Genomic DNA, 144,179 nt, shown 5'->3' on the forward strand with positions numbered 1-144,179 from the left:
GGGTCAACATAGTCCAGCAGCTGCTAAGGCCTACACCCCATCAGGCCCCCCCCCATTGTGAATCCCCAGAACCTCTCATAGTCTCTTCCTTGGTGTCTTTGCCTGTTCTCCTGCTCTTTCCAAGCAAGTGAGCAAAGAGAAGCCCCTGCTTCCATTTGCCTCTCCTTCTGAGCAGCGTTATGGATTGGGCCCAGAGGAACAGTGTAAACAAAACGAGTGGGATCCAGGATCTATCTTCGTTGACTTGTGGAAGACCCCTCTGCCTGCTTTTGGGGATCCCCCCTCTACCACGCCACTGTGCACCCCCTTCAGCAGCATCTCCTGACTCTGGGTAGCATTTTCACAGGGCCGGTGGGTCTGCTGTGAGAAAGTGGTGGTGGCAGTGGGGGTAGGTGGCTTCCAATTTCAGTGGGCCTGTGATTCCATTTTGGGTTTCAGTCTGAACCACCCAGAACCTTTCATGAGCCATCCAAGGTGATGAATCCAGTTTGGAGAGAGAGTCCAGCACTTTTCATAGCTCCTTTAGAGTTCTGGCTGGTTATGACTAAAACCCAGAATGGATTCAAAGCCCCACCAAAATCAGAGCCATCAGCCTCCATTAAGGCTGTGGGGAAGTCCATTTCCACCAGCTTCAGTCTGGATCCAGCCATGGGCAGAAGCACTGGCAATGAGGAGATTGGGCATCCGAGAGTGGAAAGCCCTTGAGTGTATCTTGAGTGTATCTAGCTCCCTAAAACGTGGCAGCAAAGCTGGAGATTTTTTTTTTAATGACAACTTGGCACACCTGCATGAATGCAAATCTAAATTCAAATAAGTATCCTAGACTGGGACTCTTGCAAGTAATTCCTGCACTACTCTTCATGTATGTGAATTGCAAACTCGGCGCAAAGAACAACGCAGGAACATGACATGACAAGGAAAGGCAAACAGAAAAGAAAAATGACACACCGCACCGGCACAGGCACTGTCTAAATTAACTACCATTTTTAAACTCCAGGAGATTATTTCTGACAGCATGAATAGCTTTATATCCCTCCTGGCATAATCATGAGCACTGCTACCTGTTTATCAGACAGCCTAGGTTTAGCAATGAATGGGGGAAATGGTATAAATTAAGAAGAAAACCAGTTGTGTGTCTGCAAAGGCAAGGCCCATGCCTCTGAAGAAGCAATCCCCGCTGTGTGATTTCTTGTCATAAGGACAGCTTGCGAAGTCATCTGCAAAATGACAACCTTGCCTTTGTGTATACAGTGGTTCTATGTTTGGAGCTGCTAATGATCCCGACTAAACAAATTATTCTCAATAATGTGCTTGTGTTATTATGAGCAAAGTATCCTGTGTGCCTGGTAATGCTACCTTTGGAGCATAGGAGAATTTGAGCTAAACATGTTGGTTTTTCCTATGAGCAAACCCAGTCTCTTCTATTATAGGGACCAGTGGAGGTCGGTGGCTCCGATTTCAGTAGGGCTGCGATTCCATTCCAGGTTTCAATCAGCACCAGCTAGAACCGTAAAGGAACTATCCAAGGTGCTGAGCTTATTGTAGGGATGGGGTTCAGTACCTTTAATAGCTCCTTTAGAGTTTTGGCTGATGCTGACTGAAACCTGGGATGGATTCACAGCCCCACCAAATCTGAGCCACTCTGCAAGAGACATAGGAACCTGCCTTAAGCCAGGGATGCTTCCAGATGGAGAGCTCTTCCTACCACTAACAATCCAATGGCATTGTGCATCTATTCCATCATTTGTTTGTTTTCTTAACAGATTTTCTGCGGTAAGAAAAAAATATGGATGTCACAGTGTGTTTGTGTGTTTACAAGTGGAAGACAGACATGGTCTGGATCTCCCATAAAATTAATTGAAACAGGCAGAGTGATGGCATGGTAAACACTTTTCTGTAACATTTGTCCATCTAGACCAGTATTGTCCATTCCAGGGACTGGAAATCTCAGACCCAGGGGGCAAATCTGGCTTCTCTGGAGTCCCAGTCCAGCCCTGTGGGATGGTCTGGAAGCCCCTTCCTCTGTCCCCATCTCCTCCAACCACTCATCATTTGGTGGTTTCCTGACTTTGGTGCAGTGTCCCCCCCCACCCAATTCTAAAAGGATGAAATTTCTCTCCTAAAGCTTAGGGCTTTTCTACACAAAGGTGTTCATCTGTTGCATTCACTTTCAATTTTGTCACTCTTCACAAGGATCACTGCCTTTCCTGCTTTTCCACCACATAACCACTAGGTGGCACTGTGCTATAGCAGAATGGCACAAATACACAAGTAGAAGCAGCATTTTCTTTCATTTTCAGAAATAATACCCCATTTCATAGAATTAGAGAATCATAGAATAGTACAGTTGGAAGGGGCCTATAAGGCCATCGAGTCCAACCTCCTGCTCAATGCAGGAATCCACTCTAAAGCATACCTGACAAATGGTTGTCCAGCTACCTCTTGAATGCCTCTAGTGTGGGAGAACCCACAACCTCCCTAGGTAATTGGTTCCATTGTCATGTTTTTCTAACAGTCAGGAAGTTTTTCCTTATGTCCAGCCGGAATCTGGCTTCCGATGATCGAGAAGAGATCCTGGCCCTCCTCTGTGTGACAACCTTTTAAGTATTTGAAGAGCACTATCATGTCTCCCCTCAATCTTCTCTTCTCCAGGCTAAACATGCCCAGTTGTTTCAGTCTCTCTTCATAGGGCTTTGTTTCCAGACCCCTCATCATCCCGGTTGCCCTCCTCTGAACACGCTCCAGCTTGTCTGCGTCCTTCTTGAAGTGTGGTGCCCAGAACTGGATGCAATACTCAAAATGAGGCCTAACCAGGGCCATTTAGAGAGGAACCAGTACCTCACGTGATTTGGAAGCTATACTTCTATTAATGCAGTCCAAAACGGCATTTGCCTCTCTTTCAGCCACATCGCACTGTTGGCTCATATCCCCTGCTCTAAACAAACTCACCAAAAGTGCTCTTTATTAACAGAAATTTGAAGCAACTGTGAGTAGGGAATGATGAACACACAATAAATGCCTCATGTAGAAAAGCTCTTAGTTACTGGCAGCAATAGCTTTAAGTTACAATATACTGGCATTTTTTTGAATTTTGGGCTTTGCCCCCTTTGCCTTCAGTTGTGCCCACCATTGGAAAGTGGCCCATGAGAGCTGCTCCAAAACAGAATCTGGCCTTTGGGCTGAAGGACGTTCTCTACCTTGGGTCTATTCTGACTGGCAGCAGCTCTGTAGGGTCTCAGGGAGTGGTTTTTCCCATCAGTGGGTGCCTGATATTTTTGACTGGTGATGCCAAACATTGAACCTCTTGCATGCAAGACAGGCACTCGACCAGTAAGCTATAGTCCCTTTCAAGGAATCCCCACTGCCTCCCAATTCTGAAGAAACTGTAAAAAACAACAGAGGCATTGTAAATCTCCGGTTGTATCAAACCATCCGTCAATTTGTAAGCCTGTTGTGCAAGGCTATAAACCCATTGCAGTCTCTACTGAGACCTTTGCATCACATTTTCCTGCAATCTTGACATTGTAGCTGTAGGTTACTGGGAGCTTTTAAAATTGCATTTGCAATCAATGAGAACATTTTGCCCTTAATTGCTCTTTAATATCGCTCGCTTCGGCCATTTTTTGTGAACAAAACAGTCCAACATTGAAAAAGAGACAGCTAGTTTATTTCTAATGAAGGCGCTAGCAGTATGCCAGCCGGCATCTCAGTCCTGCTCCTCCTAAAAATGTTAACAAATTATGTCAGTGTCTAGGTTGCATACGGCATGTGTATTTATTCTGTAGAGCAGATACTCTTGGGTACATGTATTATATATTATGGGGAATTGGATTTAAAAAAAAACCCCAGCTTGTGCTGGGTGAATGATTTGTGCTCTGTATTGTGATGGTGCATGCAAGGAGAAAGAAGTCTTCATTATAGATTTTCCCTGTCTCTGAATTTGCAGGACCACTTTTCCCCACCGTGGTGATTTTTCCAACCACCTGAACATATTCTTGGCAAGCCTTAAAAATCATGGATGCCAGAAAAGAGGAAGGGGACATTTTCTTGGTAGTTGCCTAGGCACATTCTAGGGCAGTCTTCCCTCCATGGTGTCCTCCAGATCCTTTGGACTACAACTCCCAGGATTCCTGACCTTTGGCCATGCTGGCTGGGGCTGATAGGAGTTGAAGTGTAAAACATCTGCTAGACACCAAGTTGGTAAAAGTGTTATAGAGTAAGAATATCTAAAATATGTAAGAATAGTAGTAACAAAATTTTGTGGAAGTTCTCCAGTTTCAGATCCTATACATGTTGAGCCAATGTAAATATGGAGAAACAGCAAAGATGTATCTTCAGAATGCAGTTGCAAAGGACTCCATTGACTTCAGAGGGACCCATACATACAAAAGCTTCCAGAGGAACCCATATATACTAAAACATTATGTTAGCATCTAGGTTGCATATTGCATGCATATTTATTCTTTAGAGTGGATATTCTTGGGTACATGCATCATAGATTATGGGGACTTGGATTTTAAAAACAAAACAGCTTGTGCTGAATAAATTGTTTGTGACAAGACAACCCCACCCTGTTTCCACTATGGCTAGGCCAGTGTGACAAGGCCAGAACCACCCTGCGTCCAGTGTGGCAAGGCCAGGACCACCCTGCGTCTTCCCTGCTAGTCACCATCTTCATATTTGAATCGACCCTAATGCAGCCTTCTAGAACCTGATGCCCTCCAAATGTTTTGGATCACAATGACCAACATTCCTCATCCCTGGCCATACAGGCTGGAGCTGATGGGAGTTGTGAAGTCGCCAACATCTGGGGTGCACCAGGTCGGGGAAGTCTGCCTTAATGTAACATAGTCCTTTAATGGACTATGATGTCAGAGATCACTTCTATGAAAGAAGTTGAACACAATCACACGTCATATGAAAAGCATATATATCAGCCTGAGGTTTAGACTGGAAACCTTCCTCCTGATGGGTGTACTCCAGGGAAAGGGCTTTGATGTAGTGACAGGAGGCTGGGGGTGCTTTCGAACAGATGGCCCTATGTGATTCCTGACAAAGGATCGTCATGCGGGATGACTGCATTACAGTAAGCTCTCCACGTGGGAGGGGGTTTTCATTTGTGGAAGGGGGTTACAGTTCATTAAAGACTGAGACACTGAATTGCCCTCCCACCCCAAGAGTGATAATTGCACTAAGCAGCAGTTTCAACAGGCATGTTCGCATGAGCATGGAGGGAAATAAGTGACAATAAGACCTGTGCATGCAAGTCACAAGCTGCCTAATTAGTGAAATTACCCTTACTGTGTGCAGGTTGTCATGACATCCAAACTCCATGAGGGTGGCTGGCTGTTTTACAAGCCACCCTGAAATCTATGGCTTGTCCTATGGTTGCTGGCTGGTTTGTAAACCACCCCATCCAATCACCCTTGCTGGGTTCAGAAGTCATTACAAGCCACACCTGGTCAGGGTAATTAAGCTAATTAGACAGCTTGTGACTGGCATGTACAGGGAGGGAAAATAAGCCACCATGGCTTATTTTCCTGCCATGTTTGTTTGTTTGTTTGTTTATTTATTTATTTATTACATTTATATACCGCCCCACAGCTGAAGCTCTCTGGGCAGTTTACAACAATGCCACAAAATTCTCAGAGTCAGAGCCTCACATAAGTCAGAGCCAGCATTGTGCAGGGCAGAGCTGGGTAAAATGGCCCATTTTAAGACTCCCCTTTAAAGTGGTTTATAGTTTGTTGAAATTGAGAGGCTAAGAGTCCTATTATTATTATTATTATTATTATTATTATTATTATTATTATTATTATTATTATTATTATTTAAACAAAAAACCTACAGTTTACAAAACAACACTAAGGCTCTACAGTTTTCAACCAAGCACCAAAAAGCAGGGAAATTCAGAGTTAAGTTTCACCAGCCTTAACGCCACATCCTCCCTAAGGAGGCAGAAAGTGCCAGTGAAGTTCTCATTCTCCCAAAGCAGATAAACCATGAGGACAGGATGGAGAATAGGATATGCAGAGGTGGCTGCAGGGTTGTGGAAAACTGATGAAAAACTTAGGGCCACCTACTTCTCTCTTTTTTGTTTAGAGCAGCCCTTCCCGAACCTGGTGCCCTCCAAAGGTGTTGGACTACAACTCTCATCATTGCAAGTCAGTATGTCCCATGGTCAGGAATGCTAGGACTTGCAATCTCAAACATCTGGAGTGAAGCAGGTGGTGTCCAGATGTGTGTGGGACTGCAACTCCCATCATTCCCAGGCAGCATGTCCATGAGAGTTACAGTCCAACACATCTGGACAGCATCAAGTTGGGGAAGGCTGGGTTAGACAATCTAGGCCCAAATCCGTTGACGCTCACTGGGTGACTTTGGGCCAGTCACCATCTCTCAGCCTTACCAACCTGGCAGGATGGCTGGGAAGATAAAATGGGTCCAGGGAGTCATGTATGTTTCTTTGAGCTTTTTGGAGGAAGGGTAGAACATAAATATACCAACCTGGTAATAGAACATCTCTGGCTTCTAACCTACATACATAAATTGCTTAAAATTTATAGTGCATGCTGATTACAGGTTTACTAAGTAGGCAAAATATGTTCAGCTCATTCCCAAGATGTCATCCAGTGTATTATATCTTGGCTACTGCTGTTTCAAAAATGTCCGTGGGCACAATCCACTTGGATGTTCAATCCCCATTGAACTGAATGCCCTGCAACTGTGCTCTTGCATTGGTGCAATATAATTACTAGCTTCTGAGCACTATCAGTACAATCAGCTTGTGCTTTGTCTAGTTTCTTTACCTTTGTCTAGTTTCTTTAAATAAGTTTTTGAGTGACACCTGACAACACCAAATTGTCCATTTTTACTGTACTAGCCCAACTGATTTTAAATAACTACCGCAATACAACTTCCAATGCTTGCCTTGAGAGATTATTCTACAGCCTCATAGATCAGCCTTCCCCAACCTGGTGCCCTCATGCTGTCTGGGGATGATGGGAGTTGTATCCCAAGACATCTAGAAAGCACCAGGTTTGAGAAGCTCGTTACAGAAGATACCTGCAGACTTTTTTTTGATTTTTTTTTTAATCCAGCCTACACTCATTTTAAAAATTCTGAGCAGTTAGTTTTCTGTTCAGGATCTTAAGCCTTTTCATCCTGTTCAGATGTTTACTTTTTAGATTTTTTCAGAGGAATGTTTGAAGCCAACAAAAAGGCACTTCACTGGTATTTAAAGAAAAATCAAGTAATGTTTATGAATATTGGTTTTCAAATTAGGATATTTGCCTAAGTTCTTTCAACTTTTCCTACTCTCCTTGGCATTTTTATATAATTCTAAATAGGAAAATTGGCTCTAACTACTCAGCTATATCTATATCTGTTGTGAAATTGGGAATGCCTCTACAGAACAGGGCAGGGAAAAAAAAAGTAAAATAGAAAAATACAGTGGTTATGACATTCTTTGGTAATGCCTACTATTGCAAAAACACATGCATAAATCATGGGCATGATCCATCCATACCCACTTGGGCACAGTCATTTGTGTCTGCAGGGATCAGCATGAGGGTTAATCAAGTTCTGTTCCCCTTTCCTCCTTTAGCACAGGGGCCCTGCAGCAGTGACGGCTCCAGGTTTTTCAGGGCCCTTGAGCAAGTCACCCTCAATGGGGCCCCTCCCTCAGTGAGTCTGCTGTTACACCATCACTCCCACCAGCTGCTATCGCTCCTCATCCTCTTTTGCATCATTGCTACCATTCACTTGATTGATGGGTAGAGAGCCAGGGAGCAAGAAGGCCGTGGCATTTACTGCTCCTCCTTCTCATTACCACCTTTGTCTAGGCTAGAGTGAGAGGAAGGTGAACAAGCAGGTGGCAACGGTGAAAAGGAGGCGAAATCCTCGGGGGTTCTCGACAGTGGGCCACTGCCAGAGCATGGGCCTTGGCAGGTTCCCAACCATACGTACCTTTAAGACTAGTCCTACATCACAGTTTGCCAGGCCATTGTTGATAACAGGAGGTCCCTGTATAGCACTGTTATCTTTATTAGGCCCTCAGCAGGGGAAATAGCTCAGTGTGATTGAATGCATGCTTTGCATGCAGCAGGTCCAAGGTTCAATCCCTGGATTCTCCAGGTAGGGTGAGGAAAGAAATCCTGCCTAAAACCCTGGAGAGTCTCAGACAAGTGTTTTATATTACTCTTGTGACTGGCTACTGACAGTTTTTCGCGTGTCATTTGACAAAGCAGTGATCCTCCTGCACATCACCCGCTCCTTCCACCATTTTTTTTGTTATAAAATAATCCTCAGAAAACGTGACTCTTCTGAGCTGTAGTGATATTGGTCGCTATCCCTTGCTATGTGCAGGAGAAAATTCACTATAAAAAGCCCACTAGAGGGCACTGTCCTTGTTTTTATACTGTTTTTATGTTTTTTAAAAATTTTGTATACTTTTTAATGTTTACTATTTTTAATTGTTGTAAACCGCCCAGAGAGCTTCGGCTGGGGGGCGGTATATAAATGTAATAAAATAAATAAATAAATAAATAAACTGCATGGGCCACATGGTCGCTGCTTGCTTCCCCTTTCTCCCCTGTGTGATTCTGCGCATCCCTGTCATGGAAGAGAAGCAGGAGGAAAGAATGATGGTAAGGAAATGTGATTTCCTCCCATCTGAAAAAAAAAAACCCTCTGTGTGTGTGTGTGTGTGTGTGCATGTGCAATTTCAGGATAAAAACAGTGTGAGTGTGTGTTTGTGTGTGTCAAAAGCTTAAAATTTCACCTCCTACAACCCCATGGTCCCAATTCCATTTGGGGCCACTCACGCTTACTGAAGCAAATAAACCGATTAGAAGAACATTTCGTTTGGCCCCTAGATTTCCCCTTGTTGGGTCCAGCTGTTGCATCTCCCAGGCCATAAAGTTCTCTCTTCTCCATGACAGGATCTACACTACTGCTTATAACGGTTTATAAGGGTTATGACAACTTTTCAGGCCCAGGACACATTACAAATACAGTTTTCATATTGTTTTAAAAGTGTTATATCCTGCTTGGTGTAGATCGGCCCCATGTTTCTACCCTTCATGTGGCGAATGTCTGCATAGAACTACCATTTTAATATTTTCAAGGTGGTGAGAATTATATAGTATACACTGTCAATGTGATGCTGAGAGATCATTATGGTGGGGAAGTTCTAGCGCACAAGTCATTATGTTGGTAGGACTGGCTTCAGTGGAAGGTTTGGTTTACCTGCCGAGCAGATGGAGAGGGGTCTCACTGCTCCAATTTAAGTCAGTAGCAGAGTATAATAGGATCATGGTCAAACCCAATATAAAGAAGCCACAATTCATTTAAGGGCATTTGATGGGTTAGTTTGCATTTAATTTTAATACTCAATTTGAATAATGTATAATGGTCTGAGAGAGGAATAACAACCTGTCTATTGATCTGCTTTATCTGGATGGAACAAAAACTATGCATTCCGGCAGCTCTTTGATGATGAGAATTGCAATTAGGAGTGGGTTTTTGTGTGTGTTCCTACTGGGACTTCCAACACTGTGAATTATATTGCTTTTATGTTAAGCAAATCAAGTGACACAATATTTATTGCATAGTCAGTGACAAAGGCAGAATTTATTTGAAGCATTTGTTGTTTATAATGACTTTATTGTTCCTTCTGGCATGATTGATGAGGTTTAGATAAAAATGGCTTTATCTGTAATTTTTGGTCCCATTTTGATTGAATGCGTACCTTAAAGAAATGGGTGTATCTTATGTACAAACATTTAGACTTTATTAACTCCCATTGACTTCACTGAAACCTTTGTCTTTATAATTGTGTTTAGGATTGGAATCAGAGTTAACTTTGACTCTGAGATTAGCTCATCTATATGTAGGAGGTGAAAATTATAGGAAATGTAGCATCATTTCACAGGCAATATTAGTTGTAATTACAGCTTTTATCTTGTAAATGCAAACAAATGTTGGTTAGCGGTCCAGATTAATATATGTAATAACAACAGTAGCAGCAGCAGCAACAACAACAACGTAAGTATGCATTCGATACTTGGGAATGTGCAAAATGTTGTATACAATTATAAGACACATTGAGCTCTGCCCACAATCACCCAGGGTACAAAGACATGAAATTGGAGGGAAAAGAAAGGAAGAGTGAATAATAATTATTGGAATGGAATATTGAATGAATATTGGAATAGTAGAAACAGGCAAAAAAGAAACATAACACAAAGGGAAAAGGCTAGGCAAATAAATAAATAATTGCAAGGTCTTGCAACTGAAGACAAATAGTGCATGTGTACCTCTGCATTGGGATGTCTGCTGGGACATCAGTGTGCATCTCCCATATCCCATCCCTGGATGGAATGCAAGTATGGAGGCCTCCTCTCCATGACAATGCTGCATGACGAGGAGCCCCTGCACCCCTCCCACAAGCATTTAATTGGCTGGGATGTTGGGAGCCAGGCCTCCAGCAACTAGTGTGGCTGCAATGATGTTATGGTGCCCACTAGGTCTGTTTGTTTTACATAGGCGGCAAGAGGAATTGAGATTACTACGCTATGTATTAATACTCCTGTGGGCAGGAGGGGGTGGAGATATCCCCTTCCACCAGCACAGTAGATCCTACTTAAACCTGGATCCAACCTCAGGAGGAGAGGAAATTTCAAGGATAGGGGCCATTAAGCAAAGAATTAGAATAAAAGAAGAGATCTAACTCTTTTAAAATATACCGCCTCATAGCCAAAGCTCTCTGGGCAGTTTACAAAGGTTAAAAAGAGTGGACATTAAAACAAATATAAAAATTTAAAACCATCGAAAGCATAAAAAGCATAAGGTTAGAGTAAGCAAAGAATATGAAAATGATAATAAAGATAATCTAGAGAAAATACCTTTGAAATCTCACCACTTGGAGAACTGGGGTGTGCAGAACAATAAATATATGATATATGTAACCACTGTTGTACATACATGTGACAGCTGTACAATAATAATTAGCTGTTCGATTTGTGTACGATACTCTGTCCTATATAAATTGTTTCATTTTGGTTGATAATCCCCTAATGGCATATAAATATGCTTCTTGAGAATGAGGCTGCTTTAAAAAGTCAGCATCTAATGATAATTTCAAAACCAATTTAATTTCATATTAAAATGTATATGCCACCTTATTTGTTAAAAAGCCATCGATGTGGTCTGCAACAATTTCAAACAAGAAAACCTTAAAACAATAAGAAACAAGAACATTAAGAACAGCAACACATTAAAACAGCCACAGAATTTAAAAGGCCAAATTAGACAGATGTGTCTTTGCACCCGTTCTAAAAGACGAGTATGTTCAAGATCATTCATAGTTGGTTAAATTTTGTTTTCTGTGTTGTCACACATTTGAGCTGAACACTGATGGTTAAGGGTAACCTTCTCAGGTTAACTTGATAATAATGACTGATCAGTAAAACTATTCAGTGCTTTCAGACCAAATGACTCTTCAGGCAATGTATTGGCATTTCTTGCTTTCCTCGTTTCCCAGTGGTCACTCTTACAAATACCAAGTGACAAATATTGCTTTTAAAGTGCAAACCATCCCACCCCCTTGTACAGGTGCCAATTTGAGGCCCTCTTCTAAGCTATTTTGTTGTTGTGACAACCAAGACCTATAATTTCGAGGGCCTCCACTGAGCTTAATCTCTAATATTCTGTTACAAAAGGTGGCCCTTGTTTCCAAAGTGATACTCTGAAACGGGGCCTGGCCTGGGGCTGTAGAGAAAGAAAGGAATTCTTCATAGGCTTTTCAGCAAGGAACAGAAGAGAAAACGCAGCAACAGTATGTGAAAGCAATTTTGCTGAGGAATGCAATGTAGAGTTGAGATGGAAAGGAGTGGTTTGGGCAGGGAGGGAGGGTGGAAGAAGAAAAGTTCCAGCATTCCTTACATTGTGTTGAAGGCCACCCCATTTTTATCAGCCTGGTTCTCCCTTTTAATCAGTTCCCAACTTGTATAAGTCAGATGAATTCAGGGGGCTGATTTGCATCTGAATAAGGCTGGATTCAGATGGCTGCCTTTTCCATTGTAAGTGACCTTTTGAAAGCCACCATACCATGGAGCAGGTTGTGCTACCATGTTTTGTGAACAGATTCAATAGAAACCTGATTATCCCATGTGTCCCTGGGTATTGTGATCTCTCTCTCTCTCTCTCCTTGATGTGGATCTTTGATTGCAGGATTCATCTGGAAACAGCAACCGTGGACATGGGGTAAATATGAAAATAATGCCTGCATAGTCTACTACAGGGCTTTCTACATGTGGCTTTTAACCTGCTACTTTATCGACTTTTCTGTTTCAAGATTCTTTGTGGGATTAAGATCAACTACTTTACATGGGTTTGCCCCCCCCTTTCCGGGTTTTCCTTTCTATGCTTTTCTATATGTTTCAGTGCATAAACACTAGGAGGCACTGCGGTATAGTGGAATTCTGCAAATATACTATGGTTTCATGGCAATATTCAGTAACATACCAGACTTTCCTCATTAGAAAAAATAAACAAACACTAAAATGGTTGCAAAGAACAGGAGAGATCCTGGAAGAAAACAACATTATGCAATGCACCCACAAATTACCCCAAGTGAGGAAACACCAATGCACAATTAATGCCTCATCAAGAAAGGCTTACGGATTCAATTAGGCACTGAAAAAATTGGTACTTTCTAGAGGGCTGCCTGCATCCAATCCAACAACCAAACAGTAAGGAAAAGCATGGGTCACACACACACAGGTAGAAGCCAGACTAGACATCTAAGGCCACTGTGGAGAATGGAGCAGGAAGTACAACTGAATGGGCCAAGGAGCCAGATAAAGGCTTGTAAAGTCCAGAACATCTAGTAGTACACAGATCAGGAGTGGAAAGAAGGGACCAGGGGATGTAAGCTACACATGGAGGGACTGTTAAACAATGTCTTCTGACAGGAAGGAGACGTTTTAGAACAGAGTTATAGAACCTCAGGCCCAGGGGCCACACCCAGTCATCCTGGGTTTCCCCAGATGGGTATACCACCTTCCCCTGGCCGCACTGCCTCCCCACGCTTCATTTGGTGATTTCCCAGCTTTTAGGCAATTTCCACCATTCTAAAACGTTGAAATAGTTCTCCTAAGGCCTAGCTACTGGCAGTAAGAACTTTAAGCTAAAATGTGCAGGGGTTTTTTTTTTTAAAAAAAAATATTTTGGCTCTGACCCTTTTGCTGCGGCCCGCCTCTTTAATGTGCCCCCCCAAAAGTTTCTCTGAAATGAAATTCAGCCCTTGGGCTTAAAGAGATTGTGCACCCCTGCTCTATTCCAGCCTGCCTGAGTCTTAACGCCGCCTTGGTGTAAGAGGGCCTTCTCGGTGGCTGCTCCCAGACTGTGGAACTCTCTGCCAAGAGAGGCTAGGTTTGTTCCCTCTCTGCTGTCCTTCTGCCAGCAGGCAAAGCCATGGGAGTGTTGGATTGGATGATGTTTTTATTGCGTTGCCATATTGTTCTTAATGTGTTTTAATGCATTTGTTTTATTATTTTTGCAATCAAGATTTATGTATGATTGCAAGCTTCCCTGAGTGCTGTTTTTTCTTGGTTATAGGCAGGGTAGAAACCAAATTAAAAAATACAGGAGGGAATTAGGAGGTAGCTGATATAATGGCCTGTGGCATTTTAGACTGTTCCCACTGGTTAAAACAAAAACAAAACTTCATGCAAGTAGAAAACTAGCACAACAGGGAATGAGCTGGGATCTTTTATTTCTCCCTAATACCATAAGGAGTAAACATGAAAACAAAACACTTGGGGAGGTGTTGTTGTTGTTTTAGACATGGGAGAGCATTAAATATTCACCTGGAGGCTGCCTTGATGGCACCAGGTTGCTGCTGATTTGGGATAAAACTGCACTTTTGCTGCAGTGGGGTCATGGCGGGTAATCCCGATGCAGGAGGCAGTGCAGGGCCCACCAACTGCCCAGGTTTCTGGAGACCAATCAGGGGTTGCCATCCATCCGGGGACACCTCTTCCTCAATGCCAGAGCAAAGACAGATGGCAAAAGAGCCATGGTCACCTCCCTCTAGCATAAAACGTTGGGGTAAGTGCTTGAGATTTTTAAAACGCAGCTTCATGGGAAAGCCCCGCTGGCTGCTGCGTCGTATCACTGATGCAGCACCACTCCACAGCCACTGGGGGGGGGAGCTTTTAACACAACCAGACAGCCCCCTGCAATCTAAATAGTACAGTCTATTCTTACCACCTCAGGAGAATACCACATCATCCTGCTGCATGTGTAGGCTTGATGGAAGCTGTCAGGTTGGGTGCTCTCTTTTTTTCATTTAGTGTTCTGCTTTTTCATTGTGTCTTTAATGTATTCATTTTATCATTATCTTAATTATGTTTTTATCTGGCTCTTATTGTTGTTAACCACAATGAGCACCATTCCTTGGTAGAAAGGCCGGGTATTAAATAAATAAATAAATAAATAAATAAATGAAAAAATTTGTTGATAAATATTTGGTGAACCGCCCAGAGAGCTTCAGCTATTGGGCGGTATAAAAATGTAATAAAATAAATAAATAAATAAATAAATTGATACTTCAGCTTTGAAAACATTGTGTCTGCTGTTCAGCATAAAGACCTATGGCTGTTTTCTGTGCAGCAGCACCCTTTTAAATAGTTCTCTTTCAGTATTTGTTAAACGATTATGCTTGGTTTCCTTTTCTAAAACTATCCTGCCCTCATCCAATGGAGGCAGAGTGGGGGTTTATTGATCAAGTCTGTGAGACTAGAGTTTCACCACTTTAGAAAACTTATTAAGAATTAATAATATGGTGCCATCCTGTGGTGAGTGACAGAAATTCGGCATTTGCATTTATGATGGCACCACCCTGTTTCACACCAATTTTTACTTAAAAGAAAAACTGAGGGGCTGTAAATACTGAACTACAGGGAAATCCTAAATAGCTTCCTTTCCCCTAAAAGGAACCTGGCCCCTTTCTCACTGGAGAAGGCAAGTAGCAAAGGTCATCACCAGCTATTCCAGTTTGCTCCCACTGGTGTAGTCAATACTAAGCTAGATGAACCAGCCTTATATCTGAATTGATATAAGGCAGTCCCTTACGCTGTTTTACTTAACAGTTGTGGAAGGAAGTTGTATTAGAAACAAAATAATATATTGAGCCCTTCTCTGTGGAACTCTCTGCCCCTGGAGGTCAGGCAGGCACCAACACTAGGCTGCTTCCGGTGACTCCTGAAAACAACTCAGTTTCAAGAAGCCTTCGCCAACTGACTAGCCACTGTTTTTCTGGTGCTTTATTTTAAATTTAACAATTTTAATTTGCTTTTAAAAAGTTCTTTCTCTTTACTGTTTATACCCATGTTCACTGCTCTGGAATCTTTTAAAGATATTGAGCAGTATAAGCCTATGCGGCAGGGTCTTGCTATTTACTGCTTTACTCTGTACAGCACCATGTACACTGATGGTGCTATATAAATAAATAAATAATAATAATAATAATAATAATAATAATAATTGTGAATACCTAACTAACTAAATAAAAAACTAAAAAACCCACTAGTCTTATACATAGATGCACCCATCCCACCTAATCCAAGCCACTATTATTCAATGTCATTAGGGACTGCTCATATTACTTTAATGTAAATAATGCTTTTGATTATTCAAATGTTTTGACCCTTAGTACACTCAGCTACATCAGGATAAACTACATATGTTTAATTAAAATTTGAGGTTTGTAGTTATTAATTGTATGATTTATATATTGTTTTTAGCAACTCAGGCTACAATCCTGAATACAAGTAGACATGCTGAGATTGCATTGTTAATTATTAGTGCATACCATTATGTTCTCCCAAGGCCTGCAAATTTCATGTATGCTTAAACAGATCTGTTTGGATATGATCAGCAAAGCAAGCTCTTAGAATGTCTCTACATTAAGGAAAAATCCCACACCCTTACCAGGCTCTCTTCTTCTAGGCTCTTTCTGCATTTACAATTGGGCTACTTTACACAGTGACCAATGGCAACCATGTGATTTGTAATTGAAAATTTTATTTATTTATTTATTTATTTATTTATTTATTACATTTCTATACTGCCCAATAGCCGGAGCTCTCTGGGCAGTTCACAAAAATTAAAAACATTCAAAGTATAAAACAACAGTATAAAACCATAATATAAAATACAATATAAAGCTCAACCAGATAAAAACAGCAGCAATGCAAACTTACAAATTTAAAACACCAAGTTAAAATTTATTTATAGACTGTTAAAATGCTGGGAGAATAAAAAGGTCTTCACCTGGCGTCTAAAAGCATATAATGTAGGTGCCAAGCGAACCTCCTTAGGGAGCTCATTCCACAGCTGGGGTTCCACAGCAGAGAAGGCCCTCCTCCTAGTAGCCACCTGCCTCACTTCCTTTGGCAGGGGCTCGCGGAGAAGGATCCCTGAGGATGACCTTAGGGTCTGGGCAGGTACATACGGGAGGAGGCGTTCCTTCAGATAGCCTGGCCCCAAGCCATTTAGGGCTTTAAATGTTAATACCAGCACTTTGAATCGGGCCCGGACCTGGACTTTCTCTGTCGACAATATTCCAATGAAGGCCAATGAAACAGCACAATCTGTATGGCTGTATTATAGTGCAAGGTTGACTTTACACACTGGGAATATCCTGCAATAATTTTAAATAGTGCATTATCTCTGATCTTTTTAAAAGTGAGATTATAGGGGAAGGCGCAGGAGAAGTCCTGAAGGTTGATGGTGTCATGTATAAGAACTGCAAACTTCTGTGAGTGGACAATCATGTGTGTGCAATAGAGAAGCTCTTATACAAGACATGCTAGCATTTCTGGGTGTTAGGATAAACAAATAAACAAACAAAAACCACTGACACACATGCAGATAAGCAAGGTGAATATATATTGTGAGCTAAGAAGAATGGAACTAATAGATCAAGAATGCACAAGTAATCACAAAACAATGGCCTTGTGGGCTTTTTCTATCAGCTTCTGTGTCCTGTCATGGGCTGAGGAATTTAATAAGTCATGACAGTATCAATCTGGATTTATAAGTATCAGCCACAATACAGGAGTCTGAGTTTCTGGTGCCATTGCATCACTGAACCGGCAATTTAATTAGATCCTGGAGCATTGGTTTCTTCCATCCTGTAGCTTGAGAAGCCTAATTAATATTACCTGCTAAACACAGATAATGTGTTTGAGAACACAAGCCAGAAAAATGCTATCCTGGAAAGCCCAGGTGTCTATGCCTAAATATAGCAGAAAGGTAGGATGAATACAGAAAAGGATGAGAAATTAGTGCCTTCAATAACATTCTGTCTCTGTGTAGTTGGTAGCACTGGAAGAGTCTCGTAAATCGTTAAAACACCTGCTAAACAAGATAAAGCAATGCAAAAGAACTGAAAATTTGTCATTGCTTGTATCAAATATGTTTTAATGTAGCACATGACTGAAAAGAGAGATTATTTTGTTGTTTTCTTTCTTTTTAGAAGTATCAATATCTATTCCATTGTTTTATAAGGTGATTTTGTTGTTGAAAGGAAAATAATTAAACTTGTCCTACAAAAAGAATTTAAACCAAATAACCAACGTAATATTTTTTAATGCTTATTTTTTCACCTGCAGGTAAGAAGAATCATTCCTTCACCTTTTTGAGGATGTACAAATAGGACTACAGGATTGTCAAGTATGGGTGTTTTACACCATCACATGAAAGCATCTAATCCCTACTTACTATGGTGACAAATCTAACCTGATATGGCAATTTCTGCTATAAGATGGGTAATGCCACATTTCATCAGGAATTTAACACAGACAAGAGGAAACTGGGACCTTTACAAGCATGGTATAAAATCTGGGATCAAGAGATTTAGAGTCAAAGAGTGGAAAATCAAATAGTTCCTCTGGGAAATCTGCAATTGGCTAGGGAAGTAAAGTTGTGTTAGATAGAATATCTAGAAATTACAGCACACTTTAGATGACATAACCACGTACCACTGAATGTGCATAGATGGGGGGCAGTGAAGTCATGGTGGCAGGCCCCACCCCTGATCTACATGCCTTCAGCTGTTCATTGGAAAACCAATCCTAGGTACACACAAACTGTAGGTTCACATGCTCCATATGTAGAGTTATGTATATATACCTATATACAGTTGCAAAGAGTAGGGTTGGGGCAAAACACAACTAGTTCATTAAACATATGCATTAAAAAGAACTAGTTTAAATCAATGACCTCCTTGTTTCTGACATCATCATCATCATCACCATCATCATCATCATCATCATCATCATGCTATACAGGATCAAGTTACAGCAACCAAGAACTACCAAAAATACATCAGGAAAGATAACAGCAGATTTATGTAAGAAATGTCCTCAATTCTAAGAAACAATAGACCATGTAACAGGAGGAAGTAAAATTCTGGCAGAAATGGACTATATGGACAGACGCAACACAGCTGCAAAAATAATTCACCAACAACTGGCCATGAAATTCAACTTCATTAAACAATCTACACGATACTATACATACTCACCCAAAACAATCTTTGAAAATGCAGGTCATAAAATATACTGGAGCAGAACAATTCATACAGACAAGACATTACCTTGCAACCAACCAGATATAACAGTTATAGACAAAACACACACACACGCATACCTCATTGACATAGCAATACCTGAAGACAAAATATTGAAGAGGAGGAAGAGGAAAGGAAAGAAATATATACACCACTGGCCATGGAAGTTAAAGAACTTTGGCAACAGGAAAAGGTCACAATTATTCTGTTAGTCACATCAGTCACCAGCATGATATCAAAAAACTATACAGAAAACCTTCAGAAACTGGGCCTACCAAAATACATCCATACCACCATCCAGAAAGCAGTCATACTTAAAACATGCTCAACAGTCAGGAAGTTCCTGAATCAGTAAAAGACAGCATGACTTGGCAATGCCCATCATGTCTGTCTAGAAAAACCTCCACAAGCAAGAAAGAGATATAATAATAATGCATAGGCAGGAAGGAAATGTTGCCAGATGTATAATGATGGGTAAACACATGTCTTTGTGTTGTGCACATGCCCCATTATAAAAGCATACTTGGAGAAGATGAACCTTTAGGAGTGTTTCAACATACACAGGTTTGCATTGTCAAAAGAATAAAGGAGTGGTGTGGGAGGGAAAACGTAGAGGACATGTGTGCAACACACACTTCTAATGTGAACCGCCCAGAGAGCTTCGGCTATTGGGCGGTATAAAAATGTAATAAATAAATAAATAAAGAACACTTACAAATGGAAAGTGGAAAGGAGGGCTAAGTTTGCAGTTCGTATTTAATATTTGTTTTCTATAAGGATTATTTAAGTGTTGTATTACTAAATAATATTGCTGAGATATTGAAATAAGAAATACACTATTTTGTTATACTCTGTGTTAATGGCATGTGTATCATGTAAGTGAATGGAAGTTAATTTTACCCAGATCTTCTCATCTCAAACATATGTGTACACAAATGGAATCATGGTCCTCCTTCACATTATTTATATGAAGTGATCCTTTGTGTGGTTTTATTTATTTATTTATTTATTTATTTATTTATTAACTTTATATACCACCTATAGCCGAAGCTCTCTGGGTGGTTTACAAAAGTTAAAAACAGTGAACATTAAAAACAAGTATACAAAATTTAAAACCATCAAAAATATTAAAACAACAGTATAAAACAGTATCCATTTTAAACAACAACAGTTCTGGGTCCATTAAAAACAAACAAACTTAGCATATGTAGTTAAATGCTGTTAAATGCCTGGGAGGAGAGAAAAGTCTTGACCTGGCACCGAAAAGATAACAATGTTGGTGCCAGGCAAGCCTCATCGGGGAGATCATTCCATAATGGGGGGGCCACCACTGAAAAGGCCCTCTCCCTTGTTGCCATCCTCCAAGCTGGGAAGCAGTTCTAAATTTTAGCGGTTGGGTGTTTTGAACTGCTTGGTTTTTGCATGCTTTTGTTTTTTAGGTTTGGACAAATCAGTGGCTTCAGAAGCCACTCTACTGACAAGTTAACAATATTGTTATTGTGTTGTGTACTGTAGTGGATTAGCTACCAGTAAAAAATATGACACATTGTACTGTGGAGAAATAGCAGCTCTAATTGCCACACAGCATTATCAGTCATGCTGTTGATGGGACTTCACCTATCGCGTGTCACGGCTCAGGACATACAAAATATTGCAGTTCAGAGCACTAGAAACTAGGGTGGCTGAGTTTAAACTTTTATTTCCTCCCCACCCCTACCTCACCTCACCCAGCATGAACCTGTGACACATGCAGCTTTTAGGTGTGTTGACTCCTCCCTCATTGCAAACAGGAGATGAGATTGGACTTGATTGTGTTCGCTCTTTTAATTAAATGAACACAATCTCGTTCCCTTTCATCGGCCTATTATTTATCTGAGCATCCATTCCATTGGTTGTTTTCTAGATGGGAAGCTAACTATGCCTCATTGTGGTGATGTATCTGGCTTTCATTTACACTAATATTCTCCTGATGATATCGTCTAGTTTTTCTAGAAATGGGGCATTTGTTTAATTCCTTGTGGCAAGATATTAAGACATTGTTTCCAATCTTATCATCAGCAAACTATTTGGCAATTTGAGTTGCAATCGGGGAGGTTCAGACAGTGTATGTATCTACTTAGCGTCTGCTGTAAAACATCCTGAATGAATGGTGCTCTGTTACCGCCTGTGGACGTTATAAGTGCTGCTATTCAGCTTCCCACGCTTACATCTGCCCACATGTTAGCTTTATGATTCATCACCTTACCGCTTGTTTTGCATCATTTCTTTTTGTTTTGTTATGGATGTAGGGATGGCGAGATTGTGACCTTCAAAAGACAACAAACTGAACCAGTTATCCTTGATCATAATATTTTTGAATTACGGAGTTTTGAAACAGTGAGAAGCAAAACTGTTTCATATCTTCACTCTTGACATATATATGATGCTTGGACAAAAATGCCTCCTTATATCTCCTGAAGGCCCCATGTCCTAGACCTCTTCCACTCAAAGCCTGAATTGTACTTTGGAGAAACTCTTTGGGGGTGCATTCCATTGGTGGTGGCAGAAGGCAAAGGGAGCAGTACCAAAGCCAAAATGGGTGTGTGATAAAAATTCTGGCAGACTGTAGCTTAAAGCTCTTATGCCAGTAACTAAGAGTGTCTCTATATTAAGAAAAATAACCCCAAAGAAAGACTGGCTTTCTTTTTCACAGACCCTTTTGCATTCACTTTGGGCTTCTTCAGACCGCGACCAATGGTGACCATGTGATTTTGAATTGAAAAGGGAATGCTATTGCAGCCTATTCTTTTAAATGAAGCAGCGCCATCTCAGGGTGGAATAAATCCCATCATAAATTAGATGCTTGATTATCTCTGTGTTTTTAAAAATGGTAGGGCTGTGATACGCTTCTCCTTGGATCGGAGAAGCAGAAGCGGATCGGGGTGATCCGCCTCCGCTACAGGTGGAGGAGAAGCGAATCAGGGGGCTGGAGAAGCATGGTGAAGAGAAGCAACCATAAGCGGATCGCTCCTCTTTTCGCGGAGCGCTCCACCTGCCATTTTGGATTTTTTCACCCATAGGATTGCATTGCAGAAAAGATTAGTGGATAACTTTTTTGTTTTTCAAGCTATTTGAAACTCGCTGTGCTTAGAGAGCCGTGGGTGGGGGTCATTTTGAGCCTATTTTCAGCACTTTGCGTGCTGTAGTTTGCTTGCTATAATTTTTTTTTAAAATAGGGTAAAAAAAGCGGGAGAGGTGCCTTTTTGAAGTGCTGAGAGGCAGATTCAACTCCCAATCATGATCACCTGATGAAGCATCCTCCAATCCCAAAGTTGGAGGGGGGGGGGATAAGCAAAATGGGATACTTAGTAACTTGGGATACTGGGAAACTTTTCTTTCTTAGTCTCTGAATGGACTTTTCCCAGTGTTTTTTTAAACAGTAGCCCCACCAAACACACAAACACAACCTGAAATCATATACTAAGCAAATAAATAACAGATAGGAAACACAGCACTGCTACCCAGCCTACCCTTGGTGAACAACTGAATAGATGTGGTGCAAGGTGATGAGGTCCCCTAGGGCATGTGGACATGCCCAGTGCACACACTCCTGTCCTTGGAGGGTCATCAGAACCCTCCAAAGATTAACCAGTGGAGAAGCTATGCCTGTCATGAGTTGAAGTGTTAGGTAGCTTCTTAAAGACTGGTACTTAGGGCCAGTCAAATTGGCACAGTTCCCCCTCCCCCTGGGCACGTCCACTTTCCTCTTACTGGTAAAAGACAGACATAGCCTTTTAAAAAAAATTCTTGTTGTTTATTCAGCAACACTGCTGCTTTTAATTCCACCCCTCCTTTGTTTATTTATTTATTTATTACATTTTATACACCCCATAGCCCAAGCTCTCCTTGCTTTTCCTCTTCAGTGAAGTCAGGCAGGCTTTCATTGTGGTTCAACTCCTTATTGTTGTGGTTGTTGTTATTATTATTATTGCTATTAATATTAATTAGTACTGCTATTATTGTTATTATTTTGTTGTTGTTTAATAATGGCTGTGATCACAATGCAGTCAATCAACTCTGAAGCAAGGATCACAAAGCTTTACTCTTATCCTCCTAGCCTCCTAGTTATGGGATGCAAAAGAAAAGGCATCTCTCTGTGCTGCTCCCACCTCACAGGGATGGTTTGCATTACTGGCTTTGAAACAATCCTTGGCTCACTTCATTGTGTTGCAGGAAATGTCTGCGCCATGCCTGCCTTCCCGCCTCCACCTGGGTGCTGTTGTTTTGGGGTATCTGCTGGGACTGATTCCCCCATAGATCTATGGCATAACTCTGCCTGCCTCTCTGCCCGCCTGGTGTCTGGGAGCTGTACTACATGATGGGCTTTGTGGTTCAACCCCACAAGCCTCTGGCATGCTTGCTCCCAGTGCTGCCTGTCCTCCTCTGTGCCCGCTTGCAGGGATGGTTTGTGTGTGTCTTGCTTTGACTCGGGATAAGTCCTTCCTGCGCTCACTTAGACTTTTTGAAGTTCCAAATAAATTTTTCAAGTGTGGAAGAAGATTCATATTTAGGTTTATCTACTCCCCAATTCATGGCATGTTGGGATTTCCTTTGAAATGGCCATAAATAAATAAAGCCCATTGAGCTGTCTGCAGCTTTAAAAATCATTGAGATACTGGGGTGTCAGGTTTTCAAAAATCCCCAAATCAGGTGATGCTTGGATTTGCTTGAGGCTTGGCATGCATGTGTATACATGGATCAACTGTCATGGTGCCTAATTTGAGGTTTCTAACTTGAAAATTGACAGAGTTCTAGCATGGGACTTGAATTGGGGTGATGCTTTAAAGGTTAAAAAACCCACAAAAAATCAGGGGATGATGGGATTTGCTTGAAGTTTGCCATGGATGTGGATCTAGATGGCATCTGTGAGGGTGCCCACTTCCAAGTTTTTATCTGTAAAAATGTTGGAGTAAATCCCATTTATGAAAATGGGATGTCAGATTTTCAAAAATCCCCCCAAAATCAGGGGATGCTTGGATTTGCTTGAGGCTTGGCATGCATGTGTATACATGGATCAGCTGTCATGGTGCCTAATTTGAGGTTTCTAACATGAAAATTGATGGAGATATCGAAAAGGGTGTGAATTGGGGTTGGGGTCATGTTTTAAAGGTTAAACCCCCTGCCAAAAATCAGGGAATGATGGAATTTGCTTGAAACTTGCCATGAATGTGGATCTAGATGGCATTTGTTAGGGTGCCTGCTTCAACATTTTTATCTGTAAAAATGTTGGAGTAAATCCCATTTCTGAAAAAGAGGTGTCAGATTTTCAAAAATCTCCCCAAAATCAGGGGATGCTTGGATTTGCTTGAGGCTTGGCATGCATGTGTATACATGGATAACCTATCATGGTACTGAGTTTGAGGTTTCTAACATTAACAGAAAAAAAGTTGTAGGTGTTTTTGGATTTCAATGCAAGTCTATGGGGGGGGGAAAGCGGAGCTCCGATCCGGATCCGGAGCTCCGCAGCGAAGCGGAGTGGACCATGGGTGGAGCGGAGCGGACCCGATCTGGAAGTTGCAAATCTGGAAGAGAAGCGGATCGGGGGTCTAAAAAATGGGATTACCAGGGGAAACCGTCCTGGCTGATGACAAGGTCATGTAATGAACCCCCGCAAACTTCCGTGCGTGTCCTATCATGAGTGTGCTAGAAGCCCTTTCAAATAGTGAAAGAAATGGCACAAAACCTGGGGAGCCACCAAATGATTGGTAGTTGGGGAAAATTGGGTGGGTTCAGGGGAAGGGAGCATAGTCATGTAGGCAGCCCCAGAGAGCCAGATTAGGAACTCAAGTGGCCCAGATTTGGCCCATGGTACTAAGGTACTGCATTCCTAGACACACTTGTGACATCTTGCCTTCACCTGTGTCACCCACAGGCTACTTGACAGGACTATCCACGCCACTTCTATTTGTATTTATGCATTTTGGAATGGCATTTCCCTTTTCTGTGCTCAGCTATTTTTAGAGAACCTTTCATGAAAATGCTCAACTCTGAGCTTACAGCCTTTACATATATATAACCCAGGGGGACCAAGGGTGATGAGAATTCAGCCTGAAAGTAAACATTGTTATCATGAAATATTCTGAATTTTAATTGAGAGTGATTATCCCAGATGGCTGGAGTGATCCAAGTTAGCCAATACTTGTAATTTTCTTTTTGTATCCTAGCAGCCAAGATCCCAGTGGAAAAGTTCAGGCCAGGACTGCTATGTCAGTAGCAGTTTTGCTGTCTAATGAGTAGCTGAATTACATGTCTGTGTTTTAGAAGTTATTGTTCAACACAAATAGAACTTTTACCAGTTGTGATATTTTAGTACAAATAAAAAAATATTCTATTTATTACTGACAACCAGGGCCAGTTTTACCATTGGACAGAGAGAGATAGCACCATTCCCACTCAAACTGGATCAGACACAACATTAAAGCAGGTCAATCAACAGGCAAAGGTCAAAGGCATAGTTTTACAGTTTTACCAGGCAAGTAGGTGGCTTCCAGAAGAGAGGTCTGAGGTACAGCCAAGCTCAAAATCTAGCAGATCAGAAGTAGAAACAGAGTCAGGCAGGAGTTCAGGGGTCAGTAGTACAGAGGCCCAAACACAAGCCAGCATCATGGAAAGAATACAAGGGACCAGAAGCAAAGGGAAGGTGTTGTTTTCAACATATCTCAAGTTGCAACTGAGAGCTGAGATAGACAGAGCTTCCAGAGCCCCATCCAGGGCTCAGCTGAAGCTCATCACAGGCCATAGTAAAAAAACTGAGGACTCTACTTGTGAGGAGTCCAACTGTTGTGGTTCTTACAGTGTGTGCTTCACCTCTACATGGCAGCCTGTACCTCTGTCTTCTGGTGCTGGTGTGTTTTAGGGCTTGGCAGATAGTCAACCAGTGGGGCTATCTGACCTCGCACACCCAGAGTTTTGTGGCCTGGGGGGATGTGACAGGGGATGTCCCCCTTTCTCAAATTGGGAAATCCTGAGGGTTGCAGATTCAGTAGGCAAGGATTATTTCACTGGAGTACATTGACCAGCTAGTGGAGTAGCCCCCAGGGATCCCCCTTTGCAGATCTAATTTAATAAATGCAGCCTGATTTAAAATCCAGACAGTTGTGCCATCTCTTTATTGTCTCACCTCCTTCACTCACAAAACCAACACATGAGATTTTACTGAAGATGCAAGGAACTTACAGCTTTTAAACACATAAATTAAAATGCACATAACATGAAGAGTCTCACATTAATGACAGAAAGCTTAAGTGGGCTGATTTGCTGGGCAGATTGTAAGCCTATGCGGCAGGGTCTTGCTATTTACTGTGTTATCTGTACAGCACCATGTACATTGATGGTGCTATATAAATAAATAAATAATAATAATAATAATAATAATAATAATAATAATAATAAATAAAAAGAAGATACTGGATGAACCTGTTGAACTATTTATTTGTTACATTTATATGCCACCGTTTTTCCTCCAAGGACCCCAAGGTGGTGTATATAATCTCTTCCTTCTCTCCATTTTATCCTCACAACAACCACCCAGTGAGGTAGATTAGGGCTAAGAGTTTGTGACTGGCCCAAAGTCACCCAGTGAGCTTCCATGGCTGAGTTGGACTAGAGCCCAGATCTCCCGGCTCCCAATCCAGCACTCTAGCCACTACACCACACTGGATCAACTTACTAAAGGGGAAGTTTTCAGAAGGTAAAAGCAAAGATGTTCTGATAGATAGAACTACATAGTTCGAAGAGCAGGGAAATAGAGAAACTGACAGTAGAGGCAAGTTTTGGGTTTTGGTGAAGTCATTAACTTTCTCTTTTATATATATATATATATATATTTATTTTTCTACATTACTTAAACATACACATTTACATTTCATACAAAAACAACAACAACAACAACTTACTGCATAATGTTGAATATTGAATACATAATATCTTATCTTAATAACATAATCAAAATTAACCTACAAGTGCACCCCCCCACCTCGGGATCTCATTCCTGATTCCAGAATCTCATACTTCCTTCTGCTGGTGGTTTCCCACTTCCTTTAGAAAACACAAATATTAGGAACTGTTTCCAAATTCCTTCAAAATCATTTGATTTAGCTATACCTCTTCTCCATTTAATATTACTTGTTAATTTATCATTAATAGCTATATCCCATACTTCTTTATACCATTCTTCAATAGAATATTCCCCTTGAATCTTCCAGTTCCTAGCTACAATCAATCTTGCTGCGATCAACAAATTCGTTATCAGTTCCTTAATTTCCTTTTTACATTCTATCGTTCTATCTTCATTTCCACAATTTCTTCAATCTCCAAAAACACCATCTTCCACAATTTCTGAACATAGTTACATTCCCACCACATATGCAAATACGTTCCTTTAACCCCACAACCTCTCCAACAATTTTCTGATTGCTGATTGTTTATCTTATTCAATCTAACCGGAGTTAGGTACCACCTCCATACAATTTTAAAATAATTCTCTTTTATTCTTACTGACATATTTCTCAACGCTCTTTGTTTCCATAATCCCTCCCAACCCTGTTGTCCTATTTGTACCTTCAAATCTGTCTCCCAAACCATTTTACCCGAATTATCCACCGTCCCTTTCTCCACCAATATTCTATATATTTCACTCATCAACCCTTTTAACACTGTTCTTTTCTCCCTTTCATTATCTTCCTTAACTATTAGTTCCTCAAACTTTGTTAATTCTCTACAATCTCCATTATCTCTTACCCACTTTTTAGTCCACTGTTCTAATTGCCTATAATTTAACCAAGTTAATTTTTTATCCTTCAAGACCTCTTCCATATCCTCTCTTATACTCATTCCTCTTAACCAATCCCTTAATTTCATTTTATTTTTTTCTATTAAAACTTTACTTAATCTACTCTTTAATTCCTCCGGGAAATTCTTCAACATTATTACCGGTGACAAAGGAGAGCTGCTTGGAAGCAGCTCCCCTTTATATTTACTCCAAATTTCCCAGTGAGACCTCAAAAGCAGGTTATTTATACTTTCCACCCATTTTTTTTTCCTTCCATAAAAAATACATTTTCCAATTTAGTCTCTATATTACTCGTAATTTTTTCTTCCATCCAATCTAATTCCCCTAATCCTGTAATTGCCTCCACTATACATCTTATTCTATTAGCTACATAATATAATTTAATATTCGGGAGACCCAATCCTCCCTTTTTTTGGCTCAAATACCATTTACTTTTATTTACCCTCGCTTTCTTATCACCATTACAATAATTATTTATAATCCTTTGCCAACTTTTTAGCTCTAATTCTGAAATTTTTATTGGTAGCATCCTGAACACAAAATTAATCTTTGCTAAAATCTTCATTTTTATTAATGCTATTCTTCCAAACCAAGATAAATTTAACCTTTTATATTTTTCCAATTTTGCTAAAATCTCTTTTTTTAACACATTTAAATTCTCTTTCTCTAAACTCTCTAGCTTCTGCGTGATTTTTATTCCCAAATATCTAATCTGATTCTTAACTCTCATTTCTCTTCCCTTTTCTTCCCAATCCTTCTCTTCCTTTTTAGTATAATTAAACAACATCAATTCTGATTTAGACCAATTTATTTTTAACCCCGTAATATCCTCAAATTCTCTCAGTTGCTGTTTAATTCTCCCCATCTTCTCTATTGGATTCTTTATCGTCAACAAGGTGTCGTCTGCAAACATATTCAATTTAATTTCTTTCATACTACCTATTCCTTCAATCTCCTCATCTTCTCGTATTGCATTCGCCAATAATTCCATTACCATTACAAATAGGACTGGTGAGAGCGGACAACCTTGCCTTGTCCCTCTGGCTAGTCGTATCTTATCTGTCACACCATCATTCACTACCACTACGGCTGTATTTTGAGAGTATAACTGTTCTATTATCGCTTTAAATTTATTTCCAAACCCCATTTTATTTAAAACCATCTTTAAAGCTTGCCAGCTCAAACAATCAAAAGCCTTAAAAATATCCAATGCCAGAATTCCCGCTTTAACCCTAGACTTATTTATCACCTGTATTACATTTAATACTCTTCCCACTAAATTAGACATCTGTCTACCTGCCACAAATCCACATTGGTCCTCCCCTATGTATTCCTCTATAAATTTATTCAACCGCCTTGCTAAAATAGTTGAAAAAAGCTTAGCATCTTGGTTTATTAATGAAATAGGTCTATATGAATCAGGGACACTCAAATCTTTATCTGGTTTTGGTATTAAAATTATTAATGAATGTTCCCATGATTCTGGCGTTCTATCCCCTTCCAATATGGAATTATACAAATTTATTAGTTTTGGTATTAAAATTCCTTTAAAAACCTTATAATATTCTGGTCCTAAACCATCTACCCCCGGTGATTTACCCGGCTTCAAATTCTCAATTACTTCTTCTACTTCTCCTTGAGTTATTACCTTTTCCATTAACTCTTTATGCTCTATTTTTATTCTCTTCTTTATATATTTTTCTATATAAGCTTCCAACTTTTGTTTTTGAATATCCTTTCCCTTATACAATTCTTGATAAAACTCCTGAAAAATCTTTACTTTATCCTTCATTGTATGACAATACTTCCCTTGTTTATCCTTCAAAATCCCTATCCCATTCCTGGCTTTTTCTTTTTGTGTGAGCCTGGCAAGCACTCTAGAATTCCTGTTACTGTTTTCGAAATACTCTCTTTTCATATATATTAAATTCTTTTGAACCTCCTCTAAATTTAAATTTTCTAATTGTTTTTTCTTTGCTTGTATTTCTATTAATTTATATTTATTTTTATGTTGCCAATAATCTTTCTCCATTTTCTTAATCTCTTCCTCCAATTGTTCCTGCTCTGCTACTTGCTGCCTTCTTAAATTACACATTTCCCTAATACATATCCCTCTTGATACTGCCTTCATGGTATCCCAAACTACTGCCCTTGACGTTCCTCCCTTCTCATTAATTTCCCAAGCCTCTGTCAATTCTCTTTGCATTTTTTCTACCATCTTATTATACTTCAAAAGTTTTGTGTTTAGTTTCCACCTAAACGCTTCCTTATAATTCTTTTTAACTGTAAATTCTAAACTTAACAATGCATGGTCTGTTACCTTTATCACCCCCATTTCCATTTTACATACCTTACTTGAAAACTCTTTTGAAACCATTATATAATCTATTCTAGAGTATGTCTGATGAACTGAGGAGTAATAAGAAAATCCTGGATTCAGGCCATTCAGTAAACGCCAACAATCTACATAATCTTTTTCTTTTACTAGTTTATTCAATATAGTAATATTATTTCTTTTTTCCACATTTGTGGGGTTTGATCTATCCACTCTATTATCCATTACCATATTAAAATCCCCAGCTAAAATTAGATATCCTTCCCTAAACTCCTCTATTTCATTAAATAAATTCATAAAAAACTCTCTATGTCTCTCATTAGGGGCATAAACATTTACTAATGTATATTGCTCACTTTCTATTTGCCCCTTTATCATAAGATATCTCCCATTATCATCCTTTCTTACAGTTTTCAATATGAATCCACTTTTTTTTGAAATCAAAATTGCTACTCCATTTTTTTTTGACGTCCCTAATGACTTTTCATAATAAACAGACCACCTTGTCCGAATTTCATTTACGCCATCAAATTTTTGGTGTGTTTCTTGCAACATAATAATATCCGATCTTTCTTTATTTAACATTTGTTCTATTCTCCTCCTTTTCACGACTGCCCCCAGACCTTTAACATTGAGCGTTGATACTTTAATGTTCTTATTCATAATCACCCTTTTGATTTTCCTTCCGATCCCGTGTGCTCTGCAACTCATAAACATATACAACAACAAAAATAAAAATAAACCCTGAACCCCCCTTCATCCCCCTCCCTCCCACCCTATTAATCCCCCCCAACCCCTCTTCCCCCCCACTACTTTCCCCCTCCCCATATCCCCGTGAGTCTATTACTCCGGCCATCTAACTTAGGGGAGAGGGGGGAGGCGGTGCCCCGCCCTAACGGCAAGATCTCTGTACTTAATTACTTATCATATTAATTATCTCATAACAGCATTCCCCATTTACCCCGTCCCAGACGCCCCGGCTTTGGCTCCATTCCCATCTCCAGCTCCAAGACTTGCATCCTTAAATAACCCCAAACTCTTCAGCAGCTCCTTGCCTTGCTCCAGAGAGGTTACTCTGTGTTCGCCCCCAGCATAGGAAAACTTTAAAAAAACAGGGTAACCCCAAGCATATCTCACTGTATTTTTTGTTAGCGTTTCAGTTATTTGCTTAACGCTGCGCCTCCATTGGAGTGTTTGCTGACAAAGATCGTTGTATACTTGCGCTGCTTTGCCTTTATATTTAATCATGACCATAGCCCTCAATTTCTTCATCACTTGCTCTTTTTTGTAGTAACTGCCAAATCTCACAAGAATGTCTCTGGTTGATCCTCTATACTTTGCTCCTCCCACTCTATGGATCCTTTCAATATCACAGTCTTTTATATCCAAATCTGGCATCATATCGTTGAACCACTTCAAAACTATTTTTCTCAAATCCTCTCCTGGTTCTTCAGCAAATTGTTTAATGCGTACATTGCAACGCCGAACCTGATCTTGAAGTTGGATCAACTGTAAATCTTGACTTTGAAATTTTACCTCACAACTTTTTTCAAAGACATCCTGTTTTTTCACAAGTGCTTTAACTTCCACATCCAGCTTCTTTATCTCTCTATCATTTTGCGCGATCTTATCTGCAAGCGCCCCCATTCGTGCTGCTGCGTTCTTTTCATTAACATCCATCTTCTTGCTCAAAGTAGCAGTGCTATCCAAAATCAGTTTCTTCAATTCTTCCAATGCAGCTGAAATTGGCACCGTGCCAGAACCCTCAGCCATCTTGATAGATCCGTCGGAATCACTTTCAGAACTTTGTAAGTCTTTTTCTACAGACACTTTCTCAAGACGGGCCAAATTATGATTAGAAGGATGAACTCTCTGCCAAGTAGCCTTCCCCGGGGTTTTTTCCCCTTTTTTTCTAGCGTACGGCATGGGTCTATTTTTAATTCTGAGTCAATGTCCCGTTACATTCCACCCATCTCTCATTCTCCGCAAAATAAACACTTCTTCTTCAGTGCTTTTTTAAAGGGTGAATTTACTGCCAAATAAACCTTTCTCTCAGATTAGGAGTATAAATCACCGCTTATCAGACTTAGGAGACGGGAGAGCTGTCGTAGTTAGTTTCGTTTTTCAAGTCCCCCCTCCTTCCGTCTGTTTACAGCCAAGGAACGGGCTGCTTCCTCCCTCCTTTTTCTGAGTCTGCTTCCAAAAACAGGATTTTCACCCTCTCTTAGCACTCATAATGATCAACCTTCTTTTTCATTAACGACCCATGCCTTTTTAAATGAGATAATTAGCTTTCCAGATTTTCCCGATCGGGAGGTCTTAAGGAGAGATCTTACCAGTCATGGCGTCCGGCTCCGCCCCCAGTCATTATCTTTCTCAAAAGCCTAGAGTTCAGGAATGTTCTAATCACAAATATAAGAAAAATGCTATGTGTTTGACTGTAACGTTTCAAGCTGATGCATGTTTAGCAGAAGGAAGTTCCATAAATGAGACCATTTGCTGTAAATATAAAAGTACAGTTTGTAATTTCAGTAGTGTTCTGGTTGAGAAATAGAAGATTTGCGGAAACTACACAGGGTTAATAATTTCAGTGAATTCAGTAAAGCCATTGCACATTAGTCTCTGAGTGTGCAATAACTGGATGATGGGATAATAGTTTGATATATTTTGTATGGCGTGCTTCATCTCAAATTTCATAAGTATTCCATGGTGTTGTAAATTCTGACTTTGCCACCAGTAACATGCCAAAGTAGCAAAAGGAGCACTCAATTGCCTGCACTTCCAAAACGTACAAAATTCCAGGGGAATTCCCTTCATTGGCTCTGTTACTACATCAAACTGATATGGGGAATGACTTTTCTCTTCTCCTTTTTTTAAATGCAGGCTGCTGCAGCTTGGTAGAACTACATGTACTGGGAAGCATAAAGAAGTTTAATCATTTCCAGTACTCTCAGTTTTTCCTCTGCGCTGATTTAATTGGTACTAGTGGGAAATTCCTCTTTTATTATATCTTGGCACAGAATACTATGGCTACAATCCTACTGCCACTTGAACTCAGTAGGGCTTATTCTGTGTAGATATGGACAGGGTTGCATGGTAAAGCTCCCTAAACGGTTTGGCTTTTCAGATTTGGAAGTGACATTTTGATCAACTTAATACCTGCCTTACAACCTATGGAATAAATTTGATTATTTTCCGATATACTAACCTATAATGTCAAAGATTCATGATCGTTTAGTAGGCCCAGTCTACAGCCCAATTAATATAGAGAGCATTCTTATAGGCCGTAAAATATTTCTTTACCACCCTTTGTCCGATTTGGATTTCAGGGTGGCATCCAACAAAACATAAACTGTAAATTATTTATACCATAATACAGTAATAGAAAACATTAATAGCAATAATAAAAGACAGCAGATTAAAAACTTAAAGCAGACTGAGGAGATAATTCAGTCTAAAATTCTTGGGCAAATAAGAATGTCCTAACATGGCACCGAAATGGCTGCAATATAGGAGCCAGGCGTGTTTGGTTTTTTTAAAAAGAAAACCAAGATCTCTCTCTTTGTTGTTGTTCATGTAGGCTTTTATAAAGTAACCTGGTACTTGGATCACAGATATATCACATTATATGCCGTAAAAAGCCAGAAGCTATCTGAGACTTTGTTTGGCATCTATGAAGAGGTCACTTTCCTGTAGATAGAAAGTTTAGTTCAGTTTAGCAGACAGAGAAACACAAAAATGAGCACTATGTGCTGTTATGGGAATAAGAATGCTATTTAAATAACAAAACCTTTATTCACTTCTGTTCTAATCATGACATAGGATCTCTCTCTCTCTCTCTCTCTCCCCCTCTCTCCCTCCCTCTCAAATGGGCAGAATTTATTAGAGATAAGAATAGGTTAAGAAAACAATACCTTTTGTATAGTAGCCTCCTGGTTGCCAAAGTCTAGTCATCAGTCAGAGTGAAGGGGACCAGTATCCAGAATTACTAACTTCCTGGTCTGCTTTTATACCCCCAAAAGTATTAAAGGAAGGAAGATAGGATACAACATGTACCTAAGAGGTTCATCAGACAAGCATTTTATCTCAGGCTACTGCCCACTTATGGATGTGCATAAGACAACGTCCACGTCCTGCGTGCCTCACACTCCTTCCGCTTGTTTTTCCAAAATAGTAAAATAGTCCCCTTTTAAGAACATAAGAAGTGCCATGCTGGATCAGAGCAAGGGTCCATCTAGTCCAGCACTCTGTTCACTCCATGGCCAACCAGCCATCGGCCAGGAACCAACAAGGAAGGACATGGTGCAACAGCATCATCCTGCCCATTTCCCCCAGCAACTGGTGCACACAGGCTTACTGCCTCAAATACTGGAGATAGCACACAACCATCAGGGCTAGCAGCCATTGATAGCTTTCACCTCCAGGAATTTATCCAACCCCCTTTTAAAGCCATCCAAATGGGTGGCCATCACTACATCTTGTGGTAGTGAGTTCTTAACTATGCACTGTGTGAAGAAGTACTTCCTTTTATTTGTCCTGGATCTCCCACCAATCAGCTTCATGGGATGACCCCGTGCTCTAGCATTTTGAGAGAGGGAGAAAAATGTCTCCCTATCCACATTCTCCATACCATGCATAATTTTGTACAACTCTATCATGTCTCCCCTTAGCCTCCTTTTTTCCAAGCTAAGCAATCCTGTTGATATAACCTTCCCTCATAAGGGAGATGCTCCAGCCCCTTAATCATTTTAGTTGCCCTTTTCTGCACTTTTTCCAGCTCCACAATATCCTTTTTTAGGTGTGGTAACCAGAATTGTACACAGTATTCTAAGTGTGGTCGCACCATAGATTTGTATAAAGGCAGTATGATATTGGCAGTTTTATTCTCAATTCCTTTTCTTATAATGCCGAACATGGAGTTTGCCTTCTTTACAGTGGCCGCACACTGGGTGGACATTTTTATTGAGCTGTCCACCACAATCCCAAGATCTCTTTCTTGTTTGGTCACCGCCAGCTCAGATTCCATTAGGTTATACTTGAAGTTGGTTTTTTTTTGCCCCAGCATGCATCACCTTACATTTGCTTACATTGAACCACATCTGCTGTTTGGATGCCCACTCTCCCAGCTTGGAGAGATCCCTTTGGAGCTCTTCACAATCCTTTTTGTTTTAACAACCTTAAATAATTTGGTGTCGTCGGCAAACATGGCTACTTCACTGCTCACTCCTAATTCCAGATCATTTATGAATAAGTTGAAAAGGATTGGTCTCAATACTGATCCCTGTGGGACCCCATTATTTACTTCCCTCCATCGGGAGAATTGACCATTTATTCCTACTCTGTTTTCTGTTCTCTAACTAGTTACTGACCAATTTTTAATTTGACTTTAAACAAAACAAAACATGGTCTTTGTTTACTCCCTCTTTCTCTTTCAGGGAAAAATTAAATATTGGCGGAAGTCTTCATTTGTGTGTTCTTAAAGAACAATGCTAGAGACAATTCTTTAATAGTGAAGAACAAAAATATGAATTTGTTTATTCTTAGAACAAATATGAAATATTAATAGACTAGGACTGGAGAGATAAACTAATGTTATCAAGACTTCTTGGAGACTTCTTACAAATTATTTTTTTATTTATTTAGAGTATTTTTATCCCGCACCTCAGCCAAAAGGCTCTCGGAGCGGCTTACAATGTATCAATAAAGAAGACAGTCCCTACCCCCAGGCTTACATTCTAAAAAAAAGACATGACACACGTATGGGGAAGGAAGAGGGATTAATGACTAACTGTCATTAGAAAAATATAACTGTCACAGAGAGAGCAGTTAGAACTAGGAAGCAAGCCTGAGAATTGCATTATGGGACATACTTAGAATCTTCAGTTAAAGAGATACTAACCAGTTAAAATAAAGAACATAGTACAAACATGTCTCTAACTGATTAACTATCTGATTCTCTGCTGCACTCCTCCCTTATGACAGGCTGAGTTTCTTGCACACTCGATGCTGATCACATCTAATATGAGGAAGTGTGGAGAAGCGACGGTAAGGAAATTGCATTTCTCCCCATGTGATGACACTCTAAAAATGATACAACTGACACAGCTGAAAAAGGTATTTTGATGTAATTAGAAAATATATCTAGATGTTCTGTTGAACTGCCAGTAATATTTTAATGAAGGGAATTAATATAGATTAACTATTAAACTGTCTTTCAAAGGGTGTCTTTGATATTGGCTGCTTTGGGTTGTGTACTATGTTGTTCTTCCACCAATGAAACACACATTGCTGGCAGGTTGATTTCCTACTCGCTGCAGCCCCTTCATGCCCCCTAGATCTGTTACAGTGGATTGGGTGACCATCTGGAGCAGATTGCGGAGGGGGGCATTTAGGGGCTGCAGTAGGGGAGGGAGGAGAAACCTCCAATGCATGAGTGCAAGTCTGATTCTGTAATGTTGATTCTGTAATGCAAAATTGTATTGGGCAGTATCCAATTTGGCACAAGCGCTAATGTAAATTGCATGGCACTAGTGTAAATGTCTTCCAGCATAATGCCAATAGTGTTTTCCTGACAAATGTGTTGCACCAGCAGACACCATTGGTGTTGCACTAGAGGTAATTTATGTGAGCCCTAGTGCTAAATAGGACACAGTCTATTGTCCAGTATAAGATTTGACATACTTAGACCCTCATTCCTCATCTATATGAATAGATAGCTGCAAAAGGTTTACAGAGTAGATTGTGTGGGCAGCACTTAATTGGGTCCAGCTGGTGAAGGCATGACAACAAATAGACACACAGACATAGCTGGGATAATAAATTGGCCAAAACTTTATCGACTCATTTGAATAGTCTTGGTGGTGGCAGAGGGCGTGGATCATGTAATCAGCCAGTCCGCCTGCTGACTGATTCCCCTTCCGGGCCCACATGCCAGGAGAACTGGTGGTGATTGGAAGGGCCAGGGGTGGACCACAGCACAGACCACTAATGTGAACCCCTCTCCTCCACCATGGACATGGCCAGCTGGCAGCCCCAATGCTGGTCTGGTCTTGGTGCCATGTTCCCAAGATCCCTTATGGGAAATCTTGCCATGGGGGAGCTGGGATCCCAATCCCCATCCCCCTCGCCAATGGATCAGCTTAATGTCTATCAAAGTTGTGATAAATGTTATAAAATGAAGCATTGGAGATCTTTTTTATTTCCTGCTCTAAAAACAAAAAAAACCCTGTGTTCATCAACTTGCAGCTTATGGATTGAATTCATGCCAGTCATACTTTATTTCTACTGAAATCAGTGATGCAAGTTATTCATAACTAACTTCAGTTCCATTGACTAACTGTGTCTGGATCCAACCCTATTTCTATTCCATTGCCTTTTATATAAAGATACACTTTAAAAGATTCAGATAAATGTCCTATCACAAATAGTAAAAGAGAGATATGAAGCAGAAGCCCATCAGGCTAAATGGAATGTTATGCATTAACAAGTTTTATTTATATACCACAGGTATGGAAGTCCTTTACAATCTTAAATCTTAACTGCCATCTTGGCCCTGTGGGGAAGAAGAAAGAACAAGGGGACAGGAGCAGGCAGAAGAAACATCATGGCCTGCTCCTGTTGGACTCTTCCCCCACCCCCACAGGGCAAACTGTCATCTTGGCCCTGTGAGGAAGAAGAAAGATCAAGGGGACAGGAGCAGGCAGAAGAAACATCATGGTCTGCTCCTGTTGGAGTCTCTCTCTCTCCTCCCTCCCTCCCTCCTGAACTCCTGTTCCTTGTGTGTCATGTCTTTATTAGACTGTAAGCCTGAGGGCAGGGACTGTCTCTTTTTTGCTAAGTGTAAGCCGCTCTGAGAGCCTTTTTTGGCTGAGGAGCGGGGTATAAATATGATAAATAAATAAATAAATAAATAAATAAATAAATCTTAGTCATTTGTATTTATTATTAGTATCCCTGTGACCAGGTAAAGAGCATTCTACCCAATTCATAGATGCCAGAAATGTATAGCTGTTGATAAATCCCATTCTAAAAATCCTTTTTACCCGTCAGAAGGCTTTATCAAGACTGGATGGGTTTTCACCAAAGTCACATTAGTATTTTATTTCAATAGTTACTATAATGTACGTTCCATGATGTGACACTAATGCACCTTTACAACGAACCGAATAATTTTGTTGGGTGCATGAAAAACAAAAAGGAAGAAGATTCATGATAGGAAAGAGTCAAGGAATTTACTTAGATAAGGAAGACAAACGGATTATAAATGTCACCTTCTGGTTGTTGTTTTTAAACTAGGCTGTTCTAGAAAAGTGACATTTTCATGTGTGTTGATATAGATCTAGTTTCTTGGCAGATGGGCAGGATTATCTCAGGTGACCCACAGTGCTTACTTCTTTGCCCTTCTTGCTATCTAAGTTTATATTAGTTGGAAGATTTGAGCTGCACCCTTAATTTATGTCAAGCACAGTGCCAATGTACTGCCTGCCTCTAAGGCCTTGGAATGTGATTTGTGTAAAGTGGGAGGGTCATGACATGGAGGGAGGATAGAGTAAAATGCCAGTAAGAAAGCAAGGTGGTTGGTGAGAAAAAAGGAGCAGGCAGCTGCAGAGGGAAGGAGGAGAGGTGAGAAGGAAATTCGGGGAAATCCACAGTATGGTGAAGAACAGAAAGGAACAGGGAAAGCAGCCTTCAGCCAGAAGAAGAGTTAACCTCCACAGCAGACAACAAAAGACTCAAGGGACTGGGTCAAGCAACTGTTGTTGGTCTAGCAATGCTAATGCTGCCCTTTACAGTGAACTGTACCCTACAGTTAGAGTTATTCATATTTGGTTTATAGTTCTATCATCATTTTCTTAATGTTATTTACCAAACATTCTAAAATTAAGTAAATGCCATTAAATATCGATTTTGTTTGTTTCTGGAGTGATTGCAATCTGCCCCTCCTCATCCTACTTATAGAAACCTGAAACGTTACACCAGCACGTGATTCTCATCGACATATCATTTGCCACTGGAGAAGCAGACAGGCTGGGTGGCATCCAGTCTCACAGCTCCATCCGATGAGTGTTTTATTGCACACTCGTTACTTGGCACTCACAGAGTTTGCTCAGGTCCCTCACAGGACGTCGTTTGCTTCCCGCATGCCTTCCGCCCCTTCTGGTCTTCCTTGCGTGATAACTCGGAATTGCTGCTCCCTCCTGCTGTGTGCAGGAGAAGCAGCGCAATTAGAACAGCGGACTCAATTGGCCTCATGCTCGTTGGATACTTCTTCTTTCAAAAGAGGAAGTAACTTGAGGAAGGAAAACACACGCAGGGAAGCGAGGTAGGGAGTGTGTTAACCCCCTGTGTGATGGAGCTTTCAGTGAGTTGGTCTTAGGTCCCTCTGAAATCAATGGGATAAGTTAGTTAATCAATACATCCTATTGATTCCCATGGAACTAAGTGCAATTCACTTCATTTGGACTCAATTCATGGCATATAAAGCCACACAAAAGGTTTGCTCAATCACTCTTGTTCTTGATCTCAGCACTTTCTCTTGCTTATGTAGTGGAAGCTTTACTTTTGACATAAAGAGCAAAATCGTGGTTTTATTTTTATATGAGGATGGCTATTTGTGGCTAACCCTCAATCTGAATAAGTCTTTAAAAAAAGATGTAACAATTGTTTTTTCAAAATGTTTCTACATATACTTTATAGGTATAGGGAGTCCAGAGGGTAAATATACTTTTACCCTCTGTCATCATAGGGTAAAAGTACTTCCTGTATCTTCATACAGTTTTGAAAAATCTACACCTGGGCTTCCCCACATGGTGCCTATGGGCACCACTGTGCCCACAGATACCTCCCTTGGTATCAGTTAGGTTTTCTACCACTCCTGGTTTTTAATTAAATAATAATAATAAAAATCTTGACGCCTGTCATGCTGCAAAGTAATATGCCGGCCTCCAGCACTTTATTTCCAAGGATGTCTTTGAGCCATGTGTGCTGGGTGGCTGCATCCCAGTGCATTCCTTCTGAAATGTACCAAGATGCCCAGAAAAAAGTAAAAGATAAGCTGGAGGGAGCATCCTGGAGAGTTAGGGATTTGGGGGGAGGATCCTGAGGGTCTAAAGGGAGTGAGGCAGAGAGTAAGGGATGCCTGTTTTGCCTGTGTCAGACCCCACATCTGTTCTCGTTCTCTCTCTCCCTCTGTGTGTGTGTGTGTATGCGTGTGTGTACGCGTGCGCATATGTTTGTGCACTGCCTTTGTTTTTCCTTTTTGTTTGGGGTATGTGTGTATTTTGCTGGTGTGTGTGTTTCACTGAGCACCACCAGTGTGACTTCTGTGAAACTGGGATTTTATGCTTTGGGGGGGGGGATATATGATTTGGCCTTTTGTGCTCAGACCCTACCTCTTGTATTTATAATTACATTTATACCCAACCATTTCCCCCCTTTTACAAGAAACCCAAAGTGGCTTGCATTGTCCTCTTCTGCTCTATTTTATCCTCTCCCTTGTACTGTGCTTCTTGGGCATGCTACTTGACTCTGAGCCCTATCAGTTTTGCCTTCGATGAAATGGGTGTTCAAGCAGCAGAAAACTGTGGCTTCAAAAAGTGGTTTGGTGGTTTGGTGCTCAGACACAAGTTGTGCCTTATTTTTAGGTTCTTGGGCAAATTACTTTCTTTTTGCCTCACCAGTTTGCCAACTGAGACATGGGTGTTTTGCGACACATGCATCATTTCAGCCATTTTGTGGGAATTTTGAAAAACTGTTAATTGGCCCCAAGAGTTTGGAGACCCCTGATCTAAGAACATAGGAGGAGCCCTGCTGGATCAGACCAAAGGTCCATCTAGTTCAGCACTCTGTTCACACAGTGGCCAACCAGCTATCAACCAAGGACCCACAAGCAGTTGGTATAGGGTTCACTGGATTGTACTGGATTTTTTCCCCCTGCACAAGTCTCTTTAAAGTGCATGGACTTGTTTCGGAGCAGATCCAAGCACCCATAATTAGGACCAGTGTGTTTGTTCTGTACTTGTAGAAGCAGTTTTGTTATATACAAGCTGTTGTTTTACTGCAGCTGTATTACTGCAGCATTGAACTGGCAAAAATATGGGTATTTCGTAATATTGGAGCGGGGGGGTGGGTGGGAGAGAAAGAAGTTTTCAAAGCGTAACACCCTTATATCCAGACACTAAAAAATGAGCAGAACTGTTTTCCTTCTTTCAGTGAAAGTACAAATTGCACCACACTGCATTTTTGGGAATTTCCATGAGCTATTTTTATTCATGTCCTCCACCCACTATCAATTTTGTTATGTTCTCCACCCTGTGACTTGTGATATTTTCAGTGTAGTATGAAAGAGCCATCATTGCTGGCAGAGGTACATATTTTTCTTTTTTCTTTTCTTTTTAAACCTGTCTTGCTGTTGTGTTTGTTCAAGCTTCCCAGCAATGCTTCAAGCTTTGGCTGGGAAATTCTGATATATCTTTCCCAAAGGGAAGGGAATGAATATCCTACAAAAATTGCAGGTGCCATTTGGCTACTGTGAATTACTGGAGTGAAGAAAAAGACTCCCCTCACCAATCTCTAGGGGAGATTCCAAACTACTTTATTTATTTTTGAAGTTTGATGATGATGATGACATATAATGAGCACATATACAATATAAGTCATCCAAACCTTATATGCCATGACATTTCAAGGGCATTCTTTATTTTTTAAATACTGTGCTGTGTTTCTCTTCTTTGTAACAATGATAATAATAATAATAATGGAACAAAAGGTTATTAAAATCCTGTAGCAAGGCTATTTGTTTTTCATATCCTCTATATGGTTGCCTAGTCATTCAGATATCAAAGCAGAATTGGGACTAGAGCCACAATAGAAATTAGATGGAAATGATTTTAACAATGTTTTGTCCATAGGGTACACAGTTTTCCCCTGGAAAGCAGTCATAGGTTTAGTTTGCGTCTTTTAAAGTTATCTTTAAACTGCAATATAGGTCAGGCTTACACAACATGCTAAGCTACCCAGCAAAATAGCTATGCAGTATTCTGCGAACAACCCATTGTGTGCCAAACAGACAATCAGGTTTATCATGGCTTGTTGTCTCCCTTGTTCTCCCTTGGTCTTCCAGCTGGTATCCCAGTGCCCTGTGTGGCTGAACCCATCTTGTCTGCCTGTCACACTCCCCTCCCTACTCTGATCATAACCTCTTTTCATTCCTGTCTTTTTTTTTTCCAGCCTCACAAACGGGATCTTAAATTATTATTATTATGGTTGGCCTTTTTCAAGTGTGAACTTATGGCGGCCCAATATTTAAAGCCTTGCCTTGTCAGTGCCCTTGTAGGTTTCAGCTGTTACCAGGAGCAAAGTGCAGTTGGGAGCATACAAGGAAATTGACAAGGTGAGACTGCTTATAGGGGAGGATCTACACAGCGCTGTGAAGGCGCTTGCGTGCGCCTCCAGTGCGCCCCGAAAGTCATTGTGTAGATCCTGCCTTGGGAAGGGCGCCTTTAGTCCGTCCATCCGTCCGTCAGGCTGGCCCCGCCACATCCCGGCCGTGGGCTTTATAATAGGAAATCCTTCCTCCGGGCTGAAGCATTTAACCTGTTGCTGCTGGAGGGGGCAGACGAGCAGTTAGTTCAAGCATCCTTTTCCCCCGCCCCCCACCGCCCCCAGAAACGCCGAGGGAGCAAGGAGTTTGCACTCCCCTGGGGCCCTGTAGCTCTGTGGGGATGAACCTGAGGGAGAGGCCGCCCCCTCCAGCAGCAACAGGTTAAATGCTTCAGCCCGGGCCATTGGGAGGAAGGATTTCCTATTATAAAGCCCACGGCTGGGATGGGGCGGGGCCAGACGGACAGACTGATGGACGGACTAGAGGCGCCCTTCCCAGCGTAGTCCGAGGCAGGATCTACACAATGACTTTTGGGGCGCACTGGAGGCGCACGCAAGCGCTTTCACAGCGCTGTGTAGATCCCCTCTAGGTTAATTTGCACACACACACCACTGACAGCTCTGAGAAAGAGGGAAAGATTGGGAGAAGTAGGTGCACCAAAAGGGAGTGGAGTGAGGGGAGAGTTCACATGGCACAATGATCCTCTGGGTTTTGAGTGTTGAACTGACACTTGTCAGTGTCCTTCTTCCATTCAATACTTCTCCGAGTCTCCAGCTACTTGAGAAAGGGGAGTTCTTGGCTCCCCCCTTTTTGCGGCTCCTATTCAGAGCAGTTACTGCTGTGATTATCATCCTGAGTTCCACCAACAAGTGCCAGATACAAAATAGAGTCTGGAAGTGGAGGAGAGAAGAGGGGAGAGAAGAGGCAGAGGAGCTAGATGCAAAGCGCTGGTTAAGGGAGTGGAGCCAATTATCTACTGTAGCACATTAACTACAGGCAGTGCAGGAAAGCTTTTTTAGACCAAGGTCTGGGGAGCCACATTCCACCTCTGGGAGGGTGGGCAAAGACAAAGTGGGCATGGGCAGAGTGAGTGGACCAAAATGTGATTATGACTGATTTTAAACTGACTCAGCATTAAGCAGGACTGAATCACTCAGCAGCACTTTCAAATAGGATCCTAAGTACCAAGCCTCTGCATGACTACTCACAAGTAAGCAGGAAAAGCTTCTGCAGAACAAGCCTCAGATGAAAGCAGGACTGAATCACACAGCACCTTCCTCCCCAGGCTCCACTCACTTTCTCCTGCAGTGAAAAGCTCTTATCTCAGATCAGCTGCTGATTGGGGATAAAAGATTTTCCCTGCTAGTGGAGGAGACAGGGCCTGGGGAAGAAGCTGGCAGGCGTGATGGGGAAGCCCCATTAGGGTGACCATATGAAAAGGAGGACAGGGCTCCTGTATCTTTAACAGTTGTATTGAAAAGGAAATTTCAGCAGGTGTCATTTGTATATATGGGGAATCTGGGGAAATTTCCTCTTCATCACTGCAGTTAAAGCTGCAGGTGCCCTGCGGCCTTTTAAAACTGGTCACTCTAGTACAGCTCCTGCAGCTTTAACTGTTGTGATGAAGAGGACATTTCACCAGGTTCTCCATATATACAAATAACACCTGCTGAAATTCCCTTTTCTATGCAACTGTTAAAGATACAGGAGCCCTGTCCTCCTTTTCTTAGGGTCACCCTAAGCCCCATGGGCTGGAGGTTTTCAACTGTACAGACTGGGATGACCTGCATTTACAAATACAAATCGGACTTATTCTAGAACAGGGAGTTGAACACAGCTCCAAGATTGGTCAGCAGAGCCGCACAAAGACTGGGCCAAAGGCAAGTACTTTACATATAAGAGACACTGAAGCTGGGAAGCAAGTGATCAGATCAACACAAAGCCATCCATGGCAGTGAATTCTTTTTGCTTGGATTTTTGCTTGCTCTTGTGAAACTATTGGGAGCCAGAAGCTCTGACTGATCTACTGAAAATCACCCAGAGATCTATCAGTAAATCCTGATGGATCTTCTGCCCACCCCTGGTCAGTGGTGTAGTGGAGCCAGGACCTTGCAACTGCACTTTTTTATTATTAGCAGGGATGCTGGCATCATTTGCCACCCTCCCCCTCAGAATTCCCTGTTTCTTCTGAGCGTAGGTGCAATTCTCACAGTAGCTGGAGGGAAAGGAATTTTCCCAGCAACAAGAATGCAAAGTAATTCTAAAATGCAAAGTAGTTTTCTGTAGCTTGGGGCTTATCTTGATGAAGGGTTTGCCTGGGGTGGGTTCAGAGTGGCAGCAGGTCATCTACATGATGCAACCACCATTGCGAAGCCATCCGGGGACAAACCCCAGAAACTCCACTTAAAAAAAGTCGGGCATTTGCCCCAACTTTATTGGTTGCAGTGCTGATGGGACCTCCTGATTGGTCACAATTGGCTGGGCTGGACAAGGAAGGGGGCAGACCGGGTGCTCTAAATCGAGTGCTGCACTGTAAATAAACAATAATAATAAAAAATCCAGGGCGGGGAGGAGAGTAACAGGGCAGCCGGGAGGCCGGCGCCGCTGCAGGGCCGAGCATCAGGAGAGGGGAGGAAAGGGGGATGAGCACTGGGGAGGGGGGAGAAACTGGGCAGCCAGCTCTCCTCTCTCTGACCTCCTTCTGGCTGCCCCATTCCTCTCCCCCATTGTTTTTTAAAAAATTAACCTGTAAATGTGAACCTTTGCATCTACAGATTAAAAAAAAAAAATCAGGCGGGGAGAGCAACGGGGCAGCCAGAGGGAGGTCAGAGGGAGGAGAGCCGGACGCCCTGTTCCTCTCCCCCATTTTTAAATATGTATATGTAAAGGTTCACATCTACAGATTAAAAAAATAAATTAAAAAAGGTGGGGGAGAGGATCGGGACAGCCAGAGGGAGGTCAGAGGGAGGAGAGCCAGCTGCACTGTTCCTCCCCCCTCCTCGGTGCTTGGTCCGGTGGTGGCAGCAGCAGCAACTCCGTATTGGTGCTCCTTCCTGTACAGATGCTGGGAAGGAGCGCCAATTCAGAAGCCCAAGGCCTCGTGGTGCAGACCCACCGCTGTTAAGATGGGGGCTTGGTCTGTTAAGGGCACAACCCTATGCATGTTTAGACAGAAAGAAGTCCTACAATCCCCAGCATTCCCCAGCCAGCATGGGATGCTGGGAATTATAGGACATTGGTTTTCTATCTAAACATGCATAGGACTGCACCCAAAGACCCTTAGCTTTACCAGAGACCTGCTCCTGGTGGAGGAGTTCTGGCTTGTTGATATTGATTAACACAACTGCCTTCATTTTGGGGCTCTCCTTTGGGGCACGGACTGTCATGATGTGCATCTGCCATTCAAATTTGCACCACACCTATGACTCTGGTGCAGTTTGTGTTCTAAAGTGACAGATTGGATTAAGTGTGAAGTGCTTTCCGGACTATCCGTATGCTCTGCTTCATGGTCTTGGAGGAAGGGCAGGGGGCAGCGGGCCACTGCATCTGCCACCGCCTTCTTCAACCACGACTTTTCTATTATCTGGCTTGATCTCTCTCTCTTTCCTCCCACCTTCCTCTCACCCTGCAGGTGCATGCCATGTTCATGGGAAGTGTACACTGCCACAAGTGCAGTACAATAGATGGCAGCATTTCTGAGTCAATCCTACTCCACTGTCTTTGGCTTGGATTTGTTTGATTTTACGCCATATGAATATAATTCCTCAAAAAAGTATATACTGCACATTCTCTAGAATTTAAATCCATTTTATCTGGTGCATTCAATTCGTTTGTCAAGTGTACTGTGGGGAGAATATATATATAATATATGTAGTTCTAAATATCAGTACTACCTCAATAATGTATGACTGGCAAACATATTTAATATCATGTCATTTCGCATTTGCTGTGAAATTTGTCAACCACAATAAGGTCCAAATACAATTTAGCCTTTGGAGCTTTACTGGCAAGTTCTGTCACTTCAAATATCGAAAAGAAATAATATTATTATTGTTTTTAACAAACCCTAAAATCCCTTATCCTCCACTGACGGCAAGCTGATTTTGTATGCTCTTGATTGCTGCTCATCCTTCCATTTCGTTGGAACATTTTCTGCGTTAGCATTTCAAAGAAGAAAAGAATTCATGTCAATGCCACCCACTGAACTGATTTGGACTCCCCACTCCTCTCCTCCTCTTACACAGTTGCAAGGAGAGATCAGAAGCTTTCAGTTCAGTTTTCCATTAGTTTAGCTTTATGATAAAACCTGAAACTGTGGTTAATATTAACTATGAATTAGGGAAATAATGTATCTGCATAAACCATAGGTCAAAGTTGACTTCAAGGTAGGGATGGACGGACTTCTGTCCGCACCAAGCATCACTCGTTGGACCCCTACGGGCTATCCAGCCCTGCCCGCCATGTGTGCCAAGCCTCCAGGCGGTCCATGGGTGAGTGGCACATGGCCTCCAGCTCTCTTTCAGAGCTGCCATTTTGTATAAAAATGGTGTCTTGGACTTTTTAGTAAAGGGTCCTTTTGCACAAATGGCAGTTTTCTAAAGGATTCTTTTGTGCAAATGGCACAATTACAGGTATAAATGGTCTACTCAGACAATTTACCCCTGTAATTTGGCATGAATGGGCCTTTTTTCATTCACCTTTTCCACAAAATGGTCCTTTATGGAAAAGGATGAGCCGCCATTTTGCAACTTGGTAGAGAAGTGCAGCAGCCTGCAGATTCCAGTCTGGGGTGCTGAGCTGGTGAGAAACCATCAAGCTTTAAGCCAAAATAGATGCCCATAACGTTCTTACTTCAAGGGGTTCCCACAGTGGCACAGGTGATCTCTAGGCTGCCCACAATGCTTTGTTCTGAGGAATGACCCCTTCACAGCAAGGGATTATGGCCTGGTGGCTGTGCTACCTGCTTTCATGCTGCAGCATTTACTACAACAGAGAAGTGGCTGGTGGGGCATCCAAGAGATCTTTCCCAATAACTGGCTCTGAGGAGTCCTCAGAGCTGAGCACTAGGTGGCTAGCACTCTGGAGTATCATACCACCCAATCTCCTGCTTAGGGTGGGCAGCCCTCCTGGTGTTGGTGGAGCAGATATGATCTGCCCTCCTCCCAGATCTGCAGCCTGAAGTGGGGGATTCACCCCACCTCATGGGAGGACCAGCTCTGTGCTTTACACAGCATATTTAACATTTATACAGATGTTGTGTGCTTGTTTGAATAATTGAAATATAGGAGCTTAATTCAGCACACCCTGATATTTTCTCTCTTGAAGAATGAATGCTTTTTCTGTTTGGAAAGCATTGGATAATTCACAGCTGTGTACAACAACATTCAAGAACTATTCAGGTGTTCGTCCCTCACACAATTTCAATTGTATGGTTGTGAGGAGAGCAGGTGGGGGGCTCCCTGGCCCTATGTCTCGATTACATCCTGGTCACCAGCACTGAAGACCTCTACGTTTTGGGGGCTGAACCTCTGCAGCACAGAGGTTTTTCTGTTCATGGATGGCCACCACACAATTTAGAACCTTGAATTTCCAGGGTTATAAATTGTGAAGAGAACCTATACAAAAAGTGCAGGCTCCCCACTTGAGACATTCAGCCTCCCACATATGAAGGGTTGCAGGGCTCATGATGAGGATGCAATGGAGCGGGGCAGGAAATGCAACTTCCTCTTACACGACTGAAATCAAGTGAGATAGAAATGTCTGAAAAGGGCTTCAGACATAATATTAAGTTGTTGTTGTTGTTACCAAGTGTTGAAGTCTCGATTGGTTACTCAAAAGCTTTCCTTTGCCAGAAAGTACTGAATGTACTATTGTACTAATGTCCTACTTGTGGGTTTCCCACAGAATGCTGGACTAGATGGACTTTAGGGTGCAATCCTAGCCTTAGGGTGCAATCCTATTCATGTTCAGACAGAAAGAAGCCCTACTACCACCATACCCCAGTCTGCATGATTGTCTGGTGAATACTGGGAGTTGTAGGACATTTTTTCTGTCTAAACATGCATAGGATTGCACCTTTAGATGCTAACATTTCCCTCATCATGACATATTTCAACTGCCTCTCTCATATTTGGCCACCATCAGTACTTGTTGGCAAATATAATCTCTAATCTTTCTTAGAAACATTTACAGGTCTTGGATTTAACAAAATTTAACAAAAGCTAGTGCAGAAAAATTCTATTCCAGTATTTTGAGGACTTATTTTAACATTAATTTTATTTACAAATAATAGGAGTAGGTTTAGGGCACAAGCCTATCTTTGTTTCAGAGCATCCGAGATCAGAGAGCTCCAACATTTCCAAAACCCTGATGGGCTCCTCCATGCAGGGTGAAATTGCGAGAAGAGCAGTGTTTGTTTGCTGTTCTTTCTCCATAATTTCTTTTAACCATTTCCAGGGCTAGTCTAAATGTATCTCTGTGTTGGGGATATAGTTCAAAGTGTCACGTCTCTAGAGTCTGAACCGAGCAGTTCCAGTTTCAAGGGTCCAAGGGTTCCAACGTGGTCAGCGCAAACAGGGATCAGGCAAAAGGCAAGGTCTCAACTGTCCAGATCACAGGCAATATGGGCCAGATCTATACCAGGCAGGATATAACACTTTGAAAATGGTTTGAAAACTGTGTACAGAATGTGTCCTGGGCCCAACAGTTGTCAAAACTGGTATAAACCATTATTCAATAAACAAAAAAACCTACGGTTTATAAAACAACATTAAAGGCTCTACAGTTTTCAACCAAACTCCAAAAAGCAGGGAAATTGGGAGTTAAGGCTCACAGGCCTATAACGCCACATCCTCCCTAAGGAGGCAGAAAGTGCCAGTGAAATTCTCATTCTCCCAAAGCAGATATAAACCATGACAACAGGATGGAGAATAGGATATGCAGAGGTGACTGTGGGGTTGTGGAAAACTGATGACGAACAACTTAGGGCCACCTACTTCTCTTTTTTTGTTTAGAGCAGCCCTTCCCCAACCTGGTGCCCTCCAAAGGTGTTGGACTACAACTCCCATCATTGCAAGTCAGTATGTCCCATGGTCAGGAAAGCTGGGACAGCAGGATAGGGAACGCTGTTCTATATTCTTACCAAATACAGGGGCTGCGCAATATATTTTTCTCACACACATCTCGCATAGAGCAGCACGATTGATAACAGAAGGGGCGCTATTTGTTGGAGATGTAGAACCAGAACAAGGGCTGGCACTTTCAGCTTTTGCTAAATACCCTGCCCTTCAAAGAACCAATGTTTTTTCTTAAAATGTGTTCATACAAAATATACTGTTTACTCCCCACAATCCCTCCACAATACATCATCTCATCAGAGTGACAGAGGAACAGAAAAGGATTAGTTTGGGTGTCTTGAACTCCTTTCAGATGAGATTAGTTTGCAATCCTATACCACTTGGGGGGAAGCCCTAGTAAATTCAGTGGCACTGGCTTCTGAGAAGACATGTATAGGATCCAAGTATAAACCATCCTTCTCCAGCCTAGTACTCTCCAGATGTGCTGCACTGCAACTCCCATGTTATGGTGAGGACAAAAATCATTTTCATCAATAGTTTTGTAAATAATCCTTCCTTACACATGAATCTATTAGGTGGTAGCTCTGCCTTTGATCTCACACTGCTGAACACGTAAGAAAAATCCTCTGCAGTCACAGCATTTGCAGCATTCTTGATCACTGTCCATGCTGACAGAGACTTTTATGAGTTGAATGCCAAAACATCTAGAGAGCTACATTTTGCCTGCCCTTACTCTAGAACAGCATTCCCCAATCAGTTTTCCAGAACCCCACAGTCACCTCTCCACATGTTTGAGAGTACAAGTCGCAGCAGTCCTGTCCATGGGACATACTGACTTGCAATGATGGGTGTTGTAGTCCAACACCTTTGGAGGGCACCAGGTTGGGAAAGGGCTGCTCTAAACTGCCCAGAGAGCTCCAGCTATTGGGCGGTATAGAAATGTAATAAATAAATAAATAAATAAATAAACAAAAAAAGAGAAGTAGGTGGCCCTAAGTTGTTCATCATTAGTTTTCCACAACCCCACAGTCACTTCTGCATATCCTATTCTCCATCCTGTCCTCATGGTTTATATCTGCTTTGGGAGAATGAGAATTTCATTGCCACTTTCTGCCTCCTTAGGGAGGACGTGGCGTTATAGGCCTATGAGCCTTAACTCCCAATTTCCCTGCTTTTTGGAGTTTGGTTGAAAACTGTAGAGCCTTTGACGTTGTTTTGTAAACCATAGGTTTTTGGTTTATTGAATTTCATGGCTTTGTGTAACGGATGACCACGCAGGAAAGAAGTTATATAAATGTATGGAATGTGGGAAAAGCTTCAGTTGTAGTGGGACCTTGAGTAGACATCAAAGAACCCACACAGGGGAGAAAAAATATTTTTAAAATAATTTCCCAATTTACACTATTTAAAAAATTTAAATTATGACACTATAGTGTAATTATTTAAAAAAATTACACTAAAATTTATAATTTTTACTATATTGACATTAAAGAATCCACTTAAACCAAGGATCAGAGTATCTAGCATTTTTCATATAACTGCTTGATAACCCACATATCACATAACTTCAAGATGAAAGGCATCACCAAATGTTGCTTCCTTGCTCGTATTTTCTTGCTATGTCAATAATTGGAGATCATTGTTAACACCTTTAGGTATTTATTGCAGAGCTTTGGCTATGGGGCGGTATATCAATGTAATAAATAAATATACCCAGGCTATGGGGCGGTATATAAATGTAATTCCTTATGCTCCCCCTTCCCGGCTTTCCCTCAGCCTACACTACCTCACAGGGTCGTTGTGAGGATAAAATGAAGAGGAAGATGAAGAGGACTACATGCCCTGGACTACTGCAACTACTGAGGGGCATTGAATTCTATGATTCTGTGAATCTAAGTCTACAGCAACTGGAGGGTGCCAGGTTGTAGCAAAAACTAGGTCCCCTAACCATTTCTCTGGTGTGAAGTAATGTTTTGGGTATAAGGTTCATGGATGTACATTTTAGAAAATGTTTTCCTTTCATACAAACATAAAGCAGCAGATTTAGCTTATAAGAAGCAGGTACACAGAGAAAGGAAAATATTTTCTATGTACAACCAAAACTATGCACCTTCCTTCACACCAAAACTTTCCTTCACACCAGAGATTTTTTAAGAGACCTATATCTGTGTTCAAATTCAAAATACACACACACAAATCTATAAAAGAAAGCTTAAAATGTAGTTCAGCACCCTTTAAAGAAACACACACTACCTGAAGAAGTTTAAATTCATGGCAGATAGGCCAGGGTTAACCTCCTATCATTCCTAGTCTCAAACTATTTCTTTCCATAAAGTTTAAACTTTAAGAGGCTTGGGTGAAGAACTGCCACCCCAAAGGAAAGTTTGCCATATATTCTTTACTTTGAATTAAGAAGGATGCACCAGCACTTCAAACACACACACATACCCCTCCCTCTTCACAATCACAGACACACAACAAAGTCAATCAAACCCCTACCTGAGCCAGCCAGGTTTTCTTTTTCCTTGGAGGCCAAGGAAGGGCCTCCCTCCAAGCAAGGCAGATAGTTTCTCTCTCCCTCCCTGGCCTCCACAGCACTGTGGGGAAGGAGAGGACCCAGACAGGGCCTTGGCTTATCTGCAGAAGGAAATGGCTCCTAAATGAGCCAGGCGCCCATCTTATTTCAGCCAGGCAGCCATCTTATTTCCAACATTCCAATCTATTTGAGACAAGAGGGAGAGGGGAGAGCGACGCTACTGAGCAAGCTTCATTTAGGAGTTATGAGTCTGTATTCACTTTAATGGGGCAAAGAAATGTTCATTAAAAAACAATGGAAGCGAATTTTGAAAAAAAGAAAAACCATTCCACCAACTAGAAGGACAGGGGGACAAGATCCCACCACTGGTTTGAAGGGTAAGGGTCCCAATTCAGAGCTTTTAGTAAGCAAAAAATTCATCGCCATCTGGAAATAGAAAAGAGCCATTTTGAGCCAGAGAGGTTTTCTTCATTTTGGTACTTTGAACTGCCACGCTGCCCTCAATATTTCACAAATCTTCTTGAAACACGCAGGGTATGTAAGACCAGCATTTCTTTCTAGCAGGTCTCCGTTTCAGAAAGATTGGTGAATCATTTTCCATTTTTTGAATGTCAGAATGACCCACCCCAATTTCGGCCTTAACATGGTGGAATGTTCTCTTCACTGATCACCTATAACACAGGGAAACACTCCCGTGTTTCCCTGTAATAAAGCAGTAGTGTAGATCCTGCCACAAAGAAACACAACAGACAAGGAGAAGGCAGAAGGAGAGTCAGGGTTCAGTCCAGAAATACTCTTGCTAGGAAGCAGTCAATGTGAGGGTTACTGGATTCAGGAAGATCTGGTCAAGATTGATTCCAATAAGTTCTCTCAGCCTTACGCTGCCATTATTATTTTTTGCCCAGTCACACTCAAGCCTTAGCTGTGCTCTGTTAGTAATTGCAGCTGAAAAGGCCCTCCTTATGAACAAGCCTCCTATGTGAAAGTAGACCTTTCCTTACAAAGCGGCCTCTTGCTCAGTCTTGCTTTTCTTGTGAGTTTCTGTCTTTTTAGGTGGCTCTCTATAGAGGCAGGAAGGAGGAAGGATTTGAGAGCAGATCACATTATCCATGATCAGAGCATTCTCTCCAACTTCAAAGGAGTTTTCTGAACTATCTTATGGCTCCTGAGACAGCAGGACCATAGGATTGTTTTGTTAGGGAAACTATATTGAAAGAAAGACTTTTCAGTGGAAAATTTCCTGGTCTGGAAATTGTTAAGATGCCTGGTGAATCATAGAATAGCAGAGTTGGAAGGGGCCTACAAAGCCATCGAGTCCAACCCCCTGCTCAATGCAAGAATCCACCCTAAAGCATCCCTGACAGATGGTTGTCCAGCTGCCTCTTGAAGGCCTCTAGTGTGGGAGAGCCCACAACCTCCCTAGGTAACTGATTCCATTGTCGTACTGCTCTAACAATCGGGAAGTTTTTCCTGATGTCCAGCTGGAATCTGGTTTCCTTTAACTTGAGGCCATTATTCCATGTCCTGCATTCCGTGTCCTGAATCCATCTATCTTGTAATAGATGGATTCAGCCTCCATCATGGCTTCATTTTGTAAAAGAAGAACTAGAGGCAATGTATTCCAACTGAGCATCATGTGTAGTTTCGCCTTGAGTCTCTAGAGATGGAATTTAGAAGTGTCGTCCGCTTATTTCCATCTTACAGATGCTGAATTTTCTTAGGACAGGAGTCATAACCTTGTTTGTAGGAAATTGATTCCTCCCCCGCTCCCCAACAAATCAATAAGGAATTTGTGGTGAATTTGCTTCTTACACTTCATTGGGCTGTGTTTGTTTGTTTGTTTTTAAAGAGCTTTGTAGTAATGTGAAACAGGAGGCAGAGTAATGTTGTGAGTCATGGACTCACTGTATCTTAGGAGCTATACTGTTCTCTTGTAGTGGTGCCTTGTTGAGACTTAACATGAACATTGTGAATAGGGTAACTATGTCCATGTGAAATATCATCGTGCCTCTGAATGTGTAGTGTCGTAGCAACCTCTGTGATAGGAGAGGAGGAACACATTAGAACAGAAGGAGAGCCTGCAGGATCAGATGAAAGGTAGATCTTGCCCACATATTGCTTCTCACCAAGTCCAGCCAGATGCTTTCAGGAAACCCACAAGCAGCATATCATTCAATTTTTCCAGTGGCTTTTTAGGCAACTCCTTAGTTGTTGGGAATTACATATTTAGTGACAGAAATTCAGTGACGGGGTCGTGGAAATCTCAGTTAACATTTGCTTGTCCCATTCAACTTTTTACTACTGCATTTCCTTCGATGAACTGTGAGATCTAAAACAGTGTTTTAGATGCATCGATTTAACGGTGGCCATGGCTAGACCAGGCCTACATCCCAGGATTGTCCCGCGATCATCCCTGTGTATCCAAATGACACAGAGGGGATCCTGGGAGCAGGCAAGGACGACCTCTCCATTTGCCTGGGATAATCCTTAGGTCTAGCTAAGGCTGGTGTCCACTTCACACTTAAAAATTCAGCGCAACATTTCATTGTTTCTATTTTTGAGTGTATGCTGCCTTGTGAGGACTTGACCCTAAAAAGGCGTCTAATACATTCTTGGAATAAATGAATACATTCTTTTGCTCTAGTATTACTAAATTTTGTTTCAAAAAATAATTTGACACATTTCTTTCTACTCTTCAACCAGAAAGGGTTCCAGAGCAGCATACAGATCAATGAAAAAAACTGTAGTTTAACTGTAGTTTAAACTTCTAAATTTTATATTGTATTTGATGCTGTATTTTGTGGTTTTAATTGTTGCGAACCACCCAGAGAGCTTTGGTTATTAGGAGGGAGAGAAATGTAATAAACAAACTGCCACTCCAATGTGATGCCAACATTCCTGCACAGAAATCTGCCACTAAAATACAACTGTGGCCCAACCAAGTGAGATTGTTTCTGGCTTTGCAGCCTAGCAATTGGCCAAGAAGGTAAAATTCTGGTCAGGAGAATAAGTGCTTGGCTGGGTCGAAACCCTTGGTTCTATCCTCCCAGCTGGAGTGGCAGGAAGAACAGGGAGACATGTTCTAGTTCACTCCCTGCGACTCCTCCTTTCAGCCCCACTCCGCCATAGGAGAATCAGAATGAATTGGATGTGCTCACCACCACATGCTACTTGCCAAAGTTGTGAGGCAAGTTCCCCTTTCAGTCAAATCACACTGGAAGCGTTTCCAGATGACAGTAACAACCACAAAAAACCCACAATAGGTGTTTTGCTTTTGTTTTTGCTAAGGCTGTACAAGGGCTCATCTGATTCAGTGCTAATATGCATTTTTGTAAACCACCCAGAGAGCTTCAGCTATGGGGCGGTATATAAATGTAATAAATAAATAAAATAAATAAATATGGATCACTTTCTTCAGAAAGGATTGCTATATGGGGGAAATGTCACCCAACTAGAACACCTGCTGCTAGGGGAACTCTAATTGGCCACTTCCCTTCCCAGCAAAGAGCACATGTACTGCCACCATTTCTTCTGTTCTTGGGCGGGGTAAATTCACACCTCCTTAGTACCTCTCAACTGTGTATGTCTAGGGTTGAAAGTTGCTACAGACACCAAGCATAGATCTTCAATTCCCTTATTGCTGGTGTGAAAAACGACAAATGGAAAATCCTACTTTGTAGACCCATCAAAACCAATGTGGCACCACCAGTGGCATAATGAAACTTCAAATACTATTGATTTGACTTCAGTGAAAAATTAACAAGTACTCCCCCTGCCTCATCTACAATCCATCCAGGCAAAATGAAGGGGACATGGCAAATCCTTCGCTAATTCCACCACACTTAGGTGATGATGATGATGGTCATGGCGGGGTGGAAGACTTTAGACTGTAGGACGGCCTTCACAAACCTGATGCCCCCCGATGTGTTAGACTACAACTCCCAGCATCCCCTTGGAGATAGTACATGGAAGCAGTAGTGGGAGTTCTGGAGGGTACCGAGTTTGGGAAGGCTGCTGTATGAAGATGTGGTACAATTTCTGCTCCAGGAAATCTATAGCAGATGTGGAGCAGTAGTCAGGTGATGGAAAGAGGCAGGCTTACATTATCAATGCAGCAGAGGCAATAATATCAGTAAAAATCAGCATCTGGGAAGGCAGAGTTGGTTAGGAACAATTTTGGGGGGAAATAGGTCTGAGTGAGCTGGATTTGCATGAATACATGAGTGAGCATATGATTTTAACAGGGAGAAAAAGGCTAGGTTTCCGCACCCATCACAGGAACCAATATGCAATCAAGCTCCCCCTTCTCCACTGTATTTGCAGCCTTAATTGTTGTAACACAGAAACAGTTATTATTATTATTATTATTATTATTATTATTATTATTATTTATTTATTTATTTATTTATATAGCACCATCAATGTACATGGTGCTGTACAGAGTAAAACAGTAAATAGCAAGACCCTGCCGCATAGGCTTACAATCTAATAAAATCAGTAGTACTTATCCAGCTCACACCAGTGAAAGAGCTCAGAGGAGAAGGCAGGCAGATACATAAAATATTATGTAGGTAATAGCCTATTATGTAGGTAAATAGCCCCCCAAGTGCAGTCCTACTATCAGAAAGATGTGCCATGATCTACAAAAGCTCAGAGCACTGTAATGCTATATGGCAGATGCTTTTAAGTTTTTAAAAAAAGCTTTAGATTGTAGACACTGTGGAGGGGGAAGACAGTTTTGTTCTTATACTCTCCCTGAAGAAGAGTTTATTTACTCAAAAAGTGTACACAGACATAAATCTGCATACCTAGATTATTATATCCTTTTACATTGGCACTGTTGAGCATTTTCTTTTCTTTTTCTTTTTTCTTTTTTTGTATTATGTGAACTGTGCAGGATAAAGCCCCAGCATGGACAAGAATGAACAATAAAAAGTTACTATGACAGCTTGGTTTTTAAAGTGTATCAGGGATGATAGAAAGTACTCAGTCCTTAACAAAACTAAATCTCGTGCTGTTTGTATATACGTAGAATATACAAACAGTGAATTACTCTGCCTTGATCAATAAGGAGGGAAGTGTTGACATAAGACTGAATGTAGATGGTATTACCCAACTGGACTGTGAACTCATATGAGAGATTAAAGGGGGCTATTTTAACATCAGCTACTTGGAGAATTATGAATGGGGCACACCTCTGCCTTTCAGCTTTCCTGTTTGTGAGATACAGACAGAAATCAAGTCATGACTCCCTGGATTAAAGTAAGGGTTAGCAATAATACAACACACGTTACAAAAAGAGAGAGAGAAAGGGGTCTCAGAGGTGGTGCAATCACTACTATTGCTTGCTTATAGAGCTTTGTCAGCAAATTGTACCCTAGATACTGTTCTCCATGTTCAGAGTATTTTTTATCAAATCCAAAAGATCAGACAAATATAGTTCAAGATTCAAACCTTGCCATCGCTTTAAATTGAATGGGATAACTTACACCTAATAGCGCAGGAAAAAAAGAAAGCAGTGTCTGTAGTTCTTAACTTGCTGAGTATTCATTTATTCCACGACTTTAAGGACCTAAGAGCAGCCCTGCTGGATCAGACCAAAGCCTTAGAAGTTCAACATTCTGTTCCCACAGTGGCGAACCATGATGCCTGTAGGAAGGAACCCCAGAGCAGGACATGAGCGCAGCTGCTTCTGATACTGGAGGTAATGTAGAACCATCGTGGCTAGTAGGCATTGCTAGCCTTGACCTCCATGAAATCACTAGGCATATATCCGTAGTGTAAGGCTCTCGTTCTAATTTGAAGTCATAGGGGCGATGTAGTATTAACACCTCACGGTCAGGTATGGAAGAAATGTAACTCTCTAGGGTCATGTCATTTCCTCATTTGGGTCCAAATCAATCTGGTTGCCATGATGTCACTGGCCAACTGTCATTCTTAACTGTCGCAAAACAGTTTGGCTGCAACATTCCAGAGGACTCCTAGAGGATTCAGTGTCCTGCAATAATAATGGTTAACGTATTTTACCAGTTATATCTGCCGTAAGCTATAGCATTGATGTTAGATTGTAGTTTTATGTGGCCACAGACTTTATTTCTCTCTGTGTGTAAAAACGTATAGAGCTGGTCTAAGATTTTTTTAAATTTGCACTTAAATACTTGGAAGGGGAAAGGAGGAATTCCCAGAGCTTGAAATCTCCAAACATTCTCTTTCTTTTCTTTCTTTTTATGATTCCAAGGAAATCAGTCTTGGGAGCAAAGAGTCAGCTCTAAAACTAGAGGCATCCCCAGATTTAGCACGGGCATTGGTGACACCTGCTGGTTCTCTTTCGTTTTATTTTTCTTCTTTGGGTCTCCATTATTTGAGGGGCGGGCAGGTGTGTGTGTGTGTGTGGGGGGGGAATGTTTGCTGATGAACCCCGAGGAAGAAAAGTCGTTCTTCTCTTGTTTACTGGCAGCTGCTAATCCCTGCGGTTGCTTTCTCAACCCTTTCTCCTCTCGGGTCGATGAGCACCGCGATAAGTCTCTTCCTTGCCATGTGAGCAAACTGGTCGTTCCAGTAAACAGCACCCCGTAGCAGGCAGCCAACGCTTGACATCTTCTTCAAAGGTCCCTCCCCGCCGCTCGCTCTTCATCTTCGCCCAGGAGTTTGCCGTGAGCGTGTGCTTCGCGCCAGCGCCGTGGACGGGCGCAGAGCCTCTGCGAAGGCACCACCGACCCACCGGGGCGCCCCTCTCCGGCCCTTTGCGCTCCAGCCGAGCCTGCGTTCGGGCGGGCAGGTGCTTCGGACGCTCGGAGGAACCGGCAGGTGCGGCTGCGACGCGGTCGGAGGCTGAGCCGGACCGAGCCCGGGCTGTGCCATGAAGAAAGTCGGCGTGGACAATCCGGCTTTCGAGCTCCCCAGCCCGGAACGCGTGGACCCGCAGGGGGCCGCCCGGAAGCCCACCGTCGACCCCTCGCCCAGTTTTGAACCCGGCGAGGAGCTCTGCGGGTTCGGCAGGTTCAGGCCCCCTGCCCTGCAGGTCTGCAACAGCGCCAAAGGCTACCTGGTCTTCTACAGCCTGCTCTCCATCTTCCAAGGTAAGCAGAGGCGGGGAGAGAGAGAGAGAACGATTTCACAAGCCCCATCAGGATGACTTTAATAAATGTAATAAATAAATAAATAAATAAATAATATGGCCCTGCCCTTTAGGTGGATCTCGCTTGACTTGCAAAGGCTCACCTGGGGCTGGAGGGGAGGGGAGAACGACTATTACGGGTTATTCTCAAGTTGAGGGCAATATTATTTATTACATTATTACGTTATTATTAACGCATTAAGGTATTATTATTATTATTATTATTATTATTATTATTAATAAGGATATTGAAAACATAGATTCTCCCCCTTTAAAGACTTATCCTCCAAAGTGTGCTGGAGTGGATGAGGGTGTTAGACAAGTTCTGGGGAAGGACCCTGTCCCATTCATTTCAATGGTCTACTCTATGTAGGAAAAACATACCTGGTGTGTGAACTGCTGAACTAGTCTTACATCCTTCATGCCTGTCATTTATCCACAAGACTGGTTCTGGGCTTTGGTAGCCCTTGGCCACATGCCCTGAGGAATAGATAGGCAGCTGTCTTATACCTGGTGGTTGGAACCTTAGTCCATCCAGCTCGGTGTCAGCTGCACCGCTTGGCAGCGGTGCTCCACGGTTGCAGAGAGGAACCTTTCCTGGCTCTGTCTGGCAATGTCTGGAATTGGGCAATGTCTGGAATTGAACCCTGGGACCAAAGCACTCTTACCACTGAGTTTATCCCTCCCCTGATGCATCCCCCCCACTTTCTTCTTGACCTAGCCTTCAACTTGACAATGTTGGGTCTGCAGCATGGGGTGGTGCAAGGCGCCATGCCACCACATTGGTGCTCCTTCTGACCATCTACAGCGGAAGGAGCGCAGTTGCGGGCTTTCTGGTAGGCACCACCGCCGTCGCCTGCCCGAGCACGCATGCAGGCGTTCCGGTGGGGGGAGCAACTGCGTGCCCCCTCTTCCAAGGTTAGTTAAAAAAAACATTGGCCTAAGTAGTTCTTTCCCCCTTTTTTTCTTTTTAAAGCTGTAAATGTGAAGGAACGGGGTGCTCCCACCCTCACAGAATATCCAACCCCCACTTTAATTTATAATTTGTTTTTAACAAGGGTCCGCAGAGGCACGAAGCCTCGCTCCAAACTAAAAAAAGTCGGGATAAGTGCCCAACTTTTTTAGAGTGGAGCTTTGTAGATCACCTGCCACCACTCCGAAGCTACCGCGGGGGAAAGTGCCCATCTAGACAAGCCCCTAGTCCTCCCTGCAATGCTGCCGGAGGGAGAAGGTGTGCAAATGGTCATAGCAGCCTTACAGCTACTTCCACTAGAGCAGTGGAGGTAACTCCATGGGGCAGCAGCTTCTCTCCCTTGTCAGTGCAGTGGCTGGAACTGGGCCCAGCACGGGAGAGGGAGGCAGTGGTTGGTCTTTTCTTCTCACAACAACCGTGCAAAGTAGGTAAGGCTGAGAAATCAAGATGGGCACAAAGTCACCTGGCGAGGTTTATGGCTGAGTGGGGATATTGAAACCAGGTCCCTCCCCAGTCCTTGTGTAAAACTCTTAACCATTCTAGCACACTGGCTTTAACGATCATACATGGGAAATTAAAACAAGGCTGCAATCCTAAAGCATGCTTACTTCAAAGTGCACCGTAGCAAAACCATGGGACTTGTTCAGGGAAGATATCTATAGGATGGAGGGTTAATGTGAAATGGATGGCGATTTCTCTTTCAGAGATCTAAGGTGAGGGTTTTGACAAGCTACCCCCCCCCAAAAATAATGTGCTTTGCCCCCTCTGAAGTCCCCCCCCTTTTTTCTGGTGCCATCACTGAGAAACAGGGTCCAATCTGCCATGCTGTTCACAGGGAGATGAGTGAGACAATGGAATGTGTGGCTCACCATCATTTAGTGCTTGCATGCCCACCCGAGGAGCAGCCATCTCCCAATTCCCACTGTCATCCAGAGAGAGAGAGGTCAGCTGAGTGGGCAGAGGGCCACTCTTTTGAACAGCTACATCCTTGTCTCTTTTGAGTGGAAGTGGGAGGAGCCAGGGTTCCTGCCACCACCAATGGTGCAGCAGAGAGGAAGGGTTCCAAGCCACTCAAAGGTGCCCAAACCTTCCAGGAGATCCCAGTGGTAGCTAGCCATGGCTTGGCCCCAGTGTGCCCTCCTAAACTGCAGCTTCCTGATGGTGCTAGCCTGTTCACCACACTCTAGTGCTCTGTTGATTATGCTGACAGTTCAGAATGAGGCTCCTGTACCTTTCTTGGTTGCTTAGAAGAAGATAATTCTGGTAGACACAACTTCCCTCCTATCCATCCCTCCATGGCAAACTGCAACTGCCAAGATGACCTCTTCTGTGCAATGATTCAATGTACATGAAGAGGCTTGGTCCTCTGTGCATATGGCCACGTCAAGTCCATTGATTCAGAAGAACCATCTTCCCAGTTTCATAGTCACAACTGGAAACATCCACACTTCTGCCATCCTTTAGGCTACCTTTCTGGGTGTTTGTAAATTTCACCCAAGGTTACTTCACAGTCTGGGGTATCTGCCCCCCAATTGATTGTTTCTTGTCTCTTATTTTGAGCTTGGATTTCAGGGTCTGTTCTGATATTACTAGAGCAGCTTGGTTGGTCTTCTCAGTGGCTCCATCCAGTAACACTTTGGTAACATCTGTATGGAGAACATCATAAATATTGGACGGATTGAAATTGGGGTTGCCTGGAATGCCAGTGCTCATTGGCCTGCCCTTGTCATTCCCTGTGTGCAGACATGACTGAGCCTGAGTGGGGTGGAGCTACTGAGAGTATCAACCACACCACAGATACAGAATTGTACTCTAGGAGGAGAACTTATTTCCTATTTATTTCGCCAGAGAAAAAACAGGTTTGGGGAGCTGTTGTTCCTTGGCATCCGAGGGAACTGCAGCATTCCTTCCACCCTTTTGTCTAGTTTTGAGGGCTGGACTCCTTTCATCACCCTGCCCTTACCAACTTCTCTCCTGCTTCGAAGGTGCTGAACCCAAATCTAGCTACCATTTCTTGTGGGAAGGAGGGTCCATAGCTCAGTGGTAGAGCACTTGTTTGGGATTTAACAGGTCCCAGGTTCAATCCCTGCAATCTCCAGGTAGGGCTTGGAAAGACTCCTGTCTGAAACCCTGCAGAGCTGCTGCCAGTTGGTGTTGACAATACTAAGCTAGAAGAATCAGTGGGTTGACTCAACATAAAGCATATTCCTATGTTCCTAAGTTATGATGGAACTTGCTTCTCTTCTGCATGGAAAGGTTTTTCCACTGTTACCCCTCTTTTGCCATATGGTAGTTTGGGCAGCTGTAGTGTGGAAAGAGACTAGGTTGTAGAGCCTCATTCACATTTTGGAGGTGCGTGTGGTCAAGGACATGGTGTAGACCACGCTTCTCCAACCTCATGCCCTCCAGATGTTTTGGGTTACAACTCTCCACATTCATGACCATTGGCCATGCTGGCTGGGGTTGATGTGAGTTGCAGTCCAAAACATCTGGAGGGCACTAGCATGGGAAAGGCTGGTTTAGACTAAGTGATCCAAGTTTCTATAAAAAGCTGGAGGTAAATCAATCCTTTTCTAATGCATAGATGCTTGTGTCATACTTCAGTTTCTCCCTGCATACCTAATGTTCAATTAATTAGGGCGACAATATGGAAAGGAGAGCTCTGCCCTCTTTTGTATGTGAATTCACCACACATAAACCATAGCAATTCTAATTCATCTACATGTTGATGAACACTTTATACTTATGTTCTTACATCTTCAAAAGTGATTGTGTAGAATTGGGCAACTATATACAGTAATAGGCTGACTATTATGAAGATTGCCAACGCCTAATATTTTGCATGAAATTGGTTGCCCAAGAATTATTGTTGGAATGATACTGACTTGAAAGCTAATGATGCTAGCATTGCTTGTGGAAGCATAATTGAGCTGCAGATCTTCCTCTTTAACAGGGAGTGAGCCATTTTTTCAGGATTTGATGGCCCAAAGTTAGATAGGTATGCAAAGGAAATAGTTAAATGATAAATGTAATATAATAAAAGTGGCAGTCCTGTGCACAATTATTTGGAAACCCAGTGTGCTTATGTCTGAATAAACTTACATAGTGTTGGGCTGAGACAGTTGAATTGCAAGCCAAAAACTATGAGTTACAAGAAGCTGTGAACAGGGTGAAAGGAAAGTCTGTCCATTTAGTTTTCAGTTGAAAACAGCCAGTGAAAATAGAGCAAATTGTTGTTGCTCTTGTTGCATTTATATCCTGCCTTTTTTCCTCCATGGAACCCAAGGTGGTGTAAACAATCCTCCTCCTCTCCATTTTATCCTCACAACAACAACCTTGTGAGGTAGGTTGGGCTGAGAGTCTGTGACTGGCCCAAAGTCACCCAGTGGGTTTCCATGGCCAAGTGGGGACTAGAACCCGGATCACTCGAGTCCCAGTCTAGCACTTTAGCCACTACACCACAGTGGCTAAAGTGGGAAAGAATGGAGCCTGTGGATACTGAGCCACAGTGTTAGAAGTTGAGAAGTTCTGCTGTTGTCTCTTGCTTTGGCCACTTGTAAAAGGAGTTTTTGCCTTCCATTGAAGGGTAATTTTAGCATGTTGGAATACATGTACTTTCTCATTAAGGGGAATTATTTTAGCATGTTGGAATACATGTACTTCCTCATTAAGGGGAATTTTTAGCATGTTGGAATACTTGTGCTTCCTCATTAAGAGGAAATCTGCGATCAGAGCCAGCACAAGACATTTTGAAACCTGGATCAGAACATCCAAATGGCATGCTTTCCTTCACAGTAAAAATATAATATTTAATTAGATAACTGCTTGCTTTTAGTAGTGCCACAAAAGTGCACCCTGATGCTTGGTCTATCAACACTTCACCCTAATTCTCAGAATACATTTGAATTCACTATGAAGTCATGCCAGATTTTGGTGGCAACATTCTTTTCTTTTCTTTTCTTTTCTTTTCTTTTCTTTTCTTTTCTTTTCTTTTCCTTTCCTTTCTTTTCTTTTCTAATATGCCATCCTGTACCAAGAGGTGATATCTCCCAAGAACTGTTTTCCCTTATTATATCATCCTGCTGAAATCACCTTCTTGAGTTTTTAGAACATTTTTTTTAAAAGTGACATAAGCACTGGGTCCAAGCACTGAAGTAACAACCATTAAAGCTGTAATCCTATGCACACACATCTGAGAGAAGGTTCCATTGAATACAGCTGGGCTTACTTTTGAGTAGACATGTATGGGATTGTGCTGGACATAATTGTGAATTCATGAACTTTTAATTAGAGGGCACATTTAAAACTTGCAAACTTGTACTACATAGATGTCTAAAGTCAATTTCTTTTTCAGGTCACTCTATCTACCTTATGCATATTTTAATTCAAATTATTATCCCATTGCATAATAATTAAGCACTTTGGGAAAATAATATTGAAATTTAAAGAACAGAAGGTTTTCTAGCACATATAGAAAGGTGTTACCATTAACAACAAGAACAAAATAGCGATACGTCAGTTGACTGTCTGATTGTATGTCTCTTTCCTTCTAGGCATTGTGGTGAATGGATTAATAAATGTGAACATTTCCACTATTGAGAAGCGTTTTGATCTGAACAGTTCTCTCACTGGCGTAATCTCCGCTGGCTATGACATTTCATTCTCTGTGTTATGCCTTTTTATCTCCTTCTATGGCGAAAGAGGGCACAAACCAAGATGGCTGGCCTTTGCCTCTTTCCTGATAGCAGTAGGATCACTTGTATTTTCCTTGCCACATTTTACTAGTGGGGTATATACATATGGAGAAAGATTGGAAGGTAAGTTCATTTACATTTTAATTTCAGCCTTGTTTAATGATATTTTAAAGCAGGAATGGGCAAAGTTTGGTGGTTGGGAGGGCTGCATTATCCCCCTCCCCAGTCCTGATGGGGGCTTTCCCCTGTTCCTGCTGCCACTGCCATACTGCTGAATTTCAGTAATGTGGTGGCACCAATCACACACACCCCTTGCAATTTTCCTTTAGAACATGACACATGGGGAGCTCTTGGAAAAGCACTTCTTTTCCAGCAAAATGGGGTGATGAGGTGGCTTTCAGGAGTGCACAGTTTTGCTTGAATATGTGGGCCTTCTGTTAAAGGAAAATTGCTCCCTTTTTGCTACTGCCAACCTAATGCAGAATTCCAGCAGTAAACTGCTTCCACCGTCATGGCAAATTCATTTGGGGGCAGGGGACTGCAAAAAATGCCGTGGTTCAGTGTTGGTCAAACTAAAATGGTTTTGGAGGCTGAATCTGGCCTTTGCTTGTCAACCCTAACCTGAGTAGTATGTATCGGCTTGAAAAAGAAAGAAAGAAATGCCTTACTGCCTTGTCTTAAAGAAATTCCATGGTCTGAGTCTGACAGAGGCAACCCAGGGAGAAGGCAGGATCTGATTCCTGGATTTTGAATCTTCAAAAATTGAAATAGTTTAGTTCTGTTTCCTGTACATCTAAACCCTGCCTTTGGGACAAACTTACACTTTGAAACGTGGACCATAAGTTGCTCAGGAGAATACAGGAACTGTATGAGAATTCTAGTTTGCATGTGAGAGTCTCTTCGGGTGGAGCTCCTTCAGATCCTATTATTATTATTATTATTATTATTATTATTATTATTATTATTTATTTATTTATATAGCACCATCAATGTACATGGTAGTGTACAGAGTAAAACAGTAAATAGCAAGGCCCTGCCGCATAGGCTTACAATCTAATAAAATCATAGTAAAACAATAAGTAGGGGAAGCCTGTGCAAACAGGCACAGGGTAGGGTAAGCAGGCACAGGGTAGGGTAAAACTAACAGTATAAAGTCCGCACAACATCAAGTTTTAAAAGCTTTAGGAAAAAGAAAAGTTTTTAGTTGAGCTTTAAAAGCTGCGATTGAACTTGTAGTTCTTAAATGTTCTGGAAGAGCGTTCCAGGCGTAAGGGGCAGCAGAAGAAAATGGACGAAGCCGAGCAAGGGAAGTAGAGGCCCTTGGGCAGGCGAGAAACATGGCATCAGAGGAGCGAAGAGCACGAGCGGGGCAATAGTGTGAGATGAGAGAGGAGAGATAGGAAGGAGCTAGACCGTGAAAAGCTTTGAAGGTTAACAGGAGAAGTTTATATTGGATTCTGAAGTGAATTGGAAGCCAATGAAGAGATTTCAGAAGCGGAGTAACATGGTCAGAGCAAGCACCTCTTTTATTTAATCTGTATCTTAATGACAAAGGCCACAGCTAGACCTAAGGTTTATCCTGGGATCATCCGGGGTTCACCCCTGCCTGAGCACTGGATCCCCTGTGTGTCACCTAGATGAACAGGTTTGACCCCTGGACGATCCAGGGATAAACCTTAGGTCTAGTTTCCTTCTTCTCTAGTCCTGATTTCTCCCCTCCTCATCTAAAGGACAGGAGCATCTCAGTGTTACTGTATGCAGATGACGCCATTCTCCTGTCATACACCCAAGTGGGGATGCGAAGGCTTCTAAGAGCTTTAAGCTCATATTTCATGAGGGAAGCACTTCAGGTCAACAATGATAAAACTAAAATCTTAGTTTTTGGCAAAAGGAGGAAGAAATACTGATGGCAGCAGGATAATTACTTGCTTGATCAGGTCAATAAGTACAAATACCTAGGAGTGAAATTCCAAAGTTCAGGATCCTGGTCCGAGCATTTGAAAGCAGCAGTCTTGACAGCTAACTGGCAATGCTATTCTTCGCTTTGCTACTGGACCAGGGGGAAAGATGGTGGGCTTTTTAAATAAAACTATACAAAGTTAAAATACTCTTCTAGATCTTATATGGGGGACCTGTCTGGGCCTATGCAGACATTGCCCCATTGGAGTCAACACAGCATAAACTTTTATTGGAGTACCTACATCCACTTCCAAAGCCATTGTCCAATTAGAAATAGCTTGCTACTCAGTGGAAATGCTTGTTCAAAAAGCAGCCATTTTCTTTTGGCTAAAGATAGTGTTTCAATTGGTTTCACCCTTGGTTTTATCAGCATACAAAGACATGGGGAGAGACTCATGGGCAGACAAGCCAAGCCTATCTGTTTCTGAGCTGGGTTTTTCACAAACATATGTACTTTGCAAGGGGGTACGATAGTGCCAGGGAGGAGATCTTCAGGAGGCCATGTGATGTTGACATTGAGACTGCAATGGCTGTCACTGCTGGGAGCCATTCCAACATGAAATATAAAAGTATTATTACCTTCCCGGGGAAGGTGCCCCTTTACTTGATATGAGTTATGACTATGTGCAGGCTGAATTCACTCCTGCTGACGAAGCTGAAGGCATGCTATAGGTCCCACCAAAGTGTGAAAAGAGATTGCCCAGCTGGCTGTCTCAAGGTAGAGGACACGGTACACTTCCTATTGGAATTCTCATTATATGGAGAGTTGAGGAAGCAATACCTTGAGGCCTTAATAATAGGGTTCAGGGATAACTCACCCTCATCTACACCAAGCAGGATATTGCACTATGAAAGCGGTATGAAAGTGCTATATAAAAGGCAGGAGCCACACTACTGCTTTTTGGCAGTATTGAAGTGCACTGATAACTGTTTGGGCCTCTTAACAGATGCCATATACCACTTTCATTCCGCTTTCATAGTGCAATATCCTGCTTGGTGTATCTCTATGCACAACTCTATCACTAATATTGGCTGGTACAGATTATATCATATAGTTTGTCAAACAGGCTCTGGAGAAATGAAACTCACCGGCTGCCATAAAAGACTAAACTTGTCTATATAATATAACATCTTAGCAAATATTGCTCAGGATTATGAGATGTTTTAACTTGATCTTTTTAGCCCTTCTATTAGCACTTCATGCTCTGCTATTTCCTCTAGCTGAGAGGAATATTTTATTGTGCTTCTGTATGAGTAGGAGCAGATTGGCTAATAATCAATAAACTGTTGTTATTATTGTTGTTGTTGTTTCTTCCTGTACAGTGCATAGTTAAACTATGGAATTTGGTACCACAAGATGTGGTGATGTCCACCGATCTGGATGGCTTTAAAAGGGGGTTGGATAGATTCCTGGAGGAGAAGGCTATCAGTGGCTACTAGTCTTGATGGCTATGTGCTACCTCCAGAAGCAGAGGCAGTAAGCCTATGTACCCCGGTTGCTGGGGAACATGGGTGGGAGGATGGTGTTGCACCCATGTCCTGTTTCTGGGTTCCTAGTTGACAACTGTTTAGCCATTGTATGAACAGGATGCTGGACTAGATGGACCTTTGGTCTGATCCAGCATGCCTTTCCTTATGTTCTGATATACTGTTCGATCTGATGTCTCATATGCAAAGCCCAACTACATATTACAAATAAGATTCATTAGAAGCTAAGGACTGGGCGGACTTTGTCCACTACAAATTTGTTCTCTCCTCCTTCTCTTCTGCCATTTCACTGGCCAAACAGCAGCACTACTCAACGTTGATCCAGTCAAATGCTAAGCACCCTCAGCGGCTCTTCGCGTCCTTCAATTCTCTTCTGAAGCCTAATCCGCCATCTCTCCCCGCCTCTCTGTCTGCCAACGACTTTGCCTCTTTCTTCAATGCTAAAATCCAAACTATACGCTCAGATCTAGCCAACTCTGCTCCGCTTCCAGCTCCTGCCCCTCACCTGTCAGTTCCTCCTTCAACTCTCTCGGCGTTCCCTTCGGTCTCAGCTGATGAACTGTCTAAAATACTGCGCTCATCGAAGCCTTCCACTTGTTCCCGTGATCCGATTCCCTCTCGCGTCTTTATTAATCTTATCCCCGCTATTCTCCCGTCCTTGCTTCACATCATTAATTCTTCTCTGTCCTCTGGTTCATTTCCTTCTGCTTTTAAACATGCTACAGTCTCTCCCATTCTCAAAAAACCCACTCTTGATCGACTATCACTGTCTAACTACCGACCTGTCTCCCTCCTGCCCTTTGTCTCAAAGATCCTGGAACGTCTGGTCTACTCTCGTTGTCTTGACTTTCTCTCTAATAACTCTGCTCTGGATCCCTTTCAATCTGGCTTCCGTCCTTTGCATTCCACTGAAACAGCCCTTACCAAGATCACCAATGATCTCCTTACTGCCAAGTCTAAAGGCCATTATTCCATTCTTATTCTCCTTGATCTAACCGCAGCCTTTGACACGGTTGATCACGATCTTCTCTTAGATTCCCTCCATGACCTTGGACTCTGTGGCTCTGTCTATAACTGGTTCGCCTCCTATCTAGAGGGTCGCTCTTTCAGCGTGTCGGCTAACGGCAGCTCGTCCTCCTCTTTTCCCCTTTCAGTTGGGGTTCCGCAAGGCTCGGTGCTTGGCCCGTTGTTGTTCTCTCTATACATGCTGCCCTTGGGCAAGCTTATTCAATCTCACGGCCTCCAATATCACCTGTATGCCGATGATACACAATTATATCTTTCATCTCCGGAACTTTCTCCAGATGTTCACGATCGTATCTCAGCATGTCTTTCAGATATCTCAGCCTGGCTGCTTCATCGTCGTTTGAAACTTAACATGGCAAAGACTGAATTGCTTGTTTTTCCTCCTAAACCTTCTCCTCACCTCTCATTCTCTCTTACTGTCAACGATGTCACACTTACTCCGGTCAAGGAAGCTCGTAGTCTTGGCTTTATATTTGACTCCTCGCTCTCCTTTACTCCTCACATCGAGGCTGTAGCTAAATCCTGTCGTTTCTTCCTATATAATATTGCCAGGATTCGACCATTTTTGTCTGTCTCTTCTGCCAAGACTCTCGTTCACGCACTGGTTATCTCTCGGCTGGACTACTGCAACCTTCTTCTCTCTGGCCTTCCTTCGTCTCACATCAGTCCGCTGGTCTCTGTCCACCACTCTGCCGCTAAGATCATCTTCCTGGCCCGCCGCTCTGACCATGTCACTCCACTTCTGAAATCTCTTCATTGGCTTCCAATTCACTCCAGAATCCAATATAAACTTCTCCTGCTGACCTTCAAGGCTCTTCACGGTCTAGCTCCTCCCTATCTCTCCTCTCTCATCTCACACTATCGCCCCACTCGGGCTCTCCGCTCCTCTGATGCCATGCTTCTCGCCTGCCCAAGGACCTCCACTTCCCTTACTCGGCTTCGTCCTTTTTCTTCTGCTGCCCCTTACGCCTGGAACGCTCTTCCAGAACACTTGAGAACTACAAACTCAATCACTGCTTTTAAAACTCAGCTAAAAACTTTTCTTTTCCCTATAGCCTTCAAATATTGAGTTTGTTCTGACTCTATACTATTAGCTTTACCCTACCCGGTGCCTGTTTACACTTCCCTGTGCCTGTTTGCATTCTCCTTCCCTCTTTATTGTTAACTACAACCTATTAGATTGTAAGCCTATGCGGCAGGGTCTTGCTATGTACTGTGTTATCTGTACAGCACCATGTACATTGATGGTGCTATATAAATAAATAATAATAATAATAATAATAATAATAATAATAATAACTATAGGCATACTGTATGCCTGTACAGGGCCTGTACAGAGGCCCTGTTTTTGAACTAAACATTATGGCTTAGTGAACCATGACCTGGGCTCATCTACACCAGCAGCCCTTTGGGGAGTGGGGAGGGATGACCATGGAGTTTTCCACTTCTGGGATCATCCCTCAGAGGCCACATGCCAGCAAATAGTTCAGAAGCAAAGAGGGATGTTCCAGGGTGCCATATTTTTTAAAAAAGAGACATTTATGCAATTGCACAATTGTGCGGGCACAATCATGTGTGAAGGTGAGTTGTTGTTTTTTTAAAAAAATACAACAAACTCAGCCCTGGAAGATGCTGAGCGCCATCCCAAAGATGGCAAAAATGCTCTCCCTCTCGTCCCCGATACCCACGGACTCCCCTTGCACAGCTCCATGCCCTTTTCCTGAGCCCTGCTACTCGTGGGGAAGAGGGAGGACCCCAGGGGGGAGAGCCACACTGCCTGCAGACATCGGGATGGTCTCAAGAGGATGGGAAAAATGGGAAAGAAGCAGTCCCAGCTATCCTGGAAGAACTGAGTGCTCATCAAAATAAATAAATAAATAAATAAATCCCTGTTTCACCCTGGTATCAGCTGTGCGTCATTTGGACAGGCAGGGATGACCTTGTGACCACTCCGGGATAAATGGCAAGTGTAGATTAGGCCCAAGTGTGTCTTGTGAACCATTTCTAACCACAGTGGCTACATAACCATGGTTTAAACACACTCACAAACTACTTGCTGCAAAAGGGTTAGCAGCCTAATCATGACTTAGCGTATTGTCTGATCAGGCCCTGAGAGTTTCTAGCTAACATGAGCTGAAACTGGAATATGAATATGCCTTATAAGAGTGCCTGTTTGCTTTCCTTCATACTTTGTAAATAAAGCAAATATTACAAAGATGCCCTAACTGTTTGCTGTGCTCTGTCATCCAAAGGCAACCAAACCCCTGAACCTCATTGCTTGAGGAAGCAGAGAACACATGCCAGTATTAACCTAGTGCCTGTTGGGTGGGGAAGGGAAAACTTTGACAAAGGATGCCTGTGTTTAAACAATCAACAAGATCCCATTTGGATATACCAGTGCAAGTCTTCCTTTTTCAGTGAGGTTGCACTGAAACAAATAGCACAACATTCTTTACTTAGAACACAATCTGGCTTTATGTAGCAAGAACTTGGTGAAATAATCCTCCACCTTGTATTTGGACATCTGCCTAGAATAAAAGTAGCATTTCTTAGAAAAGATTTCCTCTTAAAGTGGCACACAGCAGCAACATGACCCGCCTTAACTAAAATTCAAGTTTAAATTAATTTTGTACCCTACTAAATAAAATGCGGCACTCCTGCTACAACAGGAGGCTTTCAAAAAGAGGTCACCCGCAAATATGACATTTTAGCCCTAAATTACAGAGCAATTCTCTGTAAGGGTGGTGATATTATTACATAATACCCATTGTGTGTGTGGCTCAGTTTGTTTAGCAAAATAGTCTGTAAGGAGAACTTGCTCTTACTCTAACAGTAGTTATGCAACAAAGTGAACAGTGTTCATGAGGAAGTATGTGTTAACACATCAACACTGCTAATCTGTTCTACAAATAGGATACCGTTGTTTTTAAAACAAAAAAGCTTATCAGAAATGTTTTAAGTGCACTTCCTCATGAGAAATGAAAAGTGAGAAGGAAATGGACGGTCTTAGGTAAGAGACGAAATGCGGCGAGGGATGTGTACTGAGAAATGGCTTCTGTTGGATACTTTGAATCATGTTTCTATAAGTTTGTTAAATTTGAGTAGTCCTAAGCTTGCATGATTAGATATAGAGGAAAAATAGCTAAGGAGATATAGATATATCCACACACATATGTATATATAGTTCAGGACATTTTTGAGACATTTCTAGCATCAACTCCTAGGTACAGGGCTGCCTTTTCTTTTCATATGAATGGTCATTTGGTTTTTATAGTTCCCCTCCATCATACCTTTAAAACATATTTGAAACTGCAGAAAGGGGAAACAGGCAGTGAAACACGGTGCAGCTTTGCTTGTAAGCGTGTTGCATACTTTGGATGGCTTATTGAATTCAGTCATATTTATTATTCTTTTTAGAAAAAGAAGTTTGATGCCATAAACATCTCGATCATGTATCACTAGTGATTAAGAGTGCCTTGTTCATTTTTAAAAAATGTTCTTAATGTCACAAAGTACACTTGGGGCTATCTTCACGGCACCAAGTTGCCACTGCATTCCCCCCCAAACCCCGCGCTTTCGCTCCTGTGGGATTGTGCCAGATAATCCCCACCCCAAGCAGCAAGCATGGGGTTTACAGCAGTCATCTGCCACCTCCTCCATCACTCCCTGAGATTAGGTGAGTAGATGGAGGTGGTGGCAGAAGCGGGAGCAGTGGCAGCATCTCAGGGGAAGAGAATAATTTACTTTAGGAAGAGGAGTAGAAGTAGGCATCAGTAGTGGCAGCTTGGGGGAGGAAAATAAACTCTTCTCCCCACAGCAAGGCAGTGTGGGGCATTCTGATATTCATTCCACTCGCTGGCCCACCCCCTGCCCGAGAGGATGGCAACCAATTAGGGGTCGCCATCCACTGGGAATGCCTCTGGAGTAGCACCAGAGCAAGGACAAACTGGTGGAAGAGCTGGGCTGTCCTCGCTCTGGCTGAAAAAGTTGGGATAAGTCCCTGACTTTTTAGCCGTGCATTTTTGTCTCTTTGCCCTGGGGTGGCTTTGAATCTGTGCCTGCTTCGTCTAACCGATGCCATGCAGATTCGGAGCCACCCCAGGGCAAAGAAGATGTCAAGACAGCCCCATGGTGTAATTTTATTATAACAATTGCACCATAACCCATACTATCACTTGAAACAAATCCACGAGGTCTCCTTATGCGCTAACAAGGGAAAGAAACCATGTACAGGTAGAGCAGTTCACATAACATATCAACTTGAAAGGAGCCCAGCAGGATTAGACCAAATACCTATCCAGTTCAAAATCCTGTACCTACAGTGGCCAATCAGCTGCCCGTGGGAAACTTGCAAGCACCACATGAGTGCAATAGCACCTCCTTGGTTGTGTTCCCTAGCAAGTGGTGCACCGAGATATACTGGGCTGGTTCACATCATACCAGCAAGGGAATAAGCCGGTAGCCTATTTCTTCTACCACGCAGGCTGGTTGCTTGCTGACTAGATACCCCAAATTACTTTTGCTGCCATGGCTCGCCATGTAATTCAAACCTGGGTGGCAAATACCTACCAGCAGCCCACTATCATGTGAAGTGGTCACTGTCTCTGATACCAAAGGTATAGCCATCATGACCAGTAGCCATTGATAGCCTTGCCCTCCATGGATTCGCCCAATCCCCTTTTAAAGTTGTCCAAGTTGGTGGCCATCATTACAACTTGTGTTAACAAATGCCATATCTTAATTATGTACTGGGTTAAGAAGTACTTCCTTTGATCTATCCTGAATCTGCCACTTTTCAGCATTCAGCAGGTCACACTCTCGATGCTGTTTTCAGTTCCGAACAGACAGATATGTGGGTAGAGGTGATAAATACTTCTGCATTGTCATGGACAGATCATTTTCTGGTCAGGATTAGTATCGCAGCTACTATCCGCCCCTACAGGGGTGGCAGACCTATTAGGATGGTCCGCCCTCGAAGGCTGATGGATCCTCTTGGATTCCAGAAAGCCTTAGAGGGTTCTATGGCTGGTATCATCGACGATCCTGTTGAAGCCCTGGTTAACAGATGGAATCAAGACCTAACTAACGTCCTCTCTGGCCCGTTTCTAACCGGGCACGCTGGTATGCAGAAGAATTCAGGGAGCTGAAGCAGGAAGGACGACGACTAGAGCGCCGATGGTGGAAAACTCGACTTATATCCGATAAGACACGACATAGAGAATATCTTTGTTCCTATGGGGTGGCAATACGTGCAGCGAAAAAAGCTTTCTTCTCTGCCTGCATTGTGCCTGCGAAATCGCGTCCAGCTGAACTATTCAGGGTGGTGAGGGGTCTAACGCAGACACCTTCTCCCCGAACCCGACTTTAGAGCCTTCGGTAGTTTGCTGTGATGCCTTTAATGATCATTTCACAGATAAAATCTCTCGGATAAGAGCCGACTTAGACACACTCATTATAGTAGAAGCTGAGAATGGAGTGTCCAGCAACTCCACAAGCAGGAGTACATTGGATCAGTTTCAGTTGGTGAGTACCGAGGACGTGGACAAGCTGCTTGGAAGAGTGAGGAAGATGACTTGCCCTCTCGATCCCTGTCCTTCTTGGTTGTTCGCCCAGGGAGGAGATGCAGTTAGATTACAACTACAATGTATTATTAATGCATCTCTCAGGGAGGGGAGTTTTCCATTGTGTTTAAAAGAAGTGGTGGTACGGCCACTTCTGAAAAAGCCCTCCCTGGACCCTCTGGATCTTAACAACTATTGACCAGTATTAAATCTTCCACTCCTGGGCAAGGTGATCGAGAGGGCGGTTGCTCACCAACTCCAAGCAGTTTTGGATGACACAGATTTTCTAGACCCATTTCAAACTGGCTTTAGAGCAGGATACGGAGTTGAGACCGCCATGGTCGCCTTAGCGGATGATCTACGCCTGAGTATTGACAGGGGGAGTGTGTCCCTGCTGGTACTCTTGGACCTCTCAGCGGCTTTCGATACCATTGACCATGGTATCCTTCTGGATCACCTGAGGGGATTGGGAATTGGAGGCACTGTCCTTTGGTGGTTCCGGTCCTACCTCTCGGGCAGGTTCCAGATGGTGATGCTTGGGGATAGCTGCTCCTCAAAAAAGGAGCTGCTGTGCGGCGTACCACAAGGTGCCATCCTTTCCCCAATGCTATTTAATATTCGCACGAAACCGCTGGGAGAAATCATCCGGAGGCATGGGGCGGGGTGCTATCAGTATGCTGATGACACCCAAATATATTTCTCTATGCCTTCGACAACAGCGTCAGCTAAGGATAGTGCGTCTCCTCTGAATGAATGCTTGGAGGCGGTAATGGGCTGGATGAGGAAAAACAAACTGAAGCTGAATCCAGACAAGACAGATGTGCTCGCTGTCAAAGGCCACAACCTGGGTTTGGAGGTGTGTCAACTGGTTCTGGATGGGGTTACACTCCCCCAAAAGACTCTATTCACAGCTTGGGGGTGCTTCTGGATCCGTCGCTCCAAATGACAGCCCAGATAGATGCGACGGCCAAGAGTGCCTACTATCATTTTCGGCTGATATGCCAGCTGCGCCCCTTCCTAGAGTTGGAAGACCTAAAGACGGTAGTGCACACACTGGTAACCTTGAGGCTCGACTTCTGTAATGCGCTCTACATGGGGCTACCTCTGTGCCTAGTCCAGAAACTTCAATTAGTCCAAAATATCGCAGCCAGGCTGGTCACTGGCTGGTTACCTAGGGGTGACCACATTACACCGGTTTTAAAATCTCTTCACTGGCTGCCGATTAGTTTCTGGGCAAAGTACAAAGTGTTGGCTATTACCTTTAAAGACCTACATGGTTTGGGTCCAGGCTACCTGCGGGATCGCCTTCTCCCGTTCAATCCGCCCTGCACACTCAGGTCCTCTGGGAAGAATCCACTTCAGCTAGCAAAAACTAGATTAACAACTGTTACCCAGAGGACCTTTTCTTCCGCTGCTCCCAGACTGTGGAATGGCCTGCCGGAGGAGATTCGTCAACTTGACAGTATTTTAGAATTTAAAAAAGCAATAAAGATTGATCTATTCCAGCAGGCCTATCCAGTGAAATTTTAGAACATTTTCAGGAAGTTTTCAGGATGTTTTAATCATGTATGGTATGTTTTAATCCATTTATATCATGTTTTTATACTGTTTGTTTTATACTTTGAATTGTTTTAGTTTTTGTGAACCGCCCAGGGAGCTTTGGCTATTGGGTGGTATAAAAATGCAATTAATAATAATAATAATAATTAATAATAATAATGCATACTTTTATACACTTCTATCACGTTCCCCCATACTCACTTTTCCCCCTAAGCTAAACAACTCCAAATGGTGTAACCTACCCTTATAGGGGAGTTGCTCCTCTCCCTTGAACATTTTGGTTGCCCTTTTCAGTACATTTTCCAGTGCTACAACACTTTTTTTGAAGTGCAGTGACCAGACCTGTACACAGTAGTCCAAGTGTGGTCACACCATAGATTTGATATTGACAGTTTTGTTTTCAATTCCTTTTAGGAATACTGATTCCTGTAATTTAGAGACCATTAAAATATAATTTGTTTTTGGCTGATTTCCAGAAAACCAAAGCTGCCAGTGTAAATGAAAGTTAATCTGCTTTCAGTTACAATGATATATTGTTTGTTGAAAAGGAGGTCCAAAGAAGGTTTTAGCTCTCCTTTATTTTACTGTTGGTTCCTATTACAAGTGGATTGTCAAGCAATTGTGTAATCTTCTTATTCTCTGAGATTCGGGCAAATGCAAATATAATCCTGTTACTCTTTATCACCAGTGGAGTTAATGAGTACTGGAAAAGATTACATAGTTGGAATGGATCCAGCTTGTTTGAGCAGGTACTGTTAGAGAATAACCAAGTAACTCTGCAATCAACCTGCACCTTGGAAGGATGCCATGTTCAGTTTTACACCAGATCATTACCACTCCAGGAGCCTTATCAGCCGAAGAGTGGAGTAAAAATAATGAAATTAAAAGTAGACTAAATAATTGCCACAACTAATGGCTGAAATGCAACACTTAGGAATTCTGGTTTATTCTAAGCACTGTTCTTATTTGATAGACTGGCTTCTAAATAGGTATCAGCTAGTTACATATATTGCAGTAGACAATGATTTTCTGTTACTTTATTTGAAATAAATGAAGTGTGGTGAAATAGGAGACCTTCAGCAGGAGGGATTTGAAGACTGTATGATTTCTTGAGACTGTAATTTTCTTCTTTAAGGCCTATAGTCTAGTTCAGGGGCAAACAACCAGAACTAGGGGCAAGTAACCAACCCTCTGCAGACCGAAGGACATCAACCAGCCTTGAGGCCACACCCCTTGATGTCATTTGGTTTCCAGCAGGTGCACTGGGAAAATGATCCTCCCAGTACATGTGGTGGGAACGAGCTTCACTGCACAAGCGTCTTTTCCCATTGAACAAGGCCTACATGTAGTGAAGCCCCTTCTCTGCCTGTGCCTTCTCCCATTGTGAAGAAGTCAGAAGGCAGAGGGACCTGACTAGGGTGGTTCTTCTTGGCTTTCCTCAGATGGGAAAGGTGAAGGACCGGTGAAGCACTCTTGGCTGGCACTTGCAGGACCTCCTGCAAGCACTTAATATATGTGCAGCAGTCCCCTTGTTATCTCCAGTCTGTGTTATATAGCCACACGCCCACCCCTGGTCTAGCTAGCTATTCCTCTCTCTCTCTCTCTCTCTCTCTCTCTGTGGTATGGAAGGGCATATCTTACTTTTTCTTACATGAGATGTTGGGTGCTTACAAATGGACAGTGCCTAGCACTACCATCAAAAGAAAGACATTGTGCAGCTATTCCATTTCCTCTTCCTATATAGATTTTTTTAAGGCTTAATGAGGGTTACTTTTCACCTGGGATCCTTGCCATTTTAGGACCCTCCACCTGTCTTCTGCCTACCATAATGATACACATAACACCAGTAAATATCATTTTTTACTTTGTTACTTTGTTACTATCTTATATTTATTTATTTATTTATTACATTTATATACCGCCCCACAGCTGAAGCTCTCTGGGCGGTTTACAACAATTAAAAATAGTAAACATTAAAAGTATACAAAAATTTAAAAAACATAAAAACAGTATAAAAGAGGTTGTTAAAAGAGGTATATTGAATGGTAGCAGTCACTTTATCTTGTCAATCCAACATTGTTTTGATTCTCAATGATGGCAAATGATTCACATTGTTCAGATGAATTAAATGGGAGCTCCCTCTAGTGGACTTTATTATTAAAATTCTTCCTAATACTGAACTCAAGTGGTGAGTACCACATGGCTTGTGGCCAAATTAGGGCCACTGAGAAATAAGAGGGAAATAACTACATGCGTGAGGGAGCTAAAATACCTTTAGAAAAAAAATCTACCCCACCCTACAACATCCCAATAAAAACTAAGCATACTCAATAGCCACAGAATGTAGGGTAACAGTTGAGGGAAAAAGGAACCCAGGTGGGAGAGGAATGCTCAGCTTAGAGGGAATGCATGCCTGAAACCTTGAACCAGAGTACTTCTTTTAGGTGGGAAGATACACTGCAACATTTTGTTTCAAGTCTCACTTTTATGTCAACAGCATAGACCATAAACTTATGTTTAGCAGATTTCTTATGACTGGAAAGCTGCAATGTTTGAAACATGTTTGGCCAATAAATATGTAGTCTCACTTGCTCTGTTTTTCCTTGTGCGATGTGAACACACCTATCAAAACCCTACTATTTTTCAAGATAGTGTTTAAATATCTCACCATGAAAGCCCAGTGAATCATGCAGGAATTGCTACATTATGGACAATTAATATTTTGTAGTCTAGTGTCTTAAGAATTTCATACATTTGTGATGTTTAACTCATGGTGTAGAACCATAATGGGATAACAGTACTTAATAACAACAACAGTAATGTAGTATATGTGTAGCACTTTTTGATATTCAAAGAACTTGGCATACATTATTACCTCAGTAATCCTTATCACAGCTTTGTAAAATGAAGGTGAGTGGTATCTCTATATTGCAAATGAGGACTGGGGTGTTTGAGCACAGAAACTGAAAGATAGTTTGGTTAATCTATGAACCTTTAGTTGTTTTGTTCTCAGTAGCCTCCAGTGGCTTTCATCTTCGAATAGGCTCTGACCTTCTCTGAGGCCTCAGCTAGACCTAAGGATTATCCCAGGCAAATGGAGGGGTCGTCCCTGCCTGCTCCCGGGATCCCCTGTTTGTCATTTGGATGCACAGGGATGATCCTGGGACATAGGCCTGGTCTAGCCATGGCCTGAGGCACACTATCTTAAGGGAAGAAAAATCCTCAACAGGATGCTTCTCAGGATCTGTCAGTTTCCTCCATATTGGTTGAAAAACCTCTCTGTGACATCTTCGGTGTCATGTGCCAGTTGTTGGGTTTTGTTGAACAGCTGGGGGCTTGTGATAAATCATCCTAAAAGGAAGAGCTCTTATTGTTGACTTAACAATTCTGTATTTCTAGACACCTGTCCGGTACCTGCTTCTGCAACCTATAATGCCACATGCACTGCTGGCTCAAGATCTAAACTCTCCAACTACTTCTATGTCTTCATGCTGGGACAGCTGCTCTTGGGAGCTGGTGGGACTCCACTTTACACACTGGGAACAACTTTTATTGATGACAGTGTCCCCAAACACAAAGCTTCAGTCTACATTGGTAAGGTTGGCTAAATATTATTTCTAGATGTTTCTATGACCTTGAATATCCACTAGTTTTTGGAGATTTGTACATAGCATCTCTTCTGGGAAAATTTTGGAGCAGATTATAAAGAAGTCAATCTGTAAGCACCTTGAAAACAACACGGTGATTACTAGAAGCCAACATGGATTTGTCAAGAACAAATCCTGTCAGACTAATCTGATCCCATTTTTTGATTGGGCAACCTCCCTTGTGGACTGTGGGAATACTGTGGACATAATATAGCTTCACTTCAGCAAAGCTTTTGCTAAAGTGCCCCATATTTTGATTAACAAACTAGCTAAAAGTGGGCTAGATGGAACATCTATTAGGTGAATCCACAGTTGGCTACAGAATCGGACTCAAAGAGTGCTTATCAATGGTACCTTCTCAAACTGGTAACAAGCCGGGTACCACAGGGCTAAGTCCTGGGCCCAGTGCTTTTCAACATTTTTATTAATGATTTGGACAAAGAGGTGTCAAATTTGCAGATGACACAAAATTGGGTGGGATAGCTGCCACGACACAGGCTCTGAACACCAGGCCTGGCCGCAGCTACTCCCTGCTCAAGCCAAGCTTGATACGTGGTGGAGAAACTATGTGGAGAAAGGGGTTAAATGGAGAAGGATTTCAATATATAAAATAATACACTGTGAGTTATATGTGTCGAGGTGAATTATTGTCAGAGTGGGTGCTAAATGTATAAACTTTAGATAATATATGCCAAACAGACACGTGGGATTTTTGTGGTAGTTAAAACAAAATAATTAAAATTTATTTTAAAACTTCACAAGCTTTGTTTCAAAATAAAACATTTAAAAACCTTTTTGAAACCTTTCATCCAATCCTTTCACCCATTCACATACATGCTTTCCTTTTTCTCACACAATCACTCTTGAGCTTTCTTTATTATCAGTATTGTTTAATATACATCAACTATGTGCACACCACACTCCAAAGACACCACTCTCTACCCTGAACCTCAAATTCTCCAGAACCCAAGTACTCTAAACACCAAGAGCTAACACACAGAGAGCACTAACAATCCCCTCAGTCATTCCCTTATATATCACTCCTCCCCTCTCCTCAGACATTCTAACTCCACCCACTCAGGCCAACATTCTAAGCACCACAGACTTACCATTTCAGACATACATTAGGGAACTGACTTGTGGGGTGCAACGCCACAATAGCTAATGCCCTGGAAGACAGAAACAAATTTCAAAGTGATTTTGAAGTTTGGATTCCATGGGCTTTGGGACCAGTTCTTTTTCTACTTTACACAAATTTAGTTGTAGAAAAATACATATAATAATAATAATAATAATAATAATAATAATAATAATAATAATAAACAACCACTGGCCAAAAATATGTGTTTACCCCATAGGCTAAGCATGAAAATGGGCATTTTATGGGGGGGTAGCAGATTTTTTTTGGGGTGCCCATTTTTTGCTAGTGCAAATTTGTGCAAATTTGGGAAGTTAGAAAAAAAATCCTTTTCTATTAACGAATGGGCAATGGAACAAAAGGCACATGACCACCTGACTTTTCAAAATATGTACATCCCTACATGTGTACAGAGTCCCAGTGCACAGGTGGAACCCTGCAAAAAGCACTTTGTATCCATTAAGGCTAATCCATTACCTGGGCTGTTTAAGCTTTTTCAGTCTGACTTCCATTTCAGAAAACTTTTGGGGGCCCATGTTCCAGGGGTGGGTGGGACTGAAGGCAAAAAAGGGGTGGAATGTATTTGAGCTTAATGTTCTTTCTGTGTTAACTAACTAAGCCTCTCTTTAGGAGAGGTATTTCAGCCCTTTAGAATGGGGAAGAAAGTGCACCAAAGCCAAGAAACCACCCAACGAATGTTGGTAGAAAGCGATGGGTGAAAGGGAGAAGTCTGGATTGAGACCCCAGGTGGTCCAGATTTGGCCCCGGGGCCCAGAGGTTCTGCACCCTGGTTTATACACACCAAGTGGATATGCTTGGGGCTTGCCACTTACCCTGATCTTTCCGCCACTTCAACATTAGTCCACATGGGTTTCTGTGGAATCCAAATGAAGTTAACCTACGGTTTTGTATCTCAGCTGCATGCATATTTGAGATCTGAAATATAAAATCATTATCTTTACCTGCAGGAATTGGTTACGCCATGTCATTGATGGGTCCTGCTATTGGCTATGTATTAGGAGGACAGTTGCTTAAAATCTATGTTGATTTCAATCGTCAAGTAAGGCAAGGAAGTTTCTTTTCCTCCCCTTTACATCCATAGTGCAAACCTTCAAACTCCATTTTTCTTAATAGTGATTTTACTAATCGTTGTATGTCAGGGCAGCATCCAGTGGGGCACTGCGCCTGTGCCAATTCCTTTGCACCCTGCTGATTCCATTCCACAGGCAAGACCCACTGCTTGTGCAATGGAGATTTGGGGCTTCTGGGAGAAACTGGAAAAGAGTGGAAATCCCCATTTCTGGAATGGGGCAGATCAGTGGAGCTGTTGACCTGTCCCATCCAGAAATAAGTGTTTCTGCTCATTTGGGGATTGAATATAGGAAGTGTTAAATGTCTGTTGTGCAAGTGGTGGGTCCTGCTTGTGCAATAGCTCCATTGGATACTGTCTTCAGTAGTGGATATATTGAACAATGAAATGGGTATTCACTAGCTGAAATGGTGAAAAATAATTCCTTTGTGGTCACATATAATAATTTCAGTTCTTTGATCTGTTGAGACTTGGGAGACCTGGGCTGGAACCCCATAATGGTCATGGAGTTGAGCAGTCTTTAGTCATCTGTTTCCCTGACTTTGTTTTTGATCAATTAAATAAGAAAATAATAACAGCTGAATATTACTAACTGCTTTTGAAATTTTAAAATATTATTACATTTTTATACTGCCGAACAGCTGAGGCTTTCCAGGTAGTGCACAATCAAAACCATAAAATATGAGTATATAATAAATTTAAAATGTTAACAGTTGAAGAATGCAATATAAAATCAGATAAATTACAGTCCAGGGAAAGCCTGTGTGAAGAGGTACGTTTTTAGGAGTCATTTAAAAGACGTTACATTTATGCTTCCCAAACTGCATGAGAGAGGGTTTTTCAGAGGGTAGGTGCCATAATTGCCCCAGTAATTGCCCCCGCTGGTGATACAGGAATGCATCTTTCATATCATTGCTATTGGTAGGCATGAAAGATGTGACAAATAAGCCAAAGCTGTATAATTTATGAAGCAGAAGAATTTGGAAAAATATTCTGTTAAGTGCCTCAATCATGTCTGTATTAAACCTGTGATTCTACAATAATGTCTTTCTAGAATAGACATCACTCCAGAAGATCCACGTTGGGTTGGAGCTTGGTGGGTAGCCTTTGTTGTATGCGGTTTCTCTACATGCCTTTTGGTCGCACCGTTTTCATATTTCCCAAGGCAATTGCCAGGTAAACATAGTTGTGGTTTTTTTTTTGAAGCAGGAGACCACTATGATTCTAAGTATTTAGACCATTGGATACTGTATATTGTTGGAACTCTTATAATTCTGGTGTGAAGTTGGTTTTGAAAATATACACATGGGCTACATATGGCTTCCATGTCCCTATTTTATGGCCATTTTGATAATGTAAGAGGCCTCAGAATCAAGGATTTAATTGGTGGCCAAGGCAACAATTTTCAAGAGTGATGGCAGCACTAAATCTTATGGCCTCACCCAAACAGCACACCCCAAAAGCACACTGTCCACCTATAGCGTAAAGTGTAAAATGGACATTTTTTTTTAAAAAAAGTACTGTTGTGGGGTGTGTTTTTTTTTAGAAAGAATGGGAGTTCAGGAATTTGCAAGCATTTTTGGAGAACATGCTCTCCTGCTCGCATTTGTGTTTGGGCTGTGATAGTGGCACGTTCACATGATTAATGAAATTCATCTTTACTTCTGTGCAGTTTATCAGAACTTGGAATCATTACAGCACTACTGTAGCATAATTCTCTGTGGAGGATTTCAGTTCAAAGTGAGGTTACAGGGATGTCCCCTGTGACACTTCATGAAACAAACTTAAGGAGTAGCCACTCTCTAGCATTTCTCAAACAGCTAGAATACACGTATAAAATAAATCAAATATTTAGGAGTCGTTCAGACATATTATAAAATACTATAATGATTATGGGGAGTGCAAGAGTCTTGACCAGGCAGGTGCAGAAGAATAAATGTAAATAAATCCCAAGAACATATGTTTATAAGAAGAAGAAAGTAAAATGGAATTTATTTAAGGAATTCAGAGTTTACATAGTAATAAAAAAGGTAAAAAGATATAAAGGAAGAAAAGGTTCAAAAAGATAAACAAAGAAAGCTTCTCATACACCAAACTTGTGTAAGTTTTGTCCAGGTGACCCCTATTCCTTGGTTGAAGAAAACTAGTCCTTTTCTCTAACCACTCTTTAAAAAAGTCCTTATGTCTCTCAGGCCTAATCTACACCAAGCAGGATATTGCACTATGAAAGCAGTATAGAAAAGGCAGGAGCCACACCAAGCAGGATATAGAGGTATGAAAGCAGTATATGGTATGTGTCAATGGGCCCCAACAGTTGTCAGTGCACTTCAATACTGCCATAAAGCAGTCGTGTGGCTCCTGCCTTTTATATACCACTTTCATAGTGCAATATCCTGCTTGGTGTAGATTAGGCCTCAGATAAGGAGCCATGAAGAAAGCATTATCCTCATGAATTCCTGGGCTGAGGAAGGAATTCCCTCTGCACATGAAGTCCCTCTCATCTTCCTCTTCCTCTTCCTCTTCCTCTTCCTCTTCCTCTTCCTCCTCCTCCTCCTCTTCCTCTTCCTCTTCCTCCTCCTCCTCCTCTTCCTCTTCCTCCTCCTCCTCCTCCTCCTCCTCTTCTTCTTCTTCTTCTTCTTCTTCTAACACCCAGCTCTATTTTTTAATAAACAAAACCAGCTGAACTGGAAGATGAAAGGACTAGCCCACTTTTGGATGTGAGCCAATCCCTGTAGGTTACACCAGGCAGGAGGAACGGTTTATATGAGTATGCCATTCTAAACTCCACTTTACAGGAAACTGAAATTAAATACCTTCTCAGTTCCTCACCGCATGGATTGATTGACTGAGACTTGATGTAATCACTTATACTTGTTAGCATCACATAACGAAGAGGATGAAATTATTTGGGAGGGGGAGAAATTGGGATGTATATGGCAGCAAGACGAACTCCAATTTGCAAATAGAATTACATGTACAACTACACATGGGCTGAATGCAAATGAGATTTTAGGCCTCAGATTTGGAGCGTGATAAACTTAGTTGTCCAAACTTTAAAAACTGCAGCTAATTTCTATCATAATTTCTGTCCTCTAGCACACCCTAGAATTGTTAATCATGATCTTTTGTTATAAGCAGAAATGTACTGCTGTTTTGATGAAATTTTTGTCTCCCCCTCCCCTTTTAGGTACAAGAAAAATACGAGCTGAAAAGATTTCTGAAGCACATCATACTGGAAATGTCATAACTGATGAATATGCTGGGAGAAGTATTAAAGACTTTGTCCTGACTCTCTGGGTAATATAAGCAATAATCTAAAGCAATGTTTCTAGCACTTTTAAACTGCTTATAGTTTCCCCTAACTTAATATCCAGTCACTTTTTTGAATTGAATGTACAAGTAATATTTATTTATTTATTTACAATATTTATATACTGCTCCCCATCCAAAGATTTCGGAGCAGTGAATAACAAATAGAACGAAACAATAAAAACAGAATAAAACACTGCATTAAAAACTTTTTTTTAAAAAAAGAATAAAATTATTATTATTTACAATATTCATATACCTCTCAGTTATCTAATACAGATTCCAGAGCAGTGAACATAGGTATAAACAGTAAAAGACCTCAGTGACCAGGCAGATTGGTAAAGGAGAAGGTGTTCTCTCAGGTATCCTGGCCCCAAGTTGTTTAGAGCTTTGTACACTAATACTAGAACCTTAAACCATCCCCCCCTTTTATTGTGAATTTAACAGAACAGGACAGAAACCAAATAGTGAAATAATTTAGAATAAAAAGGAAAAAAATGTACTAGAATCTATGCACTAAAACCTTAAACCTCCCCCGGTACCGAATAGGCAGCTAGATTCATATTATGTAATACTTGCATACATAACATGACCCTGTGCTGAAACTTCTTGAGTAATTGGATTTTAGGCAACATTGAATCAGGATGGTGATGGGTCTAGAGCAGGGCTGCGTAGAAGGTAGTTCTCCAAATATTTTGGACTTCAACTCCCAGAAGCCCCTACCTGCGTGGCCAACAGCCAGGAATACTGGGAATATAAATCCAAAATATTTGGAGATTTACTTTGTGCTCACCCTTGGTCTAGGGTAGGGGTGGGGAACCTTAGCAACCTTAGTCCTGCAGGCTAAATCTGGCCCTCCTACAGTCCCAATCCAGCTCTCTGGGGTTCCTCAGATGGCAGTGCCCCCTTTCCCTCCCCCACAAACACTGGTTGTTTAGTGGTTTCCCAGTTTTTGTTCAGTTTTCTCCCCCATTCTAAATGGTTGAAATGCCTCTCCTAAGGCTTAGGAGAACGTCCAGATATGTAGTATTTTAGACCCATCCCTTTCGCCTTTGGGCTCACCCACCACTGCAATGTCATCCTCAGGCTGGAAGAGATTCCTCACACCTGGTCTAGAGGAATGGTTGAAAGAGCTAGGTGCATTTAGGCTGGAGAAGATAAGATAAAGGGGAGACATAAAAGTGGTCTTCAGTAGGGCGGGGAGTTGTAGGCTGCTCCTACTTTATGGAGGCCTAGGGCTCTGTGAATTAAAATAGCAGATCCATCTTGAAATGGCAGATCTGTCATGAAATGGCTGTCAGGATTCAATTTTTTGAATTTGAGGCTCAGATTTGTACAGCCCTAGTCTTCAAATATCTGAAAGGCTGTCATGAAGATGATGGAGCAGACTTGTACTCTGTTATTCCAGAGGACAGGACTAAAACCAATTTCAGGGAAGAATATTTTGGCTAAACATTAGGAGGAATGTCCTAACAGTGAGAGCTCAAAAGGGGAAGAAAGAGTGTTGAGAGGTTGTGAGACTCCTTTGCTGGATGGCCATCTGTGAAGGATGCTATAGTTGTAAGATTCTTGAATGATCGATCCTGCATTGAACAGGGGTTTGGACCCCCAAGGTTCCTTCCAACTCTAAAATTTGACAATTCCAAACTAACGTCTTTTGTTAATTGGGACAAGATAATTAACAGAATAATCAAAAGCAAGAGGGATAAATGCATTAACCATGAATAATGCAATTTATTACTAAATACATTTTTTAAAAATTAAAACAGCAGTCCTCATTATTTGCAGTTAGCTTGCTTGCCAGTTTACAGCCACTGATTATTAGCTCATAATACTTCCATGTTCACCACTTAGCTTGGGGCCAAATTAGAAGCAATGTTAATTCTATGAATGCAATTAAAATGCCTGATTGTATCAATAGAAATGGCAGATGCAGGGGAAGAAATAGAGAACCCCCTTTTAAAAAATCACTGGGAAATATGGCGATTATATAAAAAGGACTTACTTCCGAGTATTTCCCCAATATCACCAGTGATAATGATGAGGAACTTCCCGGGAAATTTAAAAAATGAGTTGGGAAAAAGCTTAAAAGAAAGAAAGGTAATGAAGTTAAAAGATTGGCTAGAAAGGATGAGAACAAGGGAAGAAATAAAGGAGAGATTAAAAGAGGGAAACATAACGTGGTTAAATTATATCCAATTAGAACAGTGGACGAAGAAATGGTTAAATGACAATGGAGAGTGTAGAGGAATTACGAAGTTTGAGGAGCTGATTTTAAAAAAAGAAAATGAGAAAAGAGAAAACAAACTAATAAAAGGTCTAACGTGTGAAATATATAGAATATTAGTGGAAAAGGGAGAGACGGAAAGTGTAGGCAAGACGGTATGGGAAACTGACTTGAAGGAACAAATAGGGCAACAGAGTTGTTAAGGGATATGGAAACAACGAATGTTGAGAAATATGTCTGTGAGGATAAAAGAAAACTATTACAAGATTGTCTGGAGGTGGTACCTAACCCCTGTAAAATAAAATAAAATAAATAAGATGAATTCAGCAACATGTTGGAGAGGCTGTCAAGAGAAAGGAACGTATTTACATATGTAGTGGGAATGTGAATTTGTACAAAAATTATGGATCATGGTGTTTAAAGAGATAAAAGAAATTTTAGGAATGGAGATTGAAGAGACACCTATAGTGGCATTGTTATCAGTATATGGAGAATTGAATTGTAACCAAGAGACAAAAGAATTGATAACGAATTTGTTAACAGCAGCAAGATTAATGATATCTAGGAACTGGAAGGTTCAAGGGAATTATCATATAGAAGACTGGTATAAAGAAATATGGGATATTGTTATTAATGATAAACTAACATGTAATATAAAAGTTAGAAGAGGAATGATAAAAACGAATGTCTTTGAAGGAATTTGGAAACAGTTTTTAGAATTTGTATTATTAAAGGGGAGAGGGAAAACACCCCCAGAAGAAGTAATGAGATTTTGGAAATATGAATAAGATCCCGTGGTTGGAGGGAGCACTTTTATGTTAATTATGATTATGTTAAAGAGAATTAAGTTAGAACATACATTTATCAAACTGTTTACTTTATATTATTGTGTATTATGTGGTATTGTTTTATATTGTATTGTTGTATTGAAAAAAGAAAAGAAAAAGAAATGGCAGCTGCAGTCCACAGGGCTTTGCGAAGGAGGGCTTATCCTCCCCCACATCACCCCAACAGAAGTCCCCCCTCTGGAACTGTAATGTGCAATGGGAGGGCAGCCTCCATTAGCCCCAATGGCAGCTTTCCTCCTGATGCATTTAGCAGCTTCAGGGGGAATGGTTCTTGGTGGGAGATATGATGTCCATAGTTGGTGCCCCCATCAAGATGGAACGTTAAAATTGTTTTACTGTTGTAATGTTTTGTGTGGATTCTTTACATAAAATGTATGGCTCAGATTTTAATTTCTTTTCTTTTTTTAACCATTTGGGAGGGGCTTTGAGAAATGCCCCACCCCTGCCAGCCTCTGTCACTCCCACCAGCTCATTCATCCCAAAATACGCTCCTTCCCTTTCTGTTCCCTTCCCTTCCAAGTCGGTTAGAGGCAGGATGACCAGCAGGAGCACATGGGGATTTTAAAAAGGAAGTCCCCCCTTTCTACAACTTCTCTCCCACATGCTGATAAGTAGGGCCGTGCACGGACGCCCCAATCCACTCTGGATCCTGATACACAATTTCCAGATTGGGTCCACTCCGCATCAATCTGTCTATGGTCCCCTCCGCTCCGCGGCAGGGCTCCGGATTCGGATCGGAGCTCCGTGTTCCCCCCATATACTTGCATTGAAAATATCAAATGCCTATAACTTTTTTAGTTTTAAAGTTAGAAACATCAAAATGGGCACCACAAGAGCTTATAAATGTATCCAGATTCATCCCCATTTTGAAGCAAATCCGAGCATGCCCTAATTTTGGGGGGATTTTGAAAGTTTTAACCCTCAACCCTAACCCCAATTAACAAACCTTTAAACAAACCTGCTGCCTTTTCTCATTATCAATAATTATTAAAAATAATAATGTAATTATTATTTGGGGAAATGGAAAAACTGTGTAGTGCTTTGCCCAAACTTAATTTGAATGGTCAAACTTTATTTGCTTTTTCCACTTAACAAGCAGTACACAGCAAACACACTCACACACAATCCAAACAAATGCACACACACAGAGTAAGAGAGAGAGAGAGGATAGAATTTTTGTGTGTAATTTTTTAAATCTTTTTTTATATAGATGAAATAAGGAAAATGAATACAAACACAGTCACAGAACACAGGGTTTGAAAGACAGGAGTTGGGGTTGGGAAACAAACAAACAAACACTCCAAAAATGAACAATTATAAATTTATATAAATCAAACTAAGGCAAAACACAGAGTGCAAGAAATCTAAGCAAGAAGTCAGAAACAAACAAACACATAGACACCCCAAGCTAAATTGTATCTCCTTCAAACAAACACAGCTATAGCACAGAACTAACTACCTTCCTCTCTCCATGAACTCCAACCACAAAGAGAGAGAGAAAGGAAAAACTGTCTCTTGGTGGCTCTGCCTTAGTCCCCCCTCCAACATTGGGATTGGAAGATGCTTCACATCAGGTGATCGCGAGAGAATTTGCCTCTCATCGCTTCAAAAAAAGTTATCCCTCCCGCTTTTACCCATTCTAAAAAAATTAATAGCAAGCAAACTGCACAACAAAAACATCTGAAAATCGACACAAATGACCCCCAATCATCACTCTCTAAGCACAGTAAGTTTCAAGGATGTAGCTTGAAAAACAAAAAAAAGTTATATGTGCTTAGTTCACACAATGCAATCCTATGGGGAAAAATTTCCAAAATGGCGGGCAGAGCTTTGCAACAAGCGGATCGCTCTGCAAATGGGTCACCCACTTCATTATGCTTTGCTAATATGACCCGCTTCGCGATGCTCTGCTAAGCCCCTGACTCACTTCACCTCCGCCATTAACGGAGGTGAATCAGGCTGCTCCGATGCTGCTTCTACGACCCGAAACGAAGTGGAGCACAGACCTACTGATAAGTACCATGTTAGAAAGTAAAGCCCACTGCCTGCTGAGAGATGAGTTGCTGCAATTAACCTACTTTTGTTAACTTAAGTGTTTAAAACAAGAATAGAGCTTGCCTGTCTGTATCTTGGAATCTTTATTTCTTGAAGGCATTAAGGAAGACAGAACAATGGCTCAGATAAGCGAAGTCAAATGTCAGCAAAGATGCTAGGTAGCTTCACATAGCATCTAAAATTATCTCCAGCTTCGTTAATATAAAACTGCTTCATTTCCCTCTGTTTTCCACCGATAAAGGACCCTGTGCTTTGCCCAGGATGGAGACTGTTCTTATATATTATTTTATATTTTCAAAATTGGGGGAATCAATTTTTTCCATCTTCCTTGCTCCCAGCAAGAACTCTAGGTCAATCCTGAATCCTTCACATCATCTGCTAGAGCCTTATTTAAATGTCTGCAGACTCCCCCACCCTCCCTTTCCATCCCAAAACTGTGATCATACAGACACCATGATTTCAACACCCCGGTCAGCCTTTCTTTTCCACTCCCCCACTTTCTTTTGGTAACATCTTACCTGCCCAGTGAAGGTATCTAGAGATCTTGAAAGTTTCCACATTTTTTGTGATCTTTTGGTTGGTGCAATAAAGGTATTACGCTAATATGGACTCAAGAAACTGAAAGGAATGTTTCTAAAGTTCAAACAGGTTAATGTGATAAATAAGCTAGAGACATGAAAATATTCATTCTAAGTGGGGTGTGCATTTGGTTCTGATCAATCCTGAATCTTGAGTCAAATTGAGCCACTTCATAGAGATTCAGAGATCTTCCAGGGTGAAGCAGGAATCTTTTATATCATGTTTTTATACTGTATTTAATACTTTGAATGGTTTTAGTTTTTGTGAACCACCCAGGGAGCTTCGGCTGTTGGGCGGTATAAAAATGCAATAAATAAATTAAATAAATAAAAATAAATTCCAAGGTGTCCCCAAACAAAATAGGGCATCTTTGAAAGCTTCAGAGTTACCCTGGAACTTCAGAAAAGTCAGACAGACTCATACTCAAATAATTAATATGGTTAATAATCAGCACTGTCAAGACCCACCATCTCAAAAGAACCCTAGACAGTCTTCTGGCAAATGCTGTCTGCTAACAACCTTTTCTCCCTTCATTGTGTTCTGATCACGTATCTCAATAACAGTATACTCAGATCAAAGATATAGAGCTGTTGCAATAAGTTATGAAAACTATATTCACACTTTGGAAGCATTATTAATAGTATTTTTGGGAAGGACCTAGAATTTGGGAGGAAATAATTATAACAGTATAAAAAATAACAGACAGAGTATCAAAAAGGGAATTTATGGTGAAAAGTCATTCTGAAAATTAGACTAGATTAGAAATTACACAACTAGTGCGGTATTTTGCAGTATTGAAGTTGTTTATAACAAAAATCTGACTGGAAGTATGCGGGAAGAACTCAAATAATTCTCTTCTTCCCCCCTTCTTCCCCTTTCTAGATGCTGCTGAGGAACCCTGTGTTGCTGTGTCTGGTAATAGCTGCTGGATTAGAAGCTTTAGTTGCCACTGGTTTTGCAACTTTCCTGCCCAAATTTATAGAAAACCAGTTTGGATTTACATCTAGTTATTCAGCTACATTAGGGGGTAAGGTATTTATCTTAATTCTTTTGCACAAAATCTCTTATCTTGTTTACTTAGGATGGCCACTTATGAATCATCCCAAAAGAGAAAATGCATCATCAAAAAAGAGCCCAAATAGGACAGTGATTTGCGTAACATTTGCACGTGCTAATTTATATGTATAGATGCAAATTTAGAAATAATTACAGTAATTTCAATTGAAATACAGTTCATCTCACCTTACTGTATATGACTTCAACTTGGTGACTTGTGTGCTGGCTTGTTCAGGTGCTAACTGTTGGTTGGCAACAGGCCTCATGGTTCTTTATCTTTAAACTGGAATCAGACAGGACAGCCCTACAAAGAGAAGACAGTCTTCTGTAAGAGGACACCTGCCACCATCTCTGCTTGTATTTAATAAGAGCAACAAGGTAAAACTGGCTCTAGAATACAAAAGCTGCATTTCTAAGCATGCTTACTGGGAAATAAGTGCTCAAAGCACACAACTACACAACATACATGCAGTGATAGACAGTAATAATCTACAACGCTGATAAGAACTAGAAAATAATAAATATGTTAAGAACTAGAAAATAATAAATATAACTTCCTATTATAAATATATGTCTAAAAAGGTACCATACTGATGCCATTATCAGCACTGTATTGTGTCCAAAAACTGTGATTGTGGTTTATGTATATTATACATTGGAAATTATTATTGAAAAAGAATTATTGTATCGGAGTACTTTTCACACACAGTTTTGTTAGGCAACCAGTTTGCCATTGATGACCATGCAGGTGTTAAGCATCAGTTTTTTATGTATCTGTAAATAAATGGGGTTGATTATTACTGTCTATCACTGCATATATGTTGTGTAGTGGTGTGCTTTGAGTACTCTATATACATTAGATCATTCACACTACTGCCTTCTTTTGTTTGAACGTACTGGGAAATAAGTCCCATTGAGCTATAGCACTATTCAGGCATTCACCTGTTTGTGCATAGGGTTAAACTGTGTAGGGGGAACATGGGCGCACATGTAAGCCCCACCCCCAATGTCCCCACATGCCTGGCTTGCATGTAGACCTTTGCATTTTGCATGTGAAGTTCTGTGTAAGGCTCTGTAAGTGCATTCAGCTGAACACACTTGCAGTGCCCCACACCAAACAGTTGGGCATGGAGTTCCCATGTTCCTCTACGCAATTTAACCCTACACATGCTCAGGCGAATATCAGCATAGGTCTTATGTGGGATTTATTTCTGAGTTACATTCCTCAATGAACACTTCAGAATCAGGCAGGAATTGAATGGATACCTCCTGGTCTGAATACTGCTGTCTCTTGAGATGAGTCAAAGAAGGTTGCAGAGTAAAGGAAATATGGATCTCTTATTAGCCCTGTCTGGCTTTAACTGCTTTGATGCAGACCTTGATAAATCAAACTCTACCCTTGGCTCATCAGTGCCTCATCCAGTTTTTCTAGGTCTGAGCAAAACATGGCCTTTCTCAGTTTGCCACCTATTTATAGGAAATGAATTGAGGAGGGGGCATTTTGACATATTTTTTCCGGGACGAGTGTTGAAAGCTGTAGGGTAGGGTATGCTCAGTAGTTTGTGGAGACACCAGGTTTTTAAGTTGTTAAAAGCCCTCCCCACTTCTTTTGCAACCAACATTTTCCACCCCAGGGACATTCTGAGAGGGGGATGATGATGTTGTCTGTCAGGATGAGACCATGCTTCAAGGAACTCTGCTTAAGTTGCCACCCAAGTTGCCCTTTCCCCCACAAAAGAGGGAAGGTTTACCACCACTTTGAAAACATTGCCCAGCCGCAAAATTGCCCACACAATTTTAAGGTCTCCTACATCTTGTTTTAGATTCTGTTCAATGCTAGATATTTGTGCCAGCCAGTCAGCCTACAGCTAATCAACCAGATAGGCAGCTGCCTGCTTTCCTTCATGTCTGCTAACTTCCCTGCATCTTCACTCCAGTCTTGATTCCCTCCAGTCAAGTTTGGCCTCAGACTTCGGTCTGCAAACAATTTTATCTCTGCATTGATTTGTCCTGTTGTTCCCCCGTCCCCCATGGAGCTCATTCCATCAGCTCTCCATGAGCAACAAGCTTCCCACGATGTTGTAAAGTTTACCTGATTGAACACTTCTTTTTCAACGAGTGCAAAGTGGTTGTTTTTCATGCACCCAGCAACAGTAAATAAGTTCAGATATGCTGTAAGTTTGGTCAGAAAGAGCCACAGGTTGAAATAAAACCTGGACTGATAAAGTTGAAAGCCTGGTAAATTCATATGAATCAACTGTAGCTATTGCCAAGTACATGGCTTTCCTTTTCCTGATCAGAATGTAAATAGACCTTCCCTTTCGATGGCCATGAGCTATCATACACCCGGCTGCTGTAAACCTTCAGTTGATCTCTTTTGAGCAGCCAATAGTGAATGAATCAGCTCTTTGAGAAAGCTATATCTTTCTACTGCTCTCATTGTCCTTAGAGCCCCAATTCATAACTGTTTGATTGGGTGGAGGTTTTGGGAAAGTATCTGCTAGGCAGCTCAGCCTATGCTGCCACTGACTTAGTTGTACTTCAAATAAAGATGGTGGTGGTGAGTAAGAGAGCATGCCAGCCAGCCAGCCAGGGGAGAAAGTACAGATGTATAGCCTTTGGCACCTTATGTGTTATAAGGCTATCCATCATAGATGATAAGGCTACCAATGGCTGCAAATAATGGTGGCTATATATTAACTCCAGTATTAGTTGCAGTATGTCTCTGAATACCTGTTGCTAGGGAACACAAGTAGGAGGGTGCTATTCTACTCGCTTGTGGGATTCCCACGGGCAACTGGGTGTCCTCTGGGCAAACAGAATCCTGGACCAGATTGACCTTCGATCGGATCGCGTGTGGCTCTTGTTATGCTCTTAGTTGATCCCCACATACACAATGCCATGAAACAATTCAGTTGGGCAAAGTGGCAGAGTTCTTAACAGCAAGAGCCTGCTTGTAAAACAGATGGGGGCAAAACATTAAATGATCTGAGACAAATATGTAAACCATGAATGATGGATTTAATAATTATTTTGGGATGATTTAACATCTTAAAACAATTGCCCGCTTTTTGAGCATTATATGCATGTAAGGCATTCAGAAGTTACAGTGGAACAGAGGAAGTTGCCTTATACCAAGGCCAGATTTACACCTAATGTCACATCTATACAATCCCATCATGGTGATGGTATATCCATTTTGTGCATTTGTACCTTGTAGCACACACAATGTTGTAGCATTTTGGATAATACGGAATAAAGAGTGGGAAATAGCACTAGAAAAGTGGTATAGAAAATGTGTAAGGTACCCCAACAGTTATCAGTGCACTTCAGTACTGATAAAAAGCAGTAGTGTAGATCTAGGGCATCATCAGATGGGGATTGGGGGTGGGATCTTGTTTCCTTACCATTGCTTCTACCCTCCCCCCTACTTCTGTCCCACAATACTTCCTCTATCTTTACACAGTGGGAGAAAGATGAAGTAAACAATGACCACATAGCTCATTCAGTGGCCATTTTTATTGGGCTGCTTTTCCTGCGCACAGCAGGAAATGGTGGCACATTTAGTTTCCAATAAATGAATAAATTGGATTTAAAAGGGATCTATTTTGTGAAGGAACGAAGGCAAGAAGGAGCAGGAGAAGCATTGGTGGCAGATGATATTGTCAAAGGACTCGTGAAGATCCATAAGGGGGGGAGTAACAAGCATGCAATAAAACACTCATTTGATGATGCTCCTAGCCAAAGTCAGACCAATGATTCAACTAGACTGGTATTGTCAACACTGGCTGGCAGCAGCTCTCCAGGGTTTCAGGTAGGAATTTTCCCAGCCCTCCCCTGAGATGCTCTGGATTGATCCTGAAACATTTTGCATGCAAAGCATGTGCTCTTCAGCTGAGCTACATCCATTAAAACTGGGGCCTGGCCCCGTTTTGACATCCCATTCTTTTTGATACCTGCATGTTTAGCATAGACGTCTGGAAAGGGTGGCTATTTATGAACAACTGCTCATATATAGGTGACCCATGCAACTGAAATCCTTATCCAACTGGGAATCCTGATTATGTGGAGTGCCTATATGTTCACATGCAGCTGATCCTTTCCAGTTGTCCATGCTCAATTCACGGACATTGAGGGAACAGAGAATTAGGACCAACATCCTTGTTCCACTTCCTCTTCAAATCATAAAAGCCTTACATGCAAATAACATTTCTCTCTCCACCCCCATTTTCATTTGGAATGTCCTCCTTTTATTGTGCTTTTGAGTTAGAGAGCTTCAGCTATGCAGAAGTATAGTAATGCATATTGTTGTTGTTGTTGTTGTTGTTATTATTATTATTAGAATAATGGTTGTTGTCTTGTTCTCCCCCAGGAGTTGTGTTAGTCCCGGGAGCAGCTATAGGCCAAATCATAAGTGGTACCTTAATTTCAAAGCAACAAATGCATTGCAAAAGTATACTGAAGTTTATTATCTTTACCTGTTCAGTGGCATTTGTATTAAATATGGTGTTTATATTTGCTAAATGTGGGAATGAGCCATTTGCTGGTGTCTCTGAAACATATAACGGGTAAGCTTATTTTAAATAATTATTTGCCTAATTAAAGACTGTTTGAAATAACAATAACAGCAACAACGTATCATCAACATACGGGAGAATTTATAGAGTAATAGAGACAATATGGAGCTTATAATCTGAATTTTGACACTGAATGAGAGAGTGGGGAGGGGGAGAGAATCAAGGCAGTGAGGACAGACAGGGGAGAGATATGGGTGACACAAGAGTAAGAAGGGATCAAATGCATGCACTTCAACTGGGGATGAAAATTGGTTAGGTCAACCCCCCTGGATGTTGAAGAGAGGAATTGAAGGAAAAGAGGAAAATGCCATTGCATTCATGAGCTAGGAAAGAGTTCTGGACAGGTGAGAATTACTAGTCTCACTCTATTGGCCACATATGACACAGGTTATAGTGTCATACCGAAGTATTTCACTGCTGCCTTGCAGTTAGAAGAACCCCCCTTCATGCATTATATGCGTGTCCTCCTAAGAAGATTTCTGAAGTATTTTAATGTGAGGCCAATGAGAGCTGAGCATAATGGAAACTGTGGAAGAATGACACATGAGAATCAAGACACTTTTTGGCCAATGCAAACATTATGTGATCAAATATGACTTGGGACCAGGCTACTTAAAAGACTGCCTCTTCCCATATGAACCTGCTAAGGTTTTAAGAAGTATTGGGGAGGCCTGTCTCTTGGTTCCACTGCCGTCAGAGGCGCGTTTGGAAGGGACATGAGCGAGGGCCTTTTTGCTGACTGCTTCCAGGCCCTGGAATTGCCTGCCAAGAGAGATTAGGTTGCCTCCCTATGTTGTACTTCTGCCAGCAGGCAAAGACATTTTGATTCAGTCAGGTCTTTAGCATATATGCTGGTCTATTGCTGAAGCATTTTTAAATTGATTGGTGCTGTCTATTTCTTTTATTATTGCATTTTTAATTGGTTTAATTAGATCTCTTTTTATGTTAGGGTTCAATTAAGATGTTGTTTTTGATCTGCATTATAATATAGTTAGCTGACTTGCATGCCAATTTTGGTGGAAAGGGGTGCTATAAATTAAATTAAAAATAATAATATTCAAAGGGTGCTGAAAATCTGTCAGATTTTGTGTCTGATTTAAACTTAAATAGAGACCTAAACAAGAAAAAATAGCTCAAAATACTGTTTTCAAAACTGGACACCCACCAGCAGTGGCTTACAGAAAATGATAGAAAATAATATTTCAGCATTCTGACATTTCTACGCTATAGAGGAAAAAATATTGTCATGTTTTTAGACTCTGCTATGGAGAAACAATTATCCATATGCACCCTCATCCTGTGAGTGCACTCCACCCACAGGGCTAGGTTTTTGCCCAATAGGTCTTTCTATGTGTACACAGAGCTGTTCTGGGAAGAACAGTTCAATGAATCTAGTTCTTGCTGTTAATTATGTTGTGTTACTTGATAGCTGTTGAGGGCTGTCACAACACACAGTGCGATTCATCAGGAGGTTATCAGTCCTGAAACTTGACAGGCCCCCCTATTTTATTATTTATTCATTACATTTCTTTTCCACCCATTAGCTGAAGCTTACTATGTGGTTTGCAAGACAAAATTTAAAACCGTAAAATAACATAGCCAAACATCATATAAAACCATAAGTTTAAAATAGAATAAAACCAAAGTACTAACCAAGATAAAAGCCAGCAGCAGCTTCCACATGTTGTAAACTTACTATGGGCCCCTGATCATTTTGGCTGCCCTTTCCCCCAGTTCTACAGTATTCTTTCTGAAGTGTAGGGACTAGAATTGTACACAGTATTTGGCTGCACCATAGATTTGCATGGAAGTATTACGATATTGATGTTTTATTTTCAACCCCTTTCCTTTTGCTCCCTAATGTAGAATTTGCCATTTTCACAGCTGCAACACACTGAGTTGACATTTTCATTGAGTCATCCACCATGACCCAAGATTCTTGGCCAGTCATTGCCAGTTCAGTGGCCATCAGTATATAAGTGAAGTTAAGATCCACTCCCCCACTATGTCTCATGTGCATCACTTTACATTTACTCACATTTTAATGCCCGTAGAACCAATTTAGATAGATTCTCTTCGAACCCTTGAAATCCCTGTGTATTTTAACCACATGGAATAACTGGGTGTCATCTGTGGACATGACCACCACACTGCTCACCTCTAACTCCAGATCACTTTTGAACAAATCAAAAACTATCAGCCCCAGTACAGATCCTTGGGAGAACCCACCACCCCTCCATCATGAGAAGTGCCAATTTATTCCTACCCTCTCCTGCCTGTTATTTAACCCATAACGGATCCATAAGAGGACTCTCCTCTTATCCTATGACTGCTAACTTATATTCTCATGAGTTTTTTTTAAAGAAAAATCCTGCATGCCTATTTTGCTGAATATATAAATATACTGTGTATGTATTTTATACCTATTAATGAGTGGGAATGTATTCTTAAGAAATACCAAAAATGCCTATATTTAGCTAATTTTAATCCTTACTTCTCTTTTTTTTCAGGACAGGCTTTATATCAAACTTAAATGCACCCTGCAATGCACACTGCAGATGCATGCCTTCAGAGTTTTTACCAATTTGTGGTGCAGATGAAGTCCAGTATTTTTCTCCATGTTATGCAGGATGTACCTCTGTGTCTGTTCACAAGCATTCGAAGGTATTGCTATTTTATGAGCTGAGGGTGCACAATTTACCTTGAGTCTAATTCCTGGATATTCAAAAAATGTTTAGGTGATAGCTATTTGCCATTTAAAAAGGTATATTAATTCAATAATTTGCTTTGTTATATAGGGGGAAAATTTCATTAGATAGTACTTAAAGGACGTATGTATGAATAAAATGAACTCTTTTCTTAAAAATGCACTGGACAAAAACATACTTAAAAATGTAACGTATCAGGTGATAGTTCTGATAATATAATGAAAGTAAAGACTAACCTATCAATATTAGATTCTGCAGTGCAGTGCAGTGTATCACTATGTAAGGATTTTTCATAAGATTCTGTCTGGCACATTTGTTTGGATTAGTATATTGGGATCTCAGTCTACACGGGAGTTTTCCCTAGCTTCTTTTATATGCAACTCTAATGGGGAAGCTATATAGTTTTCAACAAAGCATGGATCTATCACACATATGCCCTGCCAACCCCAAGATATAAAGAAATACAAAACCCAAATAGACCTAAAGGTCCAAAAAGAGACACACATCCCACATACTTCAAAACATCTCAAAGAGGACTAAAGCGGGCTCAGTAGCCAAGGACCTTTGACTTTCATTTACGGGACATTTTGACTGTCATTTAGAAAAAGAAAAACAGAAAATGGGGGGTGGGGGGTGGAGTGGACTATCCATGAGGAAGACATGGCTGACTGGCTGTAACCCTGAACAGGAGGAGTTCTGTTAGGATGGAGGTGGGAAACATGTGGTCCATGGGCTGCATGCTCCCCCTGCTGAAACTTGGTGGTGTGGTGGTGGTGCCCTAACCATTGCTGGGTTGCCACCAAATTTCAGTAGCAAACCATGATGGAGGCTGAAAAGGAGCAAATTTGAAAACTAAAGCTAATTCTGTTAAACTGGACATTGATCCCCAGACCCCTGCAACATTGTTTTAGGAGATGAGGATATGAATTTGTCCTTGCCTAGAGATTTTACAAGATGATATTTTTGTATTTAGCTTGATCATGGATCAGCAGGTAACATATCCCATCCCATTCTATTTCCCAAGAGCAAAACGCCACTATGGAAATTGTAGGCTCACAGAATTCCTGGTTTTTGACACACAGAAATTATTTTATATGGAACGCTGAGATCAGGCATATAATTTCATCTTTTACTTGAAAAACTTAATCAACCTTTTATGAAATATGATATAAAAGCGAAAATGAAAAATTATTGCAACAACAAACTACATTTTAAAAGGTTTCCTAGGAATTGTTTCAGGAGCATGACTTTCTTTAAAAAAAACCTAAAAAACCGCTTACCTAATAAAATTTCTGAGCCTAACAAAAGGAGAGGGACGGGTGCTTTTCTCCTCCCATTTCCTCAGCTTTGCTTCTTACATTTATCTGAATTTTCATGAACTGAGTATGTGATAATTTACAAAGAATGGAACTCGAGCGCAAGCTATTTTTTCTCTCTAAAATTCCCAGTTGTGATTGATAGTATTATATTTATGTCATATTCTTGTCAGCACTGCTGCTCAGCACATTTCCTTACTGGATATCTGATTCTACGTTCCATCTGCACATTTTCCCACCAGCTCTCTCCTCCTCGTCCTCCTCCTCCAAGCTGCTTTCCAGTTCCATTCACATCTCAAAATCTTTCATGTCATTTTTCCTCATTTATGTCATCAGCATAACATATGAACACATAAACAGTCACCCTTCTTTCAAACCCCTTATCTGCAGCATATGTTGCTTTTTTCTGACTTTTAGGTGGGAAAATCATTCACCCTTGCTTTTCCCATGTCACCTTAAAATGGCAAGCTCAGAGGTCAGTGAAAAGTTACAGCATGTCAGCATGAATGCCTTCTGTTAGTGCGAAACCGATTCTTTCTTTATATAATAATGTATTTTTTATTTTATATATGTTTTAAAAATGAAAGTTCTAACTTATGAGAGAGATAGAGACCAACCTTTTTATTTAGGATGGATATTTGCAAAGTAGCCTGTTGTACAGGTTGGTGGAAAAGTCTTGCAAGGTATTTAAACAAGAGTGCAACGTCTTCCAGGGCAAATAGTTGTCATACCACTCATAGTCCTAATGTGTCCTGTTGAAATAACTGCACAGAGACTCTCATTGCAATTCACTAAGGAAGACCCACATAGAGATCAGGATTCTGCACATATGGCTGATGCTGATCTGATGCACTTCATCATTAGGGAGCATTAAACTTATTGAACGTGTTTTTTGATGTGAATCCATAGTCACTAATTGTTGCACATGCATGTACAAATTAGAATGGGGCCAGACTGTACATCAAAGAAACATATAGTCTTGCAAAATAATTGTGTCCTGCACAATTCTTGTCTTTCCTGTGCTGAACTTTGTTGCTCAGTATTGTTAATATTGGGTATATATTTTATTTTTACATTTTAGAGCAAATTAACAAACCATAGAGATTACTTCCTCCTCCTCCTAATATTCTTATATGCACTGTTTATAGGTCTACAGCAACTGTTCCTGCATTGTGAATCCCCAAATAGTTATAGAAAATACCGTCAATGGGGCCAAGTCCGGGAAGTGTAAATCAAAGTGTACAGTCCTGCCGTGGTTCCTTTCCTTCTTCTTCTTAACTGTTGTTTTTACTTTTATGGCTGTTACACCAACAACTGTAGCCATTCTCAGGTAGTTGTCATGCTACTTCTATGGTATTTATAGACTCTTGTTAAATGTTGAACATGTCCTTTATAAGGTAGGCTTTGCTTTGTTACAAAAGTTTAACATGACTTGCTATGTATTCTGCCTCCTCCCTCATGCTTTTATGGGAATCTGAGTTCACTAAAGTCTGATCCCTTTAGCAGGGACAGAACTTTGTTTTGTCCAGTTAAGCAATACCCTCCATTTCTGATGTCAGCGGTTTAGCTAGCAAATCACAGAAAATTACTGACTGGAGTCACCTTCCTAATAACCCTATACTTGAAGTATAAAAGAGCTTGCCAGTTCTATTTGGGCAAGCCATTGTGCAAAAGAAGTTAAGTCTTGGAGATGTATCGGTGAAAAGAGAGATGTGTGCTAATCCTTTTCAGGCATCCCAGTATGGTTGCAACTTAACAGACAAGCTAGGGGGCACTATTAAGCTACATCAGAAATTGGGATTCGTTATAACTAAGTAGTGAATTTACAAAATTACAGAATTAAAAAATAATGTCATACCTCTAAGTAGAAAACAACGATTGGAAACATGAGTTCAAAATATACATGTACAAAGAAAATATTAGACTAGACAGTTACATTGTTGACATCTTTTAATAACATTTGCTATTTTTTAGTACCAATTTTGGTATTCTGTTTGCATGCTGCTTTTTTCTACTGTTCTAGCTGATGTTGTTGTATGATATAAGTTTAGTCATCAACCACCCTTATAATTTCTGTTGAAGGTTGGTATATATGTTTGTTAACAATGAAACAAACTTTGGTTTACAGGTGCGTTCCAGAAAGACATAGATCATTTGCTATGGGTGTTCACATGCTGTTTCTACGAATTGTAGGTATGGTTTTTTTCTTAATTTAAAGCAGGAATAATGGTTACTATCCTAAGGATCACAAGTGCTCATAGGCACGATGTGATCTATGGAAAATGAAGAATTAGTATGTGTCCTGTGCAAATTCAAAACTTTCCCTTTCCATAGGTGACTTTGGGAAAACTGTGCAGGTATAATCCTTTGGATCATGGTTGAGATGCATCATTATTACCTTTCATTTTTTGGGAATGACTAGCTAGCAAGAATTTTGTTGAATAAAAGATTTTTCTCCTAAGAAGCCCCAAGAATGATGCTACATGATAATAAGACATTGGTCTGATAGGGGCTTCTAAGTAAGAAAAGCCGATACCCCTAGTTCCTGGCTGCTGGGAGGAACACATTGTATGGAACCCCACCGTACTTTTGCCCATTGCCACCAAAAAATGATGGGGAGTTGTTGCCACACATCCTTGTTCACACGGACATGTGAACTCACATGTCATGACCAAAACCTAACCTTGTTGAGGTTCTCTGCATTTTACCTTGAAGCTTGTTCTGACTCATGTTTCAGATTGTTATTCCCTCCTCCACAAAATTCATGCATATTCTTGTGCATATTTCTCCAAATGTATTTATCAAGTGTACTCATTTTTTTAAAATGCACACAAGTTATCTCCCATAGATTGAAGGGAGGTTGAGTGCTGATGGCAATAGTAGACTGCAGGGGTGGAAATGAGTAGGTTTAGGAGGGAAAGAAAAGAAATTGAATAAGAGGGACTAGAATGACCTTACTTCAGGGGAAAGGAAACCCAACAGTCTGTCAGGTTTCTGGGTGAGTGAACCAAAAAAGTGACTAGAGGTTTTTCTGCCATTATGACACAGGGAAAAATCTAGATTAGCTGGTGGTATTTTCAAGGCCAAAGTGATTATTGCACCTACAGTCAGGTGACTAATTAGGAGCAGCTGGAATGGTTTGCTGACTCACAAAGAGTGTGGTAAAGCTGATGTAATAATACCACATGGTAAGAATGCTATTAACTGGTTGGCTCAAAGGACTATAAAGAAGAATCTGGACTATGGATAGTGTGGAGAAGAAGGTTTAGAGTGAAAAGTCATTATGTATATTGATGTAAATATCTACTGCTGCACTGCCACGCTGTGTGATACTGCACAGTAAAGAACTTAGATAAGCACCACTGATCTTCATCATCTTGAGAACAGCTTCTTTGTCTTGACGCTGGACTTCCTGAAAAACTGCTAGTGTGAGTTGCATTCTGCACTAGCTCTAAAAAGCACATTACTATACTTACCACGTCACAGTCTTCACCTCCTGAGTTTGTATTTGAAATTAATATTGCACCATCTCATATATATTTCATCTTTTATAGGCAGTATACCTGGACCGATCCTGTTTGGTGTCTCAATAGATCATAGCTGTAGTCTGTGGTCTGTAAATAAATGTGGAATTGCAGGAGCATGTTGGACCTATAACAACACCAAAATGGCCTATTTGTTAATGGGTATAAGTAAGTGTCTCTCTCAATTACTCTATGGTCAAAATAGTCCTGGTCTGAATAATTTCACTGGAAACTCTTCAAAGAAAAAAATGGAAGGAAATATGGGGAGTGGAGGCAAAGTGCAGCTGTTGTTATAACTGGCTTTTTGTTGTTGTTGTTCTCATGTGTCTCGTACTCTAAGCAAACATATACAGAGATTCAGTATTTCCTCATTTTCATTGGTAGGAAAGGGAAATACTGTACCATAAATAGACACATAAGGATTTAATATGAATGTAGGTCGTGCTGAGTTTGATAACAGCAGACAATAGATCTAATGGAGGAAGCTCGAGATAGAGAAATTGGCAATCTATACATGTTTACTCAGAAGTCCTGTGTCCTGTCATTTTTCTGTGGTCAGGGTGGGATGCTTTCCCCTTCCCCTCTCTCAATGACTGCAAAAAGAGGGAAATTACTATGGCAGCTGCAGGGTTGTGTTGGAAGAATGAGCAGACTTTGGATATGGTGGATCCAGGTCCACCCACAACATGCCCATATTTCCCTTGCAGTGCTGGTGGAGCCCCACCTGCAGATCTATGGAGGTGGAGTTTTCCATGGCTATACCAGAGGAGTACCAGCAAGTGGCACATATAAGGCATGCTAGGGCCCTTTGGACGGCTTTTAACTGGCTGATTAACCTATAAATTAAACCAATTAATACCTGTTGACTTAATTATTATAAAGCTTCCATTGAATTTGTTTAACTGGCTTTTTAATCAAAGAAAGTCCTAGCGGATAAATCATTGGCAGGCCAATTTTAATAATTGACCTCAAATTTTAATTAGAGGAGATGAGAATCTGGACTCACATGTTTGTATTTTGAAATTTGTTTCTAATTGCTTACATCACCACTTTTACCCAGGGCTCATCTACACCAAGCAGGATATTCCACTATGACAGTGGTATGAAAGCGGTATATAAAAGGCAGGAGCCACACTACTGCTTTATAGTGGTACTGAAGTGCACTGACAACTGTTGGAGCCCATGACAAATCTACACCAAGCAGGATATAACACTATCAAAGTGGTATGGAAGCAGTATATGGTATGTGTCAATGGCCCCCAACAGTTGTCAGTGCACTTCAATACCGCTATAAAGCAGTAGTGTGGCTCCTGCCCTTTATAGACCAGTTTCATACCACTTTCATAGTGGAATATCCTGCTTGGTGTAGATGAGCCCCCAGTGACATATTTCATCCAGGCTTGTCCTAGCTAGTTTACAGGTTATAGTGATCTCCAAATTGTAAATAAAATTATGGTGATGTTTGGGGATGGTTTTTCTGGTAAAGAAAAAGGTGACAGATAAATAACTCTTTTTTTTTTTATTTTTTTGCAGGCGCATGTTCCAAAGCTGTTTCCATAGTGTTTTTTGTTATAGCATTTATCTTATACAAGCCTCCACCAAGCTCGACTACATGTTCACTACAGCTTTAACATGCTGAAGAACTAAACCTTTCAGAGAAACTCACAGAAAATATCTCAGACTCAAGTGACAGATTCTAAACAGATGTCATACAGCTGGATCTACTGGAAATGAATGATATCTGCATGGGAACACTCCTTGAGTAGCCATTTAACTTTTTACAAGTAAAGAAATAAAGAAATACAGCTTTTCAGATTTATTTCAGTCACATGAAGCAATTTCTATTCATGCAAAAATAACATGGAATATTTCAGAATACAAACCAGCTTGTTGTCCTCTTTTAACATTTTGATCAACAGATCAAGAACTAGGAGGATCATTTAATTGTTCTATGACCTGGTTCAGCCTCCACAGCTTCCTGTGCAATTGGTAGTAGGAGCACATTTTTTAAAATTTTATTTATTTATTACATTTATATTCCACTTTTCTTCCATCCATCATGGAACTCAAAAGTGGCTACATGTGGTTCCTAGGTGGTTTCGCCTCCGAGCACTGATCAGAACCAGACTGCTTAGCTTCAGCAAGGTGGCTGCCTCCTGTGCCTTCAGACCATGGCAGACTCATGAGGCAAAGTATGGAGGCACTTTGGTATGGAATGGGACCTCCATATTGGCCCTATGCACTCAACTAGTGCTTTTTTTGCAAATCATGGCAGCTGTGTGTATAGTTTTGGGGTTTATACAATTGGTGCCTCCATGTGATCCTGCTAGCCTGAATTGGCCTGTCAAAAGGCTCCAATAAACTAGGATGTGTGAGCCATTGAAGTGCTAATTTTACTTGTTTAAAGTTTTCATACTATTTTCTACAAACCAGCAGAAATGATGCAATAATAACTTTGGCTAGTAAACCACAGATTCCAAAGAGATGTAAATTTAGTCACCTTCTCTTTTTCTCAAAGGGTTTCTCAAATGGAGAGCAATGTTTACAGAGCTTACTAGGTGACAAAACTGGATGTGTGTTTTCAGACTTCGTTAAAATTCCAATACAGTGACTTGATAAAGACTGTATAATTATATGATAGTAATGTGTCCTGCGGGCTTTGTGTGTGAAAACCATTCTAGGGAGTCATTGATCTTCTTGAATCCTGTATGTGTAGTTGAATTACATGTACTCAACTACTCTGGCAAATGATTCTTTAGTGTCAATCAGTATGAAAACTGGGAGTAAATCAACCTGAAAACCAGAAGTAAATCAACACTCCTGTACTCTTTATGTGCCTTAAGTCTGGTGAACATCAACATTCATATATGAACAAGGACAATCTCAGATGAATTTTGTGAATGCCTGAACACTCGCCTAAGTGTGGCAGGCATCATTCGCCTAGGTATGCCTGAGAAATGAAGAAAGGATATGTTTGTTTTCATAATGTTTCCCCATAAAATCTGTTGTGCCAGCAGATACTACTGGCCTTGCATCATTTACATTAGTGATTGTGTTGCATTGGATACTGCCCATTGCCTTCCAAAGCAAGCTATCTAACAGAGAATTAAGCCTACTCAAGCTGTCTTTATTCTTTCCAAGCTGCTAGTATGCCGTTCTAGATTGCTGCTGAGTGCCAGATCGTTGCACTATTTTTTGTATCAGTGAATGTTTTTTTCAAAAGCCAAAATCAAATACAAAACTATGCAAATATCATGAACATTCCTGTTATGTCAAAACAGATTTGCACACCATTTTAAATGAAAAACAGCACATATTTATTTTAGAGAGTCACAAGATGTAAATAACTCGCAAACTTCATTTTGTTCAAACAGATTCTGTGAAGGAAAGTTGGGTTCTACACAACTCTCCTGCAAGGTAGGCTCTGGATCAATCATCCCATTGCCCAGACCACCACCTCCCTAAATCCGCGCTAAGACGGTATTAGCCAGCCCTCCAGAGAATAACCACACACACAAGCTTTAAGGACCGAAGCAGTTTATTTATATAAACTAAAATCTAACTCATAAGGCTCCAGTCAGGCAGTGAAAGCAAGGGAGAAAAGAAGGGGGGGGGGAATGAGGTAGAATGTTGAGGAAAGTTTAGTAGCAAGCAATTACACCCTAAAACCATTAGCCCCACCCTAAAACACACCGCAGTGGCGGCTAGCCTTCCCTGGAGCATCCAGACACTTAAACATAAAAAAACCTTTCTAAAACCGAGCTCCAGCCCAGCTTGGAACTGATCTTCCACTCCACACACATGTAGCATCCGGGAAGATGACTGACCCCTGGCTACCCACCTCTTTATCCCTTTTCAGGTTGGCAAGTATTGTGACATACCTTAGTCAATCCTATGTCCCACTCGGGCCATTGGAGCCCTTCACCAGGCTCCCTTTCACCAGCTGAAACGGATCAACACCCCAATTAACACAACCTTGGGCTGTTCAGCTAAGCTGATAACACTGCAGATGCAGGAGATAGGGAGTGCTTGGCACAACCAATTACCCAAAGCCATTAGATAGACCTTGAGGAATGTTCCCCCAAACTCCCTCCTCCTGGCCCAGAGGCCTGAGCCAACTGAGCAGAACTAGCTGAACAAGACCACAGCCATTTTGGCCATTTTTCACAGATTCTATTTAAATATGTGAACTGAAATAAAGTGTTTTCCCCACCCCAGAATTTAGTACATTTATATGTGGTGATTATCTATTTGAATGACTGAATAATTTGTGGAATTATTATTATTATTATTATTATTATTATTATTATTATTATTATTATTATTACCCAATACCCAAAGCTGTCTGGGTGGTGGTTCGCAACAATTCACAAATATTACATGATACAACATTATAATAGTCTATATTTTTAATGTACAAAATTTAAAACAATTTAAACAGCTAAAAACAATTTGAATAAAACAATTCCAATAATAGACTTGTTCAAGACAGCTGACATAAATGTCCCGTCCTATGGCATTAAATGTCTGGGAGTAGAGGGAAGTCTTAACCTGGCACCGAAAAGATGACAGTGTTGGTGCTAGGCAAGCCTCAGTGGTGAGCTCGTTCCATAGTCAGGGCGACACCCTTGAACAGGCGCTCTCCCATGTTGCTATCTCTCCCCCCACCTTCCACAGCAGTCTGGTGGGGCTTCAGAAATTGCAGTAGCTCTGCTAGTAGCTCTCTCTCTCCCCCCCCCTACAACTATAGGACTGGTCTGTGTTAACCACGTGCTTCACAGAGGCAAACTTCTGAGCTGATTAAAGAGCTTAGGGCCACCACGTGGGCATCAGTTAAATAGATGGTGAGACTGAGAATGCCCAATCTAAAATAATAACAATAACAGTAAAAAATCTAACATAAGAGTGTTGCTGAACTTGCTCTGTTTAGACTTCTCTATAGAGTTGTCTGGTAGTATCACAGGCAAGGAGCTTTGATATCAAAGAAGCCATTTCTCCCCCAAATCGCAGCGTATATTTATACAGTTTCTAAAATATTACCTCACTGCCAATATGTCAACGCTAATTGCTGTTTCAAAAATCTAAGTTCATAGTCTTGACTTCTAAAAGAACTTTTCATGATCAAAACACATGCACAAAAACTTAAGCATACACTTTTCAAGTTAGATACAATTAATTTTGATATATGTCTTTGTCAGAGTGTTTTCTTACTCAAAGTTTACTAATTAAATCGAAGTACATACTTTTTCTATGTATCAGACTCCATGTTTATATTTTACAAAATATTTTTTGCTCATTAATTGATAAGCAAAAAGTTTTGAGTTCACGCTTACTCTGAATAATACAGTTTGAAGTCTCTCCATTATTTATTTATTTTACATAATCCTTTTCATCTTTAGTGATAAGTTATAATTCAGCATTTTCTCTTTGGATATTATCCCAACTGCTTTATCTTGCCCTTCAGAATTAATACCAAACTTTCCTCATTAGAAAAAAAAAACCTGCTAAAATTGTTGCAAAGCACAGGAGAGACCAGATCTACACCTTTGTTTAAAGCATTACAGTACCTTATGTCCTTCTTTCACATTTATACCTTGTAGGACACACATTGACATTTGTTGCAGTATTTTGGATAATGTGGAACAAAAAGCCGGAAATAACACCATGGAAGCCGTATACAGAATGTGGATTGTGCCCCAACAGTTATCAGTGCATTTCAATACCACTCTAAAGCAGGTGTGCAGACCTAGCTGCTCTGGAGATCTTTTTCTTGGTCCGTCACCACTAGCTCAGATCCCATCAAGTTATTCTTGAAGTTGGTTTTTTTTACCCCAACACACATCACTTATCACTTGCTTGCATTGAACTGTATTTGCCATTTGGATGCCCGCTCTCCCAATTTGGAGAGATCATTTTGGAGCTCCTCACAAGCTCTTTTTGTTTTAACCACTCTTAATAATTCAGTGTCATTGGCAAACTTGGACACTTCACTGCTCACTCCTAATTCCAGATCATTTATTAACAAGTTGAAAAGCATTGGTCCCAATACAGATCCCTTTGGGACCCCAGTATTCACATCCCAATATTGGAAGAATTTATCATTTGTGGTTTTGTGGGATGGCAGTGAATAGGGAAGGAGGAAACCACCACCACCCCGGCTTGATCGTGAACTCACAGTGCCTGCATATGTTGAGTTCCAAAGGAAGTGGGATAGGAGCGGACTGCTGACATTCAAATCAGATTCTATACAGGTCATGTGATAGCTACAAGTTCGACCTGCAGCTGTCCCTGACACCCAGAAAGGGGGTAATGTTGGCTCCCCCTTTCTGGAAAGATAAAATCCTGCTGTTTCTCAGACACATTTCCATGCTGGGCGAAGCATATAGACCCCTTTTACCGGCTGATCACAGAGATAAACTAGGCTATCTTTATATTAACAAAACTGGAGATTATATTAGATGCTGTACTAGGTTTTTTAAAAAAGCCAAATTGGGGAGATAAATAGTAAAGCTGGGTTTGGCAGTGAGCGTTAGCCAGTCCCGACTTCCTAGTGCACTGATCCATATGAGTCACATGTCTGGAACAACGTTGGTGCCACCTGCACAATTTTATGGTCTGGGCACACATAATATCTTTTGCACATAACCATAAAATGTGTAATGTTACATTTTGGGACACAAATAAAATGATAATCTAATAGAACGGACTGGCTTTTTACTATTATTTGGTCAACAGGTGGTGCTGTTGGAACAACAATCTCACTTGGTAATTGAATATATTTAGGCTTTGCTTAATTTTTAAAAGAATAGAACAAAGCAGCAGCAGAAATGCAGCCTTCATCTTTCTTTCCTTTTTTTAAAAAAAGTTTTTTCTTCTAATGGGGGAAATCACTTGTTATTTCTGGGTGGTATAATGGAGGCAATGGCTCATTGCATAGCTTCAGCTTTGAATGCAATTGTTTCCAAGGGAAGAGGTATATGAACTGCACAGGTTGGTAATCCCAACAGCTATTACAGCAAAGTAATCCTACAGCCTACTTTTAGCTTCCAACCTGCTTTATTTCACATGATACCTTCAGTAGCCATGACTATGGGTTGTTGCTGCTAATTTCTGATGAGGTTTTAGCATGCAACTTGTTATATTCATAAGCCAACTCCCTCCAAAATACCCCCCACAAACCACTCATGCATGAATATCATTTATAAATCATGTCCATTCTTTCTTAAAAGAGTTTGAGTGTTCATAAAAGGCCGACTCACCACCAACCAACCCTAGGTGGCTCTCTTGCATGCCACAACAGGCAGATGGAAAACAGAATCCATCACCACAGTCCTGTGAATGCTTCTTTTTTCCTGCTCAGAAAGTGAAAAGGTGAAGAAACAATAAAGGGGCTGATTCTATAGGGAGGCAAGGAAGAGCCAGACAGATAACAGGGCAAGGGAAGGTGTAAGCATAGGTTCCAGAGGGCCCGAGGTGGATCTGATAAGTAAGAAATATCAGTCTGTTGCATTCTGTGCCAGGAGAAGATGGACGACTACAGTGACCATATAGAAAAAAGGACAGGGCTTCTGTACCTTTAACAGCTGCATAGAAAAGGGAATTTCAGCAGGTGTCATTTGTATATATGGAGAACCTGGTGAAATTTCCTCTTCATCACAGCAGTTAAAGCTGCAGGAGCCCTGCCCTCTTTTGTATTTCATCACTCTAGTATAGCTCCTGCAGGGCATTTCACCAGTTGCTGCATGCATACAAATGACACCTGCTGAAATCCCCTTTTCTATACAACTGTTAAAGATACAGGAGCCCTGTCCTCCTTTCCATATGGTCACCCTATGGACTACAAACCTCAACATGGGATGAAACTAGGAGAAGAGGAGAATGACTTCATAGGGCCTGAAAGAAAGGAAGTGTCACTCAGGGGTAGAGCACAGGCTTTGCAGGCAAAAGGTTCCAGGCTGAATTTGTGACATCCAGCCTGAAATCCAGGAGAGCTGCTGCCAGTCAGTGTAACAATGGCAGGGTAGATTGATCAACGTATAAGGTTCCTATGATGGGGCCAAGGCCAATAAAGGAGGAGGTCTCTAGTCATATAAACACACCATTAACTTATCCTGTTCTGAGCCAATGAATCCAGCGCCACTATTTGTTTTAATACTCACACTAACCAGCCTAGATTAGAATCTCTGCTTCACCTCTAAGCATGCACCGGAAGCAGGGAAGGAAAGCAGCCTTGAGACCAAACAGGAACTGACAAGTGGGTCATGTCACATAGTACCTTGGCTCCACCATGAGTCTCTTCATTTCAAACTAAGGGTGATTTTTTTGTTTTTTAAAAAAAGTGCTTTAAAAAAGGTCTCTAGCAGGCAGAACAGCCCGCCCTGCAGATGACAGGGGCTCAGAAACAGCAACCTAATTACCTACTGTAAGTGAATTGAAGCCGTTCAAGTGAGATATTGGCGAATAAGCATATTAAAGCAGCCATAAGAGGAGACGTGAAATGAAACAAAAGAAATGAGGGATGAAACGGTAATGCTTGGAAGGAAAGGCTGCTAAAAGATTAAGGAAACGACATGACTATTGTGTTTCAGTCTAGCCAAAGTGGGTGACCTTCATCTGAAATGTTTTGTAAGTCAGTTCTTTATACCGAAAGAGCATGGCTGCATATCAAAGTGGGTTGCACACAGATTTAACTCTATACACAGGGAAGAGACTGGAAGGCAGAAGAGATCACAGACTAAATTAACTGCTTCTGAAGACTGCAGGACTGCCAGGAAGCATTAATATTCAAATCATATGAGCATATGATGACTCTGTGAAAATTTCTCCTAATATCAGTTTTTGGGAGTCTTATTTCTGCTTATACCACAACTTTCTGCCTATTTGTTAGTGATATTTGTTTGGTGTCATTCTGTGCATATAGTAGACAAGCACATTGTCTTTCCCCCCTCATTTTCCTCCTACCCTTCCCATGTCCTTACTGAATCCCAGGCAAACCTATGCTCCTTTATTTTTTCCTCTTGTCCAACAATTAGCTGATTACATTCTTAGTATCATGTGTATACTTTCTTAGCATAACTCACCAGCATTATGATGGATGTAACATCATAACCTCTGTCATTCTACACAGGAAAGTACCATGTAGCAATGCAAGTCTGGGCTGCTGGTATAGCAATGTCAGCCAGTGGTTTTGGCAATGGTAGCCACAGTGCAAAGATCACTAGGGCCTCATCTACCCCAAGCAGGTTATTGCAGTATGAAAGTGGAGCCACACTACTGCTTTATAGTGGTATTGAAGTGCCCTGACAACTGTCAGGGCCAATTGACACATACCATATACTGCTTTCATACAGCTATATCCTGCTTGGTGTGGCTCCTGCCTTTTATATGCTGCTTTCATAGAGCAATATCCTGCTTGGATATTGCTAGACTCACCTGGGCTACATTCAGCCAACTCTGAGTCACCTGCATTGGTATGATCCATCCTGTGAACTCCATTTAGCAGTAACTGTTTAAAAAAGCAGAGCAGACCAATGGCAACCATCAAATTGCCCTTCTTACCAAGAGGGAATCTTGAACTGGAGGGTGTGTTCTGCAGCCTAGGATTTCTGAAGTTAAATCAGCTATCCCCAACATTTTGGGTTTTACTTTCAACACCTGTCAGCTACAGCCAGCCAGTGTAAGCCAATGGTCAGGAATGCAGTCCAAGACATATGGAAGGTACCAGATTGTGTAAAGTTGGGTTACATGTTGGAGCTGAAGCTAGAGCTGGATCTTGCTGGAGCCTATCGTAGAGGAGGCAGAGGGTAGTGGTCTGTTGACCAAGCACAACAAGAAGGCCAGACTTCTAAGACGTATGTTATACCTGGCCAATCCAAAGCCCTCAATATAGACTGCCAGTTTTACGGACAGATGTCATACATCATTATTCGGTGCATCAAGAAGGCTCTGAGGCTGGTGTACACATTCATAGATTGTCACTAGGCTTCAAACCACAAGGACCTGGTTCAGAGTCCTTAAAAATGTTGTATTGCTGAAGTTACATCTGCACTGGTCACTTCTGAATCACCAGAAAAGAGGACAAAAGAGGAGAGTGATTTGCATAACATTTGCACGTGCTCATTTATATATAGAGATGGAAATTTAGAAATACTTATTATAATTTAAATAGAATTATAGTACATCTCACTAAGTGTGCCTGCCTGTTCAGCTTTCTGTCCAGGGCCAATTCTACACCAAGCAGGATATAACACTTTCAAAACAGCTTGAATACTGTATATGGAGTGTGTCATGAGCCCCAACAGTTGTCACTACTGTTATAAATAAATGGTTTTAAAGCAGTAGTGTAGATCCTGCCCAGGTGCTAACTTTGGATGGGCAGCAGTTTTTACAGCTCTTTATCTATAAACTGGAATTGGACAGGGAAGCTCTTCAAATAGAGCACACCTTCAAAATAGAGGACAGTCCACTAGTATCTCTTTAAATAGAGGACTGTCCTCTGTAAAAGAGGATACCTGGCCACCTTAGCATAAGATGTGACTCTTCACATCTATTCCTAACTATAGAATTGGGAGAGCCATATATATCAAAGCACACTGAAAAAAGTAGGTGTTTTTAAATTATTTATGACCGGCATGCTGTTTGATGTATGTGAATAAGGATGCTCATTTACTGCACAGCTACAATTGTGCTGTGTGAATAGCAGCATGTCCTATGTGAAACACAGTCCATCAGCTACGCTGCTGAGAATACCAGCTTTCATGTTGAAAATGAATATATAAAGATAGTGATTGCTTAACGTACTTGAGATTCACAGAGAATTGGGTAAGGGTTGGATCAGGTCCATTATCACTGGGTAAGTAGTGATGCCCCAGAACCCCGAGGGGGCCCACTGCCACCCCCTGGCTTGCCACTGTGTAGTGGCAGAAACACTGCTACTTGCCCCCTATCTCAGAGCAGGACAGTAATGGTGGTGGGATATGGTACTCCTTGCTTTCCCAGTCCCTTCTCCTCTTCTACCAGAGTCAATGGGCAGGCGTGTGACTGGCAGTGATGCGTCCTTGCTGCTCTCAGTCATGTGCTCTCCACCAGAGAGGGTGAGTCAGTCGCAGTGGCAGCACTATGGCAAGGACCAGCAGCCACTACACACTTGCTTGTGATAGCTACACACTCAGCTTTATGGTCCAAATATGACTTGCTGGTGATAGCTGAACAGCAATACTTGCAACTGCAGCATTTGTTGGAATCTAGGTTTCACCCTGCCACTTTTACAGCTTCAGAATTTTTTTTGCTATTGGAAGCACAGATTAAGAACATAAGAAGTGCCATGCTGGATCAGACCAAGGGTCCATCTAGTCCAGCACTTTGTTCACACAGTGGCCAACCAGCCATCGGCCAGGGATAAACAAGCAGGACATGCTGCAACAGCACCCTCCCACCCATGTTCCTCAACAACTGGTGCACACAGGCTTACTGCCTCGAATACTGGAGGTAGCACACAACCATCAGGGCTAGTAGCCATTGGTAGCTTTCTCCTCCAGGAATTTATCCAACCTGCTTTTAAAGCCATCCAAATTGGTGGCCATCACTACATCTTGTAGTATTGAATTCCATCATTTAACAATGCACTGTTTGAAGAAGTACTTCCTTTTATTTGTCCTGAATCTTCCACCAATCAGCTTCATAGGATGACCCTGGGTTTTAGTATTTTGAGAGAGGGAGAAAAATGTCTCCCTGTCCACATTCTCCACACCATGCATATTGAGGCTGATCAGTTATACTGAACCACAATCCATGTTTATCAATGCTTATTAACAATGAATAAATATAATACACAAACTCTTTAGCAGGAATCACATAAGGAACTGGACTGTCCCATTTTGTCTAATCAATGGATCACTGCTATAGTACCTGAAGCATCTATGGATATCACATTACACCTTATTCAGAAAAAACTCTGGTTCCATGTCTATTGGATGCCACAACATCTCTTTAATAAGGGTTTGTCTAAGTTGGCTAATTGCTGGTAGGTGTAACACAGCTAACGTGTCTGTTAACCGTATGTTCTGGTAATGCCCAATAGTTGCCTCCTTTTGGCAGGAGGTTATTATATGGATACATTTTGTATTAGAACACTCTAATATTTACTGATGTACATGTCCTCTTAAATTATCTACCTGCTTCCTGGAAGTTAATGCACGGTCATCACAAATGGATTCTCTGTGCCCGTTTGACAGGTAAAAGACTGATATAACAACGTTGGAAAGATAAACGCTTACTTCTTATAATGCAATGGATTGAGGACCTAACAACACTTTCAGCATTTGTATCTGTGGTGTATAGATGCCATCTGCGAATGGATACTTATTTGGGTATTTGGTTTGCTTTTGTTGAAGTTTATGTATAATTTTAGAAAGATATTCAATTCTACATAGCTCCATTTTTTTATTCTCCTCTTTATGGTTTTGTTTTGTTAGACGCTGAAGGGGTGGGGAAACAGCCCTGCTGAATTTGGGACATCTAAATTCAGCAGGGCTCATTTATCACGTTTTGAAGTAAGTTAATTTATACACATTTTACATAAAAAATGGAGCAGGGAGATTAAGACCATTAAGAACAGAGTCTAAAATTACTTAACTGCACCACAAACCTGTGTTTTCTTATTATAAACTGCTGGTTTTGACTTGCTTAATGTTAATGTCCCTTTGTAAAGTTTGCAGGCTGAAAGCCTTCTTTTAGATCAGTGGTCTTCAACTGGTGGGATCAGTCCAGATGGGTTATAGCAAAGCTGTTGCCACCATGTTGAGCATGGAGAAAAATTGTGGAAGTGGGACCCATATTGCAGGTTGGGAGTTTAAGGTGGGTCTCAGTTGACCAGTTGAAGACCACTGTACTAGATTATTTGTGTAATGGAGAGAGCACACTGTGGTTCAGTGGATCTTGGTTTCCATCCCACCACTGCCATGGACAATCTTGTAGGCTGAGAAAGGGTAAAATTGAAGAACTGGCAAAATTGAACAGAATCAAATAGTTAGGCTGGGGCCATTCTCCTCTTCTTGATCTATTAAATGGCATTCATGCCTACCCATCTAGTTTGGTTGTTGTGAGTGTACATAAAGATAACTACAATTTTAAAAATTCTCCTTCTTAGGTGGCCGTGCTAATTATTCAAATATTATCACCCACATAGCCAACTAGAGAGCTCTGCAAAAAAATAATCTTGCACAGACATTCTAGGGCATATTGACTTTTACATATCTCTGTATTTTGGTGGATGGTGGGAGGTCTAGCTAGGGATTAAATTCTTCATTCTTACACAGAGTTATTATTGATATAGAAATAATACATTTCATAGATTCTTTTTTTAATGTTAAAATCAGATCTAAAATTTGCAGGATACAGCACTGGTTGTAATAAATGGTGCTTTCCTACTAGTTTTGAAATTAGATATTCACAGGTTATGATGAGTTTATAAGATAATTACAATTTCCTTTTACAATCGGGAAACATTATTATGGTTCCCAAAGCAATTATATCTAACATCATTTTTATCCCTCTCTCATAATACCAGAACCTGGGGTCATCCTGTGAAGCAGATTAGCTGGAGATTCAGGATAGATAAAAGGAAGTACTTCTTCATAGTTAAACTATGGCATTTGCTACGACAAGGTGTAGTAATAGTGACTAATTTGGACTGCTTTTAAAAGTGGAGTAGACAAATTCATGGAGGGCAATGACTATTTGTCATTAGGGTAAAATGTTACCTCCAATATCAGAAGCAGCATACCTCTATATACTCAGTTGCTGGGCAACATGCATGGGATGGTGCTATTGGACTCAAGTCCTACTGGTGGGTTCACCACAGGCAACTGGTTGGCTACTGTTTGAACAGAATGCTGGACTAGATAGTCCTTTGGTCTGATACAGCAGGACTCTTATGTTTCTTTTACCATTTCCTTAGAATTACTTGATAGTGGATGTAAAAATTGTCCCATTATAACCTATCTGTGAATACTCCAATTCACATGATAGGAAAGCAACATCTTTTTCCAACTGGGTCATCCCTTCCCACGTGTGGCACTAGGTCATACAAACACTACCTCCATGTCTTCAGGCCAAGTTATAGCCCAGCGGCAGCTTTGTTTCTAGAGATGACCGTGTGGGGACCACTGCATGGGTGAACAGGATCAAGTTTGGTGTTATACAGGCATTCAAAGGGCTGATACAAATGACCTCAGGGTATGTGGTGAGGCCTTTTCAATCTAAACCGGTATTTTTGTCAGCCTAGGTTGTGGTATACCGGTGGCGAAGGAGTCACCTGAATGCACCATTCCATGCTCAGACTATGATCCAGTGCATGGCTTCTCAGTCCTCTTGTTTTTTTGTTTTTGTTTTCTTCTGATGACACCTTGAATCACAGATCCCACTCAGAGGCAGAGTATGTGCTTTGCATGCAGAAAGATCCAGATTCAATCCTTGACATCTCCAGGTTTCAGATGATGGGAAAGAAGACTCTGGAGAGCTACCAGAGCAGACAATATTGGCTAGTTGGATCAATGTATAGGGCAGCATCCTATATTTTTTCTGAGTACTCCTGATGTCAGGTCATCAATTCACCCCATGCACAGCACAATTTGGTCTGACTAATACTATCAGCTCGAACAGCAAATAAGCAACAGGACATGTACCATTGGTTGTACAGATTAATTGGAATGTTCTTAGTTCAAAGACCCTGAGTAATGCAAAATGCAGAAGAATGTGCATTTATTCTAATCCTGTAAGAGTGATCTACATGTGTAATTATCTCAATCTGTATTTTAAATCTGTATTTTAAATTTCTGCATTACTACATGGTTTTATTCAGGTTGTACTTTTATATTGCGGTTTTATAGTGCGGTTTTAAGCTTCCATATTTTATATTTTAGACTGTATTTTATGGTTTTCATTTTTATGAACTGCCTAAAGAGCTTGTGTAGACAAGAGGTTTTTCACTAGGACCTTAGCTAGACCTAAGGTTTATCCCAGGATCGTCCCGGGGTCATCCCTGTTCATGTAAATGACACACAGGATATCCCAGGAGCAGGCAGGGACGACCCCGGGATAAACCTTAGGTCTAGCTATGGCCTGGGTCATTTTAAAAATCCGAACAGCCAAGATAACACATACAGTGATCCATAGTGGATTGGGCCCATTCATGCACCCATCAAATGGTGTCTGCAGCTGATCATCTGTTGTGAAGACTAAACCTTTGTGTTCATGCCCCCAACAGGCGGCTGCTGCTGTTAAAGTTGATCATGCCAATCATTTGTCAACTGATCAACAAAGGATAGGCAGGGATCAATCTCTGTGACTGACTGGGCAGGGCAAAGGCTGGAGACATTTGTATGGGAGAAATGACTATGGCAGGGGGCGATCATGGCAGGATCTACACTACTGCTTTAAAATGGTTTATAGCAATAGTGACAACTGTTGGAGCCTAGGACACACACCACATACAGTTTTCAAACCATTTTCATGAAAGGAGTACAGGATTCGGCCTGAAGAGGTTGTGCTTCTTGGGAAGAATGAGGAAGTGGTTGAGGGCAGCAACCACTTCTTCTGGCCTGAGAGAGAGGCCACTATCTGAGAGAGTTCAGTGGAAAGGCTTTGTTTAAATAAGGCAGTGAGTGTGTGAATTTGTGGGGTGCAGTACAACAATTTTGAAACAACTATTGAGATCCCTCCCACTGCAAACACCACCTCCAGCTGCACATTCTCTTAACCTTTGCAAATGAGGGTTTGGAAACTGGTGTTTGCTAAGGAAATGTGCAGTTCTGCCCTTAGAGAAGAGAAAAATGAGTGGACAATATTTAGTTGGGAATGATTATTTTGCTTTGGATCTTTAATTCTAGCAGATAAGGCAATGGGAAAACTTTTTGGTAAACTTTCTTATTCCACTTCAGAAAACATAGTGATGTGTGTTCCAAAATAGTGGGATTTCTTACAGCTTCAATCTGCTTTCTAAGTCGACTTTAAGTTTTCTTCAACAGAGCTCTCTCGGTCTGAGGCCTCGCTCCCTGCTCAGGCTAGAGGAAGTGGGTATTGCTCTTAATTAGTTCCTGGTTCCTCCCAGGAAGTCCAACACACTCAGGCTTTATCTAGTGGTTCTTTCATATTGTTATAGTAAGCAGCTGCTTTGATCACAGCTTGAAACATTTCCGGCAATGCCACAGCTGGGCTTCAAATGGTGCATCAGATACGAGGATAATTTGATGTGCCCACTGAAGCCCTTAAAGCTATTGTTACATTTTGTTCATACTAGAGTTTGAGAAGAATGACAAATGGCTGAAACATCAGTCCTGAATTCTGAAAAACAAATATTTCTAATATCACAGTGCTATGGCTTAAAAGGTCTGTCAAATTCAGTACCTCATGTACTATAAGGGGGTTAGATAAATCCCCCTTATTTATCTAACCCCCTTAGATAAATAAGGGGGTTAGCTATCAGCTAGTCCTGATAGCTATGTGCTACCTCCAGTAGTAGAGGCAGTAAGCCTATGTACACCAATTGCTGGGGAACATGGGTGGGAGGGTACTGTTGCACCTGTGTCCTGCTTATGGGTTCCTGGTCAACAGCTGGTTGGCCACTGTGTGAGCAGAATGCTGGACTAGATGGACATTTGGTCTCAACCAGCATGACTCTTCTTATGTTCTTAGTGCTCTTCAGGTGTTTTGGATGACATCTCTCATCATTCCAGATGATTTATTATGCTGACTGAGGCTAATGGGAATTGTCGTCCAAAACATTTGGGTGAGGAAAGCTCCTGGAATAGTTTCTCTGTGCTGACCACTGCCCTTAGTAGATTTGTTTGTAATGTATTTAAATTGTTTTAATGCCTCTTATACATTGCGATTTAATAATGAAGGACAGTATATCAATATTTTACATAAACAAATGAGAACTGCTTACAAGAACAAAATTAAACCATATTACAGCAGAAAAATCATAACTGCATCCAAACAACAAAAGAAGAACAGTGGTTCAAGAAAAAAAAAAATGTGGGGACAGCCCCCAAGGCAACAGTTCTCAGATGGCATCAAAAATGCTAGAACTTAATTTGGCATCTAATAACTTTCACTGTGGGAGCTAGCTAGGCTTCCCCAGATATGACACACAAGGGTAGCAAGGCAATAAAAAAGCATTGGTCATTATGGGTGCCTACCTGTCAGGAATTCCTGATCATTTCCCCATGTGGTGAGACACATAACTGAAGCCTCTCAGTGAAGAACCTTCTGGCTCTGGGTTGACCCTGCCCACTCAGACAGGCCATGGTCTTCTCCTGGCAGGAAGGAATGGAAGAGCTTTTCCTGCCTCAGTAGTGCTTTTCTGAAGCAGCAAGGTCTACCAGGGTTTCTGGTCTTGCTCTCTGGTTTTAGCTCATGTTTGTTAGTCCTGCCTCCTGGTTTGTTCTCTGGCCTTTGCCTCCGTTTTGCTCTCCATTTCTGATTGTTCTTCAGTCCTAACTCCTAGTTCCCAGCTCCTGACTCATGCCAGACTGAGGCCCACAGCAAAAGCCATGACACTGTCATATTCCAGGTGGTGGGGGAACTTGAAGCAAAGACTCTTAACAGAAGAGGGCCTTTTCAGTGGTGGCATCCAGGTTGTGGAATTCTCTCTCTAGAAAGACTCTCCTGGTATTTGGATTGTGGTCTTTTCATCACTAGGTGAAGACCTTTTAAGGCTTTTTATTATTTCAGGCTTTTAGTATTTAGTATTTTAATATTTTAAGGTTGTTGTTTTTTTTTTTAAAAAAAAAAACTCCACAAAGAACAAAATATATGTTTTGAGATCCTTGCACTGCTGTTGGCTTTTGCTTTCTTTTTGGTTTACTCTAGCTTTTTTTCTGTTTAAACTTAATTTTTTATATATATTATGTTTTATTATGCTATTGTATTTTATGGTTTTAAGTTTTGTTTTTTGGACTGTCCAGGGGCTCTGGCTAAAAGACAGTATAGAAATGCAGTATATCCATACACTATTCAGAAAGAACCATATGGTTCCAAGCTGCCTAGGATTTTAAAAGTTAGATCCAACACGCCTTAAATTGAGCCTGGAAATGAATAGGTTACGAGTGTGATTGAAATAACACTGGGTGATATGTTCTCATTGCCTCATTCCAAAGGAAGGCCTGGTGGCAACATTCAGCTTTGAACACATTTAAAACTCAGCCCTGTGTAGAGCATCTTACAGTAATTTAGTCTAGAGGTTGCTAAAGCATGAATTACTGTGACCCACCTGTCTTTTGCAGAAAAGGGTACCGCTGGCACACCAGTGGAAGCTGTCACTGCCACCATCTGAGCACTCAAAGGTCGTGCCAGATCAAGGAGCACTCCCAAGTTGTAAATGTGGATTTTCAGCAGGGGTGCAACCTCAAGACAGGCTGTATCCTCAACCCTGGATTAGCCAGCCAGTAGTACTTCTGTTTTATCGGGATAAAGTCTCAGTTTGTTCAAACAAATTACTCATTTTTTACTGCTCCCAGGCAGCAGTTCAAGGTTTACCTGATCTCCCAAGAATCAGATGAAAACAAGAACCAGAGCTCGGTTTTACTACGATACAGATGACACCATAGCCCAAATCTGCAGACAATTTCACCCAGATGAATGGAGTCCTGTGGCACTTGATAAATCAGGAGTGCACTGCTGTTTGGGCCCCAAGGGTCACATTGAGTGTCAGCTGGTGTTTGGGAATAGGTAGAATAAAGATCAGATCTCCACCCCTGCTACCCCAACTTGATTACGAAAAAGAGAGAGGAAAAAAACTGTCTAGGAATGGGCCCTATGGTTCCCGCTACAGAAACCTCATTCTTAGAGTGTCCTTGAGTGTTCCAGGAAGCAGGTGGGACTGCTTCTTAGATGCTCCAGGCATGAGCCATCGAGCCCTTCCTAGAGTTTCTTCTTTTAGCGGCAGCCTATGTTGCAGGTCTTGGGGGCCTTCAGACATGGCTTGGGGACCTTCAGACAAGCTACCTGCAGGCTTGTGGGCCACACTTTTTTTGCACACCTGACATAAATCAATGACAGTTCCCTAGGACCCACTCTCCAGGAATGGCTGGAGCCTCAGAAGCATGGTATCTTCAAGTCCCATTCCTGTAAGTTATTTCAGAAGGATACTTTGGCCAGTGGTATATATAAAAAAAAACAACTGCTGAGATATCCAGTATAGAATAGCAATATAGACATAGTTATGGCCCAAGCAGAATAGATAACGCTTATACTAAAACTCCTACATAAGTTAAATTAAGATAATGAAATGTTTGCTCATTCCAAAATTAGAGTTACAAAGAGGTTAAAACTGGTTCTAATCTTAGAGAACAAAAGTGAAATTTAATAACTAATTCATCGGAAAATCACATAGAAATGTTTTAGGAACCAATGTAGGATCTAGGAGTAGAGTTGTTTGAATTGCTGATATGCTGTGAAATACCTTGCCAATTATATGCAGAACTGATACAATTATGAAACTTACACTTTATCTTCTCACTGCAGTGTTTGAGGGAAAGTTGAGTTTTAGTCACTGCCTTACAGCATGGTTGCACTCAATAATGAAATTCCTATTAGTTACTATGCAATTTCTTTATACAAGCATTGTAACATTACACTGGGTATGGGCAAGATCCGCCCCGCCCCCCAATCAAAAGACTAAAGAATCCCAAACTAGATTTATAAGTTTAATAAAATCGTTCTTCTGCTTGATGGGTGATATATGGTCCGTTTTCAGAAGTGAGTCCTGGTTGCAAAACCAATACATCTGAAACCACCATTGGTTCCTGGGAGTTGGCTTTGTCATTAACTATTAAGGAAAATACATAAATAAAAGTGTGATGCATCTGGAGATCCCTTACAAAGCTCTGGTTCCTAGAGGTCATGAGAAGTTATTCAATTTGTTCACTGACTCCAGACTTCCCCAAAATAACCTGATGCCACCAACTACTAATTTACAGAGAGCAGTAGTGTTAGCATGGGTGCCTCCATTTTCTAAAGGAAGCTATGAAGTAGCCATTATACAGCAGGCGAAATGTCACGTATGCGAGAATGTCTCCTTGGATGTCTCCTTGTATCTGTCTTATCTAATGAAAACAGAGAGCCTCGGATCCAGTGCAAAAGTTAGCTTACAGTAGAGCAGAGGTTAGGTTACAGTGGTTGCTTAGTGAAGATTAAGAAGACCGTTATGCCCCAGTGTTACATTCTGATTGGCTCATGCTGCTACTGGGAACTGCCCCTTTCAAGCTTCAAATGCTGTGCTGAATTCCCAATTTCTTTGTCTGACTGCTCGCCTTTGAAGAGACCAGACCTTGATTACTAATCAATAAAGCGCTTTTGAACCCTCTGTCGCTGGAAGTGTGGAGTCGTGCTTAGGGGCTGTTTGGATCTCGTCCCTGGGTGAAGAACATTGATCTAACAGTAGGGCTCATATTTCAATACATCAAAGCTGGTTCACGGGGTGAGATTTGTTAATGCTGTTATCCGCCCAGATCAGAACACATGTTAGTTAAAACTAGTGCTGAGGTGTAAATTTCTTACGCAGTTTTTTTCAACCATTTCCATTGAATTTTATATCAATATTGGTGATGCAACAACAGCTTCCATTGTACTTGAAGGCATCTGGTTAGCTTAGTGGGAACAGAGCAGGCTAGCTTAGGGGACTCAGGGGGAATACTGGGAGGCAGCTGTCTCAGTTGACCTAATTGTAGGGCCAATCCTGAATACAGGACAGTCCTCGGGAAGATTTCATGTCCTTTCAATTTAACCATGTATAAAAGAAGAACTGATGCATTCAACTGAGGAAATGAAAAGTGCCTTGTTATGTTGTTGGCTCCTTATAGGCCTATAAAAAGTGGTGTGGACATAAATTCAAGATGTACTTATATGGAACTCTCTACTTTATTTATTTATTACATTTCATTTCTGTACCACCCAATAGAATAGCTGAAGCTTACTGGGTAGTTCACAAAAAATATTCAGGTTAACTGAAATTACTGGTTGAAATCTTGTCCATGCATCCAGTCTGATTTCTCTAACTGTTTGCCTTGACTTGGGAAAGAATATGGGCACTTGTGCAGTTCCATCTTCCATGGAATGAATTGCTGTGCAGATGTGAACATCTGGATAGAATGTAGCAATTATTATGAAACAAAACCTTCAACATGTTTAGTATGTTGGTTCTATGTTTAGTATATTGGTTCAAAGCAGGAGCCTTGTCAACAGACACTGGTTTCCTTTGCCATTACGGCTGCTGCACAGGGGAGGAGGTTACCCATCATTCCAGCTGGGACTTTCACACCACAGCCCATAATCTCCTGACCTGGGAAGTCAGGTAATAGCAAAGGGCTAGTCAGATGGTGCACTGGCTGAGCTAAGTTCTTAGATTTGCTAATGTCCTCCCAGACCAGTGTCCTTCAAGCTGTTCATCCATTCTGCTTTGATCCTGTTGGGTGGTTGAATATAGAATATAGGGAAGTGTCTACAGCCAATTTGTCAATTCAACAGCCAACAGACACATAATAAAAATATATTTATATTTAATTCAAAACCAGAAGCTATATCTTTCCAAAAGAGAGTGACTACATTTTAAAACCTATTGGAGGGAAGAGGGAAGCCTGACAACGACAACCCTACTATTAGGCAGAGTGAGGAAGGAGATGCTGAGAGGCAGGGAACAGTAAAGAGGTGTTGGAGGACCAAGCTATGCTGTGTGGCCTGTCCTGTGCCCCCTAAGCTAGCCTGCTACCTTCAGGTGCAGTGGAGGATGCTGTCCCATAGACAGTGTTGAAATTAGATCCTACTGCCAGTCCCATCAGTTTCTGTACATGGAAAGGTGGTGGTGGTGGTTGGGGGACATCTTGGCTTCCTTTCAGGCAGCAAAATGTCCTGGCCCAGTCCTCTCTCTCTCTCTCTCTCTCTCTCTCTCTCTCTCTCTCTCTCTCTCTCTCTCTCTCTCTCTCCTATATCAACCAGCATGCTACTGCTAATTGAAACCTATACAGTATGATGTATTTATCATGACTCCATACAAAATAATATCATAGCAAGTTGTAACTTGATGTGCAGTTTACCCTGTTGTTTGCTTTTATGTGTAGGAGATGGCAGGATCTACACTAAATCTTTAAAGCGCTTTATAACAGTTTTGACAACTGTTGGGGCCTAGGACACACTCCATATACAGTTGTCAAAACTGTTATAAAGCACTTTAAAGTGCTTTAAAGCAGTAGTGTAGATCTGGCCAAAGTTTTCCAAGAGCATCTGCTGACACATTTCATGTTCATTTTCAAATTCTTCAGTCACAATAAAACAAGTGACATCTAAAAAACAATAAGAAAGTATGCTTAGGGCAGAACGGTGATATACAAATGAAGTAAACAAACGAATTAGCTGACTGAATTGTAATTATATTCAAATTTGCATTTTAGAATCAATCAGGTTAATAATGCATATTTGTTCAAATGTACTAGGTCAAAATGTAACACTGCCTCAAAAAGGATAACAAAATTCCATATAACATCTAGTAGCTACAGCTAATGTTTATCTTGACATTTTAAACAGGGTACAAATTAGCAATATATGGCACTGGTCAAATTAATATTACTGATCATGGGAAAATGGCGATTAGAAAGGAAAATGAACCCAGAATCCTGTTTCTGAATAAAGAATGGCATCATGCTGAATGTATTACGAAAAACGATCAATAGGGCACTTAATACTCCATTTAGTCTATCTCATAAAAGATCTAATGGAAATAGAAGGGCTACATAGAAAAAAGAGTGGAAATGAGAAAAATGGAAAGACCTATGGATGGAGACTTAATAAGACAGATAATTAAATAGGAACATAAAACCATGAATAACATTGAGAAGGTCACTCCAGCACTTCCACTTTACCTCTTCCCATAAAGAGCAAGGTGACATTCCATGAAACTGAAAAGCAAGAAGTGTAAAGTTATCAAAGAAATAACTGTGGAACTCATTGCCACAATAGATCACTGAAGTCAGGACCCTGTACATAGTGTGATCCATAAATTCTAATATACATGTGGCCTGGGTGTGGATGCGGGCAGATATGGTTTAGGGATGTGACTACAGCTGTCACAAGATTCCTACCTTATTTCCTGAAAAACAGATTTCTGCTTCCCAAAAGATTAAATAAAGGGTGTGGGGGAGCACATGGGACACTAGCCAAACACATACCTGATGAAAATCAAAGGTACATAATAACAATGGAAACCAAATGTTATTAAATCTGCTCCCTTTTGAGCAGGCACATGTATACCCTTGTTTGCATTCCCATGGACACACATGTGCCAGACGACAGCATAGGGCATTCAGGGATCATTGCTGATATTAGTTTATTTTAACACTCAGAACCAAATGCATACAGGTGACATTGGAAAATTGGTGGTATTGTGGTAAATTCTGAAGGGCAGGAGCCCATCATCACAGTTTGTGTACACATGCAAACACAGGTGTCTCAACATTAAAGAAAAAACCTGCACCATCACCCGGCTTTTTTTGGGGGGTCTTTCCAAGTTCACTATGGGCCCTTTTAAATGGTGACCAACAGTGACCATGTGATTTGTAATTGAAAACTTCCCCTCTGGGCAACGTTTCATAAAGTTCAGTGAAAGAGCACTATCTAATGGTAGAATTATTGCCGTGATTATTTTAAATACTCCATTATCTCAATTTTTTAAAAAGTGAGATTACCAGGGGGAGGTGTGGTAGATGTCCTGGAGGTTAATGGTGTCATGTAAAGGACTTGCAAAATTCTGTGCATGGCCAGTCCTGAGTGTGCAATGAATCACTCATGTAGAGAAGTTCACAGAATCAGATCACAGCATAAAGTTTGATGCAATCCTGTGCAGAACTGCCTGGAAATAAACTGTATTGAACTCAGTACTGCTAGAGCACACAACAATTAATCCCTTGGTAGAGCACACTAAACAATTAAAAACTGCTCAGAGGAACTTTATCTATGGGTCCTGGACAACTTCCTCTCTATCAGCCTATTTACTTATTTATCACATCCATATACTACTTTTATCAATGGTCTCAAGGCAATTTACATGAATTAAATCAATAAATGTGCACACTAATCAACAAGCAGATAAAAGTGCATTGCTTTGGGCCAGACCCCTTGAACTTCAGCCACTAGGCTAGGCCTTGTGCCTTCAGGCCATCTTACAGGTCAAGCCTGACTTTTAACAAATCACTGTTTAATTTCTTTTCATTTGAGCACATTCTGAATGCCATAATTGCTGGACCATCTGACACATGGATTGGGGAGAGTGTTTATAAAGGGTATAGGGAGGCTGGCAGGGCCAGCTGCAGTCTCTTGAGGGATCTTGGGCAAGACACCATCAATGCCCCCCTCCCTTGCGGTAGCTCTCTTCTCACCACCATTGCCACCAGCTCTTCTTGATCCTCATCCGCTTTCTCATTAATGCTACCACTTAATTGTTTGACAGGCAGAGCAAGTGAGTGAGCAGGCAGAATGAGCAAGCAGGCAGAGGCATCTACTGCACCTCCTTCTTACCACCGATATTATCTGGGCCGGAATTAGAGGCAACTAAACAAGCAGGATGAAATAGTGAAGAGTGAGAACAGCTCCAGGGAACTCTTGTTCCTGGGCTTCTCCTGAGGTGTAGGCCCTTGGCAGGTGCCCAAACATGCCTATCATTGACACCAGCCCTGGAGTGGTTCAGCAACCTTCCTCAAAGTCTTAGAGTGTTTCTACCCAAGGCTTTTATTACATGTTTGTGATTGGTTATTCATGGAAGTTTGTGGGTCCTTTACACAACATCTTCAATCTCCAGGGCAGCTCCCATGCATTTTGAGCTTCATTCTCTTTTTAAAAAGATTGGAGATAATGTGGTAAGGAGCCTTAATCCAATATATAAACTCTGCCATATCGCAGTGCCATCTAGTGGCTGTATAATAAAACATATAGAACTCGCAGACAAATGAATTCCAGAAATCAAAGCATGTGTCAACCCATGTACAGAACCGATTTAATCCTGCAAAGAATCCAGAAGTAAAAGCCCTGGTACAGTGGTGGGATAAAAAGCCTGGTGTGATGGCAGCCTTAATCTTTGGAGTTAGTTTTATAGGCTGCAGAACTGATCTCAATGGAATCTCTGAGAAACTGCAAAGTCTGTTGGATTTGACACAGAAATCTGTCCCCAAAATTGTGATTGTGTGGGGAATATTCTGTTAAACTCCAGAGTGGTTTAACTTCCTTCCTGAGTGCTGGATGCTGATAGAACTGCCTCCACACCTTACCTTCCAAGTTGTTGTATAGTGCTTTTAAAATGTGTGTGTGTGTGTGTGTGTGTGTGTGTGTGTTTTCCTGCATTTGAGTTTCTTTTGTGCTTTCTTTCTCTAAGTCAACTTAAAACAAGTTTCCCCCCAAAAAGAAAGGATTCTAAAGCCTCGTTATCTGCAAAGAGCATGGATTTTGATTTGCAATTATTTACACTGGAACTCTTCCTATGTGATTTACCCTTGAGGGCACAGACTCGTATGATCTGTCTAAGTGTGCAATCAAACTATTGTGTACGCACTTCAAGATAAAATGGCTTAAGCATAATTTCCATGCCTGCATTTTGTAGAGATTATTCGGCAAATAGTTTTATTGTAATGAATAAATTAAAAAGGATTTTTTAATCTCCCTAGGCAATATGTGATGGGCAAAACAAATCAAATGAAGAAGTTAGTGACTTGTTTGTAAAGCATTTCCCCAGCTATATGTGTGGCATTCTTGGGTTTTATATTTTAAGGCGACATTTCCTGGTGTGTGGCATTATTTTTCTTTAACACAGTGTGGATTTAGATGCACCGTGTTGCTAAAAAAATAAAATAAAAGCTTAATATTTGCCTGTGATCAGGGGTGATACAGGCAGGAAGTTTTAAAAGAAAATGTACAAGAATTTTTGACAAACATTTCCTTTTGTGTTTAGAGCTTTTGCATCTCCTTACCATCTGCTCCTCTGCCTACTATGATATATTTGAAAGCCTTCAAAGAGAAAAAAGAGAAGAAATGGATCTAATACAAAGCCTTTTGTTGCAGTGCTGTCTGATACAGCTATTTAAAAACAAAAACAACTTTATTTCTAAATGCAGTTTCTTCACCAAATTTCACAGTGACTTACAGGGAAACTGTTGGGTCTTGGATCACTTAAAACAATGAATTGCAGTCACTACAGAGCCCATTGCATTGGTTGGATCACTCATATCATTTACCAAACAAATACGGAAGTCCAAGTGAAATCTAGGTAGTGAGGTTGTAGGAATTACTCCATCTGTAGATCTGGAACAATCCAAATAACATTTAATTTATTTTAATTTAATTGAGATAATCTTAATGCAAACTGCTGATCCCTGGTATAATCTTTTATTGACAGATGCCTACAGATACTGAACTGATGATTATTCTATGATTTGCTGGCTAACCATACTTACACTTAAAAATATAGTCCCTCAACTGATATGGGCAGAGCAATCCTACATCAGGAACTGAGATACACTACTGGGAGGGACTGAGAAAAACCCCACAGTCATAAAATCAAAAAATGGTGTAAACATTACAGACACACCCACACATCCCTGGAAAAACCACTGGTGTCCACCACTTAGGGACTGCTGGCAATGACATCCACATGATGCCCATACACAGAGAGAGCCTATGAGCTCATGACAATGGTGACACAGCTGCAGCACACACCTCTGCGTCTACACACACGCGTACAATGCCAACAAACTCGTAACACATTAGATAATGCCGGAGCTAAGACGATACAGTCCCACATAAGTTGATGTAGTGCCAGTGGCATAGTTAGCATTGACTCCATTACTGCCAATTCCTAGGCATGCCTACAGCCAAGGGTTCAAATCCCCTGAGGTTGCTTACAGCTACTATTATGGAGCCCAACACACAAAGGGGAGGAAGAGAGACCACACAACACAACACCCAAATCACTCCCTGGGCAAGATGCCTGCAGAAAACACACACAGCCCTCCTGGGACAAGGATGAGAGATCCACTCAAGAAGGGACAAGTCTCTTTAGGAAAGCAGACAAAGTGAGGGGCCAAGAGATGGAACAAGATACACATGGACAGCAGCAACTCTAAGGGATAACTCCATAGGTCATGGAGTGGTGAAGCTGAAGATGGGACAAGCCTCACCAAGGGAGTGTGGGTAGTTGTCCTCACTCACCATTTTACATATGTGGTGAAAACAAGATACAATCATACTAGGAGCAAAAGAGAGGAAGTCTCTGGAACTCAACCCACAATACAGACACCACCATCACCCTAACCATAGCAACAGCAAGAGACAGGAATCATACACATCATGGGGCGTTGTCTCCCTACTATCCCACCAAAAAGCCTCAACATTCCAACATAGATACTGGGAGTACAGGAGCTGTTGGAGGAGCCCTGGCCTGGTGGAATAGCTGCCCTTGTACATTTGGAGAGTCCTAGCTGTACGGTGGCCACATCGCCTCTCTTTCCTTTGTTTAAAGGGCTGTCCAAGTCTGGCAAGCTATCTACACTACTGCTTTTAAAGCGCTTTAAAGCGCTTTGAAAACATTTTGAAACCTGTATATGCAGTGTGTCCTGGGCCCCAACAGTTTTCAAAACTGTTATAAAGCGCTTTAAAGCAGTAGTGTAGATCCCCCCTGGTTTAAAGATAGAGACCACTATGAAAGGAGGGGAGCAGAAGCCTTGAAGTTGCCTGACAACAGTTAGCACCTTGAGAGCAAGGCACACAGGTCACAAGGCCACAGCTTTCCCCACTATGATGAGATGTGTTGTATGTCTATTGAAATTATGAGAATTATGGTGCACATCTATTAATGTATCAGCCATAACTTTCACTTTCCTGGCTTTGGGAAGTTTGAGCCAACATGAGATAGCCTTAAATCTGGTCTTAAACCGGCATGTTTTTTGATAATTTACTTTCCCTGTTATTTAAAAGGACATTTGTTATTACAATGTTGTGAACAAAGAAGAGGCACAAACTAAAGAACCAAATACAAACAAGTTGTTAACTGAAAAGACATGTGCAAATAAATAGATGTGTCCTTGTATGTTCAGAATAACTTATTTCTGAAGAAGCTCGCACAGGATTCCAACATAACCTTTTCCTCACTTTATAAGGGATCTGTCAATTAGTGAGAGTGATTCCCTCAGCCTTCAAAATCACCTTTCTCTTATCTAAGTTGATAGTCTCTTGCTGCCCCTTTCCCATTGTCAGAATGCTGACAGGAACACTGAAGTATTGGTAGCATTCTAGCTTCGGAGTGAAACTGAGCATGCGTGACATAATTTTGCCAACAGTTGCTGCCATTGGCTTTCATGCTGCAGAAAAACTTTGAGAACTTTCAAAATGCTGCTCAGAATTTCACCAAACCAATAAAAGGCACAGCTCCTTGATAAGCCTGTAGCTTCTCCTAGAATTTGAAACAAATATGTGATGTAGCTTGAAGTAAAAAATACCAATGTATCAATTTTCAATGTGCTGTATCTGTGACAATTTGTATTGTATTGCCCTTCTAGACCTCCTCCAGTAGATCATGGATACCAAGCTTCAAGTTATTACTTCAGAAGGTGTCATTTTTATAAATAGTAGAATTTTGAGGCTTCTAATGGTGAAACCTTTTCTTTTGTGTCTCACCTTAACTGAAGGGACACTCCTGTGCCCCTTTAATTCAATAAGGCATGAGGCACAGACTTTTGAAACGGTACTGGAGCAGGTTGGGGTATGGAAGATTTCATACACCAGAGCTGGAGAGCTTTTACCTAGTAATAACTGATGAACATTTCAGTTGGACATGCCTTGTAAGAAGACAGGATCCCCTGATCCCCTTCAAACATTGGAGGAGGGATTCCAAACTGGCATAGATATTAGGTGCCTCCATCCTGCATGTACCCTGTCACATGCCTGAACTATGCATTATGTGCAAAGGAAGCTTGAAGATGTGCTGCATTGCTGATCTGTGGAAATGTGGCGAGTGGAGCCTTCAGCTGTGATCCTGCCCCTTTTCCACATGTCTGAAAGTGGCTTGGCAGAATCCGAGAGAGAGAGAGAGAGAGAGAGAGAGAGAGAGAGAGAGAGAGAGAGAGAGAGAGAGAGAGTGAGAGAGAGGGGCCTTAGCTAGACCTAAGGTTTATCCTGGGATCGTCCCAGGATATCCTGAGAGCAGGCAGGGACGACCCCGGGATGATCCTGGGATAAACCTTAGGTCTAGCTAAAGCCAGAGAGAGAGAGAGAGAGAGAGAGAGAGAGAGAGATCCTGTATTTGGCACAAGGCCAAATTTGGCACATACACACACATTCAGGGCAGGACAGCTTAGCACATTCCTTGCATTGATTTTTGGCCTTTTAAACTGGACGCTCATCATATCAAACTGGCCAAATCATAACTATCATGGTTAGTACACATCAGTTTATCATTGCTACAATAAAACAGACATGTCATAATGAAATTAACAGCATGAGATAGCAGTAAAAAAACAGCTGACTGCTGCTGACTGGTCCAGCTTCAACGTATTCATTTATGACAATTTCAGATATACTTCCATGATTTAGTACTTTATTAAACTGCTCTATAAATATCTTTCTAGCTTAAATGTATGCTCTCAGGAGAGAACCAGGTGCCTGTATGAGAATATACTACTTCACATTATTATATTTGGGCTGTCAACCGATTAAACAATTTCAGCTGATTAATCACCTGCCATTTGACCTATTAATAGATCACTTAATTACATTTAATATATTTGCATATTACCCATGCTTCAGTAACAATGCCCCTTTGAGATACTGAAGGTCTGACAGAATGTAACAATTTAATAAACAAAAGCTACAACTACTTGTTTGAACAGACACCCATGTTTACTATTCTTTATTTATTCCTTATTAGAATAATACACCTGAACCAAAAGTAGCTTCAAGAAAATACTCTACTCTGCCTTATGAGAATTGCCCCCTCCAATTAGTTAACTGAAGTGTCACTGATTAAATTGATTAAAATGTGTAACCCTAATATGCACAATGGAAAGTGCCAATGGGGGGGGGGTAATGAAAAGCAAGGGAAAGAGCCTTGAAATAAGCAGAGGCTCTTGCTTTGCTCTAATTATGATTCGAGGTAATTAAAACATTAAATGCTATATTGGTCAATAAGTGCACACCAGATGGAGAAGGCAGGGATGACATTCCCCCTTTGTCCTCCAGATATGTGGAGGATACAAGCCCTTTCTACACCTAAGGGTTATCCCAAGAAAATGGAGAGATCATCCCTGCCTGTGTCCAGGATCCCCTGTGTGGCACTTGGATGCACAGGGATGATCCCAGGATGATCCGGGGATATAGGGCTGGTGTAGACATGCCCACAGTCTCTGGCAGGGTGTAGTGGTAAATCACACCAACAAACCAGTTCTAGCCATTTTCATCCCTAGTAGAAACAAGTCTATTGTCAAGATAAAGGGTCTCGAATGCCCATCCAGATGAAGACATACCAAAATACTTTGCATTACAATAGGAATAGCTCACAACAATATATTGTTGCTGGGAAATCTCTCCCCCTCCCCCAGCTACTGTGAGGAGTACAGCTAAATTCAGAGGGACAGGGAAGCAAGAGCATGGTGTCAGATGACATCATTGTCCCTGCTAATCAAAACATCCTGGGGCTTTTACCCTGCAAGTTCTGATTCCATTATACCACTCATCACTGGACAGGTGGTAAGGGGCTTCTTTGTCAGCCTGTTCAAGGGGTTCCTGTATAGAAACAAGGGGGGGATCCGCACGTCGCTCCCAGAGTGCTTCTATGCGACCCCAGTGCACCCCGAAAACGATAGTCTGACTTCCTTGTAAAAGAAACACCGAAGAGCTGTCCATGCCGCCGCTGCCGCCACCGCCGAGGAGAGCTCTCCGCCGGCGAGGAGAGCTCAGCAAAAGACGGTGGGGTGAAGAGCGGAAGAAGCTCTCTACCCCGCCTTCTTTTGCTGAGCTCTCCTCGCCAGCGGAGAGCTCTCCTCATTGTCGGCGGCGGCGGCAGCATGGACGGCTCTTCGGCGTTTCTTTTACAGGGAAGTCAGACTATCGTTTTCGGGGTGCACTGGGGTCGCATAGAAGCGCTCTGGGAGCGACGTGCGGATCCCCTCAAGGACACCTTTCCTTCTATATCAGTGAACAGAGGAACCTCATGTCAGGTCTTCAGGTCCAAGAGTTGGCAAAATCCAGCCTCCCATGGCTTGGCAGGCAGTTAGTACCAGGAAAACAGGCAAAGGCAAGTAATATGGAAGCCCAGGAGAAGAACCCAGTGGCTTCCCACAGGAACAGTCTGATTGCCCACACTGCCAAGAGTGAGGAATGCAGGAGATCTTAGAAACTTACTGAAGGCAATGGTGCAGGATTGCTTCTCCAGGATCACCTGACTTTCAGGTCAAAGAAGATTCAGGTCTATGATATCCTGGTCTGAACAGTCTGCAGTCCCTTTCTCCAAGCAGAGGCCTCAGTGGCACAGGCTATAAATGCCTGACTGCAGGGTTTCAGATGTGAGCCCAGTGATGCTTTGACACCCTGGAGGTCTGACACACCACTTGCCACTTCTCTCCAGGCTAATGAGGAGTCTTTGATGAGCACTCTTTAGGTAACAACCATCAATCAGCTACAAACCCACCTAGCAGTTTCTTGTTAGAGATAAAGGTAAATGCCTCCATTGAAGCATTGTTTCTGAAGACTAGAGTTCCTCACACTGAGCACAGAGACACCTATTCTCTAATAACTGTGGTAAAATATAATTATCATCTTTTTACATAATTTCCTAAATTGGATAATTTATATATATATATATATATATATATATATATATATATATATATATATATATATATATAGTCCCAATTTTAGCAAGTCAGATGAAGGCCTGTAATTTTCTGTCTCATTTTGCTCACTGGTGTCTAATACATCATATTAGTGCATAAATCAGCAATACCACTGGCTGGAATATTGTATTAAATTGTGTCACACTTCAGAATCTTTGAAATCCCTCATTAACCTTTTGGTAACACAGCTCATTAGATTTAAAAGTAAACTTGTCCTTTCTGACTTTCATCACATGTCGTCATCTGAAACCACGGCTTTAAGCCAGACTAAGGGTTGGTAGCTCTTTTTAATTGCCTTCCCACCCCACTTTTGAGCTAAATGTGGCAGTTACCACCAGGATCTTCTTAGTTCTTGCACCGGTATCTTGCCTTGCTAGTAATATCAAGGACTCTCAGGAAGAGATCTGGAATATCTCACAAGGTCTGGGAAGGACTTATTTGGCAGGCCTTGCTAGTCTGATCTAGAGGGCTTTAAACTAAATCCTGTCGGGGAGGGAGGCAAAAGCCCAGAGCTAAACAGCAAACGCACTATTAAGGACAAGAACAGATGTGACAAAGCAAGTGGTACCCAATAATTCGCAGGGAAAGCTGCAATACCCATGGCCTCCAATGTCTATATTCTAATGCACGGAATATGGGAAACAAATATGATGAAGTTGAAATCTAATATAGGAAGGTAAATATAATCACTGACATTAGGTGGGGTGAGACTCATGATTAGAATACAGCAATTGAACAGTAAACCCTGTTCAAAGGAAACTGACCCAACAGAAGGGGAAGAGGAGAAGCATTATATGTAAATAATGTTGAAAGCATAGAAGGAGAGAGAAACAAAAATGATATTGTTATGGCATTATACTACAGACTGCCCAGTCCACTGGAAGACATGGATGATGCTTTCTTGAAACAGATTGCAGCAGATTCACGGAGGCGAGCTCTGTCCTAGGCTCTGTGGTGGTCATTTTTCTTAATAAATGACTAGGATGAGTACATAGAGGGGATGCTTATTGGCTTTGCAAGAAGTAGCATATTAGAAGACAGAATCATGATTCAAAATGACCTGGACAGGCTGGAACAGTGGGCTGAAACCTACAAGAAGAAATTCAAGAAAGATAAATGTAAACTCCTGTATTTAGATGCAGAAATCAAAGGCATGGATATAGGGTAGGGGGAGGCTGGGCTTGGGAGCATACATTGAAAAATTATCCAGCTGTCTTAATGGATTACAAGTAAAACATGAGCCAGCAAAGTGGGAGCCTGTTGAGAGAAGGGTGACAAAGGTTGAAGGTTCCCCCACCCCACACTCCCACTAGTTGATCTCCACGGTCCCATTCAAATCTATAATTATGTTATTTAGTTCCTGGTATTATTTCCTATTCCTTGCTCTACTCTGGCCCTACTTGACCTTTGTTTACCTTGTTATTTAAACTGTAAGATGGTAGATCCCATGTAAGTGTATCCTGTAACTTTGATAGCTGTATGGAAGGAATATATGCAGCTTTACACATCACACTTTCTAGGCAAATTAAACTGAGAAAGAAATAGTTACATTTTTTTAGTAACTCTCTGATATGCTCCAGATTGTATCTAGGTTGGATGCTTTTTTTAACCCTCTCTCTCCTGGAATCAACATCTGAGCAGAACAATGGTCCAAAATGACTACTTGGACAGCAACAATAATATAGGGAAGGATTTTTTGGCTGGACACCAATAGACAGCTGTCCGATGTGTTGATTCTGGCCCCGAACTGCGCTCATTTTTTAAAGCCTGGCTGGTGGTCACATTGTCTGTCATTAGAATCCCTCATCTATGATTGCAGATAGATAGAGGTAGCTATGGCTTCTTGGTGCATAGGCACTATAAGCACGAACAGCAATTTACATGTATTATTTATTTATTTATTTATTTATTACATTTATATACCACTCCACAGCTGAAGATCTCTGGGTGGTTTACAAAAATGCATAATAGCACTGAATCAGATGAGCCCTTGTACAGCCTTAGCAAAAACAAAAGCAAAACACATATTGTGGTTTTTTTGTGGTTGTTACTGTCATCTGGAAACGTATGTAAGGTACACATGGCAATGTATGAATTCACATAAATTCCTACATGAACATCTCTTCCACATAGACAATTTGTAATGAACACCACTTTATTCCAAGATCAGCAAGTTGACTAGAGAAATAGATACTCCTAAGAAATAACACATGGACTGAAAACATGTGTTTACACACTCACTGCCTTCCCAAATACGTCCCTGGTTTGTTTAGTAAACTAGAATAATTCATGAGCATCTTCCCATTCATGAAAATGAGAAGCCATGTTCATAATATTCTTATGTTACCCAGATGTTCTTACCATACACTAGTAAAAAGGCAGTCTTCAATGTAGACATGTGGATTCTTTTTCTTGTTGCTAGTGACTTTATAATCTCAGGAGATGGACTCAGGAATGAATGTGCACATAAAGTAGGTTGGCATTATTCAACTATGAAATACAGAATTTTTGACTTGACATCTTAATTATATAACTTCAGAAGTTGTGCATCTGAAATAAAAATGGTCCATACATGTCACACAGCTTAGTCCCAGAGATCTAGTAAATGCTTCAGGTTTTGTAAATGATCGCTGCAGTATGTCTAGAGCTGAGAGAAGCATCTGATTTATCATATAGCTATGGCGAAACCAATAGAATTTATTCACTGGCTAATAATACAATTGACCATTGGACGCCACTGATACTGCTTAGAAGAGATAAAGTTGAAAGAGTGCTGTTTTAGATTAATAATATTGTTCTTCAGCAAGTAGGTTTACAAATTAATTTCTGAGATTCATGTTCATTTTACCTGGTGCTGTTTCCCTGGTTTTTCTGTTGGGGCAGTAGAAAAATAGGCAGAAAAGTCAAAAGATGCAGGAGAGAAATTAAGTTAAGAAAAGGGAAGGAAGACACATTAGATAATATACACTATGTATTCAGATTAATCATTAATCTAGCCTTAAAACCTGTTAAATGCATTCAGTTAAGAATTTATTGACCAAAGTATTGATGCATTTTTTTTCTATTATGAAACCAATTTGCACACAAGCATTTCAATCGAATCTGGCTTGAAGTTAAAGAGGATGAATGGCCATATTACAGCATAAGGCATCTTGAAGAGAAGGCAGGGAGTTTGTAGGGGGGGAAGAGATGGGTGTTTTTTAAAAAATGGAACATGATTTGATTTAAAGAAAAAAAACATGTGTCCTGTTTTCACAACAAAAATGCAATGTAGAATACTAGACAGTGAAAATGTGCTTTGGATCAGCCTTTCTACTCTTCAATTCAACAGCCAACCTCCACATAGACTCATGAATGGAAATCAGAACAAGCAAATATGCTTTGGTAGTTCACACAACCCTTCGCCCCATCCACACCTGTGTTGACTTTTGCAATTGCTAAATGGAAGAAATCAATTTTATGATGGATTCTGCAGACAATGCTTGATGGAATAGCTCCACTTACCTTATGACACCTTCAGCTTAACCACTGTTAGAAAATGTACCATATTTCACACGTCCCTGTTCCATAAATATCCCAAGCTCCATGAAACAGTTGCTCTAAATCCTATAAACTCCCAGTTCTATAAAAGCAGCAACAACGACACTGAATGGCACAAGTAATGAAAGCCCTGTATAAAGTGTTATTTCCAGCGTTTAATGCAGGGCTGTTGAAGCTCAGGCCCGTAGGCTAAATTCAGTCTTCCTGGGGTGCTGATCTAACCTCTGGGATTCCTTAGATGGCAATGGTGCATTCTCTGGATCCCACTCCCTTTCTCTGACCACCATCTGTTGGGTGGTTTCTAGGGCCAGATCTACACCAAGCAGGATACATCAGTTCGAAAGTGGTTTGAAAATGGTGTATGGAATGTGTCATGGGCCCCAACAGTTTGATTCTATAACCACTTCTGAGTTTTGGAGAATGTTGACCATTTAGTATACTCAGGCCCTGGACTAAATACACCCAAGGCTAGCCATTGGATCCCCTCAGACAGGAAAGACTATGAAAGGATTTACTGTTCCATTTAAACTATGCTTGAGCCACACAGCTTTCCTGAATTTCAATGTATTCCTGTATCCTTTGATTATCCTTCAGTCCTGATCCGGCCTTTCTCTTTGGTCCCAGCTTCTTGGTTTGCTCCTTGATCTTGTCTGGCTTGTCCATCAGTTCTGACTAGCTCTTCAACCTTGAGTCTTGGCTTGCTCCTCCTCTTGCCTCCTGGCTTCTACTTCAGTCCTAGCTTTGCTTGCATTACAACAATGAGCACTGGAGTATATTGCTAAACTATCACTGAAATAATTTGGCTCATAACAATAGCATGAGCAATTTAAAACAAAAACAAAAAGCACACTTTTTATGAACAATATACATTGTCAAGGGTTGCCTGAAAGACAAAAGGGAAGAATATTATCAGTTAGCATGTTCCTTGTTGTTTGTACTATGTTGAGATGAGAGGCAACAAGCATACTCTGTAATTCCCTGTTGTCCTTTCCTATAAGCAATTACATGGGCAATGAACAGCTAAGTCTAATAGCTGTGAAATAAATGGTAAACAACAACAAACTGCTGAGGTCTTTCGTCCATTTCTTATAAAGCTAAGGCGGCCTGTTAATGGTTGTTTGTAACTCTAGGAGATGGCTTAATGTATGCCTGGGAGGTAGAGACTTGCAAAAAAACCTCAGCATCATATTTTGAAATTAGTTAAGGACAGTGGAAGAAAATATGGTTTGCATGTGTAATGTACCATGTTCAATCCCTGGCATGTTCAGCTAAAAGTATGTTGAATGTTGATTATTAAATTACTATGTGTGTTTAGACAGAAAAAAGTCCTGCAACTCCCAGCATTCCTCAGCCAGGGACACTTCCCACAGGCATGTGGGCATGCACGTAAGTCTTGCCCCAATGTCTCCCCATGTTCAGCTGCCTTTAACAGCTTTGCATTTTGAGGGCGATGGCTTTCTAAGCATGCTTGGCTAACACACACGGATTGGGAAGCCTGCCTTATCAGGATTTCCAAACACGGAAGCTTTGTAAGCATGTTCAGACAAGCATGCTTACAAAGCCCTCTTCAAAACTTGGCATTAAATGCATAAAGATTTTTTTAAGGCAGCTGGGGGTATGGAGGCATTGGGGGGCAATTTAGGTCTATGCATAGTTAATACCAACACCTGCATAGGCCTAGAATTTGCACTGGAGAGAACAGAAATATGCCTTCTAGTGGTATAAAACCCTGGGATAAAACACTCTCTTTTAAACCCTATCTGCTGTTCCCTTAACATTCCTCAAAATCCTACAGGTATCTTATGAGCCTATTATTGTTATTTTGGTGGGCCTCTTGAGAATACTGTAGCTAAGAGCTTGCTTCAGTTGCATTATGTTAATTTGTTTTACACTCACTTTCTCCTCTGTCATCACATGAGCTTTCTGATTTATAGTTTATCATCATGCAGCTCTCACAAGAGAACCCCTAATAAGATGGTAATAAATTCAGAGATCCTTGAATGGTGATTGAGGTTCATTGCAGATTTCAAGAGATAGCTGATAGGAGCAGATGACTGTGCTTTCTTATTTACAGTTGTGCAGATACACGTTGACAACTGGCAGCTAGTCAAAATTAATTTCACAATCCAGTTCTTATGGAACCCATGGGACCTAATGCAAAAGAAATGAATTGCAAATTAAATGTAAATAAATGTTTCTAATGAGTTGATAAATAGCCTGCTCTTCTACCAGATATCAGAGCACCAGTCCTTGGTATTTTAAGAACTCGCCAGGCTGCTGTTGTTGAAAGAACCCAATATTAACACATAGCTCTGTTATTACTAATCTCTCCCGTGCCTCTAATATCTAGTCATAATCAAAGTCCATTTGCATTTTTTTTGCTTTATTATTGAAGAAGGTCTCCACTCAGAGCTGCTCTAAATTTCCATAAAAATTTAATGAATCTAGAGTTTTATATTAAAGCATTCACAAGACGACAAGCTATGATCAGTGTGTCTCTTTGGACGAAGATGGCTACAGAAGCTCAAATTTATTAATACTAGAAGGAGGTCTTAGTATCCTGCTGCTTCATTAAAAAGTTTCTCTTCAGATTATGCCAGATTTTATTTTTAAAAATAGAGAATATTTTCCTACTGGTTAATCAGCCTGAAGGCTATCAACATGTGAAATCACCATCTATGATGGTCTGGGTGAATTCAGGTAATGCTTTATTTCTTTATTATACTTATATAAGAATATAAGAAGAGCCATGCTGGACCAGAGTAAGGGTCCATCTAGTCCAGCATTCGGTTCACACAGTGGCCAACCAGCTGTCCACCAGGAAGGCAGAAGCAGGACAAGAGTGCAACAGCACCCTCCCACCCATGTTCCCCAGCAACTGGTGTAGATAGGCTTACTGCCTCTGTTACTGGATGTAGCACATAGCTGTCAAGACTAGTAGGCTAAACGGCTTGGGGCCAGGCTATCTGAAGGAACGCCTCCTCCCGTTTGTACCTGCCCAGACCCTAAGGTCATCCTCAGGGGTCCTTCTCCACGAGCCCCTGCCAAAGGAAATGAGGCAGGTGTCTACCAGGAGGAGGGACTTCTCTGCTGTGGCACCCCGGCTGCGAAATGAGCTCCCTAAGGAGCTTTGCTTGGCACCTACATTATATGCTTTTAGGCGCCAGGTGAAGACCTTTTTATTCTCCCAGCATTTTAACAGTCTATAAATAAATTTTAACTTGGTGTTTTAAATTTGTAATTTTGCATTGCTGCTGTTTCTATCTGGTTGAGCTTTTATATTGTATTTTATATTATGGTTTTATACTATTGTTTTATACTTTGAATGTTTTTAATTTTTGTGAACCACCCAGAGAGCTCCGGCTATTGGGCGGTATAGAAATGTAATAAATAAATAAATAAATGCCATTAATAGCCTTCTCCTCCAAGAATTTATCTAAACCCTTTTAAAGCCATCCAAAGTGGTGGCCATCACCACAACTTGTGAAAGTGAATTCCATAGTTTAACTGTGCATTGTGTGAAGAAGTCCTTCCTTTTATCTGTCCTGAATCTCCCACAAATCAGCTTCATGGGATGACCCCAGGTTCTAGTATTTTGCGAGAAGCAAACCAATGTCTCCCTATCCACTTTCTCCACACAATGCATATTTTTGTACACCTCTATCATGTCTCCCTTTACTCACCTTTTCTCCTAGCTAAACAATCGTAGCTCCATCCCCTTGTTCATTTTAGTTCCTGTTTTTTTGCACTTTTTCCAACTTTACAATGTCCTTCTTTAGGTGTGGTGACCAGAACTGTACACAGTATTCTAAGTGCAGTCGCATCATAGATTTGTGTAAGGGGGGTATGCCAATTATCCTATTTAAAATATCTCCAAGTGGTTACATTTCTATCTCTTGCTCATATAGAACGAGCAAGAGATAGAAATGGGATAATGGGTAGGTTTTTGATGCACATTTGTTCTATGTATGCTGTCGATATTATGCACATTTGTTTTCCTTCTCGAATCTGCCAAATTGTAATGAGTGAACGCTCCAAGGCCCTGCTCAAATTAACTTGGATTTGTGTGTGTGTGTCTTTTCCTGACAAACATTAGAAAAGCCCTGAAAATTCCTGAGCCAATCTGATTGGCTTAGAAGTTTCACCCCACACACACACACCCGGGGCTTTGCCTTTTTTTTGTTTTTGTTTAAAGGGGCCGCGGGTGGCCCAAAGACTTCATGAAGGTAAGGGGTGTTTTTGTAAAAACTGGGGGGGGGAGGATGGGAGGGTGAGTGGGAAGGGGGGGCGGGTGACAGAGGGAGTGCCGCTCGCCGCCGCCGCTCGCAAGCAGGCGAGCGGCGGCGGCGAGCGGCACTCCCTCTGTCACCCGCCCCCCCTTCCCACCCACCCTCCCATCCTTCGCCCTCCCCTCTCTTTCCCCCCCGCCCCCGGGCCGATGGACACAGCGCTCATACGAGCGCTGT

General features: G+C 41.4%; 1 protein-coding gene across 1 annotated transcript; it reads left to right on the top strand.

The window, feature by feature from the left end:
• Positions 1 to 58,657: 58,657 nt before the first annotated feature.
• On the top strand, positions 58,658 to 105,885 carry SLCO4C1 (solute carrier organic anion transporter family member 4C1). The gene is made up of 13 exons (XM_063128768.1): positions 58,658 to 58,881; positions 64,446 to 64,709; positions 79,580 to 79,774; positions 81,934 to 82,030; positions 83,110 to 83,231; positions 85,243 to 85,352; positions 91,956 to 92,100; positions 96,502 to 96,697; positions 99,217 to 99,370; positions 101,879 to 102,060; positions 102,859 to 102,923; positions 104,285 to 104,422; positions 105,788 to 105,885. Exons 1-13 carry the CDS (start codon positions 58,662 to 58,664, stop codon positions 105,883 to 105,885), a joined length of 1,986 nt encoding a protein of 661 aa, XP_062984838.1. The 5' UTR covers positions 58,658 to 58,661.
• The last annotated feature ends 38,294 nt before the right edge of the window (positions 105,886 to 144,179 follow it).

This window comes from Elgaria multicarinata, chromosome 6 (assembly GCF_023053635.1).
Source record: "Elgaria multicarinata webbii isolate HBS135686 ecotype San Diego chromosome 6, rElgMul1.1.pri, whole genome shotgun sequence".
Classification (NCBI taxonomy): domain Eukaryota; kingdom Metazoa; phylum Chordata; class Lepidosauria; order Squamata; family Anguidae; genus Elgaria; species Elgaria multicarinata.

Bases quoted from the DNA above. Each gene is read 5' to 3' on its own strand.
- SLCO4C1 (XM_063128768.1), top strand. From the start codon at position 58,662: ATGAAGAAAGTCGGCGTGGACAATCCGGCTTTCGAGCTCCCCAGCCCG. The intron at 79,775-81,933 runs GTAAGGTTGGCT...CTTTACCTGCAG, and splicing joins CAAAGCTTCAGTCTACATTG to GAATTGGTTACGCCATGTCA. The intron at 102,061-102,858 runs GTAGTTGTCATG...TTTGGTTTACAG, and splicing joins ACAACTGTAGCCATTCTCAG to GTGCGTTCCAGAAAGACATA.